This window comes from Rhineura floridana, chromosome 7 (assembly GCF_030035675.1).
Source record: "Rhineura floridana isolate rRhiFlo1 chromosome 7, rRhiFlo1.hap2, whole genome shotgun sequence".
Taxonomy (NCBI): Eukaryota; Metazoa; Chordata; class Lepidosauria; order Squamata; family Rhineuridae; genus Rhineura; species Rhineura floridana.
The window spans coordinates 118,798,648-118,926,493 of NC_084486.1; the positions used below are offsets into that span (position 1 = coordinate 118,798,648).

At 41.7% G+C, this 127,846-nt stretch overlaps 5 protein-coding genes across 20 annotated transcripts; 3 read left to right on the forward strand and 2 right to left on the reverse strand.

Annotated features, from left to right (window-relative positions):
- Positions 1–8,484: 8,484 nt before the first annotated feature.
- SERP1 (stress associated endoplasmic reticulum protein 1) lies at positions 8,485–12,903 on the reverse strand. The gene is made up of 3 exons (XM_061637023.1): positions 12,350–12,903; positions 11,784–11,859; positions 8,485–9,848 (listed from the first exon to the last, which is right to left on the reverse strand). The coding sequence occupies exons 1-3, from the start codon at positions 12,431–12,433 to the stop codon at positions 9,808–9,810; spliced, it is 201 nt and encodes a 66-aa protein (XP_061493007.1). The 5' UTR covers positions 12,434–12,903; the 3' UTR covers positions 8,485–9,807.
- EIF2A (eukaryotic translation initiation factor 2A) lies at positions 12,382–36,523 on the forward strand. Of its 2 annotated transcripts, none has more exons than XM_061637022.1 (14): positions 12,382–13,051; positions 16,367–16,436; positions 18,395–18,469; positions 19,554–19,672; positions 21,115–21,214; positions 21,821–21,903; positions 23,467–23,540; positions 23,681–23,825; positions 24,971–25,087; positions 26,366–26,937; positions 33,305–33,418; positions 33,659–33,790; positions 35,060–35,125; positions 36,139–36,523. In XM_061637022.1, exons 1-14 carry the CDS (start codon positions 13,024–13,026, stop codon positions 36,202–36,204), a joined length of 1,761 nt encoding a protein of 586 aa, XP_061493006.1. In that variant the 5' UTR covers positions 12,382–13,023; the 3' UTR covers positions 36,205–36,523. The 2 variants fall into 2 exon arrangements, with proteins under 2 accessions (XP_061493006.1, XP_061493005.1); XM_061637021.1 differs by lacking the exon at positions 12,382–13,051 and adding an exon at positions 13,065–13,251.
- A 4,756-nt stretch (positions 36,524–41,279) lies between these two features.
- SELENOT (selenoprotein T) lies at positions 41,280–52,297 on the forward strand. Of its 3 annotated transcripts, none has more exons than XR_009764099.1 (7): positions 41,280–41,490; positions 47,374–47,484; positions 47,932–48,058; positions 49,066–49,153; positions 49,954–50,106; positions 50,729–50,876; positions 52,073–52,297. XR_009764099.1 is itself a non-coding variant. In XM_061637024.1 (6 exons), exons 1-5 carry the CDS (start codon positions 41,354–41,356, stop codon positions 50,076–50,078), a joined length of 588 nt encoding a protein of 195 aa, XP_061493008.1. In that variant the 5' UTR covers positions 41,280–41,353; the 3' UTR covers positions 50,079–50,106; positions 50,729–52,297. The 3 variants fall into 3 exon arrangements, 1 of the variants encoding a protein (XP_061493008.1); XR_009764100.1 differs by having other exon boundaries at positions 52,114–52,297; XM_061637024.1 differs by having other exon boundaries at positions 50,729–52,297.
- A 2,379-nt stretch (positions 52,298–54,676) lies between these two features.
- On the reverse strand, positions 54,677–118,599 carry ERICH6 (glutamate rich 6). 13 transcript variants are annotated; one of them, XR_009764102.1, is made up of 21 exons: positions 118,441–118,599; positions 116,214–116,268; positions 105,540–105,610; positions 102,900–102,954; positions 102,065–102,195; positions 94,507–94,576; positions 93,717–93,826; positions 91,181–91,213; positions 89,219–89,277; positions 88,897–89,013; positions 78,244–78,342; positions 77,996–78,153; positions 76,638–76,723; positions 75,945–76,169; positions 73,250–73,413; positions 68,927–69,012; positions 66,735–66,893; positions 63,713–63,944; positions 62,023–62,229; positions 58,077–58,272; positions 54,677–55,063 (listed from the first exon to the last, which is right to left on the reverse strand). XR_009764102.1 is itself a non-coding variant. In XM_061637027.1 (20 exons), the coding sequence occupies exons 1-20, from the start codon at positions 118,493–118,495 to the stop codon at positions 58,264–58,266; spliced, it is 2,181 nt and encodes a 726-aa protein (XP_061493011.1). In that variant the 5' UTR covers positions 118,496–118,599; the 3' UTR covers positions 57,909–58,263. The 13 variants fall into 13 exon arrangements, 8 of the variants coding, with proteins under 8 accessions (XP_061493011.1, XP_061493009.1, XP_061493014.1 ...); XR_009764101.1 differs by lacking the exon at positions 54,677–55,063 and adding an exon at positions 56,744–57,074; XM_061637027.1 differs by lacking the exon at positions 54,677–55,063 and having other exon boundaries at positions 57,909–58,272.
- On the forward strand, positions 59,452–60,735 carry LOC133389420 (glucose-dependent insulinotropic receptor-like). Its single transcript, XM_061637034.1, has 2 exons — positions 59,452–60,278; positions 60,655–60,735. Exons 1-2 carry the CDS (start codon positions 59,825–59,827, stop codon positions 60,663–60,665), a joined length of 465 nt encoding a protein of 154 aa, XP_061493018.1. The 5' UTR covers positions 59,452–59,824; the 3' UTR covers positions 60,666–60,735.
- Positions 118,600–127,846: the final 9,247 nt, after the last annotated feature.

Below are 127,846 nucleotides of genomic sequence, written 5' to 3' on the forward strand. Positions count from 1 at the left end.
GTACCAGGCCAAGTTCAAGGTTCTGGTATACAAAGCCCTACACAGCTTGGGACCACGATACCTGAAAGATTGTCTTACCCCTTATATACCAAGTCCATCACTGCGCTCTGTAGGTGAGGGCCTCCTGCAGATTTAATCTTATTAGGAGATCTGTTCCACACAACATAGGAAGCAGACCTTTCGTATTGTGGTACCGAAAGTTTGGAATTCCCTTCCATTAAATATTAGACAGGCAACATGTCTGTTACCTTTTCAGGGCCTACTAAAGACCTTCCTCTTCCAACAAGCCTTTTAAGTAGAGACCTTATCCCAGTCTGCGTCTATGCTGGAATTTCTAATATGTTTTTAAAGCTGTTAAAAAAATGTATGTTTTCAAAGATGTTTTGTTTTAATATGTTTTAAAGTCTGTTTTTAAGATATTTTAGAGTGCTTTTAGTGTTTTGTTTGCTGCCCGGGGCTCCTACTGGAAGGGCGGGATATACATGTAAGTAATAATAATAGGTAAAATGCACAAGTGATTTTATGTTTTATATTCTGCAGCGTATTCATTGGTCAGGGTATAATTGTAAGATCACAAAATTACTCTGGAAGCAGTCTGCTCAGATCTATATTTTGCGGAGACGGATAAACTGCAAGGTAGACCGGTTTGCACATGTTGCAATATTATTCAAGGTGTAAAATCCTAAAAATGGATTGTGGAAAATTTCAGACAGATCTTTCCAACTGGCAACAGATCCAATTTTTGTTTTTATTAAGTATTACTATTGATAGTCTAGTGTTTATGAATGAAATCCAATGCACATGCTCAGTGATGTACACAGGAAATGTACTCAACTTTGTATTATAAATTATGTCTCAACTGGCTGTAACTGCCCAGGAAAGAGAGACTGAGGCCGTAGTACACTAAAAGTGTCAGATTTATATTCCTCAGGAGTAAGCAAACAGAGAGAGAGAGAGAGAGAAAGAACAGAAGGGAGAATTGCCAAAAAGTATTAGACAAGGAATGGTAAATAGAAGAAGTACCATATTATCATTATTTAAGTCTGTGGTGCACTCACATCTATACTACTATGTATATTTTTTGTTGTCTCTTCTCACAAAAACAATATTGAAGAGCAACAGGTGATACAATTTTTTTTAAAGTATGATGACTAAACAATTATCTTCAGTTAGGGAAAGAAAACAGCCTATTTTCAGTCCTTGTCATTTTTTCAGGTCATTCATAAATATTTTCCATTCTGCTTCCACATTTTAAAAATCTCCAATATATTAAATCCACACAGAAATACTGCTTGGTATGTTTGTCTTTTTTAAAAATGGCATGGATCCAATGTAGCCTCCTAAATGATAGGACATCTCCCATCAACAGAACTCTTGATTCAGCAGAGAATCCTGATGGCAGAAGAGGAAGGAGGTGACTTTTACAGACTCCCTCATTGTCCTGCTTTCCCCACCCTGTTCTGAAGTATCCCTTAACCCTTCAGAGCACATTTTCAGAGGGCACAAGGGGGCTGCAGGGGAACCCTCTGAAGAATTAGCAAAAGCACTCTCCCCCACCCCTTTCACTGGCAGGAGCAAACAAATGCATTGATATATTTGAGCTGAGAACATCTGGGAAGTGCAAAAGCCAGCAAATAAGTTCCAAACTTCACATTAGGAGATGGAGTTCAAGTCAATTTGTATCAGAATTTGCAAAGATCAAGCATCCCTATCTCGGACACAGCTATTTCTCACACTGAGAACTCTGAAACATTTCAAGCTTTGGCAGAATTCCTCTGAAGTATTACTAAATATTAACATAGTAATTAGCAGCACATACATTTCTTAACAGACTATCATAATCTAAACTGCAAACAGAAAACAGGGAGTGATTTTCTTGGCCTGAATTGGCACAGAATACTGATTAGCTGTTACATGCCAGTTTTAAAAGAGCCTAGTGGCAACCCTGATAAATACAAAACCAGTAAGGTATCAGTTCATCATGCTTGGAACGGAGAAGTCAGGGTATTTTAAACTGATTTCATCTAGTTTAGTGGCTACTCTTCTTCTTTAGTGGAAATGCCAATATATATATGCATACCTTTTTTTCCAGCCTCCAAAAGATACCATCTCTCCAAAGCAGCACCATGTATCCAGTTAGATGAATTGTCATTTGTTGTTATTTGACTTATGGCAACCCTATGAATCAATGATCTCCAATAGCATCTGTTATAAACCACCCTGTTCAGATCTTGTAAGTTCAGGTTTGTGGCTTTCTTTATGGAATCAATCCATCTCTTGTTTGCCTTCCTCTTTTTCTACTCCCTTCTGTTTTGCCCAGCATTATTGACTTTTCTAGTGAATCAGGTCTTCTCATTGTGTGTCCAAAGTATGATAACCTCAGTTTCATCATTTTAGCTTCTAGTGATAGTTCTTGTTTAATTTGTTCTAACACCCAATTATTTGTCTTTTTTGCAGTCCATGGTATGCACAAAGCTGTCCTCCAACGTATTTCGAATGAGTGGATTTTTCTCTTATCTGCTTTTTTCACTGTCCAGCTTTCACATCAATACACAGAAACCGGGAATACCATGGTCAGAATGATCCTGACTTTAGTGTTCAGTGATACATCTTTGCATTTGAGGATTTGCCTTTTCTAGTTCTCTCATAGCTGCCCTCCCCAGTCCTAGCCTTTTTCTGATTTCTTGACTATTGTCTCCATTTTGGTTAATGACTGTGCCAAGGTATGGATAATCCTTGACAAGTTCAATGTCCTCGTCAACATTAAAGTTACGTAAATCTTCTGTTGTCATTACTTTAGTCTTCTTGATGTTCAGCTGTAGTCCTGATCTTGTGCTTTCCTCTTTGGTTTTCAACAGCATTCGTTTCAAATCATTACTCATAACAAACAGTGGTAGAATCATGTTCAAACAAGTGGTAGGAGGGAGGTGCCCAGAATGACAAAGCAATATGATAAAAAGTCACAATTTTTTCCCATTTTTATGAATAAAAATTATATAAAAAGCCCAACGTGTTTCGGCTAATCACATATAGCCTTCATCAGGGGATGCTTGTTTAAATTCTTCCTTCAAAGTGATGGTATTGTCGATGTTATTCAAAAGATTACAAATTGTCAATAACACGTCCATCAGATTCAGATTCAGCCTGACGAACGTGTTATTGACAATTTGTAATCTTTTGAATAACATCAACAATACCATCACTTTGAAGGAAGAATTTAAACAAGCATCCCCTGATGAAGGCTATATGTGATTAGCCGAAACACGTTGGGCTTTTTATATAATTTTTATTCATAAAAATGGAAAAAATTATGACTTTTTATCATATTGCTTTGTCATTCTGGGCACCTCCCTCCTACCACTTGTTATATTGAATGACATCCACTCTTTTTCCTATCTCTTGTAGAATCATGTTCACCAGCTTCACTGAGCCCCTTCATTTGCCCAGAGAAGCAAACAGAACTGTGTATCGTAGCCGTCCCTAGCAGGCCATTCTTAGGCTCAGTACTGCCTAAAGCTGAACTCTGGTACATGCAACATTCAGAAATTGTCAGTCCCCTCAATAGATAATCCAATCATCTCAGGTTTTCTCTCTAACCAAGGACAGAACCTAGCTATAATACAGATCAAAGCTTGGATTAGGACACATCTGGGGACACAACATAATAATGTTTACACCATACTTTCTGAGAAACCAGGACACAGTTGAGGCACGATAGTAATCTCAAACCTGGACCCTCCAAGGAATTAACTTTTCCTCCATTTCTAGAAAGGTGGGAAAATCCTGCTTTACTCCCTTCCATGTACTCCTCTGAAACCAAGTTCTTATAAAAAAGGAACAGAGTCTGGCGCACACACACCTTTCTCACCATTCTTGCAAATAACATCTCAGCGTAGGATACCGAACCAGGAAGCTCTGTGGGTAAAAGGTTCTATTGCTTTATTTTCCCTTGTAGTGATCTTACCCAGATCAACAGCACATGAGTCCTAAATGCTGAAAATCACAGGGGAACCTCAGGCATTGCATTCCTGGCAAAAGCTTTTGGTTCTGACTTCAGCCCACATGTGCACACATAACATCGCTACTAATTTTTAGCCGAGAGCTTGTTGGAGCACTCAGTAGGTAAACCTTTAATCTCTTGTCTTCTGGAGTTTCACGCAAAATTGACATGCTCCCACACCTTTTTAGCATAAACTTGTTTTCCTTTTGAGTATTCTGACCTTTAGGGTTGTGAATGTATTAGGGTACTAGGTAAAGTGCACAAGTGATTTTATGTTTTATATTCTGCAGCGTATTCATTGGTCAGGGTATAATTGTATCCCTTTTTCCCACCCTACTTTAAGAAACAGATGCTCCAGCATTCAACTGAGGTCTTGGTGTGAATTTCTGGATTCTAAATTCCCTTAAACACATACCCACAGCAGCACATGACTGACCCACATAAAAGATTCCTCTTTCACCAGCATGTTTAAGGGTCAGGAATGAAGTACACATAGTGTACGTGCAAGTTCCCAGAAAGCAAGTAACAACTGCTTCAGAACATTTGATCAGTGTTTCCTCAGGGTGATAGCCAATGCTGTTTGAAGAAATCTGTCAGCAGAATGGGGGAGAGACAATTTTCAGCAATTCCTACTCCTCACTGTAGTTCCCCACACCCAAACTAAGTCTGTTCCAGACAGTCTCTATCCGGCAGGGTGGGGGTACAAGGAATCCAGTTCCACTAATGGATTCTTCTGTCAGTGGACATATAACATTGAATACCACCCTCAGGGTTTTTTTGCATTGTCTTTTACTTTTTTGCTTTACGTTAATCAATTACAAAGCACTGAGTTATATTTTCAAACTTGTAAACATAGCAGGTGCATACATAACAAGGGTGTTCATATTTTTCAGGATAGATTCATTTTCATCTCAAATTATGAGTAATTTTACTCCAAGGTTACTACAGAATTCAGCAGTTTGCAAATTATACTTTGCAAATGGTTACTTTATTATTGTCTTATTTAATTATAAGGCTTTTAAAACGACAGAGGTACTTCTACCTTGTTGCTAGTATCAGTGGAACAAAGTCATTTACTGCCAGGCTACTTTATAAACATAAAAATCAATACAGTGCATGGAATTAAACAGCTACTCTCAATAGGTATGGGAACAAAAATTTAATAGTTCTTTACTGGTGTGAAAACATTTTAAAATTTTAATGGAAGTAAAAGGCAAAGATGATTTATGTATGTTGCATGGAACATATTCCAATTCAATACTGAACCACTAGATAAAATGCTCTTCTTTCTTGCTCAAAATGTATGTTCTGATTTATTGACCATCAGAACACATCCTGATGTTGTCGTTAACTAATGGAAGTATGTTACTGTTTCTTGCATGTCATGCATTTGATGCTGACCACAGCTTTGACCATGTACAGAACATAGTAATTAAACATCCTCTTCTCAGTTGAGAAGCTATGCCAGAGAAGATTGTTTAGCAGAGTACGTTTAAACCAAGTATTACTTTAAATATTCAGAAGGGCTCACACTATTCAATCAAAATAACTATACTAGCTTAATTGGTTTGCTTATCAGGTTGGAATCACTGTTGGCTAGTACTCCTATATGTTTTTTCCTAAATCTTTTATTCGCTAGGGTAACAGAATATGAAAACTGAATTTATTAAAAAATATTTGATTACTGGGTTGTAGGAAAGACCAGAATATGATTTATACTTCAACCTTCCTTCAAGGAGTTCAGAGTGCTTTAAATAGGTAGTTCCTCATCCAAACAATGTTCATGAAAGCTGTATTTGATCACATGCTACTCCATGACTATAGGTGATCTCAAAAACAAAATGCCCCATATCATTCAATAGAGAACATGGCATGAAAATAAAATAGGCCTGTATTTTAAATGAATCCATATTACAGACAGCAAACATAAAATGGACTGATCATTTGGTTTCTGGTTGCAGTTTCTCACCCTTCAGAGCAACATCCTCAATGTCAATAGTTTTGCAGACAGATGAGACACCCACTCCAAGGATTTTAGAAGCCTTAATGCTCACTTTTGTTACATGATCAAGACATGCAATTCTAGACAAGGTGCTTAATTCATTAGTATATTTTCTTGTATTTATTGGCAAGGCTACATGATTTATCTGTATCAATTGGAGTTATTCCCAAATAACGGTGTATGCAATTGTAGCCTTACAGAGCATTCCCATGGTCCTAGCTATGCCAGTGTAATTTAGTCAGGATCCCATATACACTCCCAACAATGTTTGAAAAAGCCATTCTAGTTATAGCCCACAGCAACAGTGTTAGCCCCTTCCCCAGCATCCACGGCAATACCACTGGCACACACCAATTACAGAGTAGTATGCCACCAGCACCCTATTAGCCATGCATGGACTGAACCACTCCACACATGGAAATGGGGGGACTCCATGATCTCACCTCAGCCATAACAGGCAACCCATCAATCGCACCATCCCTCACTGAGAGCCACTGGTGAAAGCAACAAGTATTCAGCAACTAAGAGCCTTCAAGAACCTCTGCACACAGGTGCTCAAATTCACCTACATCAAACACCCTTTTGACTGCACAACAAAATGGGAAGGGACACCTGAGTGGATCAGAATGAGAAGTAACAGCACATAGGGCAATTGCTAGCTCTCACACGTTGTTTGCATAACCTTCCCACTTCTCCCCTCTTTTGTTTGATGGCCCAGCCCTGCTGGCTATTGCCCCAGCAGATTTTATTGTCTATTTCCCCATCAGCTACTGCCTCATTAATTGCAGCACGAGTAACTAGAGCTGCTTGACAGCTCAGGAGAACCTGCCAGTAGCCAGAAGTTGGCATCACAAAAGATACCACCCCCTCCCAGAGTCCTAGCTCAAGATAAGTGGAGGCAAGCAAGAACCTGGGTGGGTAGAAGAGATCTCTCTACGCTTACCTCCCTTAACAGCTGTGACAAAGTAGAAGCATTTACTGAACAGCATCAAGGATTGAGTGGGTTTTGAAAGACACATGATTTAATGTCAGCATTTTTGACCTAGGATTCCTGTGCTCTTGAAAGTTTTGTGAGTGTAATAGACATCATTTCCCCATTATGGATATGGCTGCACTCAAATGTAACTGTCCAGCAACCAGTTTGCAGAGATGGATGAGCCCACAGGAATGTGAAGCTGGTAATCCCACAGAGGAACAGTTGTAATCATACTGGTCACTGCTTCTAGTATGCCTTACTTGCTAACTGCATGACAACTGGAATAGGTTGCACCTGCCTGCAAGCTGCCTATGAAGAGCCAGGAAGTGCAATGAGCAAGGCTCAGCAGCTACAACATGTAACCCTGAACCTAGATGTTCAGTAAATGTTCGTGAGAGTGCTGCCACCTACATGCTCCTCTTTCCCCTCAGCTAGGTAACTGAGGCTGTAGTCACTGTAACATTACTCATTCCTCCCCTGTAGCAAGTTAAAGTGGAAGTCTCTATGCAGTAACTGACCAACCTCAATGTGATCAGGCTGTGATTCTGCAAAGAATTGTCATGACTGCTTAGCCAGCAGTAACAACAGTCTGAGCAGGGGGCCCATCATACACTAGAGAGCTTACCTGAATGAGATGGTTCACAGGAACCAAGCCTGCCCCCTTAGATGCAGTCCATTCTAACCATATCAGATAGTGCCACTGGCTCTTGAGAAAGAATTAGCCAACACACAGCTGAACAGTGAAATGGGGGAGCGGAGACAAACATGGGTGACATTTGTAGCAGTCATACTTTAAAATTTGGTTCCGGTCCCCCATTTGCTTACATGTGGAGTATATTAGCTGTGCACACGCAGCTGGGGTGATAAAGTAGAAGTTCCAATTGGGTGTTTGCTTGTGGAGTCCCCAAGGGTCTTCACAAGTGTTATCCTTATGTATTTCTCCAGATCTCAACATCAACACTTCCCCTTGTGTATAAGACATGACGCCAGAGACAGAGCTGCATGCTGTATCATCTGAGCAATGGGCTTCATTTAAGGGCTTTATACATGGCTACATGCATGCTGCAATTGGCCACAGTTCATCCTATGCTTAATTGCAGCAGCGTGGGCAAAATGATAGGAAGCATGTTTTGACTCTTGCTGTTAATGGGAGTGTTTTGATTTACACTATCTCTTGTCCTGGCTAATACTCAGCTATAGAATCTGAGTGACTTTAGGATTCAGACTAAGCCTGCTCCTCTCTCAGAGTCAGTAATTTTGGGCTACTGTACAGGTTATGTTTTGCCAACAATAGGAATACATGAAAAACCCAATGCTGGTATTATATCACTAGCATGGAGTTACACAGCAAATCCTCAACAGTTCCAGTTGGCATAAAATGGCTGAAGTACTGTGCCCCTAATCAAAATGATCCTGCAATTCTTAAGAGAAAAGAGTGAATGGCGAGTTATTTTACCTGAACAAAGAATTTAAGGTAAATTACAGATTAACAAAAGTTAACACATCTCACATTTTAAAGTAATTTATTGGAAATAACTCTTGGATTACAAACAAGCATTTCCCATTTACAGAATGTGCTGACAGCTAATGGTAAGAAATGTAGCCTTCTAGTCACTTGTCTATCAGCAATGCAACCCTGCACAATTATGGAGTAATTTACCTAGTTAACTTTTCACTCACATAGCCCTTTAAGTAGTTTATTTGTGGTCCAATTACTTGTTTGTGAAGGCACTCTATGGGAGAGTGCCCAAAGTCATCTTTACCTTGCTATGTTCTGCAACAAGGAGATGTTAGTAGTGGCAAGGATATTTCAATTGTGTTTCTACTACCCTGTGAAAATATAACCACTTACTCTTAACATCATTCTGATAACTTCCATGAAATTAAAATGCTGTAGAATTTAAAGAAAATGCTTTGAGTCACAGTAAAATAGAAGTTTGTAATCAGCAGCATGTGTTTAACCTGTTAAGTTGTTCAGCTGAACTGGGGTACTATTCAGGCTGCATGCATGTTAGTAATCTCTGGATGGGCTACTGTGAACATTAGAGTATCATGGAACAAGTTACCAGCTGATGTTTTGCACTAGAGATTGAATTGCTCCCAAAAGGATTAACCACCCCAACAAAAGGAATGATGGCATGAGAAACATTGACATTCGAATACAGCATAACAACTGAACATTTTGTGAAGTTTCTGGTGCTTTTTAAGACTGAAGAGGTTTGTTCGTTTATATCTATGGTCAATTAAGCTATTAGTTTTAACTACATTGTATTAAAACAATCTTCCAAGAAGCATAGGATAAAGTCTTCTGTCAGAACCATTTGCGAGTTATTAAATTGCCACATGCTACAGTCTAACTAAGCTACGCATACATAAGATGTTCTTTTTTGCATGAGTGTGCATTAAACTATTCATACAATCACTATTTCATAAGCTTTTCTCCATTTTAAATAAAACCACTTCCATTTATACAGAAGATTAACAAAGATCAGTGTTTACATATAATGCAGTCACTAGATATCTACACGGCTTACACTTTAATATATCAAACAAAGCATGAGCTTGATTCACAGAATAAGTAGGTCCACGACTGTAAGGTAACAGTAACTCTTTATTGCTTTATACATGTGGTGCTTTTTCAAGGCACTGTGGCATGGACTAAAAAACTTGGAATGACTTGTGAAGGAACCTGGAATGACATATGGTCAACATGGAAAGTTCTTCAGAAGCAAGACGACAGCTAATTTAAATTCCAAGTATCAAACATCAGGAATGAAAGTTCATAGTTCACAGGAGAAATGTAACTATCTTGTTTAAGGGTCAGCTCCTTCACATGCCCATCCTGATACTCTGAATAATCTGGAAGATAGCTGCAAAGGAAACAGGTTTAGATGTTGCTAATTGATGAGGTAACGCTAGAATGCAGAAAAGACAAGCTGTTTTGGAGTTATGCATATTGACAAAAAGGCATTGCTAGTTCAACAGATTTCAGAAAAGCTTCTAAATGAGTTCAGTTTGATTTTACAAAGCTGCATGAAAGAGAATATTTTGCTATTCCTTACTTCATATGAAAATCTTCAACCAAAGAAACTGACATTAGGAAGCCCAAGCATAAAACTGTACCATATGGCACTAAAAGCCTGTTTTCTTAGCTGAAAACAATCCATTTTAATTTGCAGTTCTGATTTCAGCAATGCTACTTTCAATTCAGTCCTATACATATTTATTCAGAAGTAGGCTGCTCCACGTTCAGTGGGTCATATTCTCAGGTAAGTGAGAATAGGACTTTTGTTTTAAAAAGAAAAATTGCCAAGGTAAATCTTCCTTTGTTCAGCACAGTGTATAAGTTTGCTATTCATAGTTCACTAATAATCTATTAATTTAGACCATTGCTTTCTACCTCATCAGTTAAGGAGCTACCATGGGAGACTGTAAGCCTGTTTAAAATCAGCTATGAACCCACAATAAGATACCAATCTCTTTCTTTATATCATTTTGTGAGATAGAAAAAATGTATTTATTCACTTTCAATGTGTGAGTAAAACCACACATTTAATAAAACCCAATACATTCTCCTTATATTATTTGCAACAATCAACATAATTTGTATAAAAAGTTGAAGCGAATAAGCTTATTGATTTAGATAAACTATCACAAGATACTGTTAATGACAGTGTTCAGGAAGCCTATTCTAAGTAACTTTTCTTTTTGTAAAACTGTCCTGAGCCACCTGGTCACAGCAAAACTACCATATACATGTAATTTGACTATTTAAATAAGTGAGCCTCAAATAGCAAATTCCAAAAGGGCAGCCATATTAGTTTGTACAAACTTAAGCAAAGGTATAGCAGTGAATCCCACTGATCTTGGTGGGCTACTTCTATATAAACGAGCTCAGGGAAGCATTGTGAAACGAAAATTCTAAGGATGCCTCTGTAGAAATCTTTCTGTTGCAGATCCTTATTGCTACAGACTTAACAAAGATCAGTGTAGGTGTGGGATTATTAAGGAAAACTGGACGAAGGTCATTGGCTCAAGCAACTTGTGAGGCAACATGTACATGTGGAAGGAATCCAATATGCATTGTCTAGTAGTGTTAAACAGTGTTTAATAAACAATAATTGTAATGAAGCAGTAGCTACAATTTGAAGTTAAAAGCTAAGCTGGAATTCCTGGTAACACAATGAAGTCCAATGGTAGAGTTCACCATATGGCACTTATCCACACAGCAGCAGCATGACCAACACCACCAGGATCTACCTTGCCCAGCAAATTCCCTACACCTTTCCTGAAATTTCACCCACTTCATCTCAACACTTGTCAGACTGTATTATCATTTTTATGTGAAAATTTCTCATTCCAACCCAGTCTTGATACTATGTTTCCTGGAATGAACAGAGTAGGTCTTACAAGCAACAAAAGCTTAATGTTCATTTTTCATTGCTAAAAAAATTATTATTATATGTTCTAAATGGGATCACTTTCTACCCGATCATGTGATTGAATATATAAATAATTGAAAGACCAGAATTACTGGACACTACAGAACTTTCTGAAAACGAGCATGCTACATCTGAGAAGTAAACAACGGGGATACAAGCATAGCTAACCTTAACCAAACCTTGTTTAACTAAAACTGATTTTTTTCAGAATGTTATTCCCCACCTCCCACAAACAACTGTCTACAGACTGTATCCAATTCACCTCTCAGCTCCCTGTAAATTTACCCCAAACCGTCAATTTCTTGGAGGAGGGAGCGGAAGGGGGACGTGGCCTCGCCCAGTTTCAACCTGTTAGCAACTTACCCGATCCGCACACCACGAAGATGAACAACGCCAACAGCCAGGGCCCCACCGACGCCTTCTCCTCGGGGGCGTTTCTCTGTGGGAAGAGCCAGCGCGTCAGGACGGCTCAAGCGAAGATGATGTGTTCTTTGGGGGGAGGGTGGGTGTTCAGTACCTGCCAACGGAGTCTCCCAGGAGTCGTTTGGGCGACGACCCCTCCACCGCACACACAAAGGCTCCCATCCCACACACATTTTCGCGGGACTAAGCCCCACCCAAACAGGTAAAACTTAATTCAGAGCAGACAGAGGAAGACTGGGGGTGTGGGGCGGCTATCACAAGGGTCGTGGGGGATGGGGAGGGAGATACAAACGGCAGGGCTCCAGAGGGCATCCTCCCTGCAAGAGATGGGGAGAAGGACCCAACTCAGGAGCTGCCGGGGGGGGCAGGCAGTGGTCAAGTGGAATAGGGGGGCTCTCCCGAGGTAGAGACTTCTGCGGCCTCCGCTAAGAGAAGCCAAGGAACCACCAGGCAGTCGCCCGGACGAGGTCCCAACAGCAGATGGGGTGACGAAAAGGGGACCCTACCGAGGTCTTGGCCACGTTCCCGCGCTGTGTGATATTCTTGCTGTGCTTCTCGTTAGCCATACGGATCCGCTGTTTCGCCACCATCTTTGCCGCCGTCGCCGCCTCACGAGCACCAAGCTGCTGCTGCCGCCGCCTGACAGACGCGCCGCCACTGACTGACACCGCAGTTGACCTGTGGCCCCGCCGCGCTGGTGTATGAGGAGAAGAGGGCGAGAGGGAACTGGCTGACGCACCGTTCCGGCTCCCTGCAGCCCAGCCGCCGCGTAAGCAGCAACTGCTCTCACGCAGGCCCCGCCCTCCGGAAGCGCGGTACCCAGCAGTGGGGAGGCGGGGCCACCAACCCGGAAACAACCGCCTCTCCTCAGGGTTTGGCTCCTTACGATAGTTTATAACATTAAAGGCGCGGACCCGGCGACAGCATTTCTCGCTTTTCGCTTCTCTGCCGTCGTTGTCCAATAGGACTTCGTCTCGGGGGAGGGGCTCTCGCCGAGGGCTTCTTGCAGCCACGTGATCTGGGAAACTCCCTGGCCCTCCCCTCGGGTTCGTACACGTCACCCCGGAAAGAGGTGTCTGCTCTTGAGCTGGCGGTGGAAGGCGGAGGTGACGTGTAAGGTTCTTGAACGTGACCTCCCTTCCTCGCGACCCGGAAGGAGAAGCATTGGGCCCGGCTCAAAATGGCGCCTCCCACGATACTCCTGGCAGGTGGGTTGAGGGCGAATCAATAAGTGGGTTTTTTTTTTTACTTCCCAATGTGGCACAGTGCTTTACGGTGGTTGTGCTGCGCGGGTTCTCCTTGACAGCGCCATTGCCTTTGGGCACTGTCCATTGAGCCATGTGTCGTTTCTCGCTCCGTTTCGAGTGGTGGGTTACAAGCCTCATGCCGGTCACGTTCAAGATCTGTGGTATGCGCAGGGCGATCCTAAGGGTCTCTCGGGAAGGACTGTTTCTCAGTGGCAGAGCGCATGCTTTGTATGTAGAAGGGCACAGGTTTAGTCCTTGACATCCAAGTAGGGCTGGGAAAGGTTCATCTCTTGAAACTTGAGACTGTTACTCGCTATAGTCGGTCAGTGTACACTCCAGACAAGACTTTGGGATACAAGTCCAGGGTCCCATTACGTAGAAAGAGCAGATGAGCCCCCAAATACAACAGTGCTAGCTCACTACCTTTTGTATCAAGTGAAGTAATACCCATTGCCAACTAAAGCGGGAGGGGTCCCGTTAAAATCGTTAAGTCCAGAAAATAGTATCCAACTGCATCACTGTAGACAGCACTGAGTTAGATGGGCTAATTGTATGGTTTTGTATAAAGTAGATTTCTGTTAACTTACTCAGAAGATCTAAAGAGCTTATTAGGACAGTCCCAAGTAGGCTTCACTCTTATACAAGTTTTACTCAGAAGTAAAATCCAATGTGCTCAGTGAGTCTTGTTTTCAGTCAGCTTTCCTAGGATCATACTTTAGGCATTCTGTCTGGAACTAAGGTTTCACTGAATTTCATAGGGCTTACTTACTACCAAGTAAAACTGCAGTCCTATTCACAGAGATTTTGGAGCAAATCCTAATCAATTTTACTTTTGAGTAAATATGCATAAGATTAGGATTTGTAGCCACAAAATATTCAATTACACATGTTTGTGTGTGTACACACTAAATACATGAGTATACTCTTGAAACATATCTATGAGTATCGGTTTCAGACAATGCATTGATTTTCCTAAGTCAGAAGGGCTGTAGCTTATTTGTAGAGCAACTGTATAGCATGCAGAAGGTTCCAGATTCAGTCTCTGGCATCTGCAGGTAGGGCTAGCAGAGACTCCTGCCTGGAACCTGAAGACTACTGCCAGTCAATATAGACAATATTGCCTTGGATGGACTAGTGGTCTGACTTGGTATAAGGTAACTTCTTACGTTTCTACGTAGAAAAGGGTACAACAACATTGTGATTGCACTCTTGGACTTCGGTTGGTGGTGTAAACGTTCTATTTAGTAGATAACTTGTTTAAAAGTCATATATGTGACCCAATCTATAAATCATTATATTGGACTGAAGAACAGCCTAGAGCACCTGAAAGCAAAAGAGCACAGAGTTCCTATAATTTTTATAACTTTGAAGATTTGTGAAGATAATGCTTGTCATGCAATAGTGTTGCAAGAGGTGAGAAACTTGGCATCTTCTTAAATTCCCATATTAAAGGTGGAAGCAGGGCTGTGGAGTCTGTATGTCAAACCTCTGACTCCTCTATTTTTCTACTGTCCGACTCCAACTCTGACTCCTTCATAAATGGCAAATGTATATTAATGTATTATTAATACTAAAATATTAATTTTATTTTGAAGTCGTAGTCAGTACATTTCTACCGACTCCGACTCCATCCAAAATTGCTTCCGACTCCACCCAAAATTGCTTCCGACTCCATGATTCCGACTCCACAGCCCTGGGTGCAAGAGCCCCATCCTTAATGCTACAGTTCCCAGGTTACAACTGAGATATGTTTTAAGTTACAAGGCTGAAGAGGATAGCATCACTTCTCTGACTTTTCTTGCCCAAGCTGTGTTTTGGGTTCTCTACCCACCATTCTTTCCTGTGTTTTAGCAAGTCACTCATTATTTTTAAAGGAAAACATAGGTGATCTTGGGATAGGGTAGTATTCCCCTTGATAAAACACGCATGCAGTCTGGGAATACTCCTGGACCCAGCTTTGATTCTGGTTGCTTGGGTAGTACCTGTGGCCAGGGGGATGCTTTTCATTAGCTTAGGCTGGTGTGGCAGCTGCACTGAATTCTAGGAAGGTCAGATCTGCCATAGTTATCTGCATATTGAATTATTGCAATACATTCAATAGGCTGGTTTGCATATAACACTGTACTGTGGTTTATTAAACCATGGTTTAGCATTGTTTGTGAACCCTGCCAGCAGCTTAACTATGGCTTGTTTGCTGCCAACAAACTATCATTTGAAGCCATGGTTTGTTGTTGGCTTGCAAACTTTGATTTGTTTTAACGATGGTTTGGCATTGTGTGAATGCCAAGGTTTGTTTGTTTGATGACTCTCCCCAGGTGCTCACCAAATACGAAGAGCAAATGCCAAATGAGGCAAGAGCATCTGGAAAGCAAAACAAACTTTGGAGAAACAAACTAAGGTTTGTTTGATCACATGTGGGACAACTTGTGGTTAACCTGTGGTTTGTTAAACAAAACATGGCTCAGCATTGTTACAGCCAAGCCTATGTGAGATTGCCTCTGAAAAATCTCTGGAAACACCAGCTCGTTCAGGATGCAGCAGTAAGGTTATTGGTAGGTGCCCAACCCAGTTAACATGTAACTGCCATGTTACACTACTATGCTGGATTCTTGTTAGCCTGTGAACACAATTCAAGAAAGCATGCATAGATTTTCAGTCTTAATCACTGGCCTTTTCCGCTTGGTTCCTTGACCACATTAAAAGTAGGGAAGTAGCACAAGTATAAAACTGGGGTCCCTACACCTTGATTCAGTTCAAGCAGCTATTATAGCTCTCAGGATAAGCTTAGCCATTCCTCTGCAAAGATACAAGTATACAGGCCTCAGACTGGCTGCATTTGGGCAATTTTATCTCTGCTTAGAAGCTTAGGTATGAATGAACTTTTTTTTCTATCCCTTTTCTTCTTCAGCAGTAGGAGCAATCAAACCTGGGATCCTTTAACTATAGTTCCCATTTGTCCAAGATGAGAAACCATGGATATCAACTTCAGAAAAAGCCAGAATATTGAACCACAGTTTGAAGTTAACTTTAAGATCTTGGCTTGTTCCAAAGCTGGTATGCCATAATCTCAGTTCAGATAAAGTGGGAAACTGTGGTTAATTGGAGGCTTCCTGTTTTGAATGCTTGAGGAGCAAAGGGACTGTGTACACAGGCAAAAGGCTTGTTCATGTCTAAGCTTATTAAAGTGAGGTATAATTCATATTGTCCTTTATTTGTTACATAAATATGTGCTAAATTCCATTAGTGTGAAATGAATGAATGCTTTTTTTCAATTAGTGCGAGGATCTGAAGGACTCTATATGGTGAATGGGCCTCCTCATTTCACAGAGAATACAATATTTCAAAGGTACTTCACGTTTAAGTTTTGTTAAATATTTTAGAATTGTAATTTTGTATATTTATTTAAGAGCGTTTTAAAACCACTTTATATTTAAAAATACTGTAAGCAATATGCAAAAATACAATATAAAAAAATAAAGCCGTTCCACAAATACAAAGACACAGCATAGTAACCAGTATAACAGGAGAAAAACAGATAAACAGAAATTCAGTAATAACAGGGTCCCATTTCTTGGGTCAGGAAAAGCAAAAAGATAGGTCTTTACAAGATGTCTGAGGCAATTGACGAATGGTGCTTCAGATAAATAGTCCAAAGTATAACTGATTAAATTCAGATGATAATCAGCATCAGTGAGAACAGAACTTACACTCAGCAAATGTGGATGTATGTACCTGCCTGCTTAATTCCAGAGTTTTCTAGTAATCGGAGAATCTTCGAATATGTACATACTAAATTGCAGCTTTCTAGCTAGTGTGGATAAGCCCAAGACACCCTGAAAAAGGGACATTTTTACATGCTTGAATCATCCTTGAATTGGAACAGGGAACCTGCAGATTTAGGTTGGGGAGGGTATCTGCACTGTATGTAGACAGCTTCCTGACGCACATCTGAATGCACATGGTCTCGATGCATAGCATTGCTTTCAGTAGAATACGCACTTGGATCTAAAGCAATACTATGCATATTTGCAGTCAGATGCACATTTGGATACACAGCATCCATTCTTGGATGTGCATCAAAATGTGCTTTTCAAATGATCTGTCACATTTCATCATTAAAAGTAATGCATTTTGACCAAGCCATGCACGTGCCCTGGGTTCCTTTGGGAAGAATGGCAGGATAGAAATTTAATTAATAAATAGACCCAATTGCCAATTGTCCAATTGCATCCAGTGGGGGGAGGGATAAAATAAAAGATACTTCAGCCTCACTGATTCGGAAAGGTGTGAAAATTGTTAGAGTACTCTTTGATCGGTCAGAACCCTGAAATGTGGTACATATGCAGTTCAAGGCATCAGGATTGGTAGAAAAATCTGTGCATTTCTCATTCAAAACTAGAGACCAAATTGTACCTCCAAATGATTAATCTACTGAAAGCTGAAATTTGTTAGATCAAGATCAAATGACCCTAATTCCTTGGGAAAAAATCTGATGAGATAGGTGTCAGCGTCTCCCTAGAATCAGGAATGGGACAAGGAATGTACCATTAAATTGTTAAGAAAGGTGAGTCTTTTGGTTATTAGACCAATAGTCTAAGAGTGCGATCCTACAGGTATTTATGCTGGGCTGAGGGGAGTTAGGATATGGCGGATCTCTGGCTACTCCGGCATAAGTCCCTCATCCGGTTCAGCTGCGGCTCACCTGGCAAAACCCCGCCCCTCCTGGTTCAGTTGAGATTGGAGTAAATTAAGCTGATGTAAGCGGCATTCCAGGGGTAGAACCGAGGGGAGGTGGACTTGCCCTGTATTATACATCTGTTCAGTTTAGTTGTGTGACTTCCAGTCCTGGTGTAAGTTACGCCGGGAAAAAGAGTGGTCTAAGTAAAAACACACAATTACACTATGTTTTGCTGCTTTTATTTTTTTTTCCACTGGGCTCTGCTGTGTGAGCTAGCATTCTCTCCTCCCTGAATGGAGTTAGGATCTGGTGTACTTAAAGATGGCATAACTTCAGCCAGTTTAAATTATGCTGGCTTCCTCAATATAGGATTGCTCTTCCTGACATACTGAATACTAGAAAAAAGTTTGGATTTAGTCTCCGTTTGGGGCTTTTTGTTTAGTCTGGCCAATCAAAAGTTTCTTGTTACAGATGTGATTTCAGTAACATTTAACATTACTGTAAATACAAAAAAGGTTTTTGTTGTACATTTCCTAGGCTAATTTAGCAACTCATTCTATTTTATTAATATTCTTGTTTTGTATAATATACTTCAATTGTAATAGAAATGTATTTGCTTTTTCCAGGGAGTCTGGGAAAAACAGCAAAGTTTTTGCTTTCAGCAAGGATGGTTCCCTTTTTGCTTGGTGCAATGGAGAACAGTCAGTAAAACTTCTTACTTTTTTAACATTTGTTAAGAAGATTTGGTTCATATGTTAAATCACGTACACAAAATTGCTTAAGGAAATAGTCTACATAAATATATAGACATGCTCATTCAGAAATAACTTCAGTCTGTTTTCAGTGGAACTTCCTCCCAGGAAGAATTGTTAAGGTTGCAGCTGTACCAACACTTATGTGCAATTCTACCCAGCTTATGTATTTCTTTCCAGAGGATATGATTAGATTGGTAGCACAGGCACTCTAAAATGCTCCAAACATGGACCCAATCTGACATACTTAGCTTCATTGAAATAAATGGACCTAAGCATGTGTAGGATTCTAGTTTTTGAGGTTGCATGTATTTCTTCCCCTTGATTTCTGTTTTTAGTTAATGAATTACCAAAGATGTTACTTCAGTTGCATTTTGTTGTTCTTGGGGTGTTGTTTGATACACATGTGTCACCTTCAGCTATTTAGATCTCAATTAACATATAATAGATGGGGCTGTTTTAATCTGATACCTGCTCCCAGTTTTATTGTTGCCATTTATAGAGGTTTGGAATAAAGTAAGTTGGAGTGTAAGATGTGAATAGGCCACACAAAGAAAATGTATCTGGTCACAGTCATTTGAAATGTGACTCTTGCATGACTGCAGTCTCAAGGAGTAAAGTGTATGAAGGTTTGAAGCTAAGTGGTTACTGAAGATTCTTAAGCAATGGGCAACCTACTACTCTCAGCCTAATTTCATGTAGCTGACTAGGAGAGGGCAAAATGGGGAGGAATGGAGGTGGCAGAGAGAAAGGGGTGCTGCACCCACTTTTGACTCTGGCTCTGCCTATTCCTGGCATGATGGGTCACCCCCAAAGGAATGTGACTATGATAGGGAAAAGATTCCCCACCCCTGCTCTAAGGGATTCAGTTTCTGAACTATAGTGAAATATTGAATGTTATGGTAAATGGAAAAATAGTTCTATTTTCTGTTAGCAGTTCAAAATTAAGTAAATTTGGAACTGAACAGCTAAAGCTGGCTATTAATTAACCACTCTAATCAAGCTTTGTTGAAGTTACCTCTTTTGGTTCCAGAGTAAACATTGTGAATGTCACCAGCCACAATGCACTGCAATCTTTTGATCTGCCAAAGACAGTTTGCCTTGAATTCTCTCCAAAGAGCAGTGTCCTGGTAACATGGCAGCCCTACACAAGTGAGTATTTCAAATGTCTGATCCAGCACCCCATGCTTGACAGTAAACATGCTTGGTTTGGCCATTAGATCGTTCAAGAATCTAACCTTTTGTGTACCAGGAACTGTAAAAATACAGGAGAGAGAAAAAAGTTTATTTCTGAAGTATCAAAGTAACAATTTGTGTGTGTGTGTTACTGTTTCCTTTCCCTTTTCTTTTCTCCCGTTGCTGTGTGCCTCAGTGTGGAATTAAGATTGCAGCTCCTTGAGGGAGGGGCTTTTCCATATGATTTTTTTCCTTATTCTCTATAAAACACAATTTACATTGTTGGTGTTATCCAATCTGGTGCCCTCCAGACATTTTGGACTGCAACTCCTACTAGCTCCAGCCAGCCTGGCTAATTTATTTATTTATTTAACTTGTATACCGCCCCATAGCTGAAGCTCTCTGGGCGGTTTACAGTAACTAAAAACAAATACAATTTAAAATACATCTTTTAAAAAACAATTTAAAACACAATTTAAAACAATATAAAACACATGTTAAAATGCCTGGGAGAAGAGGAAAGTTTCTGCATGGTGATGGGAGTTATAGTTCAAAACATCTGGTTGGGGAAGGCTATATTACGTAAAGAAGAGAGAATCACACTGTAAGAAAGGGCCAAAAAGTCATCAGGTCTAGTTCTCACAATCCGAGCCCATCCATACATTAGGCCCCCTGCCACTAAAATCAGCCCCTACTCAGTCAAATGTCATGCCATTTTCTTTCCCTAAAAGCAGTTTGGTGGGTAGTGGGGATTTATTATTTTTTCTGTCTTTGCTGTTTCTCTCGCTTAAATTGTTCCCCTAAAACTGCTATTAGCTATTGGGGGAATGTGTTGGGGGGAGGGGAGAGAGAAAAAGAAACAGCACAGAGGAAAGGCTTAACATATTTCCAGCACCACAGCTCTGATCCCATTTCCCCTGTGGCTGCTTTTGGGTAAATGAAATGATATTGGCAGATCTGGAATTGAATCTCCCACCTCTAGCTTGGCCTACATGTGGAGAGTAAGTGCATCACTGTTTGGAACAAATAGTTCCAGATGAAGTTGAGAAAAGAATGGAGTGACATCTGCCACAAATACATATATACCTCAGGGTTTTGACATCAAAGGGTAAACATAGCTGATAGCACTAGTGAAGTGTGTATTACATCTCTAAAGTGTGGCAGGGATTGAGAATTTTGATTTAGGAAAAATCTGTTGTATCTAGGATTGTTTTAAAGAGGAAAATAATTGTTCTTATTTGTAGATATGGGATCAGTGAAAGCTAATGCTCAAAGAAACAGCCTGTTTTGTTGTCCTTGTATGTTAGCTTCTTGAGCATTCACTATAAGGCACTCATAAATTATGTAGTGTAAAGTAGGGAAGCAGACCTAGGGATTATTTTGAAGGCTGACAGTGCAATATATGTTGTTTATTGTAGCTGGTAAAGATGGTGCAGCAGGGGTGCCCAACCTTCAAGTTTTTGATGTGAAAACTGGAAAATGTTTAAAGTCATTCATCCAGAAAAAGATGCAGAACTGGTAAGTAGCATTCAAGAGAATTTATTATTTACGAAATAGGATTTGAAATACCTAGCTTTTGTATTTGCAGTTAAAGTATCTGATTCTGTTGTACAGTTTGTAACATGGAAATATCATTTTCATTGTCTGTAAATTGTACACTGTGAGCAATATCCAACATCACACAAGTGGATTTCCATTCATGCAATGGAACATCCCCTTTGTCTCCTACACCTGCAGCCTCCCATACTGCCCACATCTGCTCCAGAGGGTTGCCAAACTTTCCAGATCATATTTTTGGGGCCTGCAAGGGACTGCACAGTGAAGAGAGGAGGGGGAAGTTCCATTCCCCAAGGGAAATGTGTTCCTCTAATGGGCTGATGCTGTTGTATGTCAACCTGTGTTATCAGACCAGGATAATAGCAGTTGGGTAGTTGGAAAATACCACCAATAACTATTTCAGTTACGTGTTTTAACAAAAAATCGATAATCTTAATAATTCTGAAGTATTTTCAAACCACATATGTAAAATTTACAGTTTGGCAATGTTTCTCTTCAGGCCAAGCTAAAGGCTGCTGTTTTTCTCAGGTTTCATATTATCATTTCCTCCCCCTTTCTAATCATTAGGTGTCCTTGCTGGTCAGATGATGAAAGTGTATGTGCCAGGAGTGTTAACAATGAGCTGCACTTCTTTGAAAACAACAACTTCAGTATGCAAGCCCTTTCTCGTTCTCTAGATAAGCTTTCCCTTTTAGTTTTCTTTTCATTATTTCTCTTGTGTTTTGAGCTGCAAAGTTTATCACAGTTCTCCACTTCTGATGCATTGAGGCATTTCTTTAACACTTTGATACAGTTTTGAAACTGCCTTCCATAATACAAAATTCATATTAGCTTACACATAATGCATACTCGGGAAGCGTAGGTAAAATTGGAAAGTGTTTCTTACAGAGGGCAACAATGTCAGGTAGGTAGGTGAATTAATTATTCCAGTGGTTCAGCCACAGATATATGGAAGATAATGATAGACAAATGCAAATAAAGTAACTTAAGAGAGCAATCTTATTCATATTTTCTCAGAAGTCCCACTGTGTTCAATTGAACTTTCTCCAAGGCAAGTATTAATAGGGTTGCACCCTGAGTGTGATGATAGAGGCAGATATGAGAGACTGTTGCTTAATATCATATATGATACGTAAGGAGCAACATAGAATCATAGAATAGTAAAGTTGGAAGGAGCCTATAAGGCCATTGAGCCCAATCCCCTGCTCAACCCAGGAATTCAGATTAAAGCATGCCCAACAGGTGGATGTCCAGCTATCTCTTGAATGCCTGCAGTGTTTGAGAACCCACCACAAACATCACACATGTTTCCTGTTGGCAGACTAAGCAGAGGAGTCATGGTGATCCCCAGCCAAACCTGGGCTCCAGGGGGACTGCCTAGCCCAAGTGGCTGTGCACCCTCCACTGAAACTGTCACTGCACCTGAGTGGAAACTTTGCAGATGGTCTCACTGGAGGGGATTGCATTAGCAGTAGTGAATAATGCCCATGTTGCTTCTAGTGTTTAGTTTGAGAATCAAGGAAAGAAGCTGCTTGCCTTTTGGGAAAATGTAATAGTGTTTAGAGGCAGAATCCCTTACACCATAGATACGTAAAAGAGGCTGTTGACTCAAAAGAGAGTGGAGCTTTTGAATCAACAGAGCCTGACGAGAAGCCATTGGCTAATTCAAGAACTGGGTGGGAAACCTTTCAGGATGGGAAATCTGGCTAATTCAAGAACATCCTCCCTCATAGGCAATATTTTGAAGGATACACACCAGTGGTGGGTGCAGCCAGAGGGAAAAAGGGTGTGTGTCAACGGATATGACTTTAGTATAGTAGGCTATATTACAGCTGTGCACCACTCTATTCTCCATACAAGCAAGCTGCAGATATTATCACAGTTAACGGGCATGTAACAGCCATGCAAAAGCACTCAAGGAAGATGCAGAGCAGGGCTGATGAGGGGTGCGGCCAAAGGAGATTTCTGAGGGTCAGATAGAGAGACCTGGAGGGTCATATGCATCTCCTGGCCCTGAGGTTCTCTGCCACAACTCAAGAACATAGCTAAAATGAGGGGGTGGTTTGCACTTAAGTTGAGGAGTTGTTTTCAGCAGTGCCTGAATTTATGTATAAGCTTATACTTTTTGAAGCCATCCCTAAAACATAGCCAATAGCAAAACCTAACAGTGCACAATTAGCTTTATTAACCTGAGTACAATTGTGATTTTGCAGGTACAATTGCAAATAAACTTCATTTGCAAAAAGTCACCGATTTTGTGTTATCACCAGGAGATCAACCAACTAAGGTGCCTCCTTTTGATTTTTATTTCTTCCACAATTTTGATTTCATAGGAATCTTTAAAAAGTTTAGAAATTATTCCATTTACATCTTTTGGGTTGTGCTTGAGAACTATATTAACAAGTTACTGAAATGTTACTGACACAGGTTGCTGTCTATGTTCCTGGAAGCAAAGGAGCTCCATCTTTTGTAAGGCTGTACCAGTACCCAAGCTTTGGAGGTCCACAATCTGCATTAGCCAATAAGAGTTTCTTTAAAGCTGATAAGGTGACAATGCTGTGGAATATTAAAGGTATAACGAATTCCAGTTTTTTTATTTATCTGTCAAGGAGTGTAGTGATTCTCTGTTTTTTCTGAGTATGTAGCCAGTGCATATACGTGTGTGTAATTCTAAATGCTGACAGAGAAATTTTACTACGGCATTTACACTACACTTTTAGCCATTTTCCAAACCATTCCCATTCTTTGCAACCCTAGCATACAGCAATCCTATGCACGCTTACTTGGGAGTAAGCTGTCTTAAATACAGTCAGACTTATTTTTGAGTAAACATTCATAGGACTGTACTGCCAGTGATCAGGAATTGCACATATGTTCTCTTCATTCTAGTGGAGCTTCCACTAGGTAGGTTTATGATGCATTATGCTTGTTCTCTTCTGTCTTTAAAAATGTATTGGTTTGATGTTTTGTAATGCACTCCCAAAATGTCACAGGGATGCTGTGATAAAGAGATGAATGTTACTGTAGATGTAATTCTTTGTTTGGTAGTGCAATCTTCCTTGAAAGCCTTGTCAAGAAAGTGCAACGTAATGGCACAATTTATAATTCTCCAACAATACCATATAATATGCAGAATTGGGTGCTAGGCTCCTGGTGCATGCAAAGGAACCTCTTGGTTTGTTGCTGTGAGTTAACTCCAGCCACTAGGGCTGCTGGTATTCCAGTGAGACATATGGTAGGAAGCAAGCACATGGGAGCATGAGGATATAGCCAGCACAGCGGCCACAAACAGTTCTTGGAATGTTCATCTAAAGTTGGTGCTGATACAACTCTTAACTGGCAAATCTGTGTACTGTGAGAACTGGGTTGTATTTAAAAACAAGTAAGACAGATTTTGTCTTGCTAAATGGTGATGTTTCAGCTGTGGTGCTACAGTCCTTTGCTGCAGCAGGTAAAGCAAAAAATAGTACCAGGCTGTAAAGTGTACACAATTTGTACAGCTTGGTCAGTGGGAAGAAGAGGGTTCAGTGTATAAGACTGTAAGAAGAGCCTTGCTGGATAGATATACTCCAGCAACCTGTTTCCCACAGTGACCATCCTATGAGTAACCTGCCACGTGTTGTACTTTTAAGTTCCTATAAAAAGAAATTAGTTGATACATATTATTGGGTAGTTTGCTTTTTAAAAACAAAAACTATTATTTTTATATCTGAACAGCCACTGCTGTGCTTGTAATAGCTAGTACAGAAGTTGATAAAACGGGAGCATCTTATTATGGAGAACAAACTCTGCATTACATTGCAACAAACGGGGAAAGTGCTGTTGTACAACTACGTAAGTTACTCTCCTGGTAATTACATTATGAACTGAAAATTCATCCTCTGTATATGCTAAAAATCCTGTGATATTCTATGAAAATACTTATTTTATATTCTTTGTAAACAGATTAGAGGTTTTATTTACAATCAAGTGGTATATACAATGTTAAATAAATAAAATTAAAATAAACTTTATAATCTGTCATTGTTGCTCTAATTACCAACCTGCATCAATTAAATTCCTGTGGAATATTAAGGGTATGGCTTTTGCTGACTGACATTTGTTCTACTAATTCAGAAAAAGTGATGTGTGTAAGAGTTGAGCTCAAAGTGTGCATCGTAGAAAGGAGATGGAGAGTAAAGAGCTCCTTCCCTGCGTCTTGAACTGGAAAGAGAAACTGGTTGAAATTAGGATTTCCAATCAATTTTAAAGCCCTCCCATTGTTAAATTGCTTTTAATCTGTTAATTTGATGAGATTTCAGTAAATGCATGTAGTGCAGAATTTAAATAAAACTTCCATCTTGAGCATGTGATAATTTGAGTGTGACAACTTAATAAGAAAAGAGTACTTGCTCATTATAAAGAAGTAAAGCAGTTTTAAGAGTGTGTCTGGACCAACTGCACTACTTTCAAGTGCTCCAAGTTCCAAAGTCTTTGCTACTAGTGAGGCTACCTTTTTTTTGTAGACTTGGTCATTGAAATGAATTAACTGAATAAAGAAAAGCGTGCAGCCATTGTGGAGCTACCTGTTAGGGCTAATACTGCTGAAAGGAACTCAGGCAATGTTCTGGCCACTGAATAGGCAGGTGTTTCTCTCATCAGATGGCTAGGCTGCTCGCTGGTTGCCACTCTTGAGCAGTGCCAAGAGAGATGTGACTAGCCTCTGTTGCAATGAAATAATTATAGTCTAATGAAGACCTACATAACTTATGCCCTACCAAGCCTGATGTAGCCAAGCAAACATATACTGTGGCCTTCAGGTGCTTGACAAATCTGCACACAAACGCACATCATAGGTGTGGGTTTGTAGTCTCAGAGAGGCAGCAAAAATGGGTTATTGAGCCACTGCTAAACAACTATAAATGCCTGCAAGACTGCTTTCAGCTTGGCACTCACCATTTCTGGCAGCCTGGTCTAATGTCTTGCAATTTTAAGGAGGCTAACTTCTTACCCATGCTTGTTAGCAAAAGTTAATGTTCCTTGTGATTGCTCTGCAAAATCGTAACTTATTTTTAAGTCTCTGGAACATGTAGATAATGGTTTGATAACACTAGCTGTTTTCTTTTCCTCTAGCAAAAAATGGTCCTATTTATGATGCAGCCTGGAGTCCTAATTCCACAGAGTTTTGTGTCGTATATGGTTTTATGCCTGCCAAAACTACAATCTTCAATCTAAAATGCGATCCTGTGTTTGACTTTGGGACTGGTCCACACAATGCTGCCTACTATAGCCCCCAAGGACATATCTTAGTACTAGCTGGATTTGGGAATCTCAGTGGGCAACTGGATGTGTGGGATGTTAAAAACTACAAACTCATTTCCAAACCACAGGCCACCGATTCTACATATTTTGCATGGTGCCCTGATGGGGAACATGTTGTAACAGCTACATGTTCCCCAAGGCTACGAGTTGGGAATGGGTACAAGATCTGGCATTACACGGGTTCTATCCTCTTCAGACATGAAGTCCCACAAAATGCAGAACTTTGGCAAGTTGCCTGGCAGCCCTTTTTGGATGGAGTATTTCCAGCAAAGGCAGTAACATACCATGCTGTTCCAAGCAAAGTGCCGAATGATGAGCCAAAGACTGCCCAAGCTTATAGGCCCCCAGCTCTGAGAAACAAACCTGTAACTGGTTCTAAACTTGTAAGTAATAGCTGCTTCCATTGTAGAATGTGTTGTTGCAAAACATCTTCTTGCTTCGGGGAAAGGGTAGAGGGGGCAGCATTAAATCCAGTCCTCTGTTCTTCAGCACTGTTGAAGGTGCTTTTGAAGGTGTAGCCCTACTACCAAGATTGGACTCCTTCTCCGCCCCCCCGGCCACCCAACTATTATCATTTATTTAAAAAAGCACTTAATATACATATAATATAGGGAATGTATACGTAGCATTGGTTTGCATAAGTTTTTTTTCTGCTGCTGGATCAGCATGCATGTTTTTGAAAAAGCAGAGGAGAACAGGAACATAGGCAATCTTAAATCTTTATTTCTTTTCAAACAGATGGAACTGTTGCACCCCATGTACTAGAAATACAATAACTTCTTTATTTTTAATACATGGACTTTCAGATATCTGAAAAATGTGGTACATTTAGTCATAACATTTTTAACATATAGTTCATATTTCCAGAAAAAAATATATTTCTGTGGAAATGACCCCTTTTCTTCAACAGCTGTCATCTGTTTTGGGCAAAGCAGGCTCTAAAACTTAATAAAGAAATTTGCTGGCACTGTAGGGAATCTTGCTGGCACAGCACCAGGATAGACATTTTCTGTCTCTTGGTATAGCTGAATAATAAGAACATAAGAAGAACCTGTTGGATCAGGCCAGTGGCCCATCTAGTCTAGTATCCTGTTCTCACAGTGGCCAACCAGATGTCCAAAGGAAGCCTACAAGCAGGACCTGAGTGCAACGGCACCCTCCCCTCCTATGGTTTCCAGCTACTGGTATTCAGAAGCATACTGTAGCCATCATAGCAAGTAGCCTTTGATACCCTTATCCTCCATGAATTTGTCTAATCCTCTTTTAAAGCCATCCAAGTTGGTGGCCATCACTGCCTCTTGCGGGAGCGAATTCCATAGTTTAACTATGTGCTATGTGAAGAAGTCTGTCCTGAATCTTCCAACATTCATCTTCGTTGGATGTCCACAAGTTCAAGTGCTACAAGAGAGGGAGAAAAAAACTACCCATTTTCTCCATGCCGTGCATAATTTTGAACGCTTCTATCATGTCACCTCTTACTCGCTTTTTCTCTAAATTAAAACGCCCCAAATGCTCCATTTCCTTGATCATTTTGATTGCCCTTTTCTGAATCTTTTCCAACTCTGCAATAACCTTTCTGAGGTGAGGCAACCAGAACTGTACACAGTATTTCAAACGCTGCCGCACTATAGATTTGTATAACAGCATTATATCAGAAGTTTTATTTTCAATACCTGTCTTAATGATCCCTAGCATGGATTTTGCCTTTTTCACAGCTGCCCCACAGTGGGTCAACATCTTCATGGAGCTATCCAGTATGACCCCAAGGTCAGTCACCGCCAGTTCAGACCCTGTGAGCTTACTTATGAATTTTTTTGCTCCAATATGCGTATCTTTACACTTGTTTACACTGAATTGCATTTGCCATTTTACCACCTCATCAGCAAACTTGGCCACCTCACTGCTCACCTCTAACTCTAGATTGTTTATGAACAAGTTAAAAAACACAGGTCCTAATACCAGTCCTTAGGGTACTCCACTTTCTACATCCCTCCATTGGGAGAACTGTCCATTTATTCCTGTTGTTTTCTGTTTCTTAGCCAGTCCCTGATTCAGTTCTTAGCCAGTTCCTGACCCCTCTTCTTAGTCCATGATTGCTAAGCTTACTCAGGAGTTTTTGGTGAGGTACCTTGTTGAAAGCTTTTTGAAAATCAAAGTACACTATGTCCACTGGATCACGTCTATATGCTTGTTGAACACTCTGAAAGAACTCTTAATAGGTTAGTGAGACAGGACTTACCCTTGCAGAAGCCATCCTGGTTCTGCTTCAGCAAGGTTTGTTCTTCTATATGCTTGGTTATTTTATTTTTAACAATACTTTCTACCAGTTTTCCGAAGACAGGTGTGAAGCTACCTGGCTGTATATTCCAAGGTCTCTTCCCCCCCCCCAATCCCTTTTTAATTATTGGTGTTACATTGGCCACTTTCCAGTCCTCGGGTATGGAGGTGGATTTGAGGGAGAAGTTACATATTTTTGTTACAAGATCAGCAATCTCACATTTCAGTTCTTTGAGAACTTTCGGGTGGATGCCATCCGGACCTGGTGATTTGTCAGTTTTAATTTTGTCTATTAAGCCTAGATCTTCATCTCTCATCACCTCTATTTGCCTCAGTTCTTCAGACTAACTTCCTGCCAAAGTTAGTTCAGGCACAGGGATCTGCCCTACATTCTCCACTGTGAAGACAGATACAGAGAAGTTAAATTAATTCTTTGCAGTCTCCTTATCCTGCTTTAACACCTTTTTCACCCTTGTTATCCAAGGGTCCAACCTCCTCCCTAGACAGTCTCCTTCTTTGAATGTATTTGAAGAATTTGTTGTTGGTTTTTATGTTTTTGCAACGTGCTCCTCAAATTCTTTTTTAGCTTCGCTTATTGTTTTCTTGCATTTCTTTTTCCAATGTTTGTGTTTTGCTTTTTCCCCCTTCACATTTGGACACAACTTCCATTTTTTGAAGGAAGACTTCTTGCCTCTAATAGCTTCTTTGACTCTGCTTGTTAACCATGCTGGCATCCTCTTGGCCCTGGTGGTACCTTTACTGATCTGTGGTATGCACTCCAGTTGAGCTTCTAATATTGTGTTTTTAAACAACTCCCAGGTGTTTGGGAGTGATTTGATTCTCTGGACTTTGCCTTTCAACTTCCTTTTTACTAATCCCCTTATTTTTGGGAAGTTACCTCTTTTGAAGTCAAATGTGACTGTGTTGGGTTTTCTTGGCAATTGGCCATTTATGTGTATGTTTAATTTAATAGCGCTATGGTCACTGCTCCCAATTGGTTTGACAATACTTACATCAGGGCCTGGGTGCCACTTAAGATTATGTCAAGGGTCACTGCCCATGTAGTAGTAGTCATAGTCTGGTCAGAGGCATATCAAATTATGTAGCCATTTTTATTTTTTATAATTAATACAGTAGGAATTTAATCCCACAAATAGACTGCCAGATGCATTGAATTTGTTGTATATTGTCTTCAGCACTTCCTCTGAACTTCCTCATCCGTGCTCATCCTTCCTGTTGCTGCATCATGGGAGCCTATTCCATGATCAGGCAGTATTCCTGTTGTGCTGCAGAGAAGGAAAACTCGCAAGAGATGCCATTTGCACAGGCAAATTCTGATAATCAGTCTCTCTTTTCCATGAGCATTATACAGTTATGAATATATCCCTGATGTTCTGACGCTAATTGGTTTTTTTTAAGCAAACACGCTGGAATGCTCACATCTCAAAAGTGGAAAAGGGAAATCCCCTTCCCCTAATAACACTTGAAAGACTTTAGATGCCAGAGTGAAAGGAAAGTTAAAGAGCAGTGGCAGTAACTAACCAGAAGGCTTGGTGACAAATTACGTTTTATCCCTTGATAGTATTACAGAGAATTCCTCAGGGCTTACATCTAAACAGCTGTGAACCTACTTATTAGCAGTTGTACAAGAGCAGTATAAGAGAATATACTATTCACTAGGAAACTGCCAAAGAATGCATACAGTGTTTAAGATGGCATCAAGAACAATGAAATGTACTTTCATTTAAGGTTTTTTAACAATATATGACATATAACCCTAAAAAAAATTGTTTGGAGCACACATGCAAGCATGCATGTGTATATAGGCCACATTGCGTTTCCCATAGACTCAAACATATGGAGTATTGGCTTTGACCCCAGAGTCCTTGGCTCATTTGGTAGAATCCTGCCTATCCTGAAGATATTTAAGGCACTGAAGCCCTGCCAGAATGTAGGAATCCTAAGTTATATCTAGGGTAACATGGGACAGATGATGCCTACTCTAGCACAAACTCAAATCATCATGCTTGCAGACATAATGCAAGGGCATGGACTCGAGGATGCTAAACAATTCAAGTAGAATCTGAGATGCAGTAACAGAATCATAGTAACAGTCTAAATAATGGCATTTTTCTTTTTATATACTCTGGCTTCTGCAGATAGCTCATATTTATCTAGCCCAACTGTATCCTCAGTTATAGGACTGCTTCATGTATTTTGACACTTGTGTACAGAAATGTAGGGTTACTTCACAGATAGGATCACCATTTCTCCTTCATCTCAAATGTCTGTGCTGGAAATGTGACTTCACATTACAGGACCTTTCCCCCCTACATTTACTCCCACGAAATGATCCTTGGATACTCTGTACTTCCTCTGGACTTCTCTTCTTCCTTATTTTTCATGTAAGGTGCCATGGTTTTCTTCAACCGCAACTGAGATAAGAGGAAAAAACTTGCTCTAGGAAGGTTATCCCATGGCTGTCTCCTCATCTCCTAAATATAATAAGGGGAACCAAAGTTACATCTGCATTGGCCCTTTATATAGAACCATTAATCTCATTTTCCTTACTCCGTATTCAAAAGCAGATTTGTAAGCATCTCTCTATTTCCTCTTTTTTTTCTTTTGAAAGAGTGTAATTTGAGACTGCCAGCACTGAAAGGAGTGTCAGTTTCTCCCATACTATTGGTCATAGCTAGCGACTAATTTCTTATTAACTTCATAAGCACAGTTACGAAAGAGGGCTGATGTAATCCGGCCATCTGTGATAGAGGAACAAAATTGTTTTTGTCACTTGTTTGAATTTTTAATGCTTGCATTGTGTTTAAAATTAAGGCTGCAATCCAATACATTGGCTTCAGTGGGACTTACTCCCAGGTAAGTATGTATTGCATTGCAGCCTAAGTCTATTACATTACAGACCTATATGTCTACTCCAGATTAAGTCTCATTGAGTTCAATGGGGTTTACTCCTAGGTGAGTGGGTATAGGATTGCAGCCTACATACAAATCAATTGATATATTAGGAAAAATTATCCTACATAGCATTTTAAAAATTAAGCTCTACAATGAAGAGGGGAAAGCACTTATTTATTTTTGATTATAAGCTCATCTTGATACATCTTAAAACTCCTGCCCTCCCCTGGGTCTCTGGCAAAAAAGAGGTATGTTCTGACTCTAATAGCTCTAATTGCAACACTGACGTACTGAGTTGAGGCAGGATCCAATAGTGTATTGAATCACTTACCTGGTTGCCACAGGCAAACATGGAATTCCCTCCAGGTGAATGAGCAGCCTCATGAAGGAGGAGCAGAGTCGTCTGTTTCTCTCTCTCTCTTTTTTTTTTGCCAGGCACTTGGATTCTGTGCTGGATATGGAAAAAATGAAGCCCATTCCTCCATGGCCAGCTCAGAAACACAGCAGACTGGTGAAGAAGAAACAGAACCCTCTGTCTCTCCTTCGTGAGCCCTCTGCATTTCTTGACTGCAAAATGTTTACCAGCCTGCTTTTACTCACAAGTGGTCCCCTTATGGTAAAAATGTTTGATGGCTTAGTAATAAGGCTGCTGTAGTGGAAATGGAACAGGCAGCTGTTAAAATACAAAAGCAAAAGAATGTCCCAGAAGAGGGCTGTTTTTTTAGACTGTCTTTATTGTAATGGATGGTTTATATGTTTACACTTCCTTTGCACGGAAGCATCATGAAATAAATTATTTGAAACCCCTCATGCATAATATAGATTAAGGATGGCCACCATGCTTCAGTTTTATCTGTCCCTGGCAACTTTAACAAATTTTAATCAAGTTGGAGTAAAAAGTTAAGGAATAATTGGTTTCAAAAGTTGTGTTTGGGTGCGTGCGCGCGCGAGAGAGAGAATTCACACTTTAATGTCACACCTCTCTGTGGGTTTCATAAGTGATGCCTGAGCATGTGCTTCATATCTGTGAAGCCCTTCTTGCTAGGGGATGTGGATTTTCTAACAAAGCCTGACCCACCCACAAAAGAGTTGCCTTGTGTGACAAAAGTTAACCACCAGCCCCTGCTCAACTCTATGGTGGATAGAATGGCCCTGGGAATAACAAAGTTGGTGAATGCTGAAATGGATCATCCAACTGACTAATGTGCACACACGCTGTTTTAGGTGACAAATGACACAATTTCTTTAACATAGAGGTCAGCCCTTCTGCATGGAGCTGGACTGGGGAATTTGTGGGCCCTCCAGATGTTGTTGAACTTCAGCTCTCATAATAATTGGCCAAGTTGGTTGGGGCTGATGGGAATGGGAGTCCAACCATATCTAGAGGGCCACAGGTTCCCGATCCATAGTTTTAGGGGTTGAATAATTGGTGACAGTGCCATAATTGGAGCTAAGAAACAGCACAAGCCTCTTTTTATCAGGTGTCATATGATCATGGTTTTTTTTGGAATTTTGTTTTTTGTAATTTGCTTGTTTTCCACCTTTGCTTCTTTTTAGCATGAGGACGAGCCGCCACAGAACATGAGACCACTGTCAAATAGTGATAAGCCATTATCTAAAACAGCACTCAAAAATCAAAGGAAGCACGAGGCAAAGAAAGTTGCTAAACAGGTAAGGCTGGTCTTTTAATTCTCTTGAGCAAATGGTTGCGTTCACATTTTGTAAACGTGTTTACTGATATTCCGTACAGAACTTTGAACATAGCTAAAAGTGCCTGCATTTTGCAATCGAGTATGTTGAATTATAAAATTCTCGAGAGCTTAAAGTGTTTGTCATTAACAAAAATGTGCACCAGAAGAGTTGCATCTGAAAGCCATTGTTTTAGGTGATGGTTTAATTTGTTGCTTAAAGGAGGCCAGAGCTGAAGGGAACCAGGAAATTACTCCAACACCATCAGTACAGAATGCATTGCAGAATACAGTACCCTTGATAATAACATCAGGTGATCCTGAGGTGGATAAGAAGATAAAGAATCTGAGGAAGGTGGGGAGTTTTTCTAATAAAGAAACATGCTTGTTCTGGCAAAAGGTCTCCCCCACTACCCAACAGCTGTCACTTTTCTCATCTTGTTCAAGACAAGCCACCTGACATTCATTTATTATAATAGCTTAAGCCATAGATGCACAATAAGGGCTAGTGGGTACAGAACTAATGTTCCCCAAGTCAGCTAAAGTTCTCCAACCTCTCCTCCACTGAATCAAAAACAGATACTAGTAGCTACTAGTTAGTAGTCCTATGGGAATTTAATAGTGTTGGATTACAATCTGGGAGGGTTCAAATCCCCACATAGCCATGAAACTCACTGGGTGACCTTGGGCCAGTCACTGCCTCTCAGACTCATGAAAACCCTATTCATAGGGTCGCCATAAGTCAGAATCGACTTGAAGGCAGTACATTTACATTTTTTTAATCTGTCTCTACACACACTTGACAGAATAGTACCAGCAAGACAGGCTACATGAGAAGTGCCATGAAGTTGAGTACCCAGCTAGATAAGATGCAGTAAATACATGTGCAGTCATTATTTTTTAAAATTGAAATAGAGCCATGGGGGGCTGTGAAGTTAAACAGAGCAGAGGTGGGGAGGGGTAATCAGCTTTTCTTTGTTGGCCATTTGTCCTAATCAAAATGGTCCCCTAGCATTTCTTCCCAGAGAGGAAATGTTGTAGCAGGTAAGGGGAACCTGTGGTCCTCTAGATGTTGCTGAACTACAACTCCCATCATCCCTGGCCATTGGCCATGCTTGCTGAGGCTGATGGTAGTTGTAGTTCAGCAACATCTGGAGGGCCAAAGGTTCTCCACACCTGATTTATAGGCTGGGAAGCATCTGGAGGAGCAATTTTGAGTGATAGATCTGCAGTCTGAACATGCAAGAGACTAGTGTGGTAGTATGAAATCCTTTACATCCAGTAGGTCCCATTCCAGGGACCCATGTATAGGACAGCAATCTATATGCTTGCTGCTGCTCTCATGGTGTGCTTGCTACCACCATATCCCTTTGGGGTGGAAGGTACTATTAATGATTTCAGTCAAATATTCTAATAGCTCAACTGCCTACTTGTGGATCTGTAGAGTGAGCCACATAGTTCAGGTTTGTTGTATGCTGATGACACTTTTTCCCAGGGTGAAAGGATATTGCAAAGGATTGTGGGGGAATTCCTGAGCACAGAAACACTTAGGTAGCAGTAAAAGGCAGTTGCCACACAGAAAGTTTTTAAATATTTTGTTAAACATGCTTTTTTCCCACCACAGAAGCTAAAAGCAATTGAACAGCTAAAAGATCAAGCTGCTACAGGCAAACAGCTAGAGAAAAACCAGGTATGGCTATTCATAGATTATTTTATTAACTATGGTTTTTATAGCACAAGCAAGTACAGAAATGGCTATTAAGTTCTTCTGAAAAGATAGAATTGAAGATTGCTGGAATGGAGATTCAGTTAAGTCCTGTTTTTCCCTGTAGTTAAAATGAAGGCTCTAAATTTATTTGAATGTGTCCCCTTAAAAGCTGTAATGTATAATGTGGGGTTAAAGACAAGACTCATGATCTAGAACTTCTTGAATGCACAGGGCTCTCATTGTCACATATGACAGGCAGAGTTCTTGAAATGAACAGTGTTCTTAAGAACATGAGAAGAGTCCTGCTGATTTGGACCAAAGGTCCATCAAATCCAGGAGTAGCTCACGTGGTGCCCTCCAGATGTTAGGACTGCAACTCCCATCATCCCTGACCATTGGCCACGGTGACTGGGGGTGATGGGATTTTGAGACCAGCATCATCTGGAGGGCTACTCCCATGTTGGCTACTCCCATCTAGTCCATCATCTGTTTTTAGCAGAGGCCAGTGGGATTCTTGTGGGAAGCCCATAGGCAGAGTATTCATTGCCTGAGTTAAGCTGACTTACCTTCTTTTGGGGACACAACAGTGTATGTGGTTACTGGCCATTGCCATCTCTTGTGGCAGAGAAGTCTGTATTTAATAATATTTAAAACAAGCTGACAGTTAAAACACCTATTAGGAGTAGCAATTCACAATACAACAATCCCAAATTCCAGAGCATTATGGGGAAGTGGGGGGAATTTGGAACACTTTTTCTGAACCATGCATTATTTTATAACCCTCTATCGTGTCCTCTGTTGTTTTTTTAAATTGTCCTTTCATTGCCAGCAGGAATTCCACTTATATATGTGGGGAGAGAATGGATAGAAGTCTGGATTTACATTAAGAAATAATGTTTAGATATATTTTATTAAAATTTACTCTTTGTACTCTCCTTAAATTTTCATTGCCACTGTTAAGTAGTATCTGATGGTGTCTCCTGTGTATATTCTAGTTGGAAAAAATTCAGAAGGAGGCTGCCCTTCTAAAGGAACTGGAAGATCTGGAACTGGGTGTTTAGAACTAAGAAAAATGAAATTCATGGGTTTGTTCTATAGAATCATTTAATAATAAAAATGCTCATTTTAAAATACTACTGAGCTACATTTTTTAATTTTCCCTAATATATGAATACATGTAAAATTTTGAACAGAAGAGTATTATAAATCAAAACCAGGCAAATCATTTGGTGTGGTTTTAAAATGGTATCACTGAAATAATCAAATAAAATATGGTGGCTACTATGTTTATTCTGTGGCCAAGAACTCGGATTCAATAGATGCGACTCTTATGCAGTAATAAGATTATAATATAATAAAAAAGCATTCACCATTAATAAATATTTTGGCTTTTTGTTATAGGTCTTGCATATTTCCGAGTTTAAAACACCACAATCTGAAACCTAGTAAAAACCTGTTTTCTGTGGATTCAGACAATTTTTTTCTAGATGTGGGGTTCCAGCAAAGGAAAAATGAATGCAGTGCATGCCCTCTAGTGGAATAGCCATGTAATCTCTTCATCATTTGAAAGAAACTGGGTTTTTTTTAATGTAGAGATGGGTAACCTATGCCTCTCCAAATGTTGTTGGGCTCCAACTCCCATCATTCCCAGCCAGCATGACCAATGGCAGGTATTATGCAAGTTATAGTCAACAACAGCTGGAGGGCCACAGGTTAGACTTCTGTGTTTTAAAGCGTCTAGACAGAAATTGCAGTGTACATTTTCAATCCAATCCTACATGTGCCTAAAAAGGGCTGCTGATGCCTCTCCTGCTTTCAGCTTCTCAGCGTTATTTAAGGGCCTGCTATTTGCTGCACGAGTTATTTTTATTTAAACTCCTTCACCTTCACTGCCCTTCCTCAGTCCTTGTACCTTTTTGTTGACATACGGGGATGGCCCATAATGCTCATATTGATGTACTGCATTATCTATGTGAGGAGTAGCATTGCCATTTATATCTTTGTTTCGTGGGGGCTAGTTGGACTTTGGGTTGTAGCACTGATGTTTCTCAGTTAGTGTTCTGTGTCTTTCAGGTACAGCCTTAAGCTCCTGTAAGAATGAAGACTAGTTCATTGGTAAAGGATAGAATTATGGTTTGGGGGGTCACCATTTCCCTCTTATCTGCCCTCCTTTGCTTTGTTCAAGAGTTTGTACCAACCACTGAAGCTATGCAGTGTCTAGGTGTGCCCCTGTATTGAGATAAGATTGCAACTTCCCATATTGGTTATTCTGATCATACTCTTGCAGGTACATTATGCACTCCTAATCCAGGCATTAGCTTTTATTAGTTCCTTTTGTTCTCCACGGTACAGCAGCACAAGAGTTGGAACTCCCAAACTGTAGTAATTTGGGGATCCCATAGGTTCAACAGAGATAGTTGTGGGGTAATTGAGATATTTGTTAGGAATATTTTTGAATTTTTAAAATATATTTCCACCCAGAAATGGTGGACACTCCCACCAAAGATGTAAGAATGCCCCCTTGGACCCACATCCACACCAGCAAGCTGGGATAAAGTTGACAAATGTGCAAAGCTGGCCCGCTTGCATTGGCTGTCTATATGTTTCCGACCCCGATTCAAGGTGCTGGTTTTAACCCTATAAAGCCTTACACAGCTTGGGACCACAATACCTGATGGAATGCCTCTCCCAACACAATCCTACCCGTACACTACGCTCAACATCAGAGCTCCTCTGGGTGCCTACTCCGAGGGAAGCTGGGAGGCTGGCAACAAGGGAGAGGGCCTTCTCAGTGGTGGTCCCCAAATTATGGAATGATCTTCCTGATGAGGTGCACCTGGCACCAAGCCTCTTATCTTTTCGGCACTTTCCTCTTCTCCCAGGCATTTTGAATAATGTACTTATCGGTTTTTCTGCGTTTTAATGGTTTAAATTTGTATACTTGTTTTTAATTGTTGTAAACCGCCCAGAGAGCTTTGGCTATGGGGTGGTATATAAATACAATAAATAAACAAACAATATTTGAGATAGTTGCACAGGTGTCTGGTGCCGTCTGTGTATCAGCCTTCATAGAGAATTATCTGACATACACTGAGACAGATCTGTAAGGTTTGGACATCCGCATCTGCTTCCATCTAACATCACTAATTTCCATATACATACCTCCTTCCCAAAGAGCTTTAAGCCCCTCAAAGGGACCAGTAAATATATCCAGTAACAGGCTATATAAGTCAGAAACTAAGCCTTTCACACAAGTCCTGTGATTCGGTATCATAGTATCAAACCCAGTGAGAGGCCGAGTAGTATACAATCTAATATTTCAACTCACCAACAAGTGCTTAAGTTGACATTCTCGAATACTACATGAAATTTAATCACTAATTTTCTGAGCTACCAAATTCAATTTCTGCTTCATTATATTTATTATGGACTTCTAAAAATTGAAGGCTTGTCTGGACTGCAACAAGCTTCTATAACCTTTCACGTAGTCTTGATCTTTTCAAAGAGTGCCACAGATTCTCAATGGGACTGAGATCAGGACTTTGACTGGGCCACTGTAGGACATTCACCTTTTTGTTCTTGAGCCACCCCAGTGTTGTTTTGGCCTTGTGCTTGGGATCATTGTCCTACTGAAAAGTGAATGTCCTGTAGGCTTCAATTTTTTAGTGGACTAAAGCAGATTCTCTTGTAGTATTTCCCTGTATTTTGCTCCATCCATTCTTCCTTCGATTTTAACAAGATGCCCAGTCCCTGCTGATGAGAAGTATCCCCATAGCATGATGTTGCTACCACCATACTTCACTGTAGGAATGGTATATCCTGAGGCATGGGCAGTGTTAGGTTTGCGCCACACATAGCATTTTGAGTTTTCGCCAAAAAGCTCTATCTTGTTTTCATCTGACCACAAAACCTTTTATCATATTGCAGCTGTGGCACTCTCATGCTTTCTGGCAAACTCCAGACCCCTTTTTGGGTAATAGCTTCTTTCTTGCCACCCTCCCATACAGGCCAGAATTATGCAGAGCTCTTGATATGGTTGACTGGTGTACGATTATTCCACTCCCAGCCACTGAACTCTGTAGCTCCTTCAAAGTGATTGTTGGCCTCTCTGTGGCTTCTCTCACAAGAAGTCTCCTCCTTGTTCAAGCGCTGAGTCTTGAGGGACAGCCTTTTCTTAGCAGTACCTGGGTGGTGTGATGCAGCTTCCACTCCCTGATTATTGATCCAACTGTGCTCGCTGGGATATCCAAACACTTGGATATTATTTTGTACCCTTTTCCTAATCTATGCATTTGTATTACATTATCTCTCACTTCTATAGAAGGCTCTTTGGTCTTCATTTTCCTTCAGATCCACAGCCTGACCAATGATGCTTCAACAATGGGGGTGACAGCAACTTTAATGGTTCACAGGTGGAGGCCAATGGTAAGGTAACAGTGTCCTCGATAGGGGCAATTGCTTTCATCCGTGTAAACTGGGAGCTTCCACTGCACAGGGGTTAAATACTTATGCAAGCAACATGTGTCAGTTTTTTATATTTCTTACAAACATTTCCCAACATAAAACTTATGTCACCTTACAATAATTGATTTTGAGTTTCAAAATATCATACAGAACAAAATTACAATGTACCATTTGTAATTCAGTACTATGAGAGCATTGGTCAGGGGTCTGATTACTTTTGCAAGGCACTGTATATTTATTTATTTACTAAATTTATATTAGTTTGGAATTTGGGGTCTTCCTTATTGCTTGTTAACTCAGTTAATACCTGCTTTCCTGAGGTCAGCAAGCCAGTTTTGTTGACCCCTCTGCCATAGAGTATTGTTTAGTTGAAAGGATTAGGAAATCTGGAATCTGGAGCCTTATTACTTATTAACTCAGTTAATACCTTCCTGAGGTCAGCAAGCCAGTTTTGACTATCCTGTCACTTGGTGTCAATGTGAGGGTTGTATCTCCGAAGTCTGTGCTCTTCAGGTTCTCATGCCATGATCTATTAATATAAACTATAGAATAAAAAACCCATTTTATGCATACCTCTTTACAGGCCTCCCTTATGTTTCCAGTTTTCAAACATCCTCCCCTACTCAAAAAGAAAAAGAAAAAACTAGGGAGGGAATGTCTGCCCTGGCAGGAGAACTAATGCAATTAATTTGGCAGGCTTTATCCCCTAGGGGGATGCCCAAGGGAGGCCTGCAAGCAGGACCTGAGTGCAACATTGCTGCCCCTACTTGTGATTTTCAGCAACTGGAATTCAGAGGCATCCTGCCTCCAGCTATGGAGGGTGAGCATAGCCATTGATAGCCTTATCCTCCTAACACACTGACAGTTGGTCCTGTTCCCTTAAGTGGGAAGGGGAGAATGGAACTTTCAGGTAGGCATAACTGCCAGTTTGCTATCCTATAATACGGCATTAACCAACCTGGTGCCCCTCATCTGTTTCCTATCATCCCAGGGTCAGAACCATGCTGGCTGTGGCTGATGGAATGGGAGCTGTAGTCCAAAACAGCTGGAAGACACTTGGTTTACAAAGGCTGTTGTAGAAATTCTGTGAGAGAGGAGAATCCTGGGAACTGTAGTTTAAGTGTCCTGGGAATGGCAGCTCTGAGGGAAAGCTAGTTCCCAGGCTTCTTTGGGAGAAGCCATGTGCTTTAAATGTATGGTGTGGCCGTGACCCCGACTTAAATTTGTAGTGTAGATATACTGTTTACTATGCCTGAAGCATACAGACTCTTTAGTGACGCATATATGCACCCTGACAACAGAATATCTGAGGTAAGAACCAGGCTCCTGAGGGCTTATTATTTATTTACAAAAGTGTTTATGTACCGCCAATTCATACAGTGTAACATGGCGCCGACAACCTATACATTATTATATATTAGGCCAAGGCGACATTCCACACTCATCATGGGTCCACCAAGTGGAAGGTGACAGCGGTCAACGCGCCCACCACTTGGTTAGTGTAGCCCGTATGTACCTTTGCGCTAGGTAAGCCAGTTAGCGACGGGTTCTAACTCCACCCTGAAGGCGGTGGCGGTTGGAAGCGCACTTGCCTTTGCAGTCCGGAAGAGGTGGAGCCCTGGCGCAGGCGCATTACGACGCCCACTCGCGTGATCTCTCCAGGTAGTAGTGGCGGCGGCGGGCGAGGGGGAGACGGAGGGAATTTATAAAGCCTGGTGAGGGGGTTTCCAAGCCCGTAAAAGCAAAATGAAGCCGGCGCTGGCGTTGCTGTTCCTGCTGGCAGCGGGGCTGAGCGGGGCTTCAGCGCATTCAAATGGGTTGCCGCCTGGGAAGAAGCTGCGCATGGCCTACGCTACGGGGCCGCTGCTCAAGTTCCAGATCTGGTGAGTGCGCTGCTGTGGTGCGGGTAGCTCGGTGAGGCCTGAGGCGCTGCCAGCCGCCTCACGTAGCAGGAGAGGGGTCGCTAACACCAACAAAGTTCCGTGGTCTGGGCCTTCTCCTTTCACTTTCTCCACGAATGGAGGCCAAATGCCCCAGGAAGGCCGGGAAGAAGAGCGAGGGAGGCCGAGGCAGGAAGAGAAGTGTCAGACGGGAAAGAAACAAATAGTCGGCGACAACGGGGAGGAAATCAGGGCGCCCCTAGAGAGGAGACGTCGGGGTTGGGGGCGGCGAAGTGGTCAGGTGAGGAAGCTGGAGCCTCGCGGGGCGAAGGGTAGCCGAGCCTTGTAGCAAATAGTGCGTGGATGTGAGAGGCGGAGGGTGTGATGAGGCAACTTTTGCCCCGTGGGGGTGTAGAGAGTTGGATCCCTCTGCAGGCTAGTTTGGAATTTAGATCGTGAGTTTCTCAAGGCAGAAGCATTTCTGGGTTTTCTTTCTCTCTGGAATAGCAGTTATCAGTCATTTTTAGACCCACCTTTAATCCCAAGTGCGGCAGTGCTGCTGTTGTGGCCCACCTTGGGTCTTGCCACCAATTGAAGACCAGTGGTCAGAACACTGCATAGGTTAACGGGGTATAATTTATTTATTTATTGTATTTATATACCGCCCCATAGCCAAAGCTCTCTGGGCGGTTTACAAGAATTAAAAACATTGAACATTAAATATACAATTTTAAAAACCATACAGAGTTTAAAACCATAAAGCACAGATAAACTAGGTAAAAGACCTGGGGTCAGAGCTCAGCACATGCTGTTAGAATGCCTGGGAGAAAAGGAAAGTCTTGATCTGGAGGCGAAAAGATAACAATGTTGGCGCCAGGCGAACTTCATTGGGGAGATCATTCCATAATTTGGGGGCCACCACTAAAAAGGCCCTTTCCCTTGTTGCCATTCTCCGAGCTTCCCATGGAGTAGGCACCTGGAGGAGGACTTCTGATGTTGAGCATAGTGTACGGGTGGGTTCGTGTTGGGAGAGGCATTTCATAAGGTATTATGGTCTCAAGCCATGTAAGGCTTTATAGGATAAAACCAGCACCTTGAATTGAGCTTAGAAACATATATGCAGCCAATGCAAGCAGGCCAGAATCTGTTTTATATGTTTGAACTGTCTGGTCCCTGCTACCAATCTGGCCGCTGCATTTTGCACAAGCTGCAGCTTCCGAACTGTGTTCAAAGGCAGCCCCATGTAGAGCGTATTGCAATAAACTAATTTGAAGGTTACCAGAGCATAGACAACTTAAGCCAGGCTATCCCTGTCCAGATAGGTGCATAGCTGGGCCACCAACCGAAGTTGGTAGAAGGCACTCCGTGCCACCGAGGCTACCTGAGCCTCAAGTGACAGAGATGGTTCTAGGAGAACCCCCAAACTATGAACTTACTCCTTCAGGGGGAGTGCAACCCTATCCAGAACAGGTTGGACATTCACCATTCGGTCAGAAGAAGGGGTGTAGGCTCTTAGACATTGTGGAGTAGGGCATCGTGTGTCCATGCTCCAGTATTGTATTAGCTATTGTCCTCTGATGGAAACAGTTGCAAAAGGACAATTGATTCTTTCTCTTCTCCCCTTCCCCATTGGTTTTTAGTAGACAGGGGAAGGAACATCAGCCCTTGTTTAGCACTTAAAGCTATATAATATGTCAATCTGCCATGAGTGGAGCTGTCAAATGATGTTGTTCTAAACTGTATTATTTTTCTTTGGATGCTTGCTTCTCTCACAAGGTTTGTTGTCCATGAAAGGAAATTATCTGTAATTTGTATCTATGTCTATGAAAATAAAGCACATGCAATACAGTGCGTATGTAGCTTTACTCAGGGCAGCTTTACTGAGATGTATCTGAGTGTATCTTTACTCAGAAGTCAGTCCCACCCCGATCACTGGACTATATTCCTACGTATGTGTACGTCAGATTGAGACCTTAGGTTTCAATCCTAAGCGTACTTTTATTAGGGAATGTCCTAATGAACTTGCTTAGGCTTATTTCTGAGTAAATATATTTAATGGAACTTCTAAACAGCAAGTTGTTGGGTTTCAATGAGGCTTTCCTAATTTTTTGAGTTTTGTGGTTAAAGTTCAAAAATGAGGAGAGACAAGCCAATGCTTACAATATTAATAAAGTTGCTAGTAATTATGTGCAAGCTTGTTTTTGGAAATGAAACTTCAGTGTTGTTATGAACAATGGATTTGAAATTAAAGAAAAATTGGAAGTCTAATTAAAGTTTGGGCCTAAAATGTTAGTGCCTTTCTCTAAAAGTAACTATTTAATGGAGTAGTAGTTTTAGTTTTGAACAGTGTTACAGCTTCTGTCCACATCTAATCTAGTTTTTTTTCTGTAACATGTTCTCTCCTTGGGTTTTCCTTATAAACATTGTTCATGCTTATGTTGGTGAAGCTTTGAAAATCAAGAATGTTTCCACCTATTTATTGCTATTTTTATCAGATGTTGTTACTCCCCTTGTGTTACCAGCGTTACATCAGCATAGCAACGCATCACAGTTGGGACCAAAGGGAAAGAAAAGCAGAGTCATTTTTAAAAGCATTTCACATTAGTCTTCTAGGTTCCCAATTCTTTTTCTGAATCTCCTGAATAATATTTGTGAATTGTATGTATATCTCAGTAGCTACTTAAGAACTGAGCATTAACTTTGATTGTTAACTATTCACAGCACATTGAGGAAACCTTACCATAAATGTGAAAATCCCAAGTTTTTTTTTCTTTTGGAGGTATATCTCTTTAGCATTTGAAGAGGACAACCATGAGGCACCCCCCCCCCGGAAAACAATGGCCCTCAAGAATAAAACTTGATAGGGAATCAATCTAGGAGGCCAGTAAAGGAAACCCAAGACTGGGATCCTAAACATTATCTGGAAATTCTCATTGAAACCCAAAAGCAACATATCCACTACCAGCTCTTTTTGGCATCATTCTTGGAAATCACATGCAAGTTAGACCAATAAAAATACAATGTAAACTTGTTTTTCTGGTGCAGCTCTTTTACTTGATCAGCATTATCTATAAACTACCTGGAAGCAACTGGTAGCTTCTTTATGCTAGCATCCAAAAAAGTTTAGAGCCGAGTTTGCTCTAATTTGCCAAGTCAGTGTTCTTTAAAGGACCATTACTAGTGATTTTTGTAGTAGTTGCTTATTGTGATAGTTTTAACTAAAGTATAGCTGTACACTAGCGAAATCGGTTACTAAAGTTCTTGGTATCTTTTGAACTATACAGTGTGTAGCAAAATAGATAATATCCAGAGCTGCTAGTGTGAGAATCAGAATTGAAAGTATTTTGATACAGCATTTGAATTTCCAAATGGCATTGCGATTCCAGAAGAAAAGATGTCTTAATGTTCTGTCATTTTTTTGTTGGAGAGTTCTCTACTGTTTTCCACCCTCTTTTCCCCCAAAATATTTTAAAGGAAAACAAACTGCTATATTTCAACATGTGAGTTTGTTTGTTTGTTAATTATCAGTACTTACAGATATGTTTTGGAAACACCCATACAGTTTGAATTTTGTTTCTGGTAACTTGCTTCACAGTTCCATCACTGTTAACTTTACATAAAAACATTCATTGAACCTGCAGAGTCCAGCTTAGGGGAGGATGGAACAAACACACTGAGAGTAAGCCATGACTTTATTGCTTACAGCTTCCATACATTTTTGTTATTAAGAGCAGGGGTACGTCAGTGTTTCTGTCAAGCTGACTGCTAACAGTAGTGTCTGAGCTCTAATTACTGTGACATGCTTTATTTAATTTTTTTTAAAAAAAAAAATACATCAGTAGCTGGGGTAAATTTTGAAGAAAGCTATTTTAAAGCATTTTCCAAAACAAAATTCCCAGAGTTACAACTTTTAGTAATTGGTAGCTAAGCCTCTTCAGGAATGTCTGTTGGAATCTTCAGCAGAGTTCCTGACAGATGTTGCCAGTGTTCTGGAGGTCATATCTTTTTGAAACTCTCAAGAAAGGGTTATCCTCTGGCCACCAGTTTTCAGGGAGTATGCTTATATTTTGTCTATTCCAGTGCCATGTGCTGCAGTATAGCTCTTAGTAGGACTATATCACTTATGAATTTCCAGTGATGTTTTGAGTTCTGATTTTATTTATTTAAAATTACATTAAAGTTTGCTGTTGGTGTGAGCTATTAATTCCAGTTGTTGGTGTGAGCTCAATGCCAGTTGTGCAGAGATGAGTTTTGAATACAGCTTAAGCTGCTTACGTAGATAAATTGAGATCTTTTGATTTTGTTTTTTCAATGTCTTTAAATGTTAAGAAGCTCAAATGAAATTTATGATAAACTAATAATTAATCGACTTGAAGGCATATAGCAACAACAAATCTTGTTCCAACCAAGGTATAAAATCCACCTTAGGTGCACTATTTATTGCAGAATTTATATAGAAGTACACCAATACCATAGTCCTAGGATATTATCACCTGCACAGTAGTAAGTGTGAAAGTAAAGACTTCAGGCCTTGAACTTTAGTCAAGTATGTAGTGAGAAAGAAAGGGAGGGGTTGGGAAATGAGCAAAGGATGCTCCAAGAAATGTAACTGTCTAAACCGCTGCAAGCAGAGATCCTTGACTGTCAGAGGAAACTTTGTCAGTTTGTATCTCTCCTTACAATTATATGTAATAAAAGTGTCTCTGACAGACTTGAAACCTAAACACAGAGTGAAGCTTGTTTCTTCCATGTAAGCAATAGCCAATATATTCACATAAACCATTAACATTTATTTTCTGTACAGAGAAAGCACTGGGTCAACCCTCCAAAATTCCAGTTGAATCTTTGTATGTAGTGTGCCCCCCCCCCGGTTGCCTCCAGCCATTTGTAAAAGAAACAAATCCAAGAATATTGGCTCAACCTGAATAGATATAAGTGCCCATACAGAGTTTTCTTTCTGGGGAAAAAACTGGGACAAAAAACCCCCAAGGAATTTCCTACTGATCCTTGTATTTACGGTACTTTTAAACCCCATTCAGTAGAAAGTACTGGGTTACTGAATGCCTCATGAGATTTTTCTAACAAAACCAGGTCCAGTGAAGCAGAATTAATTTCCGTTTTGACACCACACACACATGGCTGCTTGTGGGGCATTTTGCTACTACAGGATACCTTGGAATTAGTCCTGGGGTAGTAAAATGTTTCCTGAAAAAGTCTGTGCAAGTTTTTTAAATTTTGCTAAAGGTGTTTATACCGCAGCATCAGTGTACATGGCACTCATGTGTGCAAATGCAGTTGCTTGTATTTCAAAGTTGGTTACCTTTGGGAATAAGTAGAGGTATGAAGTCCTGGGGACAAACTAAAAAATTTGGGAGAGGAAATTGGGTTTTTCTGTCCATCCGTTCCCCCCCCCATTTAGGGGGGAGGGAACAGGGAAAAAACATCCATCTCCCTAATTTTTCCAGTTTTTTCCATGCCTTCACATCTCTAGGAATGAGGATTTAAGAGGTAATTCACAGGCCTCATTAAAAATACTAGATTAAATATGAATTTATATAGTATTTTTACATGCATAAAATTGTGCTCAAAGACATACACAGATTTCGAGGAGAGATTTAAAGAAGGAAGAGTACTGGCACAACTGTTCAGAGGGTGAAGCATACGCAGGCAGAAGGAGAGAGCGGGTGGATTTGTGATGAAGAACAAGAGACTTTTGGGCAGATGAAGGTGGTAAAGTTGAAGGAGTAGATATACATTTGTATTTAGGGAAAATGTTTCATCATGGAGCATGTGATTTTTCATTGATTACGTCTGAATAATTAATCTTACCTGAATGTTTGTGCTAAAATACACGTAACATAATTGTTATGAAATATTTCTGTTCAGTGTTTCCTGAGGATACAGACGGGTGTTTGAGGAGTACATGCGGGTTATTAGCCAGCGGTACCCAGACATCCGCATTGAAGGGGAAAATTATCTTCCTCAGCCTGTTTATAGGTAAGTTAACTTTGAGTTCCAATGATAATCTTTGAAAGTTTAGGCAGATTATTCCACATGTTAATCTCACTTAGTACCCTTGGCAAGAGTTCAGTTTCATGAGGCTATCTGGTCTGGAGTAATCAACCCACACTTACAAACTAGTAATGATATATTGCTTTTGCTGTGGTTAGAAAGTTTACAATAATGCTGGTGCAAAAAGAGAGAGAGCATAAAGGAGGGTTCTTTTTTGCATTTTAGCAATCTGCAGAAATAAGATATGGGTCTGGAATTACATTCATCAATTGTAACACTTAAATTTTCAAATGTAACATTTTCAAATATGTAATATTGATAAAGTATAAATCAGTCATATACAACTTAGTATGACATAATTTTTGTTTTTTATATAAGATGAATTTAGGTATGGCTTTCATTAGTGATTGACCTGTCTTTTTCTTCTGACAGACATATAGCATCTTTCCTGTCAGTCTTCAAACTAGTGTTAATAGGCTTCATTATTGTCGGCAAGGATCCTTTTGCTTTCTTTGGCATGCAAGCTCCCAGCATCTGGCAGTGGGGCCAAGAAAATAAGGTACAGATACGATTTTTTCCTCCTAAAATATTACTTTCTGATGGAGTGGAGGATGGCTTCACTATGTGTTCATACAACTAAAGAGACGTTCCCACGAGCATGCTTTTGCTGATAAAAGTGAAAATTACAGAAACCTCCCCCAGCCCCCTAGTTCATGTGAGAATCTTAAGTGCTGGGAAAAAATACTTTGTTACTTGTTAATAATGAGCTTTTTCAGCTGCGGGTAAGAATATGTGATATGGAGACTCTCCTAGTCCATCTCACTGCCACTGTTAGAAATGGCTTTTCCATTGGTGGACGGTGCAGCAGGCCTAAGAGAACAGAACACAGCAGCACTGTTTTTCAGTTGAGGCTGGGACAGATTTTTTTGATCTCTGATTGAAGTAGTATCTTCACTATTAGAAATTCTGAAAAATAACTGACCAAATGAAGGGATGAGTTAAATATAAAACAACCTGTTCTTGGACATGGCTTATCCAATAAGCTGCAATCTTACTGTAAACTGAAACTTAATGTTTGCCTATGAGATCTTTTAGTGTGCCATGTTGCTGAATATTGCATCATTTTATCCTTTGGGTATAGCACCAAAAGAACATTTAACATACTGGTGTAAAGGGATCAATACCCCTAGGATTTGAAACAGAATAGTAATAAGATATCTAATATGGAGCATATGTGCATTTGCTTACTCTCTTTATCAAAAGAGGTTACATTTTAGAAATAATACCCTTCTCTCTAATTTTATTTTTGTAACCTGTGTAGTGTCTGTCATACTGGTTATCACTGGCATGCACCTTCAGCCCATATTATAAATGAATGCTCTTAATTCAAGGAGCAGAAGACAAAAAGTCCAATTCTAATTAAGAGGCATGAACAAAGGAGAGAACTATTTTCACCAAGTATTAATATCAGTTGTATATAGAGCTGAACTAGTAAATCCATTGCATAACTGATAAATTTATTGCATAACTTAAATACTACTTTAGATTAATGCACTTAATTTTCAGGTCTATGCTTGTATGATGGTTTTCTTCCTGAGCAGCATGACTGAGAATATGTGTATGTCAACAGGTGCATTTGAAATAACTTTAAATGGTGAGTTCTGAACAACATTCGTGTCTTCTAGTTAGCTTCAGAGGGATTTTGTGTACTGTACCCATTGTTAAGGTATCTACAAAACTACTAGCTGCATTTGAGAATAGAGGGTGTAGATGACATAGCCCCTATGTCAAAATGGGAGGACTGTGAGTGAGCTCTAAAGTTTCACAAATAACTAAGAATTTTTAGTACTATAGCCTTAATTATGTGCTCCCATTTTTTATAAAAGTGCTACTCTAGTGTAAGTTGATTGAGCATTGGCAGAATAATCAGTTGGTCAAGAAAAAATTGGCACAAAAATTCTTCATGTAAACTTTGTAAACAGAAAGGTTTTTTTATTGATCTGTGGTTTTATTGATCTTTGCTGTGTGTACATTGTTGAGAAACTGTATTTGAGGGGTAGAGCTGAGAGAGATTGAACCAATATTGAAAAGCTTGTGTCAGTACTTTTTCTCTGGATATCTTGGTGAGTATAAAATCAGAGTAGCATCTGGTAGTTCCTCCACTGTACAGTAGGGCCCCACTCATACGGCGGGGTTGTGTTCCGGACCCCCGCTGTAAAGCGAAAACCGCTGTAACGCGGAACCCACTGAATAGAATGGCGCGTGGTGCCCAAAAACCGCCGTAAAAGCAGAACATGTGCCGTATGAGTGGGGCTTTAATCTAATTGCGTCTAATTGAGACCGCTGCATTAGCAAAGTGCTGTAAAACAAAGCGCTGTAAAGCGGGGCCCTACTGTACAAAAGGTAGATTAATATGGTAATTGTTTTTTCCTCTTCCCTCCTACGCTTATTTAGATGTTCCGGTGTGGTCTAAGCTACAGTCTGGACACCTACCTTCCATGCAGCAGCTTGTTCAAATCCTTGATAATGAAATGAAACTCAATGTACACATGGAGCAGATGCCGCATCATAGATCATAGCCCCATCTATCAGTACTGAAAACTTCTTGTAAGTTTGGTTTGAAGATTGCTTACATAACTGATTTTGTGATATAAAATAGATAGTAAATCAGCCTTTACTTTACCTGACAGCTTTTGGCCGACAAGAGATTTTATGCAGTTGTGTGAATTGGTTGGTGGATGAGGGACAGACAACTCAATCCCTTCTTTCCAGCCTGTTGCTTTTCTGTGCTGGCCATGGAGGAAGGGGCTCCTTTTCCTCTGTGGCCAGCATGGAAAAAGAGAGTATTAGCCTTTCTGCAGACTAGTAAAAAAAAAATGCAACTAACTTTCATGGGTTGTGCTAAATGTATCATACATGTGTTCAGCATTTGTTAAAAATGTTAAGGTGATGGTCCAGATGGAACTTTTGTAACTTGCAATCAGCTTTAGATCTTTCTTTTGCTAGATATCTTCTACGCCTATCTAAGGGATTTGTCTCTCCTAGCAACAAAGTAACATGCACAATAAACAAGTTCATTATTTCTGTTTGCTAAGCTTCAAGCATGTTCTAACTAACTGAACATTGTGTGTTTTCCTTGGCAACCCTGGATATCGAATGGCTTTGGACATTTTTCTTTTATCTGTCTTTGTGCAGCTACCTGGTAAGTTTTTCTTGCTATGTTTTTCAGACATTAAGTAACACTTTCGAAAGGCAACATGAATGAAATTAATGAAGGCCTGTACTGAAGACAGAATGCTGTTGGTACAGACTGGATGCTCTCCTCACCTTCATGTTGTTGTTCCTGAAAATCTTAATGCGAGACCCTTTCAGTGCTGGTATGTTTCCAAGTACTGCACATTCAAGGAGTGCAATAATACTGTATAGTTGTTTTTTTTAAAAAAGAGTTAATTCAACCTCTCCAGAGCTAGGCAACGCAGGCATTAACCAATGATAACTTTTTGTTTTGGGTTGGATCCAGAGTACATTAGTTGCACTTAAATCATATTGGGTTGGATTCAGCTAACTTTTGTTCAGAGTAGACTCGTTGAAATTAATGACTATGACTAACTTGGGTCCATTAGTTTCAGTGGGTGTACTCTGAATAAAAGTTAGTTGATTACAACCCACAGATTTCAATGAAGGCTAAGTGTATCTAACTTTGGGTTGTATCTCGGGTGACATTCAGACCATACATTTGTTTTGCTAGTATTCTACTTTAAATAGTCATGGCTTTCCCTAAAGAATCTGGGAAATGTAGTTTGTGAAGGGTGCTGAGAGTTGCTAGGAGATGCCCTATTGCCCTCACAGTTCCCAGAGTTCTCTTGAAAGAGGGACTGAGTGTTAAACAACTCTGACAATTGTAGCTCTGTGAGGAGTCTCCTAATAAGTCTCAGCACCCTTCACAAATTACACTTCCCAGGATTCTTTAGGGGAAGCCATGACTGTTTAACATGATACATTTATTCCATTTTAATGTGTCCCAACAAAGTTCTACTCAGAATAGACCCACTGAAGTTAACAAACCCAAGTGAATCAGGCTCATTAATTTAACGAGTCTTCTCTGAATATGACCACTGAGTGGTGTTCAACTAAATAATTGCACTCATGCAATAGGACTTGCTCCACCTTCTTTCCTCCCCTCATACCATCTCCAAATCTGTTCTGGAGGCTTGGAGGAACTCCAGAACAGATTTATTTTGGGGGGGGGATGGGAAGAGAGGGGAGAACATTCTGTTGTGCGAGGAAAAATCCTTGTACTGGTGGAACAATTTGCTTAGCGCTACATTGATTACAACTCATAGTCTAGAGCCAACACTTTATTTTCATTTCTAAGAAGATGACATAATGCATTAATATCCTAATTTTTTTCCTTAGAAAAATGGCCTCATCTACAGTATGTGGAATTAATGTTCTATTCATAGTTAAAATTGATCTTTAGGAGTACTGGTTATCTTTTAAACTGGTTTGGATAAAAATTGATGGCTGTCAAGCATTGCTGATTCGGTTATGCAAGTTTTTTATATTTTCACAGTATGTTGCTGAGTGAATGGTGCATTGTATACTAAATTATAGGAACAAGATTATATGCAGAATAAGTACCCTCAGTGTCATGACTTCAAAGAAGACCAAGTGCTGTTGTGATTCCCTCTGCAATTTGAAGTCTGTTTCTGGGCCACTCTACATGATCAAATTGCTTGGCCTTTATGCTGTCCTAAATATGAACTAAGCAATTAATTTAAATAAAGAAATTCATTTACTTTGTCTGTTTGATTACTGCTTGAAGAAAAATAACAAGACAATGTTTAATGTTATGGCATTTTTCTTATTTGAAACTCCCACTTATATAACTCTTCGAATACTCACATAAACCACCAAGTTACAGACTTACATTTGGAAAGTTCCCAGTACATTGCCTAATAGAGAATACTTTTAGCCCAGTTCTGCAAGTGGGCACAACCTTTTTCTCTCATTCTGTTTGGTTGCTTAGAAGGGAATTGAAATATTTGAATTGCTGGGCTGGAAGAATGAGTGGAAGCCTATGAAAAACCAAAACTATTAATATTTAAGCCATGCCGATAGGCTATTTGGTTGGATCCAGCGCAACCCTCTATTTACAGAAGGGTTTTTCCTTAGAAAAATGGCCTCATCTACAGTATGTGGAATTAATGTTCTATTCATAGTTAAAATTGATAGTTAAAATACCCAGCAGGAGCTCACACAAGGTAAGGCAAATTTTGCCATTTTCTTTTGCAACATTCAGTGCCACTTCCATGCTATTTCAGAAGTTCCTCAGCTCCCTTGAGCTTCTCAGGAGGGCTGCAGGGGGGATTGGTAAAAATCACTTCACCCTCCACCTCCATTTGTTGGGAGTCTTCTGTGACCAGAATTTCACTTACAGATCTCTGGATCTGACACACCAGTTTCATTGGAAGTAGATGGGGGCAAGAGACATAGCTCATCCTTTTGGTCAAACTCAGATTCTAAATAAAAATGTAGAGAGCAAAACAAGAATATCGCTTCCCAAATTATATTGTGTGGGGGGTGGGGTTATACCTTCATTGTTAAACTGAAGCCAGTTAACATTTTGAAAGCTTGAATTACAGACAGACAGGCATATACATTACATAAATGAACAATGGATTGGCCCCTTCTGTAGTCAGGCTAGGATTGCTCCAGTACCCCCAGGCCAAATGCAGAGGGAAGTTCATGGCCCAGCATTGAATAAAGTTCCCAGTAAAAGTGTTCATTTATTCTAACCTACTTTAAAAGTAGCTTTTTTGTGTCTATTGTAGCCAAATCTGCAGAAAAGTCAGTTTTCATTTTAAGAAGAAACAAAGTCTACAGTTCCCTTCTGAAAGTAGACTGCAACATATACAAGTCTAAAGTTCATCAAATATTTTGTTACGAGTATCAAACATTTATAGGCCCTTTCCCTCGCTATTCAGAGAACATGTCATTGTGACACACTAAATGAATGATGGTGGAACCTGGACTAACAATAAAAAGTAAAAAGTCCCTAATAGGACATTCATGTAGGAATGTATATATGAATAGAAAAACATATGGTTCCTCACCTGTAGTCTGAAATGAACATGATACAACAGGAGCTGCAGTACGTTTTCCTATATTGTGTTTTCTTCATCATGTAGGTCAGCTCTAAGTGGCTTTTTCCCACTCTGTTGTTGGAAAGGCTGCTTATTATCATTGTTTAGTGAGTTGGGGAAAGAGGAGCCATTTGGTCAATCGATAGTGATCTGTAAAAGAGCTACAAGTTCCACCCATCTGTATCCAAGCTTTAGACTGTTTTTATATATGACTATTTAATCTTTGTTTACCTGAGTGTTTTTTGTTTCCAATTTGAGTATATTAATGTGGTTGCCTTTGAAGTTTTTGGTTTACATCCCTGAGTGCAACGGATACTTAGTTGGATATGAGTTACATGTATATGTCAGCTTTTCACTCAGGGAGGAGGTTCAGTGGGAGGGGGAGGCCCTTTAGCCTTCCCTCCTTCAGAGGTTTATTTTGCTGCTGCCACAAACAGCTAAGTTCCTCTTAGGCTGCTTCCTGTCTGCTTCTATTACCCCCCCCCATGTCCCTGGATTGATACTGCATCATGATATAGTGATGTTCCACCATGCGTGGGGGGACAATAGTGGCCCTACAGTAGCCGAGCCCTGTGAGATGCCCACCACTTCTGCTTGTGGCAATAGTTAAAATTTAAGAAAGGAAACTTTTTTAAAGTGCCAGCACTGTTGCCACCAAGGTCTCCCCCTAAAATGAACAAACATTTGGCTCCTCAGCAAAAATAACCCAGGTGCCCCGCCTGTGAATGGAGTGGCCATTTTGTGGTAGCTCTTCCTAGAGATGTGGCAGTGTGTGTGGCTATAACTGCCATGTGCTGAGTTTTTAAGTAGCTGTTACAAAGTTAATAGTTGCTTGGTCCTACCCTTATTGAAATGTTAGGTATGATTTTTTGGAAGCTCTGTTTATTTTCACTAAATAAGTAGAAGGGAAACCTTTCTTTTGCTATGGTGACAAATTGTGTGATCGCCTCCATTCTGCATGATTTATGCATTTTCCCATAATTTATACAGGATCATTCCAAAACCACTTTATACTTGGAGCATTCATTTATTTTCAGAACAGAGTCACTTTTTGAACTTCAATTATTTAGAGTGGTGGTATGGAACTTCTGGGCCATGGGCCAAATTGGCTCAGCACAAGTCCCAGTTTGGCCTGTTTTCCTCAAACCATACCCACCTGGTGGCATCAGGTGTGTTGCAGGTAGAGATGTTGTTCCCCATGGGGAATGTGATCACACAGCTGATCCCTTCAGAAAGTAGGCTTCAAGTCACTACCCATCAGCTGATAGGTGGTCACTTCAAAGCCTGCTGATCAGTGGCACTTCAAAGTGCTATGAAGGGCTCTTTTCAAGCATGGTACTTAGAAGACCTGATGATCGTTACCAGATGTCATTGTGATGTAGGCTTGCCAGGTTCCGGGCCTGAGACTGATCCTGTATCTTTAGGAGAAGAGAAAGTCAGCCAAGTGCAGGTGTTCTTGCAACACTGTAATGGGAAAAAAACACATGGTGGAATTCTCCCTTCCCCCTGCACAACTTTTAAAGATACAGAAAACCTCTTGGAGGCTGGGCCTGGCAACCCTATTGTGATGTCACATATTTTGCCTGTGAGAGAGTGTGGAGATAAGGACCTGGCCCAAAGGCCAGATCAGGCCCCCCATGCCTGATGTACAGCACAGGTAGCTAACCTGTGTCCCTCCAAATGCTGTTTGACTACAACTTCCATGATCTCTGACCATTGGCCATGCTGGCTGGGCTTAATGGAAGTTGTAGTTAACAACTGATGGGCCAGAAGTTAACCACACCCAACTTACATTATTTTTTAACAATAAGAGTTTAAAGAAATAACACTGTATAGTTGTGTGAATATGTATGTGTATATATAAATAAAAGACAATACTAAGGCAGGGGTGGGGAACCTGTAGCCCTCCATGCATTGTTCAGTTACATATCCGTTGTCATGCTAGCTAGGGCTGATGGGAGTTGAAGTATAAAAAAATATCTAGAGGGCCATAGATTCCCTTGCTCTTAGGGAAACATCACCTGTTTAATCTTTCACAGCTTGTCTGCAGTAAGCCAACAGTACATAGCGCTCTGAGATTTAAAATTTCTTTTGACTGAGGACATTAAAGGCCGGGATCCTGTGTACATTGAAGAGTGAGCCCCATTGAATTCACACATAGGATTGGGCTGAAAGTGTGTTTTTGAACACCCTAACCAGTGGTAGTATTTCTGTAATCAAAGTATTTAAATAATACTTTAATCCTCAAAGCATAAAAGAGAGCCAATAGTAGTGTAGTGGTTGGTGTGTTGGACTGGCACCTCGTAGACCAAAGTGCAAAACCCCACTCAGCCATGAAGCTCACTGGGTGATCTTGGGCCAGTCACTGTCTCAGCCTAACCTACCTCAAAGGGTTGTTGTGAGAATAACATCCAGAAAGGGAAAACCACATTTGTATGCCAGCTTGAGTTCCTTGGATGAAAGGTAGGATATAAATGTAATAATAAATAATAAAATGTGGATTGTTTTCCATTTATAGTAACGTGGGTTCTGTTGCCCTGTTCTCAAAGTGCTGTAACTTTAAAACCATACAAACAGAATTTGAATTTGGACTTTTGGAAATATCTAAAATATGAAACTAACAAATTACAGCTAAGACATCAAATTCTTTACTTATGCCTTTGAAAGAAACTGTTAGTGCAGTTGACCCTCTTTGACAATACTAGCAATAGGCAGTACAGCTTTTCCAGCTAAGAGAATCAATTTGGCAGGATGGTCCTTTGAACTTTACCCTGTAGTGTGTCTATTTGTAACTAGCTACTGTTTTAAAGACCAAGGACAAAAGCTTGCAGGCATTAAAATTGCTTGCCAAACATTCTGTGAATTGCTTAGAAACAGCCACAAGGTACGAACTCCTTTAAAATAGTGTTTGCGGAGCTATTACTGGAACTCTTGGTGGCCATTAACAAGAAGTCACTAGTGATACTCATCTTGGAATGGTTGACATAAAATTGGAATCTGCAATAAATGTGGACTTAATGAAAAGACTGTTTGGACAGAGAATAAATTGACAGTGTATTAAAGAGTGTTCTGAGTGAAACCAGTTCCTTGCAGTTGTATAAATATAACACAGTTGGGTATACCTTTGCCTGTACACTATAACATTCTCATCTCAAATTTGTTTCCCCCCCCTCAACAGAGCATAGTTCTATTTATTGCTGCTATTTATAGAGTGCTTTTTCAGCCAAGCACCCAGTTTTCCATCTGTTCTTGTTCCATGTGGGGAATCGTGCTCTGCTTACTCTCAGATGTGGTAGCAAAGAAATTATTGTTCTGTATCTATTGGAAAGTTGGGTTTGGCTTTTTTGGGGTGGAGGATTACCAATTTGTTCTTTCCCACCTTTTACACCTTGCTCTGGCATTCCTTCTGTCCTCTTCATACTCATCACCCTTGTTAGAGAAGTTATAGAAAAATGGACGTCTCTTTTTACATCTCTTTTAAAGTATTATTTTTCAACCCAACTAACAATAAAATAGTACAATTCCAAAAAGGGATTCTCCCTGACATAGCTTTCTAGTGCTCTCCAAATAACTGACATCCTTAGCAGCTGTCCTCAAGAGAGGTTATTCTGAAGGTCTAGCAGAATATAAAATTGTGTCTTGATTGGTAGGGTTGTCACCTGGCTAGAATCTTTCCAGGTTGAATTTCATTGCCCAAGCTAGAAGCTGGGCCTGGATGATGAAAACCTGCAAGTGTTCTGCCTGTTCTAACTTCTGTGTAAAACAGGGATGGGGAACCTGTGCCCCATCAGGTGCTGCTGTCTACTCATTAACCTTAATCATGCTGCCTGGAGCTGACAGTAGTCCAAAATACTTGGGATGCACCACATTGTCTACCTGTCCTAAGCTATAACTCTTGAATATGCTTGATTGTCTTTTCACAAAGAGGGATATAATGAACTTCCCCTGCTTTTTATCACATGTACTACTTTTGTTTCGATTAAAGAAAAATGCAAGATTTCTTGGCAATATCAAACTTACTGATAATCTCCATTTCCAGCACATGTATTACATGAAAGTCACGCTGAATATCTTTTCTTAACTTCCCCAATCTCCAGACTTAACGTCAATAATGCTAAGTCAGCTATATCCCTCTGCTGCCTTGTCATGTGAATATAATGAAAAACAATTCCCATGTTATTTAATTAGTTTTTCAGATGCATCAATCACCTATTGCATTTCTAGAAAAATGTGAATTGATAAGATTTAATACATCAATTTCTTGCATATATGTGGGCCTTCATTTATTTAAATAAAGGAAGCATGTAAGGACATACATCTCTCCTTCAAAATGGATGGAAAATGGAAATGGACTGCCTTCAAGTTGATTCTGACTTATGGCGACCCTATGAATAGGGTTTTCAGGGTAAGTGGTGTTCAGAGGGGGTTTACCATTTTCTTCCTCTGAGGCTGAGAGGCAGTGACTTGCCCAAGGTCACCCAGTGAGCTTCATGGCTGTGGGGATTCGAACTCTGGTCTCCCAGGTTGTAGTCCAACACCTTAACCACTACACCACAGTGGCTCTCTTCGAAATGGATAGGGAATCTGTCAATAGGATGAGCAGGGCTCCATTCGTAGATCAGTTTTTCTATGCAAAATAATTACAGGAGTGGTATTAAAACCTTGTTATTGATTTATGTGACAAATTTGAAGACAAAGTTACATCCAGTATTAGAGGCAGTTTGCTTCTGAATATCTGTTGCTGGCAAACATGATAGGAGTACTATTGCACTCATGTCGTACTTGTGTGCTTCCCACACACATGCTAGACCATTGCAAGAACAGAAAGCTGGACTGGTTAGGCCTTCGGTCTGATCGTGCAGGGCTGTTGTGAGATCCCCCTTCCCCCACTGATAGCCTGTCTTCAACCTTAACAAATTAGTTTTTGATAAATTAGAAAATGATGGCTTTAATAAGTTAGAGTAGTATTTTTAAAGTATTAGTCACATTCATATTATATGCATCAGCATTTGAATTGAGAATACCATATTGCATATAGGGAATTGATTCCTAATCAAAGTGTCAGTCACATCACCATGTCTTAATGGAAGAACACCAGAAGTTGCCTGATACATTAGTCCATCTAGCTGCTCAGTATTGTCTACACTGACTGGCAAGGGCAACAGTTCACAATGCTTTCCAGGAAAGGGCTCTCCCAGCCCTACCTGAAGTTTCCAGGGACTGAACTTGGAAGGTTGAGAATAGATAGCAAGCAATTTAAAGAAGTGTTTATCACATGCAATCTTGTCTTTTCACACATAAGCTTAATTTTAAATGAATTTACTCCAAGTAAGGAAATAGACTAGGACTGAAGCCTAAATGTGGAATACTAAGCCCCCAGCCCTTTTCTGTTTTAACAAAGCCAATCAGTCTTTAAAAGTTTGGGTTCTGGTGAGCTTTTCTCAGTTCACAGCCTGAGCCTTATGTTTACATCCAGTATCCACTTAACTGGAAACAATGACCTTTTTCTGGGTGTAGTGACTAAAACATGTTTTCCTCCCTGAATCAACTAATATAACCTTATTGACATGTTCGGTACATTAATAACAAACACACAGGATCATTTTCCTGTATGGAGAAGGAAAATGCTCTTTACTGCACAGCTTCCTTTTAGATCCCTAATAGTGCGGATGCTTTCACAATATTTCTGTGCTCTGTTTGTCAAACTCCTTCCTTATCTTTCTGCGTCAAAGACAATTTCAGGAACTCATTGACCAAGCCTACTTTCCCAGCTGTTTTCCCCTCCTGCCCCAGCCAGTTAATTCATTTTGCCTGAAGCCTTCGGTGGGCAGGACTTTGATCCTCTATGCATTTTCAAACACACTTCTGCCAAATGAAAAAAGACAAACCTATATTCACAGAAGGAAAAGAAATAGGAAACTAGCAGCTACAATGATGCAGACAATACCTCTGATGGAAGACTTTTTCCATCAGTTTGAAGAGAACCATCTGACAGCAGAACCAAGCCAATGGATTCTAGATACTAGATCTTCATTTCTTGCTGCTGTGACTTTTAGCAATTCGTTAACTGTAGCGCGTGTTTCCTCCTAGCCTGATGGTGCCTCTTGTGGATTCAGTGTAGGTTGTGCATGCAAGGCATGTCTTCAACACAATAGTTCCACTGCCTTTTCCTAAAGAAGATGCCCACTATTGTGTGTGCAGTGCTAAATGCCTTCCTAAGTGTCATCATCCCATCCGCCAATGTCTTGGTGATCATAGTCATCTGTCAGCTAAGAAAGAAGAAACCAAGCCGAAACTATGTCTTCATTCTCAACTTGGCAGCTGCTGATCTACTGGTTGGCATAATGTGCATTGGGCAAGCTTTGGATGATGCAACAGATGCACTATTTGACACAAATCTGCTTCTTTGTCTTGTGCGGATCTGCATGAGCATTACTCCTTGCATTGGCTCCATTCTCACCTTGCTTTTGGTTTCTCTGGACAGGTACTTAGCTGTGAAGCTGCCCCTGCATTATCCCTCTCTTATGAGCAGGAAACCTATAGTCTTCTCACTTGTTGTCCTGTGGACTGTTTCTTTCTTGGTGGGCCACATGCCACTTATTTTCTCACCACTTCAGCAGAGAAATTTCACAGGTAATTGTGGGATCCTGACTGCGGCCAAGAGTGACTATCTGTATATAATCTGCTTTGGCATCTTCATCCCTGCCTTGCTGACCTTGGTCTACTTGCATATCTCAGTGGGGAGGATTGCCTATCTGCAGCACAAGCAGATCCAGCGTGCCTGCTTGCACCTAGATACCCCTACTGCTCCTCTCCACCATTTCAAAGCTCTGAGGACAGTCTTTATTGTGATTATCTGCTTTATTCTCTTCTGGGGCCCTTATTATGTGGCTGCCATTGTGAAAGCTACCTGTACCTCTTGCAACCTGAGCTCACAGCTGAACGATTTTTTATTCGTTTTAGGAGAAACTAATTCTCTGATAAATCCTTTTGTCTATTCTCTGTACAGCAAGGATATAAGAACGCAGTTTGCCAGACTGATGAAGTGTAAGGGAAAAGGACAAATAAAACCCTACAGGTCTAATGGGCTGGCAGTGAACCATTTCAACATCATAAGCCGAAGTGACTTATCCTGTGGAGGATGCACAAGACGAAATTCATCTGGGGATCAACCCTCTAAATCTGCTTCTTTTAACAGTTCTTCAGATTGCAGAGCAGTGTTCTCAATTTCTTGATCCAAGATGAACAGGACAAAACCCACTGTAAAGCAGGTGGAAAGTTTGTGCACTGATAATAAAAAGGTAATGTAGAAATAATCCATATGTGTAACCAAGCTCTGAACTAAAGTTTGGGTTGGTTGCCTATTCTGTCTCCTGCCTTAATGGTCAATCAACCATAATTTGATGATGCAAAGATCAAAAGTGGGTTAAGAAAACAGTGCTGAATGCATTTGACACCTTCATAACCTCCATCGTATGTGCCTTTTGGACGCAAGTGTGCATAGGATTTGATCCTAAAATAGGTTTTTGTACAAGCTGTGTTTTTCTACATTGTCTTTATAAAACTTAGGTTCCCTTCTGCCTAGGTATCAGGTTCCACATGTGGCCTAGATAAATGGGTTAGAAGTGAAAAGTTTAAATATCTATTCTTATGCAGTTAATTTGATCCAAGTATCAGTAAACAAAGTTAAATAAAAGCTCAGATACCTCTTTAACCTTTGTTCTTCTCTGATCCATACTGCTGTATGACAGTGTTATTTAATTAAATTATTCAACTTAACTCCTGGCCTGCTCTTCTGAGGACACAATTTATCCCATACATCTGCTTCCAGTGAGTGCCTCCATGTTTGCTTATAAGATGGAGAACAGAAAATAGTAAATGTATAGGCTAGTCAGGGAAATTTGACAGGCATGGCACATAAGTGAGTGGTTTGTAGTATTGTAGCACTCTTCAATTGGTGGTGAAGGGCAATGTTAAGAAGTGCGACTATGAAGTCAACTTATGCTATAAGGTATTTGTAACACTGCTGAAGCTTAATTACCTAACCAAGTCTGGACCCAGAACCATAACAGCACCTGAGTCAGAGTAAGGTAGTACTAAGATGCCATCTAATTTAACCTCCTGCTTAAAGTAGGCTCCGTGTCTCCTTTTTTGGCCGAAGCGACATGATCTGGACAACACAAAGTACAGCATGTTATGTGCCCAGCATAAATTCAATAGTTAATAAGTATTTACATCTGTTTTTCATGTACACCTAGAATTCAACATATTTGCAAACATCCCTTAGAACAATGAAATAAATAGTTTCATACAACAATGATGATCAAGCTGATGAATTTAATATTTCTGAGATTAAACTGTCCAGAGAAGAACTTACTTCACACTCTTTACAAAGGTGTATTAACTTCAAAGCCCGATTCAATAGATATGAAGGGAGCTGGAGTTTAGCCCACCAGTCATTGGTTGGAAAATCTAAACATCCATGCAGTTTAGTAAAGATGCGGAGAATCTTTATTCTGTATGCAAATAGCAGGAGGTCATCTTTAGAGACGTGCTTTGGCCATGGGTGATGATCAGCAAGTGGCTTTTAAGAAATAAACAAAAAGGGAGTTAATAAAGTGCCCAAGACACAAAGTAATTCTGACTTGCAGAAATTCAATAGGTTGCATAGGAATAAAACCACAGTAAGTATTGATTTAAATCAAGAGAAATGAACAATTTAGATCACCAAGGGAAAAGACTGCCTAACCTTGCAACTGTATGCCCCCTGGGATTTCTTGCTCTGAGGATGGAGAGAGAAGAGTCAGATTTCTCCTGTCTACCTGGAATTTCTGATGTTGGTAAGGCCAAAGAGAGGTGTGTTGGGGTGGTTTGGGGACCTTCTCTCTTCCCTGGTATGCCCCCAAACCAGGGGGTAAATTATGCTATCCCTGAAGTGGGTAATGTTTATTCCGTTTCACCTCTCCTGCATTTTCCCAATGGGAAAAAAATATAAATTACAAACATACCAAAAAACAAACAGGAAAAGGATGGAGAAGTGGAAGAGCACCCCTTCATTCCAAAGTCTACCTTGCCAGAGCCTAGTGGAGCATGAACTGCCTTCAGTTTCCCCCTCCAAAAGCCTTAGGATGGAAGCTTTAATTTTTTAAAAGTTTCTATTTAAAATAAATCAAATCTATTTTTATTTAACCTTATTAAATCTGTAGAACTAGCAAAAGGCATAAATCCAAAACAGGTTATATTTCAGAAACGTTCCTTTTGTGCATGTGTTACTGAAACCTCAAGAAAGGCAGGACTGTATAAACCATTTGCTAAGATTATGAGCTTGTATCCAATGTTAGTCATGCTCAGACCCATGGTTAATGTAGGTCCATTAAATTTCAATGGATCCACTCTGGGAAGAATTTAGTTGGATATAATCCAATGTCCTTTTGTTCTCACTGAATATTTCCTACACTCTTGCCCATTAAAAAAGGTTTCAGTTCCTGCTCCCATTTTCAAATTTGCTGAAATGTATGAAACTATAGTGTTAAGACAAATTTTCAGTTACAGTGTTGATGGCAATATTGACTAGAAAGGGGAAGTTCAAGCACAACACAATTACCTGCAGGGAGCAGATTGAGGTATGCTATTGAAGCAACTTTTAAAATTCATGGCTAAACTGCTTTATAGTCTCAGCAGTAATTCTTAGTTATCCAAATTCACTGCCTGAGCAAATGCTTTTATGTCTTCATGAATTCACAAATTGTTTCCCTTTTTTGATGTTCACTAAAAAAGAACATCAATCCAATAGTACTTTTGATTAGCTGGACATGTTGGTTGTCCCCCTGGATTATCTGATCAAGTGATACTGAATTATATGCATAATCCTGTACAAACCAGATAAACTGTGTGCCTGTGTTTAGCAGATTTAACTTCATTTTCAAATAGCTGCAAGAGTTTAAAGCAAGCTGCTCCATTTCCTTTACCCCAAAATGTTTTGTATTAACCCACAATCCTACCATCGCTTGTTGAACTGTGACTTAACATGTAAACTCATCCATCCTTCCCTCTAGTAAATAAAGTACCTGTACATTTGCTCCAATGTTGATTTTTGCCTGTTTTCCCATCGCAAGAAAAGAAATGACGATTCTTTCTTGCCCATGTATCCTGACACCGACATTCTGGTTCAATGATAGAAAGACTGGCTTAAATGTTACTCTGGCAATGCAATTCTGCAAATTGTTTGGCCAAATCCATGTTTTCACTTTGTTGCCAGCTTGGTCTGAATAATGTCCTCCTCGAATTGTAATATTTATCCTAAATGTGGAAAATAACAACTTGAGAAGAGCTTCCATGGGGGGAGGGAGCTGTACAATCCCAGCACTGGTATGCAAAGCTCTTCACACCCAAATCAAATAGAAAAAAAATTGGAAAGGAACTAGGCTAACTTTCAGGTTCAGGTCAACAATGACCTACTGCTGGCTGGCTTCCCCAGCAGGGTTACTACTTGCCTCAACAAAATTTCAGTCTGCGTGCTCACACAGTTACCCCACCCCCAACAATTGATGTCTCCGTAGCCAAATAAAAAGGACCGTGTTTTATTGATTATTCCATTAAACGTATTTTCATTGGCTATTAAGCTATCCCCAATTAGTTTAATTATCAGATTTTTTTTTTTTACTGATGAAAACCACCAAAGGCAGGTACCATCATAGAAGAGGCATTCTTCCTTTTTGACACAGGAGGGAGCACCTTTTCTAAGATGGTTGCTATGACCATCTTAGAAAAGATGCTCCCTCCTGTGTCAAAAAAGGAGGAATGCCTCTTCTATGATGTACCTGCCTTTGGTGGTTTTCATCAGTAAAAAAAAAAAAAAGGACCGACCCTGCCAGTTATAGACCCATCAGCTTACTTTCTGTGATTGGAAAGCTATATGCTAAATATTTAAAGAACAAATTGGCCAACTGGATGAAGAAAATGTCCTGGGTGCGGAACAGGCAGGCTTTAGGAGTGGTAGATCGGTTATGGACCATTGCCTCCTTCTTAATCACCTTGTGGAAAAATATAGCAATCACGTAGGGAGTGGTTTATACGTCGCTTTTATTGACCTGAAGGCGGCGTTTGACTCAATTCCACGGGATTTGCTGTGGGCAAAACTGGCTAAAACATCGATGGATAAAAGATTACTGTTTTTGATATATAAGTTACACCAGAACACTTCCCTCCGCGTTCGCTGCGGCCAAAATGGTGATCTCTCCAACTCAATCATCACATCAAAAGGGGTCAGACAAGGCTGTGTGTTGGCCCCGCTCCTTTTTAATCTTTTCCTTAATGATTTGGCCTCCAATTGTCTCTCTGCTGACCTTCACTCGCCTAAAATTAAAGGAAGTAGATGCCCCATCTTGCTTTATGCTGATGATGCAGCCTTGCTCTCCTTTTCAAAAGTTGGCCTAAAACGTTTGATTAGAATTTTTATGAAATATTGTTCAGAGAATGTATTAACAATCAACTTCTCCAAAACTAAAATTCTAGTCTTTGCAAAATCAACATTAACTCCGGAATGGAAAATCAATGGCCATGTAATTGAGCAAGTTAGAGCATATAAATATTTAGGCATCTTATTCCATTCTTCCCTTTCCTGGGTGCCTCACATCAGTGCGGCTGTTGCGACGGCCCGAACAGCGATGAAGAGCATTGTCCGATATTATTATAATAATGGGGGGCAATACATTCCAGCAGCATTACAGGTGTTCAGAGCTAAAATATTACCCCAACTTTTGTATGGTGCCCAGATTTGGATATATGCTTTCAACCCCAAAGTGGAGTCAGTGCTATCTATTTTTTTGCGTCGAATTTTTGGAGTCCAAATTGTGTTCCTAACGCCGCCTTGAGAATGGAAGCGGGATCTTACTCAGTTGAATGCTTAGCATGGTTATTTGCCTTTAATTTTTGGACCAAAATCATGTATGCATGCCTGACAGGTTATCTTTCATCTCTTGGGGAAGAAGGTCACCTATCCACTTGGATGAAATGCTTTTTGGACAAACTACCCTATTTAGGCCTTTCGATTGAATTTCTTTCTTCTATAGAGTTTAGTAAGGCCAGACAGATTATTAAGGATAGGCTTAAGGATATTGATAGACAATCTACAACACAGGTGGCAGCTAAAACATGTTCCCCTTCCCAGCATAATCTCGGTTTTCACTTTCCAAAATACGCCCCATACCTAGATGTCCTAATGAATCCTAAATTCCGTCTAGCCTTTACCAAAGCTCGTTTCAACTGCCTGGAGTCTGCGCTCTTGGAGGGCAGATTCAAGGGCATGCCCTTAGCCCAACGTTTCTGTATATGCAGAAAAGGACACTTAGAAACACTTCACCATGTCCTGTTTGCCTGCCCACTTTATATTGAGGAAAGGGACTTATATATTGCACCCCTTATACAAAAACAATCCAATAGATCTCCAGAACAGTGGTTAACATGGCTTCTATCTGGCAAAAATAGCTCTTATTTGATTCCAGTCGCTAAGTTTTTTTATACAGCACAACGCAAATGTATGTTATCTAATCCTATATTGTAACGTCTATTGCTTTTTTATCTTGTATGTAACTGGCTGTAATTTTATTTTCTTGACGGGTCATTGACCGTAATAAACGTATAAGTAAGTAAGTAAGTAAGGTTGCTATGACACACGTATACTGCATCAATGGAAAACAAATAATGCATCTTCAAAAGAATTGATATTACTTAATCAATCGAGTAATTAAAACTCGTAAAACTGGACACCTAACATTTCTTTAATCAGGAGGCAGGCCTACAAATAAGGCTTCGGTGTTTTGAATACCTCTGAGCTTTTCAAGTTCAAGTGATGCAGTTTCTCCTGTAAGGCTGAATGGTGGCACCCTCTTGGGGGAAATCAACTTTTAAAGTTCCACTCCGGGATTCTTGCTTTTACCATTTGGCAGATCAACAAAAGATATGGAATAGTTCTGCATATGTTTTTAAATAAAACAGCAGATCCTGCCCACTCTTCAAATTAAGTACAAAGAACGGGTATATAACATTCTAAATCCACAATAAAAAAACCTCTATTTTAATTGAACGTACCATACATTTCCATTTGGATGATAGCAAGTCCCTTTGCCACAGGAATCAAACACTGCTTGGATTTCTGCATTCTCAAGCTTGTCTTCTTGTACTATACAAATGTAGCCCATGTCCTCATTCTTTCGTACAATGATAACTGCCAGATTTCCAGAGGGATAGCTGCAAGTGGATAAGGTTCCTGTGGCCCCATTAACATGCTTAGGAATGTTGTCACATTATCAGGGTGTGTGGGTAGTTCCAATTGATTAGTACTCTGTGTGTGTGTTCTTTGATATAGGCTCTGAACTGTTTGGTAACATATAACCTTCTTGTGATTTTGCTCCCATATCACAACAAATAACGTTCCTCCCCAGGTTGTTTGATAGCACAGCAGACTGGATGACACTGCAGCCAGAAAATACCACCTTCATCAGATACAGTGAAGTAGTGGCTCCCAAGACAATCCTTCAACTGGTCCAAACTGCAGCTGTCCGGACTTTTGGGCTTGCAGATTGGAACATGTTACCTTTGATCTAGTACCATCTTCACTGGTCAGCTATTCCCCCCCCAGGCTCAATTATGAGCCATTCATAGCCCTTAAAGCCTTTGCAGTGCAACCCTACACACATCTACTAAGAAGTAAGTTCCAATGAATTCGGTGGGACTTACTCCCAGAGAAATGAGTATAGGATTACATACTTAATGGCATAATGGTATAAACCTGCCTGAGAAGCCTTTTTCCATGTCCCAGCATGACTGGTAATTTTTTTATGGGTGTATTCTGCAACATGCCGTTGATGCAATGATAGTGCACTAGTGGTGGATTTATACTGGATTGTCCACACATCATTCAACTTTATTCCATTGTTTTACAATGCTTCAATGTTACTGCATTATTGTCAGCTGGAGGGGAATTCTTGCACTCAAGTGCAACAAAAGCGAGACAACCTCCCTGCCCCCTCTTGAATATAAAACTACAGGATTTCAGCAGGAAGTTATGGGGCATGCACTGATTGGAAACTAAGCATTATGCCTGCCCCAAAACATTATTGAAAGTGAAACCATGTATAACTACCCTGATATCATGGGCACAAGTCGTCATGAATGCACAATACAAAGGACATCTGGAGGGGCCCTTAGTGAGTGGGCATGAGGGACGGGGCTTTCTCTGTGGTAGTGTCTCAACTGAAACACCTTTCCTGGGTGGTCTGCCAGGCTCCGTTTCCATCTGCTTTCAGACATAAAACAAAGGCATTTTTATTTGTTTTGTTGTGATATCTTTTGTAACTATTTATCATCTATGCATTTTTATTTTCTTGTAGCTTCTTTGATTATAATTTTATAGAAAAGTGGGTCATACTGAGTTATACTGAGTTATACTCGGAGTAAACCAATTGAAATCAATGGACAAGTTGGTCAGCCATCTACTACTCATTAAACAATTAAGTAAAATAAAGCCCTCACCAAGAGAATAGGCAAGGGGTGTGTAATGGACTAGGGAAGGTTTGCCTGCCATCTTAAAGACCTTTTGACGTGTTTGGTGCCAACTGTCACTGCAGCCCTTAGCACCTAATACATAAGTGTTAATTAAGTGGCTGATGTTGATAGGCATAATATAAAAAATGTTATTTTCTATTTACACAAGATACCGCTTCAGCTACATCTCCACAATGAGTCACTGCAGTGACGCACACCTGTAGGATCAAAGTATTTTATATCTTGACACTGCAGTTACATTTCAGGAAGGTCACATATCTGTTGAAAAGATATGCATAAAACTCATTTCCACAAGACTTTTCACTCCTATGCAGACACAAGTGATGTGCGGGATATGGCACAGGATGTAGCTCTTAGGAAATATTTTGACTGTAACATTTGACTGGCTCTCACGTGGAGAAAGGTAAAAGAAATAGCAATCGCCTGGCTGCCATACAAACCAATTATGCTGCATACAGAACATTACATCATATTATAGCTTTGATAGTTGATCCATAAATATAAATTCCTTGCTTCAATATTCACAATTACTACTAAGAATTAGAGTCTGCTGTTCCTCACTCATAATCTTGACTGTGTGCATGTTCTTACCTTTTTCCTACTGAAATTAGTGGGACTTAAATGTGCTTAGCTTTGGCCACATCATACTCTTAATAAGGTAAAAATGTGCATCAGATGTTGTCACTTGTCAAAAAACTTGAACCACAAAAGGATACAATATTTGTGCAGTGCCATCTGGGAATATGGTAAGAAACTTCACACCATTTTTGTAGTATTGTTGTAAGAACTGGTTTTTCAACAACTGCACATGAAAGAAAAATAACAATGTATACATTAAAATGTTTTTTAATGAGTATTGGTATACAAAAGGCAAAAAGATTACCCCTAAAAGGGTGGTGGGATAGGTGACAAAGAATTGCTTCTAATCACACCTGCTCCCTCCCAGCTCTGCAATCCTACAGCCAAGTCATTGTTAATAGATGTCAGTTCTGGGAGGGGCCACAGAGTAATTGATCCCATCTGAGCTGTCACGCTTCTGTCCTCTGCTGCAACCAAAGTTAATGTTACATAGGCAAACTTTCAAATCAGCATTCTGCCAGCAACTGTAAGGACATTCCAAATCAATAAATGTCCATAAAAGGGTTAGATACTAGAGTTGGAAGAAACATCAAAGATCATCTAGTTCAGCCCCCTCCAAACACAGGAAGTCTGCTGCTCCAACAGCCCTGATAGATGGCAGCCCAGCCTCTGCATAAAAATCTCAAAGGAGTCCACAGAATGCATATGGCTTCCAGACAGACACACAGACAGAATCCATCCATTCATCCCTCCCTCCCTTCCTCCCAGCAGGAGCCCAGGGCAGCAAACTAAAACATCTTAAAAACAGATTTTAAAATATATTCAAACAAAACATCTTTAAAAACATCTTTTTAAAAAAGCTTTCAAAAATCTTTAAAAGCAATTCCAACACAGACACAGACTTCCTACACAGACACAGACTTCCTACACAGACACAGACTGGGATAAGGTCTCTACTTAAAAGGCTTGTTGAAAGAGGAAGGTCATCAGCAGATGCCGAAAAGATCTGAGATGGCGCCTGTCTAATATTTAAGGGAAGGGAATTCCAAAGGGTAGGTGCCACTACACTAAATGTCCATTTCCTATGTTGTGCGGAAAGGACCTCCTGATAAGATGATATCTGCAGGAGGCCCTCACCTGCAGAGCATAGCGATCAACTGGGTATATAAGGGGTAAGACGATCTTTCAGATATCCTGGTCCCTAGCTGTATACGACTTTGTAGTAGTAGTAATAATAATAATAACAACAACAACAACAACAACAACAACAACAACAACAGTAATAGTAATAGTAATAATAATAGTAATAGTAATAATAAATTTTATTTCTACCCCACCTTTTTTTCCAACAGGACTCAGAGCGGCTTACAACTAAAAAACAACACCATTAAAACATACAAAAGTATACAATTAAAAATAGAATTAAACTATGAGAAAAATTAAAACCATAAAACATACGTTAAAAACAGCGGACAATTTAAAATAATAAGATCATATAATGTAGTCACCAATCCTATGACACTTAATCCTGGTCGTTCTCTATCCCAAATGACCGTTGAAATAAAACAGTCTTTACTTGTTGCCGGAAAGACGGCAAGGAAGGAGCTAATCGCACCTCACTCGGAAGGGAGTTCCATAGCCTAGGGGCGGCCAGACCACAACCTTAAACTTGGCCCTGTAGCTAATCGGCAGCCAGTGCAATTATTTCAGCAATGGGATGACATGTTGGTGATACCTTGCCCCAGTGACCAGTCATGCCACTGCATTTTGCACCAACTGCAGTTTCCAGATCAACCTCAAGGGCAGCTCTACATACAACACACTGCAGTAATCCAACCTGGAGGTTACCAGTGCATGGACAATAGTGGTCAGACTATCCCGGTCCAGAAACGTCTGCAGCTGTCTTACCAGCTGAAGTTGGTAAAAGGCACTTCTAGCCACTGAGGTCACCTGGGACTCTAGCAATGGATCTAGGAGCACCCCCAGACTATGAACCTGCTCTTTCAGAGGAAATACGACCCCATCCAAAGCAGGCAACTGACCAATTCTCTAAACTTGAGAACCACCAACCCACAGTGCCTCCATCTTGCTAGGATTCAGACTCAGTTTATTGCCTCTCATCCAGCCCACTACCAAGTCCAGGAGCATACTTAGGAAGCTGCCTGAATCTAAGCCAAATTATTTGGACATCTAGCCTAGTATTGTTTACCCTGACAAGGAGCAGAGATCCTGCTCATCACATGCCAACTGACCCTTTTAAATGGAAAGGCCAGGGGTGGCATTTCTGTGTGCAAAAGCATGTCCTTGATCACTGACTGACCTGTGGTCTTTCCTGAGAAATCTTTTGGTTTTCAGCCCCTTAACTATTTTTCCCACCTTGACAATTGTAGCTTCAGTCCTACATATACTTATGAATTAACTTGCTCTTTGTGCTACATTTCAAGCTGCTCCTGACTTACATGAGCAACTTGGGGCTCCAATTGAAAGGGAGGCTCTGAAACGTCACTGCACATGGAGATGTTGTGGATCTTGGCTGTTGTATGATTTGTGCACCAGTTGCACCTGAGTACAGTATAGGCCATATGCAAGTTAAACAGACCACACTTCCATACCGTTCCATAACTTTGCATCAGGAATAAGGCATTCTGGGGCTTTCATTCTTTATGTGATATGAATACTTGCCTATTAGACACATACTGACTGGCATACTTTACACAAAGAACTATCATCTTTCCTCAGACCACTGTCAGTATTGTGTAGCTATAAAATGACATGTAGGAATAAATATGGAACTACTGCTAAAAATGCACACATAGTCTGTAATGTGCAGTAAAACTGATCTATGTCCTGATGCAACTGTGCGTTTCACTGCCCCTTCCCACTCCAAACCAATGATGTAGAGGGGGGGATAGCAAAACCCACAGTTTGGGACTTCAGAACACAGGTAAGTTTTACTACATAATTATGGAGAGGAGAGCTTGATATGGTGCTGCCAGTTTTGGCCACAGCCCTCCATTTATTATAAGGTGTTACTCCACCCTTAGTTTACACCACGAGTTTAAACTGAAAGTCTTTCCATCAAATTTATTCTGTTTGCAAATATTATAGCTGCTTCTCAACCCTACCTCTACTATTTGTAACTGCTAGTAAAACTAGGGATGGAGGAGAAATTTGATTCCATTCACATGTAAAAGCAAACTTCCCAAATTTGAATTTTCTGAAACACTGCACTTATCTGAACTTTGCAATGCAGTGCTCCAGCAGAGTAACATGTACAAAAATGCATACACTATGGTTAAGTGTGCATATAAGTGCATATATTGGTGAAAATAACATACAAAAATGCATTATACTAGGGGAATTATAAAAATGTGTGTAGTAGGATAAATTTTCACAAAACTTCTGATAAATTTTCATGAGGACTTTTTTAAAAAAAAGCTGCAAATGGATGTAGAAATGTGGAGAACTGAATTTAAGATTGGAAAAATGAGCATTCCAGTGCAGGAACATTTTATTTCTAAAGGAGCATTTAAACTTGATTCTCACCTGCAGATTTAGCATTCAAGAGAAGCTTTATTACTTTGTTCTGTTTGGAACAAATTTGTTCCATTTGAAAACACTGGAAAACAACATGGTGCAGTCCTTCCTTCAAATTGTGTGGCGGGGGAATCACTTTTTTTTTATCAGAGTGTTCCCTCACAGATAAATCTGCCTCCCTGCATACATAAAAGTAGCACATCTAGGAGAAAGCTAGAAAATACAATACAAAATACAATTCCCCACCTGCAGTCCAAAGTACCACTGCTTCAAAAGGACTGTCATGTGATTTTCTTGAGGGTGATTAGAACTTAGCCAAAGGCAGAATATGCCTTACTATGAAGGGCACAACAGCTGCAATCTTACACCCACTTACCATGCAGTAAGCCCCATTGAACACAGTGGACTTCTATCTAGGCAGGCCTGTATAAGATTGCATTGTTAACTGATCTGCTGACTAGCGTGCAGCAGGGTCTCCTCTAGTAACTCATATTTATGGGTGATGTATAAGCCTAAGTCTATAGCAGTGGTTCCCAAACTTTTATACCAGGGACTATTTATTTATAATTTTTCTACTCGTTGTAGTAATTGTTATGCGGTGTGCTAGGTGCCGTATGATTTTTAATTGTATTTTATTGCTTCTTTTAGTTCTTTTATGTATTTTATTGCATTACCAATTTGCATTCCATAGAATTCGAATTGCAATATAATGAAATACAATATAACAAAGAAGCACTACAAATATAATTAAAATGAATATGAATATTTAATTGGACATACCATGGGCCACCTGAATGAAGCTCCTGGACCACTGGTGGTCAATGAACCATAGATTGGGAACCCCTGGTCTATTGAAAATGATTTCATTCTGGCAGTGTAAGGTCCAAGGGCAAGTTTCCAGTGCAGGAAAATCCAGTGCTTACCTTTCCACCCGCAATAGTAAAATCGCAGCAAGAGACCCTGTAGGTCATGTCTTGGCTCCTTGACCGTTCTTCTTCCATTTCGTGGGGAGGAATCTTTGTCCAGCCCATTGAAGAAGGTTCCATTTCGGATAGGCAGTAGGAAATTGTACTAAGTTGCTTATTATCTAGGAGATACAAAGCAGCATGAAATGTCATTAAACAAACATTATTCAATAAAACTGAACCATTTAAGTATATTTTAGTTCAGATTCTTTTTGTTTTGTTCAGATACTTAAGAGCCTGCTCTTCAAACCAAATCCTCAGAACAGCTCCCAATATAAAATGAAAAACAAAAACAAAGTTAAAAACTAATGAAGAAATTATAGCAAAACACAGCAGCAACACAATTGGATTAACAGCCAAGGTAAAAATTACCATGCATGTTTATAATAAGAGTCTTAAAGAAACCTATTTACTAACCTGAAACTCTCAATAAAACAGAACTTTTAAAAAATACAATGCACACCTCTTGTCCAGGTGTATTGGTAAGAATATGCTTGCTCAGACTCAAGAGAACATCTAATCCAGGGATGGGTAACTGTGTGCCTCCCGACATTGTTGAACTATATGTCATCCCCTTCACTGACCCTGATGACTGAGGCTGATGGGTGATGGAGTCCAGCAACATCTGGAGGGCCACAGCTTACCCATCCATGAGTCATGAATAGGATAAAGATGTACTGAATCTTCTGCCAATCAATTCACTGTGATTCTAAGTTCTAGTGTTAAGGGAGAATCAGACAATATATGTATCTCCACATTCTCCAGTGTTTTTATAAGTCTCTGTTGTGTTCTTACTTAATAGAAGCTAAATACCTAGTAAAGGGATTACCATTCTTCAGTATTTAGATTTTTTTCTCTCTAAAGCAGTGTTTCCCAACCTTTTTTTATTTTTTTGTTGCTGGACTACAGTTCCCATAATTCCTGACCATTGGCCATGCTGGCTGGGGCTGATGGGAGTTGTAGTCCAGCAACAAAAAAAATAAAAAGAGGTTGGGAAACACTGCTCTAAAGGATCAACACAGAACACACATTTGGACATCCAGGACAGAGATTTGTAAATTGGAGGAACATTATCTTCTCATACCTTGAAGATGCGACTTCACTTTTCGACAGTGTTACATGTCCTCCAATTACTGAACTTCTATATGAACCTAGTCCATCACATAAAATTAACCCCAGTTTTGCTAATCTAAAGAATGCTATGTTTCACTTTACTTCTGGTTTCTGCCTCACAGGGAACCTGTGTGTTGTGATTAAGGCTGCTTCTTTGTCTCAGCAGCCCTGGGTCCCCCAACCCTCTGGAGCAGAAGCTGAGGGTGCAAGAGGGCTACAGGGGAGAGGTGAGGAGGAGGAAGTTCCATAGTACAAGTGGAAGTCTGTTGCACGAGTAGGATGGCAGTAGCGGATACAACCCCTACAGGCACCTGGTTGGCCACTGTGAGAACAGGATGCTGGACTAGATGGGCCACTGGCCTGATCCAGCAGGCTCTTCTTATGTTCTTATGAAGTCTGCAGCTGTCTGGCATTAGTGAGGTTAATCCAACTATATCTGCATAACTCTTCTTGTGCTGTTTCTTAAGACAAACATCAAGCCTTGGGGCCTTTACATAATGTCCTACTTCTCTCTCTCTCATTTGGTTTAAGATCCAGTCAAATCAACAAGTTATGGAGAATTTGAAAACTTTCTGATGTCTTGTTGCCTTTTGGGCACTGGGCATTTTTTATGAAAGGGCAGAATATAAATGTAACAAAGAAACAAAGAGCTATTACAATTCTGTGGTTTTCTAAATGTTATCATGTCAACATGCCATTCAGCTACAAAATACCTACCCTCTGTGGAGAAAGCCAATGTCTGGGAGAACCCCAGTTTCCAGTACTAAGCTCTGAACTAAACTGTGTTTTTTTTAATTTGGGGGAGGGGGAGTAGAAAGGTTAAAAAGTCATTTGTAATATAGTCCTATGGTGCTACTGAACCAAACCCCTGACAAAATCCACCTGGATGATTAAGGAACACAGGACAAAGGAACACAGGGAGATACCTTGTCAGACCCACTGGTCCAACTAGTTCAGTATTGTCTTCTCTGACTGGCAGCAGCTCTCCAGGGTTTTAGACAGAAAGTCTCTCCCAGCCCTATCTGCCAATGCTGGGGACTGAACCTGGGTCCTTCTCTATGCAAGGCAGATTGTCTGCCACTGAGCTACGCCCTGTAGCTTTTCTGCATGTTGGCTTCTAGATCCAGTCATGTAGTAGGTCACCAGAACCTTAACATGGAGACCTTATCAATGTGTGCTATGTGGGTTTTCTCAGTGTACATTCATAGACATATATAAAGGCAGGCAGGCAGGCAGGCAAAATCAGACATCTCTCTCCTATCTCAACTTTTTATTTAAGCACTCACCTTGTAGCTACAAGGACAAAGAACTGCATGCAGGGAAGTAAATGGGTTGGCAGAGGAGGAATGAAGTGTTCTGTCCTTCCTCAGGGATTAGGATAGAAACCAAGTAGCCTGGCAGAGGAGGAAATCTCCCTTGCCCAGGATACAAATGCAGCAGGCTGCTATAGAAAGAACAGAGCTCTGCATCCCTCCTCTGGCCACCAACCTGGATGGATTAGACAAATTCATGGAGAATAAGATTATCAATGGCTACTGACCCTCATAGATATGTTCTACCTCCACTGTTGGAGGCAATATACTCCCGAATGCCAGTTGCTGGGAATCACAAGTGGGGAGAGTGCTGTTGCGCTCAGGTCCTGCTTGCGGGCTTCCCATAGGCATCTGGTTGGCCACTGTGAGAACAGGATGCTGGGCTAGATGGACCACTGGCCTGATCCAGCAGGCTCTTCTTATGTTCTTATGTTCTGCCAGCCCACAGCAATCTAGTTAAAAAAGAACAGGCTAGTAACTTATAAGGGCTTATTTACAAGGCTGTCATTCCCTGCTAATAATCCTACAGCTGAAAGTTATTGGGGACCATGGTGCAGAAAAACTCTTCTCTTCATATCATAATTGAATTTTACTGTCTCCCTACAACTGGAAACATGATCACAACTTTCCTGTCACACAATGGCAAAAGCTGCAATGTTCAGCTGTGAGAAATTTGGAAGACACTCAGCACAGGGAATAGTACAGGGCTACTCTCCACACCACAGAACTCATATTCTTCTACTCTTTGTTCCATACATATATAACCCTACTGCAGTGAATCTGATTTTGGCTGGGGGCTTATGTGACGTGGCACGATTCTAGGATAGCAGTTTTCAATTTCTATTCTATAAGAGCCATTCTTACTGTTGCACATACTAACAAGCACAGTTCGTTATAACCTGTGGAAAAATCAAACTTACATTCAAAGGCATGAGTTGGAATGATGCCCCTTTCTGGCTCTGTTGCCATGTAGGCATACTGTTGGGCCATTTGTCTTGCCTTCATCCTGCAAAATCAAAACATACATGACGTGAATTCCCTGTTTCTTAAAGTTGAATTTCAGATGCCTTTAGAGGAATAGCACAGCAGTAACTGCTCTTTTAGCCATTGCTACAGAAAAGCTGCTTCTCTGCTTCAAATCTTGTTCTGTAATGTCTTTTTCTATAACCACAGAGAGAGTTTGGGGGCAAGTGTTTCTGTGTAACATTTGGTTAAGGCCTATGAATCTGGGTCAGAGCTTTTGAATTAGTAGAAACGCTCTTAAACTCAATGTAATCATTTGATTTATTTGGACAATTTATAAGCTGCTTATATTTAAAGAAAACTCTAAGCCAGGGCTTCTCAAACTGTGGTCCATGGACGAGCTTCATTCAGATGGTTCATGGTATGTCCAAATTAAATTTTTATATTTAATTGTATTTTTATTGCTTCTTTTACTTCTTATATTTTATTATATTACAATTTGCCTTTATGGAATGCAAATTCTAATACAATAAAATGCAATATAAGAAGTAAAAGAAGCAATAAAATACATGTAAAGATCATACAGAATCTAGCATAGCAGAAAAATAATTAAGTGGTTTGCCAAGACAATCAGCAATTTTCAAGCAGTCCATGGGAAGGACAGTGTGCGAACCATTGTTCTTCACCTTGGGTCTGCAGGTGTTGTTGGACTACAACTCCCATCAACCCCAGACAGTTTAGCCAATGGCCAAGGATGATGGGAGTTGTAATCCAACATCTGGGGACCCAAGGTTCTAGAACAGTGCTCCAAGCAGTTTACAACATAAGTTAGAACATCTTAAATAAACAGCAAATACAAAAAATACCAAGGACTTTCTACATTTTATAAAACACAATTAACAACTAGATACAGCATCCTCTTTAGTATCAAAATAAACATTACACATAAAAGTCAGCTACAAAAATAAAAGGAAAATCATAATTAATATAGTAAACAACTAAACAAAATATCCTCTAAACATTAGGAAGTAATATTACAAATAAAAATCAAGTAAAAAGTATAAATTCAACCTTTATAAATAACGTAATAGAAAATTAGGCAAAAGAAAATCAACTCACTTTCCAAACACTGTACACCAATCAATATATCATTAAACCAGCAATATAATTAAATTCCCAACCCCTATGTAACAATAACACAACTTAATCTAACGACAGTTGGAATATTTCTCACTCACTGCATTACAAAACACTTTGAAATTTGTTCCTGAAAATAATAAAACACTGAAAGTGTACATCAACCAGCTTGCAATACCTCTGGCGGGCTCTTTCCCTGGCTTGTTGTCTCTCAACCTCGCTTCCATGGGACTGCTTAATGGAAATATCAATCAGCTCAATTTCTTCCTTTGCATAGCGGTTTTTTTCACTGACAATGAATTCATGAAGCTCTCTGCATTGCTGGCAACAGAAGAGCTAGAAAAGAAGATCCTACTGTTACCTGGTGGGGCCACATTACCTTTGGCTTTCCAGAGAGACCATTAGGAGTCCTTTCCCATTACTTACGTATCCATACTCTGCTATTTTTTCTAGACTTTCAAATGAAGGATAATTTCTCAGTGGGCTGCCACAGAACTCACAGATTTCTCGATAGTCTTTTTCAAACTGCAGAGAGGAAATTGAACTTTTTTGAAAATATTACTAATCATCACCATTCAAGAAAGCTCAAAATTAGCCATGCTATTTTTTAAGGATTGAAATGTAGCTAGATTAAAAGCTGATATAGTCTGCTCAGTGGGGAGGGATTGTTGCTTGGGTGTGCTTGCAAATGTCACCACTTCAGATTTGGTTAATGGGCAAACACTTCCTTTCATGTATTTTTATTTTGCTGCTAATTCAGACCCGTTATTGTATGTGTTTATTGCATTTGATCCAAATTGGTCATTCCATGAATGAAAGGGCTCCTTTCATTTATGTAAGTCATGGAGATCCTGCAAAGGTTTCCCACTGGAGAAGGGGGGGAGGCAATTGCAGCTAATTCCTCTTTCCCTCTGCAGCCGCCTGTGCTTCCTGACAAGCTGTTCTAGAAAATTGAGGGACACCTCCCCCCTAAGTAGCATGAGAGGCAGTGGGGGTGTGCTGCAGGGGGAAAGAAAAATTGACAATGGCATCTCCTTCCTTCAGAGCAATCAGAACTCTGTTGAGTGTAACTCTGGATTCAACTAACTACTTTTATGTACATTTGCAATTTATATAATATTGTTTTTAGTAATTTTGTCCACTTTGGGGGAAGTGAGGTATGTTGGCAATTATAAGCCTATAATTTTGTCATAGTCAGCCCTACTTCACAGTGGCGCATGTGCTAGTCATGGACATGACATTAGATGCACAAATCATGCAATCAGTGGTTAAATGCAAATGTTACGTCTGTAGCTAAGGCAAAATAAATACACTTCACACTTGCTCAACTGAACATAAAACTGCATGGAATAAAAAATAAAGAAATGTGCATGTACTTAACATGCAACCTCAGTCACAACTAAATCTTTTGAAGCATCTCCAAGAGTAAATAAGAAAAAACAAAGCCCTCCCAGTCACCCAACAGCATTTACTTCTGTGCAACACTAAGTAGATTACAGAAACTGATAGTTGTGGAAGGGGCCTACTTTAAGAAGCATAGTCTTATACTCTTATAGTCTTAGAAGCATAGTCTTAGACTTATACTCAGTCTTCTACTGAATCAGAACATAGATCAGTATTGTCAATGCTGACTGGCAGCAGCTCTCTAGGATTTCAGGCAGGAGTCTCTCCCAGTCCTACCTGCAGATGCCAGGGTTACCTAACAGCATTCACTTTTCTCCAAAACTAAGAAGATTACAGAAATGGATGGGTGAGGAAGGGGCCTGCTTTAAGGAACACAGGAAGTTGCCTTATACGGAGTCAGATCATGAATCAATCTACCTCAGTATTGTCAACACTGACTGGCAGGGACAAAATTGTCCCAAAAAGCATGCTAAAAGCCATGGCAAAAAATCTGACATGTTTTCCAAATAACATCTGGTTAGCACAGCCATCACTGATAAGATACCATTGTTTGGGGCAACCATATCCTTGTATTTCATTGCTGTGTTGTAATTATTATATGAATGATATATTTAGTCAGCATAGTCAGATACTTCAGAATAACACTGATGCGTAATTACACAGTTTTTGTATTTCACTGTTGCGAACCTATCTGGGATTGTTTGTTAATAACTGTATATTCTATCGGCCTCTAGGCCAGAGATTTGTTTTTTGTTAAGTATTTAATTTTCATTCACAATATAGTAGCATATGATGTTCATTTAGTACCTTGACTTCATTTTTCTGCATTTATTATTTGGTTAGGGAATATATTCTCTAGGTTTGTTTTGTTTAAAAAATAATCTGTATATGCATATTTTAAGCTTCTTACTATAAATTCCAGAAGAAAATAAGCAACTGTTTGGCTGTGCAAAGTCACAGTGAAAGTGAAAAAAAAACACAACCCAGCAGCAATCATTAAATAAAGTGAACGAACAGCAGGGGGCAATGTTAAAATTGTTGGAATTGTCATCACAGATGAAGAGGTCATATACACAAATAAACATTAAAATACTGTGTCGTATTTGCTCATTATATGCACAGATAAGGAATGAGAATTGCAACTATTGAACAATAAAGCAGGACTGCTAATTCGAAGGAAAGGCTGGGGTAGAGTTTTCTCTCTTTTGGGTTCTTTTTCCATGAATCATTCAAAAATATTTTCTGAAGGAAAAACACCACAAAAAAAGTTCATTTCACTACAGTTGTTCAGTGTTGTATAGATATGGCAAGTTATTGTCACTGTTGATTTAAAACAATGATGCCTACATGGAGCAAATATTATTTAGGGAGGTGGGAAATCTCTCAGTATGACTCAGCCTTTGCCAACCTGGCACTCTCCATTGCCTGGCCTACAACTCTCATTAGCCCCAGCCAGCACGTGCTGAACCTGCAAGTTCTCAAGCTAAACCTGACAAATTTTATACCCAATTTCACAGAACTTTGTTCGCAAAAACAGGCACATCCATTCCATTAGAAAGACTACATTTCTTAAAATATGGCTTATGTATGTGCTTCAATTTATAGTTTATGTGGTCTGCCAAGACACAGACATACCCTCAGCAATTTCCAAGAGGTTTGTGGGGGCAGCAGGGGTGTAGTTGTTTGGAATCTCGGGGGGTGTGTGTCTTAGACCCTTTACTTTTTTGGGAGCAGGGTCCATATGTCTCCAGCATCCTACAAGCCAATCAAAATGAAAGGGGAGTGTGTTAGCCACTGAAAAGAGTCTTCCAACATGGTTCGTTGTCCTTTCCTGCTGATTGGAGCCAATCAGAGTGAAAAGAGGTGAGTCAGTCACTGAGAAGACTCTTTTCAGTAGCTAACACTCTCCTCTTTCGTGCATAATGGCTCCTAGAGATGTATGTTGTTGTGGGAGAAGGCATTAACAAGGATCTCATTCAGGGGGGAAAAGGTTGAGGGGCGTGGCTGTGACTATGAAGAAGGGACCCTTCACTTCTGAATTTGCTACTACGCTACTGGCAGGCAAGAAAGTTTGAGAACTGCTGCCCTAGTGGATGTGGTTTCTGCTGCCCCATCCATCAACAAGGCTGAATAAAATTACATCTGAGATGAATAAAAACCAGAGTCCTCCTCCCTGGCTTGGGATATGATAAACAATGAAGCAAATTCACTTTTCTCTCAGCACAAGGCATTTTTCTTTTCCCCAGTAATTCTGTGATGAAATCCATGCAAAACTGGACCTGAAAAGGTTCAATATTCATTTTTCTCCTCAGCCACCAGTGGAGGCTGGTCTAGGGAGAACAAAGTGTTGCCCCACCATCCTGTCTGCAACCACCTGCCTGCCTTCCTACTTAAAACCAGTCCAGTGGGGTGGCACTGCCTGTCAGCTTCCTTCTCTTCAATGTCAGAGTTGATCCTTGTGGAACTCATCAGGGAGAAGGTTGGGGACAAAATAGAGTAAGTTGGCTCTGCCTGTCATTGGCTCTGGCTCCACCTACTGTTTGGGCTCCCTGCTTTCCACCTCACTAGCCCCAATGGACGTCAGCCACCAGCATTTCAGAAAGTGAAACTGGCTTACGATCAAGGAAAAGCTTGACTCTGTCCCTCCAGTTTTAGGTATCTTAGAGCCACTTAAAGCTCTTAACATTTAAGCAGAGGAGAAAGGATTTATTCTAAGCTTTTTTCTCTACTGCACAAGCATCTAACAATGCCCATCCCCAAAATGTTTGTCACCAAAAGAAAGAACATGAAAGATGGAAGAAAAAATAAGAATTAACAGAGAAAGAGACAGAAAGGAAGGAAGATAACAGAAAGAAGGAAAAACAGGAAATTTGGGGAAATGAAAAAGACAGTGTGGGAGCAAGAAAAGTAGAGATGCCTTGAAAAGAATGGGGGAGTAAGGGGATGCCCTTAAATTATTTGGGTGAAGAGATTATCTCCCTTCCTTAACCTATAGTTAGGTACTGAGATTTCCTTCGCCACAAAGTATAACCATGAAGCTGAGCCCCCACCCCACATTATAGCTTTTGAGACTAGGATTTGCCCTCTGTTACAAAATGGGTATTATCTCTATAAAATGTGTTGAAGGCTCTGTTTATATTTACCATTATAGTGTAGTAAGGGTTAATGGTGAACCCTCACAAAGTGGCTGCTCAAAAACTGCATACTTCTTGCCTATAACACATGTATTATTTAGAACACTGTCTGGAATTAGGGTTGCCAGGTTCATGGCCTGAGACTGATCCTGAATCTTTAGGACCTCCAAGAGGTCTTTTGTATCTTTAAAAGTTGTGCGGGGGGAAGGGAGAATTCCACCTTGTGGTTTTTCCCATTACAGTGTAGCAAGAACACCTGCACTTGGCTGACTTTCTCTTCTCCTAAAGATACAGGATCAGTCTCAGGCCATGAACCTGGCAACCCTATCTGGAATAAGGCCCAGGAACCAAATTTATTAATATCAACATATCTGCCTGACCTTCAGTTTGTCTGGGGACCTTGTGCTTCTCAGCCTACCTTGTTCAGTCTGTAAAGCCTTGCAGTCTGTTGGGCATCTTTCAGAGATGTTGCTTCAACTGAACTGGACTTTGTAGAAAGAAGACTAGTCATGGGACATGAGTCTTCTTCAAGGATTTGTTCTCCAGGATAGCGAAAGGACAAAACAAATACTGGCAAACAGGAACAAGGCTCCAGGAATCCTGGGAACTGTAGTACGACACCACAAAGACCTGCCCTATGCTGCAGCTGCTCTTATAACAGAGAAAACTGTAGGGTTGGAGAAGGAAGGACAAGGAGCCTGCACTCAGACCTGAAAGAAGGACTAGGGGGCTGTCCTGTGATTTTCCAAGCTGCCTGTTGAAAGAGAGAGAACTAATTGTGCTACCAGGCCTACTGAAGGGCTGAGCAGGAAGGAGGCACTTCAATGCTTGAAGACAACTGTAGCTGCTGGAGACAGTTTTTGGACCACAGCTGCTGAACTCTAAACTGCACCACTTTGCCTTTGGAAAGTTCCTCAGTGGCTAGGACAAGTACAAACAGGGCCGGTTCTAAAGGGTGGCCAGGTTGGGCACTGGCCCGTCGGCCCCTGGAGCTACAGGGGGCCCCTCAGTCACCCCTCCGCTCCCGTGATCCACGCCCCCCCCACGTCTCCCCACTTACCTGTCTGCTGTCTTTTACCGTTGCCCTTAACAAAGATGGCAGCCGCAGTTTCCCTAAGGCACTGAATCCCCTGCCACCATCTTAGTTGATGGCAGAGATGTGCGCAAGTAGCACGCGTGCGTGCCATCAACAAAGATGGCGGCGGAGGCTTCATCCCCTTAGGGAAACCGCAGCTGCCATCTTGGTTAATGGCAATAGTAAAAGATAGCAGACAGGTAGGTGGGGGCAGGGTGGGCTGCGCACGCGCGAACGCGAATGCAAACGCGCACACACACCAGGGCCAGCTGATGCCCATGGGCCCCGTTATTCCTGGAGCCGGCCCTGAGCACAAAGTTTACATTTGTAGGGAGATTTAGATAAGGACAGAGTGGGGAAATTGCATTTACTGCTTTCTTTTAACCTATACGTCCCATTCAGCTCCTTTAGTTTCTAATCTTTTTTATATCCTTTCAACCGAAAAGTTCCTTTTCCCAAGTCAAGTGTTGTACCACTTTGTGCCAGAATGAAAAAGCATTAATCCAAGAGTGCTGGTGCAAAACCAACTCCCCACAGCCATGACTAGCAGCATCCAACAGTTCACCACAGTCACCATCTGCAGCAGCTCTGCCAGCTGACGTACCTCATACACCACCTGCCAACACAGTATTTGCAACTATGTTCTCACTGGCATCTGCTGATGAACATCAAGAAACTACTGATATAGCTACCTACTACCTACTGCATATGGGCATGTCCCCAGCAACAACTGTGTTTGTATATAACATTTGTGTACCTACATACTTAAGTAGAGTTCAGTATGAATCAATAAATGCCTTTGATTAGTCAAGTAATTAGTCCCATAATATACTTTTAATAAAAGGTTACGAAGATTTGCAAGGAACCAGTATTCATCTTCATTTTCTATTTCTTTTTACCTTTTCTCATCTATTTCTTTTTTTAAAACTATCTAGCTCCTTATTAACTCCCATATGCCCAACTGCAGAAAAACCTATTTCACACTTTTTTTTTACACTGCACAAAATGTGTCTAGCTGCACGTTGGAATAAACCTTGGGTACAATAAGGGATTTATAGCATCGTAATAAGGAAAGTAAATGAGAAAGCCCCTTTGTGTGAGTCCATGACACATCCTTCTAAAGAGTGTGAAGAAAATGTTTAATTAAAAATACTGTAGTTTGACTACAACGCCGATGTTACATTTTAGCATCTAGCTGTCAGATGTATCTTAGTGCACAGTCCAGCATGAATGTTAAGAACTTTAAAAGTCCCATTAGTTTTAAGGACGAGTTGAAACCCATGCCAAGTTCACTCTGATAGAAGTCAACATAACGTATGTTTAACTTTTTGCAGGACTTGCTATACCACACATCTAACTCCCCTAAATGCAAAAATGTCCAGAATCCTGTATACAATAAGGCTGTGAGTTTAGCTCCCGAGTAAAGTCAGACAGAACTGTGCATGCCAAAAATAACAAGAGTTGGAACTTGGCAGGTCCCTTCAATATTACTTGAAAATTCAGTACATACCAGCAATCTGTATACATTAGACAAAAAGGTAATGTACCCATTAAATAAGGACCAGTGGAACAAACGCTATCCAACCAAAGTGCCAGAATCAGCCAATTCTTTATACAGGTACAAAGTCGGTGCTTTTTTCTAATATATTATAATTATGACTAAACCATCTGATCAGCAAGCTAGATGAGAAAAAACCCTTCATGATTATAATTTGCTATTTCTGGGGAAAATCTCAAATCCTTGGATTTTTAATTCTATGGGAAAGGAAGCATCTTCCCCACATTTCAGTATATTGTTTTTCTTAAATGGATTTTCATCAAACCACATCAAAAGAGGGGATGCAAGAAAGCATCGGGACATTCAACCCTGGTAGAAGATTTTGGCTTTTCCACTAATACTGGATATTTTTCTCTTCACCCACTTCACCCCCCAAAATTGGGAGGGGCTGATTTTGCAATAGATTTTCACCAGAATTTAGTACACAATTTTCAGCCAATTCATGTGGATCCTCCACATGCTCTTACTGTGTTTTTTTAAAAGTGGGGCAGAAGGACTTCATCCTCAAAATCCCTAAACATTTTAAAAAGACCAGAACTTTAATGAGGAAGTTACAGCTAATATAAAATCTGGATAGCGGAATACTAAGTGGGGTGAAGGAAGGTAAAGTTGTGTTCAAAGAACAGGTGCCTTTTCTCAATCCAATAATCCAATTTACACATCAAATCAACAGAGGTTATTTCATCAAGTCCCTACAGATTCCTAAAAGAAACCCATATCTTTTTCCATCTTGCTTGTATTCCAAATTTTTTACCAGAACAGATGTTGTTAAACAGCAACACACCAAGACCACTGAACTATCACCCATTGCTTCTTTGCTGGTATCCTCTACCAAATCCTGACTGTTAATCTTAATTAATAACAACAATAGCTTAAACAGTTTTGTTTTCCTTTTACTTTCCAAAGGGATTACAGACAACTAGTTTCTTATTTCACTAAGGATCTCAGAACCATCTGTTTCCTGGAAAGCTTGACAAGTAGCAATGCAGGTAGGCATGGGGTGACGCTTCCCCCCCATATGTTCCTGGAATAAATTTGCCTCTAGACACCAAATAGTTGCAACTTTTCTGCTTACACTCACCCACCCAATTTTAATTTGTTTTTATTTGGCCGCCTTAGGCCAATTATCAAACCTTGATCAATATGTTTAAAAAAGTATGTGGCATTGCCCTTCCAAGATGCAGATGTGGGGGCCACGTATTCACCAGACTGTGCACACGAAATTAGGACATCAGAGAGAAGGTACACTTCAACTGTTCTCCCTTAAATGCTAACTTTTTACACAGGGAGTTTTTGATGTGCGCTGGGGGGGGGGGGAGCAGGACATTCAGTCATAGAAATACCTTCATGATTCTGAAGTGGTGAAGTTCCAGAAAGGCTATACCATATTGATTAGATAGATTAGACAGACAGACAGACAGACAGATCTTCAAGGCTGAACAACACATTGGGAATAGTTGCATGACTCTTTTTCCTGTCTCTCTTTCTCTCTCTCTCTCTTCCCTGCCCCCTCACCACAAGGTGAAGCACTGGTGGAAGCCGGCATCTTGACCAGAGGACAAGTGGGAAAGAGGCATGGGATGCTTAACCCTTTCCCTGCCAGCCATTTGCCTTCTCAAAATTGCTCCCCCCCCCCCAGCTGCTTCCTCACCTAGACGGAAAAGATATGCCAACCCATGGTACATGTTTTCAGCAGATAACATTTATTTCTTAATGTTATTTAAAGGTCCCCTTGCTTTCTCCTAAAGACCCTCCCTTGCTCAAACGAGTCAGAAGAATACTTTAAAGATAATAAGGGCAAAGAAATTACAGGCAGTTCAGATGACAATTTTATTCTTATTCATTCTGCCAAACTCAGAAGTCCAGGGGATGGTGGCCTGGAAGAGGGCTTTCTGTGTGGCAGCCCCGAAGTTATGGAATTCCCTCGCCACAGAGGTGCACCTGTCACCTTTGCTGTACAGTTTTCAGCAAATGCTAAGGACGCACCTCTTTGCCCTGGTCTTTGACATTAAGATGTATGTTTTCAGGACCTAGCCTATTCCTTTTATTGTACTTTGTCATAATTATTTTTAATACTGAATTTTAAACTTCTATGACCCACCCTGAGATCTCCTGGTGAAAGGTGGGTAATCATCATCATCATCATCATCTGTTATTCAACCTATTAGTTTAGGTTGGCAGATGACTACTATTATTTAGCTTGACTCAAAGTGACTTATAATACAAAAACACATTGCAATACAAAATGCACAAAAGAATTAAAACAAGCACTAAAAATTATCTTGAAATAATTCTAAAAGCAACAACAAACCCACAGAGATAACAGAGCTGTTAGCAATGAAATGCCTGAGAGATGTTAAAATGTTTATAACAACAACAACATCATGAAAGTCTTTGTCTGGCACTGAAAAGACGGTAATGTAGGCACCAGATGAGTCTCCTTAGGGAAAGCATTCCGTAAACGGGTCACCAGTGAAAAATCCTCCTCGTTTCCTCCCTCTGTGCTACAGTCAGGGGGCACTCAATTGATGGCCTACAATGATGATCTCAGGGTCCAGGTAGTCTCATGTTGGAAAAGGTGTTCTGTAAGGTATTGGGTTCTTGAGCCATGTAAGGCTTCATAGGTTAAAACCAGCACTCTAAATTGGGCTCGGAAATGTATTGGGAGCTAGTGTGGTCAGGCCACAATCCATGAGATATATTCAAACTGACTGGTTCCCATTGACAATCTGACCACTGAATTCTGAACCAGTTATAGTTTCCAAAATGTCTTCAAAGGCAGCCCCACATATAATGCATTGCCGTAATCTAGCCATGAAGTTACCAGGGCTTACCAGGGTATAGACTACTGATGCCAGGTTCTCCCTGTCCAGATAGGGAAATAACAAGGCCACCAGCCAAAGCTGGTAGATGGCACTGTGTACCACAGAGGCCACTTGTGCCTCCAGTGACAGGAGTGGATCCAAGAGCATCTCCAAGCTATGAACCCAATCCTTCAGAGGGAGCAAGATTCCATCCAGAACTGGTTGAACACCACTTATCCAGCCAGAGGAACCACCTCCTAACAGTGTCTCTGTCTTGTCTGGATTTAGCTTCAGTTTATTATCCCTCATTCACTCCATTACCGCACATCCACCGCCACACCTCCTTGACATGAAAAGTAAAAACAGAGTGATGTGTTATAAGCATACTGATGACTATGCACTCCAAAGCTCCAGATGACTCCACTTAGCTATTGCATGTAGATGTTGATTAAAAGAAAGGGGAGCAGGCAGAATTTAATGTGACGTGAACACACTATGCAGTCTCTTAAATTTATGACAAGAGTTCATTTTTTAAAAGCCATAAACCCTCTGAAAGTTGACATGCAGTGTCTTCTTAAGCCTCAACACTGTCAGCCTGTCCTATAATGGGCTGAAGGTCAGCCAACTTGTGGAAATTCAACCATTCAACCCAAGAGTGGGCAATGTAAAATCCTCAACCTAATTTTAAAAGCTATTTGCAAGAGATGCGTGGTAAGAGTGTCTGTCCCTCTCCTGGCAGCTTGTTGGGTGGGGACAGAGAGAGAGAGAGAGAAAAGGGAGCTCCCACTTTGGCCTCATCCCCACCAACATGTGGCCCTAAGCAGATTTCTCCCAAGAGAATGCGGCCCTCAACGGAGAAAAGTATTGGCCACCCCTGATCTAGTCAAATCAGACACATTTACAGAGGTGTTTGTAACATATACCTATAGCTCATTAAAACAGGAGGAGCTCCCTCATAATACTGAACAAGCTATGATGGTAAAATGATAGAGAATGCTGAAAAGTTTGCCCCAGTGTGCAACACAATGCACGTATCCTCATACATTATTTTATGCACACACCTGGTTATACATGCATTACCCACTGAATAGAAAGAGCTATCACCTCTATATGAATGTCTCCTCTTGATGATTCCGGTCTATACGCTAATATGCTTGGTGGGCCAACACTGGAGAGAGTGCGCAGCGATTCCTGAAACAGCTTTAAGAAGTCTTCTCTAAACTTAAAACAAAAAAAACCAATGTACAATGAAGAGATCATTCCATTTCAAATCCCAAGCCACTCTGCCCAGAATATTCCCATACAGTTACCCAAAGATAAATGGCATCAGCCTTGATTTGCCTGTGAGGGATAGGAATGGAGGTGGGAAAGCTGAGATGGGAGGATGTTCCAAACAAAATGTGGAGAGACCACAAATGATGAATACCTCCGTGTCGCACAAAATGTCTAAACAGCTGAGGTCTTGGGCCAGGACAGCATAGATATCTAAACATCAACAATGAGAATTAGTTAGAAAATCAACATGTTCTTGCTTTTAAGAATTGAATCTAAGGGTATGTCCACACAACTTATTTACAACTGTGTGCGCATGTGCTGAAACATCATATGCCAATGGTAGCCAATGTGGTGCCCTTCAGGTGCTTTGGACTACAACTCCCATCATCCCCAGCCAGGATGTCCCAAAGTCATGGATGATAGGAGTTGCAGTTCAAAACATCTGGAGGGCACCATGTTGGCTACCCTGGCATATGCATTCCCTCACTGTACATAAACAGCGGATTGCTGCAGCTTGTGCTGATCTGCATGTATGGTAGACATGGGTTGATAGCAGGACTAGCAGTTCAGCTTAGGATATTTTGGGAAGGAAAAGATATTTGCCTTTTCCAGAGTTGCTTCACATGCTCCATTGTGCTTCTGCACTACAGGACTGGAAACACCCAACCTATTTGTGGAAGTGCCCTTAGAAAATTCATCCTCCATTTTCACTTTAGTGAATGCACACTGGTAAGGGCATGCCTTAAGAACTGCTACCAACAGGTATTCCCATGAACTCAAAAGGAACTTACTTCTGAGTTGACATGCTATGCTGTACATCAATGTAGACTTTAAGGGCTCTGATGGCCTGTTTGCATGACTGTCCAGGTGTGCTTTATGGGCTCCCAAAGAGCCTTGCCTTAGTGACTTCCAGAATATGAAGAGTCAGGCATTTGAATCTGCTACCATGCACGGGACTTATCAGTCTTGTTGCTTTTGACTATAAACAGTGGAATTCTAAAAGTCAAGTCCGATTTTGTTTTTAGGCTAGAGGAGTGCTCCCGTGTTTTAGGAGTACAGTGGGGAAGTCCTCGGTCTCTAAAAGCATTAATGATACAGTGAACAGAATACAATAAAAGCAAGTCACAATATGGGAGAGGGAGGCTCCAAGCAATGTCCAAACACCTGTCCATGTGGTTCCATAGCTTGCTGCCTCAAAGAATAATTGTGTTTTCCATGATACAAGGTACTGAACTGTGAATACTGGAAAAAATGTGATGTCCCAAATTGAGGAGCAGCATCAGGATTCTGTGTAACAAATGAACAACAATGATGCATTTCTAGAGTTAAAGAAAAGAGCTTGCTACTTGAAACTAGGTTGGAGTGTTTACCTGTAAGGGCTACAGCTTGCCACTTAAAATGGAAATTTGAACTGTCATCTTGCAAGCGTACCTATTTGCAAGCAGGTGCCTCAGCCTCCTATTGCAGGCCAAAGTGGCTCCTGCAAGTATTCCTGTGCTGATATTTGCAGGGGCAGACTGCAAATTCACAAAAAGCAACAGAAGAGTATCTTGGATCAATGTGATGCAAAAGAAACAAGACAAGGAACACAGGCACAAATACAGCCTTAGACTGGAGACAGACAATGAGAGTGCTGAAAGTGGCTTGAGAAAGGTATAATTTCCCATGATATATACTGGTACACTTTTATTTGGTCCCACCATAGCCTCCAGTTCAGATCAGTTTTGCAGGGTTTTGAAACAATAAAAAGCCTGCAAAACCTGTTTGCCAGAGGCAACAGTGACATAGTGCACAAAAAGAAACAGCAATCCTTTCAAACTGCCTACTACTCTCTGAAAATAGATATTGTCTGTGCCTCAAAATACAGATTTCATTGATCATCGCATCATCAGTGTAAAGGGGATTGGATAATGTTCCCATTTTACAGATCATGAATTAAGACTGAGGAATAGCAATGTGCCCAAGGTCTCTCAAGGAGTTTCCGGCTGAGTAGGAATTACACCTCCTAGGTTTACACCCAGCCCCCTCTTGATCCCTTCTGTGGATTCACACAAGACTAGAAAAAGTGGCAGTGCTCAAAATGAAGAAATGGATGTTCTGAGGATCAATTTACCGTTCTCAGGAGGAAACTTTTCTTCCCTTGGAGCTGTAAAGAAAACAAAATAAGCATGATACCTGGCCTATTATAAAGCAGGCTTCACCAACCTGATGTCCTCCAAATGTTCTGGACTACAACTCCCATCAGCCCCAGCATGGCTGTGTTGACTGGGGCTCATGAGACTTGTAGTCCTGGATGTCTGGATGGCACCAGGTTCAGTAAGGCTGCTTATAAAGGTTAATTTTTCTTTCTTCAAGGGGAAGAGGCATTGATGGATTGGTGAAAAGAGGCAATAGCAGGGGAGCAAAATTCTCCATGGAGGTCACTTTCATCTTGCAGTTCAGTGTGATTCTATAACAAAACTGGATTTATCATAAGTGATATACCAGTGCAGACAACTCTTGTTTCAGTTTGGCGGCCATTGCCAACATCTCTATCGAGGGGATGAACCACGAACAAACACTGGAATTTGGTCCCACTTGCAGAGTTTGATTACACGGATGAAGCCCTAATGATATCTGCAAATGGAACAAGCTTCTTTATAACAACAGAAGGGATTCAGAGTGTTTCTTATGGGAGGACACAAGGAATAAGTAGTCAGGCATCATGACCCCAAAACGTATTTGAAATATACCATTTCATAAAGGCAGTTCTGTGTACTGCCACAGACCTGCAGTACATTACCTACAGACTGTTTGCTATTTCTGTCTAAAAATAAACTATATATGTATGTATACAGATATAGCAAAACTACTTTTTAAGTAGTTATGTTTAGAAGGTTAAAGCAAAATTCTCCGAGACATAAATCTTGACTTTTGCTTTGTTAACCTCTTCAATGTGTTAGTTATTTTATGTATTTTTAATTATTTTAATACCCCACCCTTTGGTTTCACAGCTTCTGAGGGTGGGAGGTAGGTGTCTCGCAACTGATACTTAACCATAAAGGTATTTTTTTAAATCAAAATACAATTCAAAGAGCATTCTCCAAGGCATTTTAGTGTTAAGTCCAAACCACGGATTGTGGTTTCTTTTGCTCTAAACAAAAAATAGCTATAGACATGGGTTTTTATCTTCTTGAGTGAAACAAACTATGATGTCCAGTTCGGACATAATAATCTTAGGATAATGGTTTGTTTCTACTGCACATTAGTAGGAAGGAGCAAGTGGCCCAAATCGGTGTGTTCATGGTAAAACATTATCAATGTATTATAAACTTTATCGTGACAAGTGAATGAGGCCAATGTTTTAAGAGGCTTGGGTAAAAAAAAAAGGGGGGGGGTTACTTGGAGACAATAAAGCAATATCTACATTATACATTTCAAGCACCATTATACCACTTAATAAATCATAGCTTCCCTAAAAGAATTCTCAGAACTGTAGTTTGTTAATGGTGCTGAGAATTATTAGGAGACCCATATTCCCCTCCAAAGCGACAATTCCCAGAGTGGTTTAACAATCAATCCCTCTTCTCAGGATTCTTTAGGAGAAGTCATGACTGTAGTGCAGATGTGGCCCAGGATTGATCAAGTGCCAGAATGTTCCACTGAGAACAACCTTCTCTGCTACATGACTTCCAATGGTGGGGGCACTCAGAGAGGAGCCTTAACATCAGCGCAGAGTGGTAAGCGGCAGTAACGCAGCCAAAGCTCTGCTCACGGCCAGAGTTCAATTCCAACGGAAGGACGAAGTCGAATCTCCAGTAAAAAGGGTCGAGGTCTACTCAGCCTTCCATCCATCCGTGGTCGGTAAAATAAGTACCCAGCATATTGCTGGGGAGTAAAGACAGGCCGGGGAAGGAACTGGCAATCCCACCCCATATTTAAAAAATGGTCTGCCTAGTAAACGTTGCAAGACGTCACCCTAAGAGTCGGAAACGACTCGCACTATAAGTGCGGGGACACCTTTATCTTTTTAGTCAGTTCTTTAGAAACCCAGATACCAAGCTGTAGAAGGCTTTAAAGATTAACACAAGCACTTTGAACTGTACTTGGAAACAGACCATTTGTCTGCCTTCAGTCGACAATCCAGCAGCTGTATTTTGGGCCAGCTGAAGTTTCTAAGAAGTCTTCAAAGGCACACAACACATAGCAGAAGAATAATCTGGAGGCTACTAGAGCATGGATTTTGCATGAGGAAAGGACCAAGGTAAAAATTACTATAATTTTAAACCTTTCTCCTCACTTTGAATACATGATGCGGTAAATGCTCTAGGGGCATTCTTAGGGTGTGAGAGGTCTTGGGTTCAAATCCCAACCTAGCCCTGGCCACAGTGGGAAGGTTGACTGTACCTGGGGGGTATGGAATCGCTCAATGATGAATCACATACTTTCCATGCAAAAGGTTCCAGTTTCAACTCCTGGCATCTCCAGTTTGAAGGATCTGGTAGCAGCTGATACGAAAGACCTCTGCCTGAAACCCTGGAGAGCTGCTGCCAGTCAGAGTAGACAGTACTGATCTAGATGGGCAAATAATCTGACCTGGCATAAGGCAGCTTCCTATGTACCCAAATGGTTCATTCAATTACAATGAAGATTTCTTCCCTGCTACTTACTCTTCTTCTTGTAAACATGGTCATGAAGCCAGCTCGCATCTGTCTGCATTGATACAGATATTCCTAAGGGTTTTTCGGACAAATTGGCAGCAACGGTATCCAACACCTCCCTTTTGGTAGACACAACACAACATGCAATCACTTTATGTCTCAAAGCAAACTCCAAGCTCATTGGTTGTCTTTGATGCCCAAGACTTATCTTTCCTTCCCACTGCTTCCCATCAGTGGAAAAACCAAGCAACGGAAAAAATTAACCAGCATGCAAGATACTGAACTGTAGTTTAGATCTAGTATAAGAATTCCAGTCCTAACATTGGCTGTGCAAACATATAATCACCCTAATCTTGGAAATGACAACAAAATCCCTCATTTGTTGTTATGCTAGTCCTAGAAAAGACAGCAGATGAATATGCAGCCTTCAAGAAAGTCACAATAAGAGGAAAACATATACCCAAAAGTAAAATTAATTACACATAATGAATTTCAGTCTTGAACATAATATTGTGAAGTTAGTGTGGCTTAAAATGTGGAAGACAATCAGACTGGCCAGTCCCTCGGTCTACCCCCGCCCCAAGTCACACCCTTTCATACTTTGATTTTACACTAAACTTTAATGTAAAGCTGAAATAGAAAAGGGAGTGTAAGTGATTTCTCCTTGTCTTCTTCACAGTCATCTCGAAGAAAAGGATTTATCAGCCGTGATACCGCTGGAGGGTTGTGTATTGTTACCAAATAGCAACATGAGCAAACTCAATTGCGACATGGGAAGCAACACATTTCAATCACTTACCTGCTTAAGTAACACACAGCAGAGCTTTCTCTCCTGACTCCTCCCAATATTGTAGGATGGCCTTTAGATCCTGCTGAGCACAAACCAAATTAGTTATACATACTGGTGATTAATCTCCATTGTGTACTGGCCACAGACAAACAAGATGAATGGGCAGGGACATCTCAGTCTTGGGACCGCTTTTACGACTTCCCCAAAATGTGGCCTAATGATGTAGACAAGGTGCTTGCGACAATGCGGCCAGCGACCCTTGCCCTTATTAAAGCTTGCTGAGGGAGTTTGACCAAGTGGATCCAAGGTGTGGTCAAAGCATCACTGCGGGAGGGAGTGGTTCCAGTCGCCCTGAAAGAGGCGGTGATCCGACTACTCCTGAAAAAGCCCACCCTGGACCCATTGGTTTGCGACAATTACAGCAGGGCACCGCTTTTTGGCGTTCCGCTAATATGGTGGCGCCAGCGGGGTGATCAGCTGTAGCGCTGGGAGTTCCAGCTGCTGCGCTTCAGCAATCAGCTGTAGCACGTAAGCTCCCTGCGCTACAGCTGATCGCACGCTGCAGCTGATCACTGTCAGCTGAAGCGCGGTGGTTGGAGCTCCCCGTGCTACAGCTGATTTCTATCAGCTGGAGCATGGTGGCTGGAGCTCCTCACACAACAGCTGATCGCGAGCTACAGCTCATTGCTGTCAGCTGGAGCGCAGCGGCTGGAATACAGTAGGGCCCACTTTAGCTTTTCAGTGGGGTCCTGGAACATAACCTGCCGTATGAGTGTACTGACTGGTCGCAAATACCCACCTTCTTAGGGAAGGTGATTGAGAGAGCTGTGGCACAGCAATTGCAAGTACTCTTGGATGAAAGAGATTATCTTGACCCATTCCAGTCTGGGTTCAGACTTGGTTATGGGACTGAATCTGCCTTGGTCGCCCTGATGGATGACTTTTATCGGAAGAAGGAAAGGGGGAGTAGAACCCTGTTACATTCTCTCAGTGGCTTTTAAAACCATTGAACATAGTATGCTTCTGGGCCAACTTGGTAAGATGGATATAAGAGGCACTGTTTTACAGTGGTTCCGATCCTATCTCCAAGGTCGTTTTCAGAGAATAGCATTGGGTGATTGTTTTTTGGCCCACTGGCAGTTGTGCTGTGGGGTGCCGCAGGGTACCATCTTGTCCCCCATGCTGTTTAACATCTGTATGAAGCCCTTGGGAGCGGGCATCAGGAGATTTGGGGAAAGGTGTCAGCAGTACACTGACGATACCCAGCTCTATTTCTCTATAACATCTGAAATCGGGAGAGGCCGTGCAAGCCCTGGACCTCTGCCTGGACTCGGTGGTGGGCTGGATGAGGGCCAATACACTGAGTCTGAATCCTAGCAAGATGGAGACGCTGTGGGTTGGTGGTTCCCAAGTTCGGATAATTGATCAGTCGCCTGCTTTGGATGTGGTCGTACTCCCTCTGAAAGAGCAGTTGCATAGTCTGGGGGTGCTCCTGGATCCATCTTTGTTGCTAGAGGCCCAGGTAATCTCAGTGGCTAGCAGTGCCTTTTACCAGCTTTGGCTGGTAAAACAGCTGCAGCTGTTTCTGGAGTGGGATAGCCTAACTACTGTTGTCCATGCACTGGTAACCTCTAGGCAGGATTACTGTAATGAGCTCTATGTGGGGCTGCCCTTGAGGTTGGTCCGGAACCTGCAGCTGGTGCAAAATGCAGCGGCGAGACTGCTCACTGTGGCAGGGTATCGCCAACATGTCACCCCACTGCTGAAAGAATTGCACTGGCTGCCCATTTGCTATAGGGCCAAGTTTAAGGTTCTGATCTTGGTGTACAAATTCCTATACAGCTTGGGACCAGGATACCTGAAAGATCGTCTTACCTCTTATATACCCAGTTGATCACTGTGCTCTGCAGGTGAGGGCCTCCTGTAAAGGTAAAGATAAAAGTGTCCCCGCACTTATAGTGCGAGTCGTTTCCAACTCGTAGGGTGACGTCTTGAGACATTTACTAGGCAGACAGTATATATGGGGTGGGATTGCCAGTTCCTTCCCAGGCCTTTCTTTACCCCCCAGCATATGCTGGGTACTCATTTTACCGACCACGGATGGAAGGAAGGCTGAGTGGACCATGACCCCTTTTACCGGAGAAGTCATTCCATAATTTGGGGGCCACCACTGAGAAGGCCCTCTCCCTTGTTGCCACCCTCCGAGCTTCCCTTGGAGTAGGCACCCGGAGGAGGGCCTTTGATCCTGAACGTAGTGTACGGGTGGGTTCATATCGGGAGAGGCGTTCCATCAGGTATTGTGGTCCCAAGTCGTGTAAGGCTTTATAGGTTAAAACCAGCACCTTGAATCGAGCTCAGAAACACACAGGCAGCCAGTGCAAGCGGGCCAGAATCGGTTTTATATGTTCGGACCGTCTGGTCCCTGTTACCAATCTGGCCGCTGCATTTTGCACAAGCTGCAGTTTCCGAACCATCTTCAAAGGCAGCCCCACGTAGAGTGCATTGCAGTAATCTAATTTGGAGGTTACCAGAGCATGAACAACTGAAGCCAGGTTATCCCTGTCCAGATAGGGATGTAGTTGGGCCACCAACCGAAGTTGGTAGAAGGCACTCCGTGCTACCGAGGCTACCTGAGCCTCATGTGACAGAGATGGTTCCAGGAGAACCCCCAAGCTACGAACCTGCTCCTTCAGGGGGAGTGCAACCCCATCCAGGACAGGTTGGACATTCACCATCTGGTCAGAAGAACCACCCACTAGCAGCATCTCAGTCTTGTCTGGATTGAGCCTCAGTTTATTAGCCCTCATCCAGTCCATTGTCACAGCCAGGCACTGGTTCAGCCCATTGACAGCCTCACCTGAAGAAGATGAAAAGGAGAAGTAGAGCTGCATGTCATCATCATACTGATGGCAATGCACTCCAAAGCTCCGGATGACCAAACCCAACGGTTTCATGTAGATGTTGAACAGCATGGGAGACAGAACTGACCCCTGAGGAACCCCATACTGGAGAGTCCAGGGTGCCGAGCAATGTTCCCCAAGCACCACCTTCTGGAGGCGACCTGCCAACTAGGAGCAGAACCACTGCAATGCAGTCCCTCCCACTCCCAACTCAGCCAGTCTCCCCAGAAGGATACCATGGTCGATGGTATCAAAAGCCGCTGAGAGATCAAGGAGAATCAACAGAGTCACACTCCCCCTGTCTCTCTCCCGACAAAGGTCATCATACAGGGCGACCAAGGCTGTTTCCGTGCCAAAACCAGGCCTGAAACCTGACTGAAATGGATCCAGAGAATCGGTCTCATCCAAGAGTGTCTGGAGCTGGCCCGCAACCACTAGTTCCAGGACTTGCCCAGGAATGGAACATTTGCCACAAGCCTATAGTTATTAAGATTTTCTGGGTCCGAGGAAGGTCTCTTCAGGAGTGGTCTCACTACTGCTTCTTTCGGGCAGCCAGGGACCACCCCCTCTCGCAGAGAGGCATTAATCACCTCCTTGGCCCAGCCGGCTGTTCCATCCCTGCTAGCTTTTATTAGCCAAGAAAGGCAAGGAGCCAGTACAGAAGTGGTTGCACGAACCTGTCCAAGCACCCTGTCAATGTCCTCAAGCTGCACCAACTGAAACTTATCCAAGAAATCGGGACAAGGCTGTGCTCTGGATACCTCGCTTGATTCATCTGCTATAACACTGGAGTCTAAGTCCTGGCGGATGCTAAAGATTTTATCCTGGAAGTGCCTAGCAAATTCATTACAGCGGGCCTCAGATGGTTCTACCTCGTCCCTGTGGCCAGAGTGTAATAGCCCCCCGACAATTCTGAAGAGCTCCACTGGGCGGCAGATTGATGATTTGATAGTGGCATCAAACTATTGTTTTTTTGCTGCCCTTACTGCCCCTAAATACAGCTTACCATAGGCACTTACCAGTGTATAATTGCATCCACCAGTTCGTCTCCATCTGCACTCAAGCCATCTCCGATATTGTTTCATCGCTCTCAGCTCTGGGGTATACCATGGAGCCGTGCAAGCTCTACACAGGAGAGGGCGCTCAGGAGCAATCATGTCAACCGCCCAGGTCATTTCTGTATTCCACAGTTCAACCAGGGTTTCGACAGGAGCGCCAGCCCTATCAGCCGGAAAACTCCCCAGAGCCCTTTCGAAACCATCCGGATCCATTAGTCTCTGGGGGAGGACCAACTTAATAGGTCCCCCACCCTTGCAGAGGGGAAAAGCTGCTGTGAATCTAAACTTCAGCAAGCAGTGATCTGTCCATGACAGAGAGACTGATGTAAGGCCCCCCACATTCAGATCACCAACTCCATGTCCAGTTGCAAAAACCAGATCTAGAGTATGCCCTGTTACATGTGTTGGGCCAATGGCGTATTAGAACAGTCCCATGGTTGTCATGGAAACCATGAAATCCTGAGCCGCCCCGGATAAGGCAGCCTCTGCATGAATGTTGACATTCCCCAGAACCAACGGTCTGGGGGATCTCAATAGTACACCCTAGACCACCTCCGTCAGCTTAGCTAGGGAGTCTGTTGGGCAACGGGGTGGGCGGTACACCAACAGAATCCCCAGTCTGTCCCGTTGACCCAACATAAGGTGCAAACACTCCAGACCAGTAGTCACATGGACAGGGTGCTTGCAGAGGGAGATGGCGCTCCTATAGACCACAGCAACACCCCCCCAACCCTCAGGTCTACCCTGATGCTGGACAAGGTACCCTGGTGGATATTGCTGGGAGAGACTGACTCCCCCTGCTCACCCACCCAGGTCTCGGTTATACATGCCAGATCGGCTGCCTCATCCACAATTAAATCGTGAATGAGGGAGATCTTATTATGCACCCATCTGGCATTTAGCAGCAGGATCCGGAGGTCTGAGAGCTGGCTGGCAACCAACAAACCTGCGGGTGTGGGGAGGACCAGAACAAGGAACAGCTGTTAACTGCCTCAGCCACATTCCCCTTACCTGGCAAGTGCTCCTCACAACACCATATCTCCCTCTACCCATCACTACACTAATTGGGGGCCCCTCAAGTCTCCCCACTTGGCTCCGAATCCTCTCTCCCAGGCGCATGATTCAAGACCCACAAAAAGGCAAACAAAGCAGGAGCCACCTCAGCCAGCCGGCTTACGTATCCCCTCCAAGGAAGGGACAGGTGGAACAATATCAGCCACAGCTGGCTGAGTACCTGGGGCCTGGTCCTGCAAGGTGCCAACCTGCAGAGCAGAAGCCCAAGGAGGAGACAGCGGTGACGTTAGCCAAGCTGCAGCAGCAGCAGCAGCACAAGCAGGCAGATGGTTCTTCCTCCCTGGGCAGTGATGGTCCTCTTCCCCCTGCAGGCACTGGGTCTCCCAAGCCACCTCAGCCAGCTAGCTTATGTATCCCCTCCAAAGAAGGGGCAGGTGGAACAGTATCAGGCACAGCTGGCTGAGTACCTGGGGCCTGGTCCTGCAAGGTGGCAACCTGCAGAGCAGAAGCCCAAGGAGGAGACAGCGGTGATGTTAGCCAAGCTGCAGCAGCAGCAACACAAGCAGGCAGATGGCTCTCCCTCCCTGGGCTGTGATGGTCCTCTTCCCCCTGCAGGCACTGGGTCTTTTAAAAGATGCTTTGTTTTAATATATTTTAAAGTCTGTTTTTATGATGTTTTAAAATGTTCTTAGTGCTTTTGTTTGCTGCCCTGGGCTCCTGCTGGGAGGAAGGGTGGAATATAAATCAAATAATGCATAAATAAATAAATAAATAAATAAATAAGATACCTCTTTTCCTTTTCAAAAAAAAAACAGCTGGTCTCTTTATGCTAAAGTAAAAACTGACCAGCCTCAGTCACAGCAGAGGAAGCCACTTTCCTTTATCAATATTTTCTTTCAAGTTATCAATATTTTGAAAGAAAACCTTTTTTTAAAGATGTCTTGAAAGCTTTTAAAAAATGTTGTTAAAGATGTTTTGTTTTAATGGGTTTTAAAGTCTGTTTTTATGATGTTTTAAAGTATTTTCAGTGCTTTTGTTTGCCGTCCTGGGCTCCTCCTGGAAGGAAGGGTGGGATATAAATAAAATAATAAATAAATAAATAAATTGAAATAAAATATTGATAAAAGAAAGTGGCTTTGCCACCTCCTCTTCCTCCGCTGTGACTGAGGCTGGTAAATTTTCATGTTAGCAAGCAGAGACTGGCTGTTTTTGTTTTAGAGAGGAAAGGAGAAAAACAGTTTTCAGTGCCCCCTACCCCACCCCCACCTCCTCCTTGGCAAGCCTAGAGTCTTTAACATGGTCAAGACTTCTTCCTGCTTGGAGCTTGGATTATTCGATTAGGGGTGACAGACAGAGGAAGAAAGAGAGATAGAAACCAACATGTACTGCTGTGCTTTGCTGGGAGTAAGACCAATGAACAATATATTGGAAGGAATATTGGAGAGGGGGAAATCTGGTGCTGGAGGAAAGCCACGGAAGTTTGGAGCAAACAAGATCGCTCTGCAAAGATGGAGACTATGTGGACCACTGAAAAATCTGGTGCTAAATCTGAATTCAGTGAAATTCTTGCTCATCCCCAGTCCAAAGTCAGCCAATGAGCTTCATGGTGGAACAGGAATTGGAATCTGGGTCTCCCCAGACCAAGCCCGACACTAACACACTACACCACACTGATTTTAAAAGTTAGAAAGTATTTTCTGAAGTTGAAGTGAAGCATTTACAACAGGGGTGGAAAACCTGTGGCCCTTCATATGTGGTTGGACTCCAACGCCCATCAGTCTCAGCCAGTATGGCCGACAGTCAGGGATCATGGGAGCTGTAGTCCAACAAACATCTGTTGGAGGTTCTTCACCCCTGGTTCAGATACTTGCCTCCAGCTTTTTATTTTATTTTCTAGTCCAACCCATCTCCAAGATACTACTCCAGTTTCAGATGTGGAACTATTCAATTTCTGTGTTGTCCATTCTATAAACCTCATTCATGCTTTGTCTAGAACACTGAGGTACTTATCCTTCCTCACTAGTTGCCTTTTTAATTAGTAATGCTATGCAATGGCTCCTCCGTGGCACAGAGAGGTAAGCGGCTGTAACGCAGCCGAAGCTCTGCTCACAGCCGGAGTTCGATTCCAACGGAAGGAGGAAGTCGAATCTCCGGTAAAAGGGGTCGAGGTCCACTCAGCCTTCCATCCATCTGTGGTTGGTAAAATGAGTACCCGGCATATGCTGGGGGGGTAAAGAAAGGCCGGGGAAGGAACTGGCAATCCCACCCCATATATATGGTCTGCCTAGTAAATGTCGCAAGACGTCACCCTAAGAGTCGGAAACAACTTGCACTATAAGTGCGGGGACACCTTTACCTTTTATGCAATGGCTTACTTAGACTGCATACACACAATATATTTAAAGCACACTCCCACGCCCCCAAAAGAATCTGGGAAATGTAGGTTGTTAAGGGAATTGAGTACTGCAGATCTGTACACTACAGTTCCCAGTATTCATTGGGGTAAAATAAGTACTTTAAATGTACATTAAATGATTGGTGTGTACACATCCTTAATCCACAGTACATTGGCACATGATAGTTACAACACGGTACCTTTGCTTGACGATAATGCCTTAGTGGGTTCTTGGGAGGACAGCCCTGATGATCTTTCCAAGGAGGTAATATCTGATCTAGGCTCTGGACTGCTATCAATCTTTTCCTCTTGGCTCTCTTTATAAGATGACCTAAGCAGAAGGAAAATTATAATATTAGTTCTTGAGGGCAACGACACGCATTTACGGCAGCATCTGCGTAAACACACACTTTTTTACATTGTTGAGGCTCATGTAACACATATACAAGGCCTGGAGCTCTATTCATAACACAAATAGTACATTGGTAATTGCTACTGCCAGTTCTTGAGGAATTCTGATTCTGACCACAGTGTGGTCTGTTGGAAGCAAACATGTTTTCAGTGCAATTGCAACGGATGCCACTCCTTCTAAAAGCAAACTCAAGTGGTGAATGCAGACAGGACTGGAGCCAAAATGAGGCCACTGAGAAAAAAAGGAGGGATCAGCAAGCTTGGGAGAGCCCTGAAGTTTGCACAAGTGCAAAACATCTAACATCTTACAAATAAACACCCAAGGGTGGATGGAAAGCAGTGCTACACTTTTGTTTTCTTTAAAAGTGGCAGGCTTTCCCATGAGAAATCTAGCTGTAGCATCTCCCACACTCTCAGGATCCATGATTCACCTCCCATGACACATTGTACACCAGTCTGAATAAGATGCAATAAGACAGGAACAAAGGTCAAAAATAATGTCAGAACTGATCGTAAGAATTAGCAGAAATTTTGCTCCAGCCCTCTTCATATGTAATAGGGTAAATCCCCCTAATAATTTTTATGAACAGCACAAGGACAGTTTATTATGATGATTGTTGTTACCTAGCTGAAGATATGGGAGTTCCACTTTTAACTCTTCCTGGATGATCTTCGGAACCTGTTCATACAAGCAGCATTAACCCTCAGGACATGACACGGCACTTAGCATGTTGATAAACAAATGCAAAACTTCCACCCTGAGCTTTTCTAGGGGAACAGATGTTATTTATAGGGGAATCTATTGCATGAATTCACACTAAAAAGACACCAGTTTGTCTTGTGGTGAAAATAATACCAAGATGTCAGGGGATTTGGGGGGAGCAGGGAGAGGAAATGAGAATTTAAATCAACTGTTTTCTAGCTTATGAAAGGCGATTCACTGATCTAACAAATTTGCCTTACCACTATTCCTATCAGGATTTGCATTATGTAGCACTGCACAGTGCCTAAGGCAGAATTTAGAGAGGGCAGAATTTTAGTTGCAATATCAGATGAAGAACTCTTTCCTCATGTTGCCTCTGTGTGTATTGTTCTATTATAGAAAGGGAAGGAGTAAGCTCTGTAGGTCTCTGTACAGCCAGAGCACTGATATGTACAGAACAATCTCGCCTGGGCAACCAGCTGCTGCAAGAAATCCCTTGTTCCAAGCATTTATGGGTGTGCAAGGGAGTTATATCCTCCTCCTCCTCCTCCTCCAAGGCTTGTGGCTGAAACCAGTTTTGCCTGATCTGAGAGACTGCACAGAGTTTGCAAAAACTGGTGTGAAGCTTCTGCTGTACTCACAGCTAGTCTGGATTTGCAGGTGCTGATCCAGAATTGCTGCAAGACTGGCACCGCTTGTGCACTTGCTTCTGAATTCCTGTCACACCCACTCAACCAGCACAGCAGGGATGGTGAATCTGCGGCCCTACAGTTGTTGCTGGACTACAATTTCCATTATCCGGATTGCTGGCCATGCTGGCTAGAGCTGATGGGAGCTGCAGTCCAACAACATCAGGAGGGCCACAGATTCACCATCCCTGCAATACAGGGAATGCAACAAAAGTAGACAAAACACTCCAGGTAGCAAGAGGGTTTGATAGAGAATACAGTTAGCTTGAGGATTTGTGTGAAACCTAAGCCTTATTTGGGTCTCTAGCCTGATCATAGGAGGGTTAAATGTGTAAAGGGGGCCATGTGTGCACACTGGCCCTGGCCCCAATGTCCCCTGTGTGCTGGGTGTAGTGCCTCCTCCCCCTGAGCTTGGCATGTTTAGAGGAAAGGTCTGAAGTGAGCTTCTATCCTCACTCAGCTGAATGTAGCTAGAAGCCCCCTTGTGATCAGGAACCTTGCATGATCAGGGTTCCCAAACTTGAGGTGGCACCTAACCACACTCAGCTGCGCATGCTCTCCCCAAGGCAGTCTTTAGGAGCCAGGCTTTCTATTCACCCAGGCTTTGAGTTATTGTTGCCTCCTACATTGCTGCTCATCTTTCAGTGGGGTGACAGGACCTGGTCCTCATTAACATACTGCTGGATGAGCATTTTATGGATTTTGTATTGCCATTGTTTAAAAAAAAGTCTGGTTTTACAGTGTTTCTTCTGTATTGTACTTTATTTTGTCAAGCTGCTTTGAGAACTTTTTTTAAATTGTATAAAGCAGAGTTACCCAACCTTTTTCAACCCAACACCCCTTTGCAAAATCTTTTTGTGCCCAACACCCCCCTCAGATTAAGTATACGCCAATGCTTCCTATTATACTTAATATACTTAACAACAAACTCATTCAGTTTACCTGCATTGTTTCGTTAAACAAGTTCATTTAAACATCACAGAAACAACGGGTAGCGAGTGTGTCCCGTTCCTGAAGAAAACCAGCAAATAACTGACGGTCTGCGTCACCCGTTTGCACACGGCACTCACCCGTTGGAAGAATGCGCCCTCCACCAATACCCCCAGCTTATCAAACACTCTCTCGTGATTGGTTCCAACATCCCTCAAGACAGCATCGGAACATTACCTAGTGCCGGGGCGTGGCTAATATCCCCATTCCTTGATATGACACTGGCCGCTATTCAGAATTTCTTTACTAAAGAGCACACACTATTTATAGTGTTATTTCCATGCATTGAGACTATTAAATACATTCTAACTGGGGACGAAACAGTTTAAAAATTAATGATTTGTGTATTAAATAAAATTAAACTTAAATGCTTCAACAGTCGCATCAGACTGCCAAATGTCAATGCCCCTCTAATGAACCCCCCCCCCAAAGTTTGTAGTCATGCCAACACCCCCCTGAAAGGCTGTAACGCCCCCCAGGGGGGCACTACCACCCACGTTGGGAATCGCTGGCATAAAACAACTGATAAATGAAATAGTAATAGCCCCTTCTTGCTCAAGACCTTCTTTGCTCAATGTACAAAGGTGTGAGAGGAGCCTGCATATGTGAGGATGTTGGAAGTGGGACTTGCGTGTGCACCCCTCCCGCTCTATACACTTTTAACCCTTGCATGTTTTGGCAAAGACCTGAAAATGGCTGAAGCTGAATTAACAATAGTGGCAAGCAAGCAAAGTATAACTGGCCTGAGTGTCTGCATTCACGTATGACGCTAACCCTGTTTTAAGGCCATGCACCTCAAAGTACTGGCTTCCTTCCTAGATGTACATTCTCCAGATGTAACTATTTTTTGAAGTGGTACAAAAAAGCATAACAACACAATACCTGTGCCTATATTTGCCTCCTCTATGGTCTCCTCTGGTTCCATCTCTCTGTTGTTGTCATACTCTGGAACACTAAGAAGCAATGTACATAATAAAATGACTTTATTTGAAATTGAGAAGCATTTAATGTTCTTTTCATACAGAGAGAAAATTAACACTCATCATGGGCTCTCTAGTGCCATAGAAAAAAAAAAAAGAGTGGTCCAGGAAAACATGTTCACTGGAGGAGCAGTGACATCTGAAGTGTGTCCTCAGAGGCAAAATCCCACTTCTCTGTGGCTTTAAACCAGTGGCGGGGAACCTGTGGCCCTCCAGATGTTGTTGGACTCTAACTCCCATCACCCTCCAGCCAGCATGACCAACGGTCAAGAATAATGGGAACTGTAGTGCAAGAACATATGGAGGGTCACAGGTTCCTCATCCCTGCTTTAAACGTCATTGGAGGCAATATGCCTTTAAATACCAGTCCTGGGAATCACAAGTGAGTGCTGTTGTGTTCATGCCCTGCATAGAGCCTTCCCATATGCATCTGGCTGGCCACTGTTAGAGCAGGATGCTGGACTGGATGAGTCTTTGGTCTGATCCAGCAGGGCTTTTTTATGTCCCTATGGGAGAGCTCCCCAGGAAGCTTGAAGGACAGTTAGGGGAAAGCGAATGTGGAAGGTGAACATCTGAAGGCGCCCATCTTCCAACATCATTCACCTCCATTCAGCCTAACTCCCAGACTCAGCTGATAAGGGTTCATGTCTGTGCACTGCTCTCTGTTGTCAGTGTTCTTCCTGACAACATAAGGGTAGTGTGCAGCAGCACCTCTCTGCAAGGTTTGTAGGTGTCGGGAGGATGAGCTGGGGTCCTGGGGGGTTGTCAGAAGAGGATTCAAATGGCTGGCAGAGGGAGGAGGGAGGAACTTACCCTCTGTGGAGCGAAGCCGAAACAGAGGACATGCCAGAGATAGGGTCGCCTAGCAACGGGGAGCCTGAGAGCCTTGAAGTTTTAGAATCCCCCCCCAGACATTCCCAGGCCCTACCTTCTCCGCAGCTCAGAGCAAGAGGGAGGGCTGATCACAGCAGAAAGGCGGAGAGATGGTTTACCCTCAGCCCCTCCTTTATCAACCATAGGGGAATCGGACACTTCAGAAGAGGAGGAGGTGATGCCTCCCCCCTCACCACGCACACGCAGATGGTTGAAAAGACAGGAGAGAAGGGGGGGAAGGCGGGCAGTACCTGAGGGGGAGTTAAGGAGGAGCAAAAGGTTGCGCGCCCGTTTAGCCCCTTCTTAAAGAACAGGCGGGAAGCAGCCCCTTGCTCTGTCAACTTTCTCCCAATGTCGCAGGACCTGTATCCCTGTATTGGTTCATGAGAAAACGCAGTCTTTGTTGGACATTACTCTAATAAAACACGAATTAACTACAACCTCTGGTCTGGTTCCTGAGTCGCATCCTGGGCCTGACAGCTTGACAGAGCCACCTAAATCACCCTCAACGCTCTCTTCACTTGACTGGGACAAGATGTCAAAGGGAGCAGCGGGGGGGACGAACCCCACTTCTGAGACGGAAGAAGTGAAACTCTTGAGGACTAAGGTAGCTGAATTGCAGACGGATGTCCAAGCCCTGCTAGCAGCAGTCAAGGCGCTGAAGACGGATAATCAAACCTTGAAGGCCACGATAGACCAGATGCAAACAGCCCCTCCAGCTGCCGCAGTAAAGGTTCCCATTGGATTGCCCCCCAAATACGTGGGACAAAGTGATCAGTTGGCAACTTTCGTGGCTCAATGTGAGTTATATCTGGATGTCAGGCACATGGAGTTTTCAGACGATGGGGCTAAAGTGGCCTTCGTGATTAGCCTCCTGGAGGGAGAAGCTGCAAAATGGGTGACTCCGTATCTTGTGAGAAAAGATACTGTCTTAAGAAGGTACAGAGGATTTATACAGGAGATGACCGAGATGTTCCAAGACCCGCAAAGAGCTGAAACAGTAGCGCGGCAACTAGGCGCTCTGAAGCAAGCTAAAGGGACTGTTTCCGAGTACACTAACGCTTTTAAAATTCTGTCCCAGGAAACTGGTTACAATGACGTCGCCCTGATGTTTATGTACCGGAGTGGATTAAATGCTGAAATCCTGGATGAGTTGGCCAGGACGTCCCCCCCCCACTGACCTACCAGGGCTCATCCGGCTATGCCTACAGATAGATCACCGGATGGAAGGAAGGCGACTGGAAAGGAAGCAGGAGGTCCCGAGATACTCAGCCTCGGCATCTCGCAGCAAGACCCTTCCCTCTGCAGGAATGGCAGGTAATGCAACTGAGGGACAGGGAGGGGCTAGGCCAAGACTGTCGGAAGAAGAAAAGGAAAGACGCCGCCGAGAACGTTTATGCTTTTATTGTTCAAAGCCGGGCCACGTGGCCAGAGACTGTGGACTAAAAGGGGGGAAAGCTGAGCCGTCGGGAAACTAGAACACCCAGTCCACGTGCAGGCCGGTGGACTGGGGGCAGCGTTGTATGAAGGCCCCCCAACGATCCAACCTCCCTCAAAGGGGGTATTGGTCTTGCCTATTCGGATTACAACTTCCAGAGGAGTGGTGTTTAATTCCACTGCCTTAATTGACAGTGGAGCCTCCACAAATTTTATTGATGTAAAGTTAGTCAAGCATCATGGAATTTCCCGGTGGAAACTGAACGCTCCCCTAGCTGTGGAGACTATCGATGGGAGACCCCTGAAGTCAGGAGGGGTGACACAAGCCACGGAGGAAGTGAAACTTCAAATCCCCGGGGACAAAGAGTTCATTTCGCTATACGTGTCAGATCTCTCGAACTTTGAGGTGATTCTGGGAATGCCCTGGCTAGCAAAGCATGAACCCACAATAAGTTGGAAGGAGGCGGTGGTGTGGTTCACCTCACAGTATTGCCAGGAGAACTGTCAACCTGAAGGAATCAAGAACACCTTAGCGGGGGCAGTGCAAGAGATCGAGCAAGTGACCCTGCCCCCAAAGTATGAAGAATTCAAAGATGTGTTTGATGAAAAGGAGGCAGAGACTTTACCCCCCCACCGCCCTTACGACTGTGCGATTGATCTAGTGCCAGGAGCCAGCATTCCATCAGGGAGAATCTACTCTCTCACAGAGATTGAGAGGGAGGCCCTGAAGGAATTCCTGGATAAAAACCTGAGACGAGGATTCATACGCCCCTCACAATCCCCTGCTGGAGCGCCACTATTGTTTGTGAAAAAGAAGGGGGGGGAACTCAGACCCTGTAACGACTATCGCGCATTGAACCAGATCACCATCCCCAACAGCTACCCGCTGCCCCTGATCTCAGAGTTGTTGGACCGACTGCGCTCTGCAAAAATCTTCACGAAGTTGGATTTGAGAGGAGCGTACAATCTGATCAGGATGAAGCAGGGAGATGAATGGAAAACAGGGTTCTTGACCGCTTACGGACAGTATGAATACCTGGTCATGCCGTTCGGGCTTTGTGGAAGTTCAGGAATTTTTCAAAAATTCATGAACGACGTGTTTAGAGACTTGTTGGACACATATGTAATCTGTTACTTAGATGATATCCTGGTGTTCTCAAAGAACCAGGAAGACCACGACCAGCATGTGAAGACGGTGTTGCAGAGACTGAAAATCACCTGTATGCTAAATTAGAGAAATGTGGATTTGACCTCAAGTCTCTAGACTTCCTTGGATATCGAATCTCAGCGGAAGGCGTGGAGATGGACCCAGGGAAAATAAGCTGTATATTGGACTGGGGCCAACCTGTCACCAAAAAGGATGTACAACGGTTTTTGGGGTTTGCCAATTATTACAGAAAGTTCATTCCAGGGTTTTCCAAATTGACAGCTCCTCTGACTGACTGTTTAAGGGGAAAGAAGAAGTTTCAATGGACAGAGAATGCCACCCAGGCCTTTGAGGAGCTGAAGAGAAGGTTCGCTTCCGAGCCCATTCTGCACTTTGCTGACCCGACCCGCCCTTTCATCGTGGAAGCAGATGCTTCAGATTTTGCTATCGGGGGGGTCCTTCTGCAATTAGACCAAGAAGGAAAGGAGCTGCACCCCTGTGCGTACTTCTCTCGGAAGTTAAAGCCTGCAGAGAAGAATTACACAGTTTGGGAGAAGGAGCTGCTGGCCATCAAGGACTCTTTTGAAAACTGGAGACAATACCTAGAGGGGGCCCCTCATCAGATCGAAGTGCGCTCCGACCACAAGAACCTGGAAAGCCTCCAAACTGCCAGAAAGCTGAACCAGAGACAAATAAGATGGTCCCAGTTCTTCACCAGGTTTAACTTCAAGATCACTTACCAAGCCCAAGCCAAAAACCAGAGAGCTGATGCCTTATCCAGACAGCCACAGTACAAAGAAAGTGAATCCGAGGACCAGCCTCAGTACGTGATCCCGCCAGAGAAATTAATGTTGGGATCATGCCAGTCTTCGTGGGAAGAGGAACTCAAAAAGGCACAACAAGAAGATGCAGACGTACTAAAATATGGGCAGGAGACGGGACAAAGTCAAGACTCAGAAGTAACCTTTCACTGGAGGAATGGACTATTATGGTTCAAAACAGCCAGATATGTGCCAGAAGGAGAATTAAGGCTCAGAATCCTACGCCAGTGCCATGATTCCATCACAGCGGGACACTTTGGGATTTACAAGACCATTCAGAACGTGGCCAAGGACTTCTGGTGGCCTAAAATGCGTAGGGATATTGAAAGCTATGTAAAGTCCTGTTCTGTCTGTCTGCGGACAAAAACACAAACAGGAAAACCAGCAGGACTGTTACAACCGCTACCTGTCCCACATGAACCCTGGAAGGATCTCTCCATGGATTTTATAACTGATCTACCCAAATCCCAAGGAATGACAGCCGTTTTAGTCGTGGTAGATCTACTCACCAAAATTGCGCATTTCCTCCCTTGTGCAGGGGCCTTAGAGGCTAAGGAAACGGCCAAGTTATTCATCAAAGAAGTCTACCGACTGCATGGGTTGCCAAACAGTGTAGTCTCACACCGAGGAACTCAGTTCACAGCCAAATTTTGGAGAGCAATGTGGAAACAGTTGCAGACGGAATTAAAACTCTCCTCCGCCCATCACCCCCAGACAGATGGGCAAACGGAACGCTTGAACGCCGTTTTGGAAAGATATTTAAGAAGTTATGTGTCCTATCAACAGACTGACTGGGTATCATATTTGCATTTTGCAGAGTTCGCCTACAACAATTCTCTACACTCCAGCACTCAACAAACCCCGTTCTTCGCGAATTATGGATTCCATCCTAAAGTCTTTCCAAGCAGCTCAGAAGGAATGCTGGTACCGGCAGCTGAGGACTTCCTAAAAGAATTGCAAGCGGCGCAACAAACACTGAAACAGCAGTTAAACGAAGCCAAAACAGAGTACAAGCGAGTTGCTGACCTGCACAGGAAGGAGGCCCCCCCCCCTTCAACCAGGAGACCAGGTATGGCTGTCCACCCGTTTCCTCCAGATGCTGGGCAAATGTAGAAAATTACAAGACAAAAGGGTGGGTCCTTTTGAAATAGAAACTCAAATTAATCCCGTGGCGTACCGGCTGAAGCTACCTGACACGTTTAAAATACATCCTGTGTTTCATCGATCCCTCTTGACGAAAGCTGCCCCTCCCAGTGAGCTGCGGCCGGAGGAGCCTCCTGGGTCCCCACTCCTGATAAATGAGCAGCTTGAGTTTGAAGTTGAGGAAATCTTGGATTCCAGGATCAGACGCCACAAGCTGCAGTATTTGATTCACTGGAAGGGCTATGGAGTGGCTGACAGATCATGGGAAAATGCAGATGATGTGCATGCTCCAGAGTTAGTAAAACTTTTCCATCAACGTTTTCCTCACCGCCCCAAGCCAGAAAGGGGGAGGGGGGCACAGCTTGAGAAGGGGGATGGTGTCGGGAGGATGAGCTGGGGTCCTGGGGGGTTGTCAGAAGAGGATTCAAATGGCTGGCAGAGGGAGGAGGGAGGAACTTACCCTCTGTTGAGCGAAGCCGAAACAGAGGACATGCCAGAGATAGGGTCGCCTAGCAACGGGGAGCCTGAGAGCCTTGAAGTTTTAGAATCCCCCCCCAGACATTCCCAGGCCCTCCCTTCTCCGCAGCTCAGAGCAAGAGGGAGGGCTGATCACAGCAGAAAGGCGGAGAGATGGTTTACCCTCAGCCCCTCCTTTATCACCCATAGGGGAATCGGACACTTCAGAAGAGGAGGAGGTGATGCCTCCCCCCTCACCACGCACACGCAGACGGTTGAAAAGACAGGAGAGAAGGGGGGGAAGGCGGGCAGTACCTGAGGGGGAGTTAAGGAGGAGCAAAAGGTTGCGCGCCTGTTTAGCCCCTTCTTAAAGAACAGGCGGGAAGCAGCCCCTTGCTCTGTCAACTTTCTCCCAATGTCGCAGGACCTGTATCCCTGTATTGCTTCATGAGAAAGCGCAGTCTTTGTTGGACATTACTCTAATAAAACACGAATTAACTACAACCTCTGGTCTGGTTCCTGAGTCGCATCCTGGGCCTGACAGTAGGCAGGGTTTTTTATTTTTAACCCCACCTCCTCTTTTTTTTTTTACAAGGGTAGGAGGTTGGGGTGTGTGTTAATACAGTGTCAATACAAGAGATAATTATCCCTTCACAAGCATGTGCTCATGCAACAGCCACCCCCGTTCATATATACTCACTGTCCTCAGTGGACAAAGTCTTGAATGGACACAGAATTTTAAAAGTTGTCCACTGTTGTGCACAGAAATGTGCCAGGTGGGCAGGTGGCAAGAGCCTATGAGTTTTGAATGATATGCCTGAGAGGGACTGTGAATGGGCCTGGAGAGGGGAAGGGATGCCCCAAGAGAGTGGTTGCAGGTAGTGGGAAGTATGGTGTTGAGGGTTTGCCTTGCCAGATAGGTAGCGCAATTAGACATCTTACCTTATTCCTTTTTCCAGTCTCTCCCTCAACCAGCTTGCCCTTGGATTACTGAATGCCAGAGCAATTCATGATAAAATCTCCCCCATCCATCCATCCCATGGACCACTTTGACAAGTGGGCAGGGTCACCACTCACCTGTCAATCACCCGACATCAACATGACATCAGGAGACTCGGCTTCAAATGAAAAAAAACTGGAAGCACACTCTATGGCCACATTCACATTATACATTTATTCCACTATTATTCCACTTTAAACAGTAATGGCTTCCCGCAAAGAATCCTGGGAAGTGTAGTTTGTTTAGGGTGCTGAGAGTTGTTAGGAGAACCCTGTTCCCCTCACAGAGGTTCAGTTCCCCAAGTGGTTTAACAGTCAGTCCCTCTTCCCAGAGAGCTCTGCTTCCATTGAGCCACGGCTTCAAGTTTCAAGTGGTGCGTTTAATTTTGCAGCACCTGACCATCAAGCCCAGGGAAGGCTGGTGTGATTTGCCCAAAACGGATTGACAGGCCAATGTTTCAAGCCTGGTGGGCCTAATGAGATTCCCCACCAGTGACCTACATGAAACCACTGAGCGAGGTTGCCAGGGATTTGGCGTATGATGACACCCAACTCTACTTAGCTTTTTCATCAAACCCAAATGAGGCAATAGAGGTGCTACACCACCTGGTAACCGACTGGATGGGGGCCAATAAACTGAAGCTCAACCCTGACAATATGGAGGTACAGCTAGTAAGTGATTCATCTGCTCAGATGAGTGGTGTTCAGCCTGTTCTTATCAGAGTAGAATTTCCCATAAATTTATTTATTTATTTATTTATTTTATTATACTTGTATACCGCCCCATAGCTGAAGCTCTCTGGGTGGTTTACAGTAACTAAAAACATTAAAACAAATACAATTTAAAACACAATTTAAACATTTAAACAGTATAAAACACATGCCAATATTTATTATAAATGACCTGGTTTGTAGTCTCACAGCACTCATTGATCCCTTTCTGGCCTCTGTGGCTCAGAGCTCCTTCGAGTACCTAAGGCTTACACCAACTAGAACCCTATCTGGTCAGAGAAAGCCTGACTTCAATTATCCGTGTCCTGGTAAACTCCCTTCTGAATTACTGCAGTGGCATTGCATGTGGGGCTGCCTTTGAAAATGGTTTGGAAACTTCCGTCGATACGGTATGTGGCAGCTGGGGTACTAATTAGGATTGGGAGTTACAAACATATTGTGCCACTACTTTATAATCTTCACTGGCTCCTGGTTCATTTTTGAGCACAATACAAAGTGCTGGTTTTGACCTTCACCGTTTGGGAGCTCAGTACCGGAAAGGTCACTATTTCCCAGCATACTTGCACATGTCTTGAGGCCCACCTGGCTCCTATATAAATATCCTTTTTATGCCAGGTTATGATGTACCTCTTTTCCCAGGCATTTGAGGGAATCTGATTGCTATATGCCTATTGCTGTTTCTTTCTTATATTTTTGGATATTGTTTTATTGTTAACATTGAAAGTTTTTTTAAACAAAATATTGTGTCACTGAGAGATATCTTGTGTTAGGCAACAAATAAATCATCATCATCATCTGAAGCCCTTCTCCATGCATTCCCACAAAATGAAGTATTGCAAGTGGCCATGTGTGCAAGGGCCCTTTCCATAGTAGCTCCTGACTGTGAACTGTCCTCCCAGAAACATTTGCCTAGCACCTCCTTTAACGTCTTTCTGCTGCTAGGAAAATATCTTTTTATTTTCCCAGATCTTTTACAGTTTTAGCTCTGTGAATTTTTATTCCTTTGCTTTTAATACTGTGTAGTGGACGGTGTTTCTCTACTCTCTATTTTTAAAGTGGACTTTTTGACTCTATTAGTTGCTGCATTTTATTTTTTTATTGTAACAATGATTATTTTAACTTGTTCTTGTTTTGTCCTGTAAACCATCCAGATAACTTCTATTATAGGGCAGCCCATAATGCCTTTATTCTTACTATTATTTCTCTGAGTAATAACGGACTTTAAACTTTTTAGGCAATCAAGGTTAACCTCTTTTGTGCTGTTTAGTCTTGCATTTACAAATGTTAAAAAAGGCATTCAGCACAATCTAAATTATGGATATGATACTCTGTATCTGATATCTTTAAACAAACAATACAATACATTTAGGATCCAGTAGTGTTTGCTCAACCTTTGATACTGTTAAAAAGTATTTTGCAAGGGAAATAAATACTGCAATATTATTATGGCTAAGTGCTGTGTGAATTCATACAACAATCGAATCTGCATGGTGGCTGTTGAATGACAGGCTTATTGTATGCAAGCTTCCCTTCCCTGATGGGCATTACTTGAAATTTATCAATATTATTTATTTATACAGTTTTGTTAGGATACATGTGTTCTTTATACAGTAAAGCATGTGATGACAAGACTTAACATCTATCTGTGACAACAGACAGGTTATAAAAGTTTCAGACAATCAGGCTGGTAATAATTTAATCACATGATAATGTCACTTTATCCTGCCATTAAATTTTGTCACTGAGAAATTCCATAGGCAGCACTTACCAGGGTTTGGCTTCTTTACGGAGGCAAGATCATTGAAATCACATTTTTGTGATAATTGGTTTCTCTACGCATAGAGAAGTAGAAGGTAGGTTGAAGCAATCAGGAGCGAGACCTGCACCCAACATGCTTCTAGAGCTCATAGCTCAGCCTCCTCCAGGTGCTTCCAGATTATTTGTTTATTGAGCATTTATCCTATTTGTTTGCAGGGATATTAGATGACGTTGGCTATTTATTAAGCATTCACTCTGATTTGTTTGCTTCCCACTGCATTTTCCCATCATTTTCCTAATCGCAAAAAGTCAGATCTTTTGGGGTTTGAGTTCCAAATCAGCTTTAATTGCACCTCCTGAATCTGCTGGTATATGACTGCATTCCACCAGAAAATAGGGATGATCTAGAAGTGCCCTCTGTCTCTCTCAAACCAACACTATACACACACTCGCCCTTCTACCCTCTCCTAAATCAGGGAGGGTCAGCTTCTCAAGTTCATGGCTTCCACAATTGAAGCATTCCAACAAAAAGCTCTGGGCATCTCTCATAAAGGAGGCATGCTGAGCTATTACCAAACAGTTTGCCTGACAAAAGGCCAGACCAGCAATCATAACAATGTGATATTTGTAATTTAGCACAGTACCACATGACACATTCCAACATTCAGGCAAGTAGAGAAAATTCCTGGAAAATAAAAGAGGGGAGACTCTTGCATCACTGCACAAAAAGTTTAGCTCCCCAGTACTTAAGAACTGGCTTGCTGGCAGTCTTTAAGTCCATCTAGTCCTGTATTCTGCTTTCAACAGCTGCCAGCGATACAATCTTGGGAAGCTTACACAAGCAGGACTACAGTCCACTTCATCAGATGGATGAAGTATTACCCTGAGTTACAAGATATGTGGTTTGCGGAGAGTGGTGTTAAACAGCCATAATAAATTGGTTAGACTTTATATTTCCTCTCCCCCTCAGATGCTAGAGGAGGGTCAGTTCACTTGTCAGAGCTCTGAAATTACTTGTAGAAGAACACTAAATTTAGGCTGAGGGCCACAGTTGCCCACCCGTGGTATACATAAGTATTTTTTTTTCACCCAGCGTTTTGTGATGACATGTATGTTGCCACTGAACTGGAAGGCTTTGGTTTTAGCTGTTACAGCTACTATTCACTGACAGACCTATCTTCCATGCACTTGTACCATTCTTTTTACTTACCTTCCTGAATTATTAGTTGCTGGGGATGACTGTCCTTTTCCAATGTCTTTGCTGTCTGTTGAACACAAACATATGTAGGTGTGTTGGTTTGCAGCATGATCCTAATGGCATCAATTTATGGTTTCCAGTACTTGGATGAACAGTGCGATTTTGAGGTAAAACATTGAAAGTTCTGCAGAATTTGCAGGTAAACTTAGTCATGACTCATGGCTGCAACTGACTAGAATAGCAGTTGATTCCAAATAAATCTGCACAGGGTTTGTTATGATTTTCAATGAGATTTACAATGCAATCCAGTACATATCTACTCAGAAATAAGCACCCTTGAGATCAGTGTGACTTACTCCTGTGGAATCACATATAGGATTAGGAATTGCAGCCTTAGTGACATTTCTGTTGAATTTGGGCCAAAGTATTTCCTTTTACTGAACATTTCAACAGTAAATAAAAATGACATTAGTGAGAACAATACTTTAATGATGCATAGGAGCTATAAACACATTGGATCTCCCTTTTCTGCAAGCCTCCACAATGTTCTACATGAGATGTGCATCTGTCCATTGGGAACAGAGAAGATGTTTCCCAGGTGGAAACATTATCATAAACGATCACTCTACCAACATTTCAATAAGGTGTGGTGTCTATTTAAAAAAAGGGAAGGGCCGTAACTCAATGGTAGAGCATCTGCTTTGCATGCAGAAGGCCCAAGTTCAATCCCTGGCAACTCCAGGTACAACTGGGAAAAAATGCCTGCTGAAATCCTGGCAAGCTGCTGCCAGTCAGTGTCATGACTGGCAGTAATGTAGACATTACTGAGCATGATGGACCAATGGTCTGACTCAGCATAGGGTGGATTCCTATGTTCCTATTCCCTCCCTTCCCTGCTCCCAATTTTAACATGAAATAATGTCTGTATATACGTCAGGAGATTTTTTTTTTTAATACAAGAATAGTATGTTAGGGTTGTATTCCACATAATGTTAAGGTAATTGTTCCATCAGCACAAGGATGTTTCCTTGCCTGACAGAACTACTTCTCCCTCTCCTTCCTGTGTGCCCTCTAAGTCTGTTCAGGGTGTTCCCCCAGTTCTCCAGAGCAGATTTGGGGAAGGCATGGGGAGGAAGGGGGGAACTCCCACTGCACTGGTGCTAACTCTAAAAAAGTTAGCTGAATACCTCCCACAGTTTCTCTTCTTCCCTTCCTATAATTAATTAGTCACCTTTTGTAGATGTCTAAAGGCAATTAACAAATAAACCATAAAATCAGCTAAAAATTAATTTTTTAAAAAGTACCAAAACCCACTGAAGGCGGGGATCATTTTGTATTGTTTTTAAACCTAAGGCAGAGACCTTTTCATCCAGCTGGTAAAGCTTCTTTTTTCCATGAATGACTTGCATAAGATGCACCATACTGGCATCCTGAGAAAGGATTCTAACATTGTAAGCAACTGGCTTCAGCTTAATTATGCTGCGTGTACACCACACATTTAAAGCACATTCACCACCACCCCAAGAATCCTAGGAACTGTAGTTTGTTGAGGGTGCTGCTGGGAATTGTAGCTCTGTGAGAGGTTTAAAAGTTCGTGGTGGTGATGGTGATAGTGGTTGGAATCTGCTTTAAATAAGCAGTGTGTACGGGTGGGGGCATATATATAACAAATGGACAATTTTGTAACATGATTTGTGTACGCCTCGCTGATGAAATTTATCTCAGCTCCATCGTTGCAGAAGCTCCTTTGATCCAGATGATGCAGCTGAAAGGAGGGAGGACAGCACAACCTTTCCCATTATTTAATGACTGGAGCACAAAAGGGCCGCATGACGTTGGGGGTCTACCTTGGAAGCCACAATCACCACTTTAAAACATGGCAAAACGAGTTAAAAGTAGTAGCGTTGCTACCTACCGGCCAGAGAGAACCTTCAATGTGAGACCCAAAAGTGCATCTTTTGAGGCCGACCGCCTCGAGAGCTGCTGCTAAATGTGGTTCAAATCCCGTTTAGAAAACCGACAACCCCTGACGTGTATATAAATTTAACACACCTCTACCCTGGAGGCCACTGATGTCTCCTCTGCTCCACGTGACATTAGACCCCCGCACACCCCTTCCCTCTTTAGGGTCTCAAGAGCCCAAGTCCCTGATCTTTCTAATCCACCGCCCTCCGTCCTTTTTCTCTCCCATGTTTCTCTGTAACACCCATGCGCCAGAGCATGGACTCTGGAGCAGCACCTGGATCTTTGGCTTCCTCGCAATCCTCCTCCGGGTTCCCGGAAGCCCCTTCCATAATGCAGTGCACCAAATCGCTCCTGGCAATCACGTCATGCAGGGGCTACGGCCCCTTTAAGACTCCAGGGAGGCCGAGCGTTCTACGCTCTCTGTGACGTTCAATGTTTTGCGTTCTGGTCGCCAGGGCAACTCCACCGGGACATGAAAGAGGCGGGCTCAGCCTGTGATTCTTACGTCTCTTCTGGGGCTCCGCCTCCTACTAGTTATGCAGTTTCTTTTCAGTTGTTTATAGCTCGTGTTTTGTTGCGAATGTATTTCTGGTCTAAGTTTTCACCTTTGGTTCTTGTTACAGATACTTTTCAGGCAGAAACCCTTCTATCTGGTTTATTTTAGTACATTTATTATATCCCACGTTTCCTCCAAAGGTGGAATACATGGTTGTTCCCCTCCCCACCCTTTATCCTCACAACAACCCTGTGAGGTAGGTTAGGCTGAGAGATAGTGGGAAGGTCAGGTCACCCAGTAAACTTCTATCCTGGCAGAGTGAGGTTTTGAGCCCATGCCTAGTCCAACACCAGCCACACACCACACAGAGGGAAGGGGCACTGTAATTGGGTAGATACTTAAGGAAATAGTAGTGGATGAGTTTCCACATACATCGCTTCTGTTTACGCTAAATTTTACATGAGGATACAGAAATCCTTGGTTAGACTGTCAACAAACATTGCTTCCTTCATTGCACCATGATAGCCTCAGGAGATGCAGGGATATATATCCCCCCTTTTTTCCTTGCTTCTTCCAGCTCTCAAAGGTTTGCTCCCCACAGGCCGTTTGAAGATTGCTGGGGTGCTCAGCAGACTAAACCTTTGTTTGTTCTACAAATGAAAGCACACACATACCTCAAATTTTCACATTTTATTTCTTCAACGCCAGCATCATTGTCAAAGCCAGTGCCTTATTACAGAAATCATAATCTGCCCTGCTAGTCTGGGCTGCTGAAAAGGCTCCTTTAACTGGGACATTTTAAGGGGGAAATTACCCTGTATTAGGCCCTTATTTCCTTGTTCAGTAGTCATGCATTTGTCAAAGTGGCCTCAAAAGCAAGAAAAATCAACTGCAGGGCTAAGTATAGATACTCTTTACTGTTTTGCAACCTTTCCATGGACCATCTGTAGAGATGACAAGCCACGTTCAAAAGCCTCTGGTATATTAACACCCACTTTTTTGTACAAGTTGACAGACTCTGGAAGCTTTAATGCTGCATTAGATAACTAAATGGAGTATGTATATTTTGGAGTTCTAAATATACAGAACAGTACAAGGTTCATCACACTCTGCCCAAACCTAGAAGCCGTTGCTGGGTCAACTCATAAAATTGCTTAATCTGTAATCAGATTGTTCTTTTAATTGCTTCATCTGACAACTGAAAATCACACTCCATACAGCTCATGAAGTGCACTCTAGCAGTGGAGGCTAGTCCATCAAAGGTGAATGGGGCACCAGCCCACCAACCCCAGTTTGTCCTCAGTCAATCTGTACTGGCCTTTCTTACATACAACCAGTCAGGGGGTATAGGCCTGGCACCAGCAGGTGGCCAGATTAGGCCCTGGCCAAGGACCTCTGCAGTCCTGAAGGGCCACTCCTTAGGGTAGGAGGGTAAAGTTCCCACTCAGTAGGGTTGCCAGGTTCATGGCCTGAGACTGATCCTGTATCTTTAGAAGAGAAAGTCAGCCAAGTGCAGGTGTTCTTGCAACCCTGTAATGGGGAAAACCACAAGGTGGGATTCTCCCTTCCACCTGCACAACTTTTAAAGATACAGAAGACCTTGGTTGCCAGGCCCAGCTTCCAAGAGGTCTTTTAAATTGTGCAGGGGGAAGGGAGAATTTCACCTTATGGTTTTTCCCATTACAGGGTTGCAAGAACACCTGCACTTGGCTGACTTTCTCTTCTCCTAAAGATACAGGATCAGTCTCAGGCTATGAACCTGGCAACCCTACCACTCAGTGATCTGCAGCAGCATCAGGTTGCAAGACTCAGCGACCCAGTGCTGCTGCAGATGGCAAAGCGGGAGCTTGCAGGCATCCCCAGGCACCTCCCTCCCTGATACAGGCAGCATAGGGCTTAGATAGGCCTGACCACCCCACCTACCTGTTGTGTCAGCGCAGCACATGCATGTATATATACCATCACCCAAGATGGCAGCGGGGGCATCCCTATGGGATTGAAGCCCCCGCTACCATCTTGGGTGATGACAGGCATGTGTACACAGTGCGCAGGGTATACTTATTGATGCGACAGATACGTGGGCATGCTTATTTAAGCCCTGTGCTGCCTGTATTAGGTGGGGGTGTTCAGCTGTATGGCACAGGTCAGGAGCAGGCTGGTGCCCAATGACTCAATCATGCCTGGCACTAGCCCTGAGGGGGTGGCTCTGCCAGTCACTAGCTCTGTCTTTACTTACTGTTGGTCTCCCTGCCTTCTGCCTTGGCAGACCAGTCCCAGTGGGCATCAGCCATTACTGGGCTCTGGTCTATGGGGCTAAGTTCAAGGTTCTGGTTTTGGTGTACAAAGCCCTATACAGTTTGGGACCAGAATACCTGAAAGATAATCTTACCCCTTATATACCCAGTTGATCACTATGCTCTGCAGGTGAGGGCTTCCTGCAGATATCTTATCAGGAGGTCTGTTCTGCACAACATAGGAAGCGGACCTTTAGTGTAGTGGCACCCACCCTTTGGAATTCCCTCCCCTTAAATATTAGACAGACACCATTTCTGTTATCTTTTCGGTGCCTACTGAAGACTTTCCTCTTTCAACAAGCCTTTTAAGTAGAGACCTTAACGTAGTCTGCATCTGTGTTGGAATTGCTTTTTAAGATGTTTTTAAAGCTTTTTTAAAAAGATATTTTTAAATATGTTTTGTTTTAATATGTTTTTAAAGATGTTTTGTTGTAATATATTTTAAAGTCTGTTTTTATGATATTTTAGAATGTTTTTAGTGCTTTTGTTTGTCGCCCTGGGCTCCTACTGGGAGGAAGGGTGGGATATTAATCTAATAAATAAATAATTGAATGAGAATATTTCCATGAACAAAAAAAATCTCTTATTTCATATAAACATAACCTGAATAAATAAATAAAAGTATATCACGGAAACCATTGTGCCATAACAACAAAAATACAGAAATGTATACACACCACAAATTATGAGAGTTTAGCTAAGGTCACAACTATATAGTTAATCTAAGCCAAGAAAAGCTCTATTAGAGAATCTATCAGACATTATAAGATGAAGTTGCTGTACATTTTAGCTACAAAAGCTGCAAAAACGTCTGAATGGGAAAAACACTTCTGTTCCATTCAGTGAACAGAGATGTTCCTGCTGATTACGACTGTTGGACATGAAAACATTTTGAAAGTTTCCAAGTAGTTTACTGCAAAACTCCTATGAGCTACTAGTATTTTTCCCCTCTCATTTTTGCCATGCAAAGAAGAGTTTACTCCTGGCAGCAAGATCAAGCATCTGCATAAAAGTGTGCAGATTCAAAGCATAAGAGCATTAATAATAATTGAATGGTGTCGATCTGTTCCTGTCAGTCCCAAAGAACCACTGGATTCAACACAATGGAATAAAATGGATGATAACAATAGAAAAAAAACAGGTTAGCAACTTCCATTGAGAAGGCTTCATTGAAGAGATAAGTAGCACATGCTTGGGTTTCTTTCGAGAAAAGTGCTGCTGTGAAAGAGGCTAGCATAACCTAGAAAATGAGGGGCCTACGGCAAGGGTTTTTGTATTCTGGATAATTGTGACCATGAAAAGAGTGTGGAGATGTTCTGCCTCTGGCATCAGTTCCAAGTTGATGTACAGGTCTGGTTCTGTCTCTGATCACTATGAGGAGCAGGGATTTGTATACAGAAAAAATATAAACACATACCCACTCTCTCCATCTCACTCTTTCGTCATGTTCGTTTATTACCTTTTCCCTATTTGAAATAGCAACAAGACCCAGTCTTGCTGGCCTCCCTGTTATTTCACTTTCTTACTGCTGTTTTTTGCTTTGCCCTGTTGGAGATGTAAGGATTTTCAAAGAGCGCCACAGATTCTCAATGGGATTGAAATCAGGACTTTGGGCCACTGTAGGACATTCACCTTTTTGTTCTTGAGCCACTCCAATGTTGCTTTGGCCTTGTGCTTGGGATCATTGTCCTGCTGAAAAATGAATTTCCTCCCAAGCTTCATTTTTTTAGTGGACTGAAGCAGGTTCACTTGCAGTATTTCCCTGTAATCTGCTCCATCCATCCTACCTTCAATTTTAACAAGATGCCCAGTCCCTGCTGATGAGAACCATCCCTACAGCATGATACTGCCACCACCATAGGGATGGTGTCTTGAGGAATGGGCAGTGTTAGGTTTGCACCACATTATAGTGCTTTGAATTTTCACCAAAAAGCTCTATGTTGGTCTCATCTGACCATGAAACCTTTTCCCACACTGCAGCTGGGGCACTCGCATACTTTCTGGCAAACTCCAGACATGCTTTCAGATGGTACTTTTTGAGTAACGGCTTCTTTCTTGCCACCCTCCTATACAGGCCAGTGTTAGGCAGAGCTCTTGATATGGTTGACTGGTGCACCATTATTCCACTCCCAGCCACTGAACTCTGTAGTTCCTTCAAAGTGATTGTTGGCCTCTCTGTGGCTTCTCTCACAAGTCTCCTCCTTGTTCAAGCATTGAGTTTTGAGGGACAGCCTTTTCTTGGCAGTGCCTGGGTGGTGTGATGCAGCTTCCACTTCCTGATTATTGATCCAACTGTGCTCACTGGGATATCCAAACAGTTGGATATTATTTTGTACCCTTTTCCTAATCGATGAATTTTTATTACATTCTCTCTCACTTCTGTAGAATGCTCTTTGGTCTTCATTTTCCTTCAGATCCACAGCCTGACCAATGATGCTTCAACAGTGAGGGTTTTATCCTGACAATGTAACAGCAACTTTAATGGTTCACAGGTGGAGGCCAATGGTAAGGTAACAGTGTCCTCGATAAGACAATTTCTTTCATCTGTGTAAACTGGGAGCTTCCACAGCACAGGGCCTGAATACTTATCCAAGCAACATGTTTCAGTTTTTTATGTTTCTTGCAAACATTTCCCAACATAAAACCAATGCCACCTTACAATAACTGATTTTGAGTTTCAGTGTTTCAAAATAAAATATCATACAGAATGAAATTACAATATACTATTTGTAATTTAGTTATATGAGAGCATTGGTCAGGGGTCTGATTACCTTTGCAAGGCACTGTAACTCCTAAGTAAGTAGACTGAAGATTTCAGTATTTTTCTTGCTTTAAACATAAGCGAAGTACTTCAGTACTAAATAAAGTCATACAGAATGCTACTTGGAATGATGATTCAGTAGTAGTCTCTTCACCTGATGTGACCGAGTCCTAGAACAATTCTACAGTGGGCTTTTTAGTTCTATCCGTTTAATATATTGATTGCACTGTATTTTTAACTACTGTAAATGACCCTGGAATCAATCTAGTGACCTATAAAAGTATCTTAAATGAATAAGCAAATACAATAATAATTTTCTTTTCCAGGGATGAAGAATTGGTTGTCCTCCAGATGTTGCAGACTACAACTTCCATCATTCATGGTCAGTGGCCATGCTGGCTGGGGATGATGGGAGTTGGAATTCAACAACATATGGAGGGCCACAGGTTCCCCCAGCAATACTTTACTGAAATGTCTCTTTGAACTGTTTTATGTATGTCAACATAAAAATGTCAGTTTACATTGTATATTGATTCTCAAGAAAGGGAGCTTTTCCTGCCTTTTAAAAATATTTTGCATTCTCAGTATATAACTTCACATTAACACATTCACTTAACATAATTTTGTTGCTCCCTCTGAGTTTAGATATTGTGTAAACCTTCATCCCGATACAGCATTAGACATTTCCAGAAGCTGTCATGAAAATGTCAGCAATGACATATGTTCAAGTCAGTTTGTATGTACTACAGATAATTATTTGCAGCTCCAAAAACCAGTGGAATTGTTTGTAGCTATGGCAACATGTTTATTAGGGATGGGATAACCCCAGTTTCTCAGTTAGATTGGCTCATAATACCATTCCCTGCTCTCAGGAGGATCTGGCAACATCTCTGCTTGCTCAGACCATTCTGGTCTGGAAGCACTGCTGAGGAAGTTAAGGCATTCTTTTCTCATGCCGTAAGGTTGTGCTCAGCTACTCCCAATGAGGAACTCTACATGGATATGTCAAAAGGTGATGTTTATCACCTCCATGTTTGTCCTTCTGGCCCCATCAGCAGAGAGAAATACAAACACCATCCTAGGAAGTGACAGCTGCCGGCATTGCTGTGCTAGCATGCTCTGATTTCAATATCCTAGTGAGATCACTGTTGGAATGTACAGTAGCTATTCTAGGGACACAGTGTCAGAGTTGAAAGGTTCCCAGGCCAATAGAGTTCTAGCAATCAAGGTCTTGCAATGCTTGTGATCTAGTAAATCTACCCCAGGGAAATCTCTCTCATACATGTATTAAAATGCATGCCCTAAACGGACTCTTTTCTCCCCACACCTTTGTAGGAATCAATGCTGCCATTTAATGTTGGCTATTTGAATAGTGCGAACATTCTGAAATAGTCCACATCTGAAAACTGCCTCTTCAATCTGTTATATTCTGCTGCTTGTCAGAATACATCCACAATAAAGCAACCTCCCAAATGCTCTGAAGGTGACCAGACTTACATTTTAGTGCAAGATTAGGTCTTTGAATGATGAAACTAGTATTTTAAGTCACGGTTTGAGCGTGGTCCTTGGTTGGTGAATGCAGATGTGACTAGCACATGTAGAAGTTGCTAAGCTAGTCCTTGAGAGAGGTAGAGGCAAGGTAGAGATGGACAGAGATTCCAAGCAGCTCAGAAAGAGACATTGTCATGCCAGGTCCTTAAAAACTTTTTACTAGTGGAGTACATCTAGATAAATTGTCCAAAAGCTTTCTTAACTTCACCAATGTTTTTTCAAAATGGCTGTGAGCTGCGAGACACATGGTGAACCGTGCCACAATGGAATGACTGTCCACATCTTGCCCATATTATACATTAAGTCAGAATAAAATGTATTTCTGTAAAGTTTTAAATCAGGCATTGTTCAGCAACTCATTTAAGGTTCAGACCCAAAATTTTCCTGAGTTTCCAGTCTCCAGTCCTGTCAGACTGCATCTCCCAGCAAGCAGAGCTTACAACTGTTTGGAGGCACTACTATATCCAATAACAACACACCCAATGACTGCAAACAAAGCTACTGTGGAAAACAGAAAATGTCTAGGGCCATAACTGTTGCGAAGGGCAAGTCATTTGAGTTGCATTCTGCCATTATGATGAGAATAATGGTATAATTACTGTTCAGCTCAGCTACAAATAAAACACAAGAAGAAACTAGTTAGAGACTCAATCTTAAATCACGAGATACGTTGTACATGGCTGTTTTTAAAAATATTATTTCTGGAACTCTTATGACAGGAGAGAAAAATGTGAGGTGTTTTAACATTGTGAATTGCTATATAAAGTAATAATAAAGCCATTTCAAGAGAATTTGTTTCAGGATAACTCCCTTAAGATATAAACCTAATTTTCACATCAGTGCCTGATTCTATCGTCTTCCTGAATTACTGAGGCTTGTACTTCTTCGATGCCTGTTTCTGTGTATTAGAGATAGCCATAAAAGGTGGCACAGAATCAAATGGTCAAGTTGTTGTTATGTGCCTTTAAGTCGATTATGACCTATGACGACCCTATGAATCAGTGACCTCCAAGAGCATCTGTCGTGAACCACCCTGTTCAGATCTTGTAAGTTCAGGTCTGTGGCTTCCTTTATGGAATCAATCCTTCACGTTAGGTCTTCCTCTTTGTCTACTCCTTTGTTTTTCCCAGCATTGTCTTTTCTAGGGAATCATGTCTTCTCATGATGTGTCCAAAGTATGATAACCTCAGTTTCATCATTTTAGCTTCTAGTGATAGTTTTGGTTTAATTTGTTCTAATACCCTATTATTTGCCTTTTTCACAGTCCATGGTATCCACAAAGCTCTCCTCTTCTTCAACACATTTCAGATGAGTTGATTTTTCTCTTATCTGCTTTTTTCACTGTCCAACTTTCACATCCATACATAGAGATCGGGAATACCATGGTCTGAATAATCCTAACTTTAGTGTTCAGTGATATGGACAATACCTGGTATTATTTGATAGGTCATAACAGAGAAGGCACGTTTAATGGGATGGGCCCCATACATGGCCTGGGGATATCACATGCTACAACAATGGTAAAGCTTACTACCTGAACAGCAATCTAGATGGGAGATCACAGAGATCTCATTGTAAGAGCCAGGATATATATATAATTTTTAAACACACACAATGGATAACAAACTTGTTAAATTTATTCTGGCAATGAGCAGAATTTTAGACTTCAGCACAAAGTCATTAGAAATATAGGCATTTCAGAGAGCTGTTTGCACTAGGTTATTTAAATCTAATATTCTCATAGTTGATGCAGGTGCGTAACTGGCAGGAGTTAAAATGGTAAGTATTTAAGTATACAGGGAAGAACAAGTGAGGCACAGCACGGGCAGGGAAGAGAGGAAAAAACAGACCACTTGACCATCACAAGAAATACGTTAATAAGTGGAGAGGCTTTGCTTTTAAAAAGTAATTTTCTTCAGCCCACAAAGTTGTGAGTAAAAATAACTGAGGAAGTACTTTAGAGTGTGTTAGAAGTGAAAACACAATGAAACATGAAAGAAGCCAAGCTTTTCAGTCTCTAGATTTGTGGGCGTTGGGGGGTTCTTAGGCCAAGGAGATGTCCATACAAAATGATAGTAACAAAAAGATTCAGCAAGAAGTAACCTTTTAGCCAACTTGCACTAGCATATGAAAATAATGTACAGTCCATCAATGCTAGAAAATCAAAGTTGTTCATCCCTAAAAACAGGCTGTATTGGTGGGGGGAACCAAATAATTATTTTGCATAATTCAGGCTAGTTGGGGCAGACAGTGGCTTGCCTGCAACACCACTTAATGAGTTCACAGCATTAGCAAAATTCCAGCGAGACTCCTTGATTTGTAGGCTAGTCCCTTACAGTGCAATCAATACTATACATGCTTACCTAGAAGGAAATTGAATCCAGTGGGACTTACTCTCAGCTAAGTAGGTATAGGATTATAGCCTTAGCCACTTTGCTACAGTGGCTCTGAATGGTTATTAGAGAAAACTCAATGAGTATCGTGAGGAGGGAGTGGGGGGAGAAAACCTCCAGGCACACAAAGTGCTCTCTAACAATCATGTAATCCAGTGGTGGAAGTGTAGCTAATGGGCACTCCC

Excerpts from the sequence above, each read along its gene's own strand:
- SERP1 (XM_061637023.1), bottom strand. The coding sequence starts at position 12,433 with ATGGTGGCGAAACAGCGGATCCGTATGGCTAACGAGAAGCACAGCAAG. Across the intron at positions 11,860-12,349 it reads GGAACGTGGCCAAGACCTCG|AGAAACGCCCCCGAGGAGAA; the intron begins GTAGGGTCCCCT and ends CTCTTCCCACAG. Across the intron at positions 9,849-11,783 it reads CTTCGTGGTGTGCGGATCGG|CTATCTTCCAGATTATTCAG; the intron begins GTAAGTTGCTAA and ends TTTCCTTTGCAG.
- EIF2A (XM_061637021.1), top strand. The coding sequence starts at position 13,182 with ATGTGTCGTTTCTCGCTCCGTTTCGAGTGGTGGGTTACAAGCCTCATG. Across the intron at positions 16,437-18,394 it reads GAGAATACAATATTTCAAAG|GGAGTCTGGGAAAAACAGCA; the intron begins GTACTTCACGTT and ends TGCTTTTTCCAG. Across the intron at positions 23,826-24,970 it reads AATGCTGTGGAATATTAAAG|CCACTGCTGTGCTTGTAATA; the intron begins GTATAACGAATT and ends ATATCTGAACAG.
- LOC133389420 (XM_061637034.1), top strand. The coding sequence starts at position 59,825 with ATGCCCACTATTGTGTGTGCAGTGCTAAATGCCTTCCTAAGTGTCATC.
- ERICH6 (XM_061637025.1), bottom strand. The coding sequence starts at position 118,495 with ATGGAAGGGGCTTCCGGGAACCCGGAGGAGGATTGCGAGGAAGCCAAA. Across the intron at positions 94,577-102,064 it reads GGCATTATCGTCAAGCAAAG|GATCTAAAGGCCATCCTACA; the intron begins GTACCGTGTTGT and ends TGTGCTCAGCAG. Across the intron at positions 89,278-91,180 it reads AAAGTTTCCTCCTGAGAACG|ATATCTATGCTGTCCTGGCC; the intron begins GTAAATTGATCC and ends GTTGATGTTTAG.